Source organism: Aplidium turbinatum, chromosome 7 (genome assembly GCF_918807975.1).
Source record: "Aplidium turbinatum chromosome 7, kaAplTurb1.1, whole genome shotgun sequence".
In the NCBI taxonomy this organism is placed as follows: domain Eukaryota; kingdom Metazoa; phylum Chordata; class Ascidiacea; order Aplousobranchia; family Polyclinidae; genus Aplidium; species Aplidium turbinatum.
The window spans coordinates 31,335,108-31,478,680 of NC_137478.1; the positions used below are offsets into that span (position 1 = coordinate 31,335,108).

The window sequence follows — 143,573 nt, forward strand, 5'->3', positions numbered from 1 at the left end:
TTAGGGTGAAACAAGCTGTAGAGGTTTTAGAGAGTAGTAACTATATGCCATAGGCTAGCCTATGTATAATTCGCCATCAAAAAGCCTAGGAATCGCTATTTAAAAGCATTGGCCTGCAAGATTAAAAAAAAAAATGTTTTTGGCCCGCGATGAAAAGAAGTTGGACCACGCTGAGCTAGACAGCCACCATTCCCATAACAATATTAAACTGAATACTGAAAAGTTTGGGTGTTCATCAGGACAATTATCGTTTCCAGCACTAGTTGCAACGTTCATCTGATAAAAGTAAAAGCAACGACAAACTGGTTGATGTATTGCTTTACTGACGTTTCATGCACCATGACATTGCACATCCTCAGAGCAAATAATTTGTGAATAATAAACCTTAAGTTATTGGCTGTGGCTATTTTTACACTATGTAGTGTAATAATAGCCTCAATAGTGTTGCCAGATAAGGAATTCTGCCCTAATTTGAGAAAAAGGAGCTGGTACACAAGTCCCCCCCCTTGGCAACTCATGACAAAGAGGAATTGACCAAAACATGTGGATTGAAGTGTGTGAACAGTAAAGCAAAAGTTAAGTAGTTTTACCCTATATGTTTGGTTGAGTCCTGTCTTTTCATGAGTTACCATGGGGGGGACTGGCATACCAGCTCCGAAAAAAATTTAAAGCTGTTGAAAACAAAAACTTGTATTTTAGAATTTTTTTTAGTCCTGGGCAAAGATCAAAACCCTAATCTTATTCCTAACTTCAGCCCTTACCTTAAATCTCCTCTTTGCTCCCTAACTCTGGCAACACCTGATTGTAACCATGGCATTAAGTGCGGAAAAATAGCCACTTACTAATTTTTTTTGGATGGATAACACACAACCAATGGTAAACAAAATCTCTGACTTTACTATAAGCTATCAAATTAGTATGCCTGCTTTGAGCCTTTCACTAGACCAGCGTTTTTCAACCAGTGGGCCATAGTTCACTGGTAAGCAATAGAAATGTTTTGAGGTGAGCCAAAGACCTAATTTAAAAATTTGCTAGTTTTATTAAAAAAATTAGTTTTATTTGTGTCATTATATTTAATTTTACGCTTGTCATTATATTTGATTCTATTTGAATAAGACCTTCTGATGATCCGTTAGGTGAAACAATTTGTAAAGGCTTCAGATAGTAATAACTATATTTGATTTAATTCGCTCTGCTTTGCCTTTTTGCTTGGCATTGAGCACTTTTTGTAGTATTAATAGTTTTCATTGTTTAATTTTACACTTGTGTGTTTAGTAGATTTGTTTTTACTAGCAATTAATGATGCTGCTGTTTTTTGCTACAAATTTGTATATTTTATTCTAATTAGTTCTGGTGACATTAAGTAATCAATGTCTTCCATTGCATCCTATTCCTGTATGGACATTGATTTTGTAGTTCATAAACAGGAGGAATTTTTAAAACGCTTCATGATGTCATAGACTACCTTGTGATTACAATCAAGGCATAACTGCAAGCGGCAGTCTGCTTGAACTTCTGAAGATTCATCATTAGTAATCTTTTTGTGAATTATTGTGCGGAGGAATGGACAATACATGAGGCTTTCAAAGGAGAAATGTTGAAAACCACAATTGGGGCGTGTACTGTGATGTTCAGTTGTTGTTATATATGTGATTTAAGAAAAACTACATTTGCATAAAAAGGATAGTGGGCCATAGAAATCTTTGCTTGGGGAGAATGGGTCATGAAAGAAAAAATTATGAGAACCACTAGACTAGACTGTCCTTCAAACTGCTACGCCATCCTTTACTGCTGGGTATGCTGTGACAGTTTCACTATTAGCTATTTTGCATTCATCAAGTGCTGGCATTTGCACAACAATCTAACTTCTTGATGTAATTTATTAAGAATTTATTTTGCTATAATAATAGGTGACATCTTCATCTAGCACAAGTAAAAAAGCGAAGTTAAAAAATACGTAAAATGAACTAATAAAGCACACTCCGATATCAACATGCATAAAATTTCTATTAAATCTTAAACGATGAACACTAATGCCCTATGGGCATTTGGGCAATGTTGCAAGAATAGTTGCAGCCAACTAAAAGCAGAGGCTTCACATCACGATAAGGGACTTTCTTGCATTCGAGGTTTGTAAAATCAACTTTTTTAGGTCTAAAAGCAAATATTATACTATTTGAGCAAACAATTTGCTTAAATTTGGTTCACTTTATTGGACAGCCTAAGAATTTTTCAATATTGTCTGTAATATAATAATTCATCACCAGTAAGCTATTTATATAATCTCAAGAAAGTATAATAACACTTTATATGAAATTTGCAGATATTCAGTTTCTGATCAGTGCATTTGTTTCTGTTAGGCAAAGAAGCACCTGACTTTGTGATTGCTTCAACTGGTTAATACTGATTGTCTATTATTATATACGCTCCCATCCGTATTGAAGGTAAATGCTCTTGTGTTCCATGCATTATAGGGTTGCCAAGTTTTGGACTCAAAGTTATATTTTCTCATGGCGTGACACCAAATTGACCGACTTCCATTGAGCATGGTCACAATTTAACTTCATAATCTGAAAAACAAATTAATCTTTAGCTTAGGTCTGTCATTATTGCAATGCCTGCTGCACTGGCATGTTCGTTACAATGATGTCACCTTATGTACTATAAACTGTAGCATAGGCGTCGAAATAGGGTGGGCCGGGTGGGCGGCGCCCACCCTGCCGTGAAACTAGGGTGGGCAAAATATGTTTAGCCCACCCTGTTTTCATGACAGTTATGAAGTGACAGTCGTTACAATAATTTCCGTTTTTGTTAGACGCTGAATTATCCAACCAACTGCAGCGCAACTTCTTGTTTTACGCTATGTCTCTCGCTAGGTATCCAACAGAACAAAGCAATTTCGCAACAACGCTGCGTTGAAAAAAATGCGGTACTCACTGCATTGCTGTTGCTACGGCAGCTACCACACGCTGGCAATTCCTGGTGAGAGAAAGCCACGTTTGATCTTTTCTCTGAATGGGCTCACTATTTCGTTACGTCACAATCAAGCTTCAGTTCCGGGTCAGCGTAAGGGAATATGAATATGACATCATAACGAACATGACAATAAAATAACCGATACAAACTAAAGACGTACTGAAACAATCGCTTTTTACCAATCTTTCCTCACAAAATTGTTGCTGGGTATAAATTGGGGCATGATGTTGTCATTTCATTATTGAAAATTTAAACATGAAGCAAAGTCAAACATCTATTCGCGCATTCTTAAAACCAGCTTCCAAAAGGTGTCGAGATGATAACGCTGAAGAAGCTACGTCCAGCACGAATGAACGTAGAGATGACATTGATGAAGAAAGCAGTGCTTCAAGGATGGACAGTGGTGAAGTCAATGTCTCAGGCAATGCACCGGTAGTTGTAGAAGACAGCATGGGCCATGGATCTCTACCTGCTCCATTTGACGTTAGCATGCTGCTGGATCAGCTTCCGGCTCAGGAAGGCCGTGTGTTGCAAAGGAAGCTTTTTTTTTCCGAATTCCAATGGATGCGTCTTAACCCTGATGGTACTTGTTACTGTAGCTGCTGTTTGTGGGCCTCGGAAAACAATCGGTTATCTGCCGCAGACCAACGGAAGTTATACAGCAGGCGATGGGCAAAGAAGTCCGGAGGTTGGGAGCATTATCATAAAGGAATTGTTGGAATCATAAAGCACAAACACTCCTCTCATCACCACTCATCGGCAGAGGCACTGCCGGTATAGTTGGTCGAATAAACCTTTTTCTGTTCAGGACTACTTTACAACTGAACTCGTGCTGCGTGATTGAATGACCACACAGTACGTAAGCTTGGCACGGTTAGCAAAACCGAAATATCCGCACAGTCAGCAGTCATCTGTCCGAACATTTTGCGGCAAATCCGAAGGCGCCACTTTAAAGATAACAGGTCACGAGTCACGCGCTTTTTAGGTCGCAAAGGAAAACATAAAAGAAGTTTGTTTAGTTTAGCAGTGCTCATAAGATTGCAAGACGCAAGAAAGCAAACATCAAACCTATTAAAGCTTAATTGCTGCAGTGACGCTAAACACAGTTTTTGTGTGTGAGAAAGACTAACCATTGCGAACATACACATTCAATGAAATCTGTTTGAAAACTCCCGCCCACCCAGAATTACTCTCTTCTAAGAAAAAATCGACGCCTATACTGTAGTGTAGCTTCACAAAGTTGCTGTGGGGACAACATTTCATAATTTTGTTGATTTGTTGTTAAATAAAAGAATAAGCGAAGTTAGGACAAATCGTTGTATGCCCGGTGACAATGTGGCATGATTTAGCTCAGGGGTGTGCGGTTTGGGGAGCAAGTCTTTTAGGCGCAGACAGTTAGGCGCCGGTCAAATAGACGCGCACACTGTGGCGTCTGGATATTTAGGTGCGGAGCACTGTGGCGCCCGTTTATTTAGGTGCTATTCCTAGTAAAGTCTGCAGATTGTATCAGCTTGGCAGGTAGGGCAATGCTTTTCACACAAAATGTTATATTGAACAAAAAAATATGTCATGGCTTCCGTGAGTGAAGCTGCTTATACCGGCAATGCTTTTCCCACAAAATGTTATATTGAACAGAAAAATATATTGTATTTTAATGTTTGGCATTTATTTGTTGTTAGTCCAGGTTTGCGTCGGCGAAAGTTTTATCAATAAATTATTCAAGTTTCCGAACATGACTGAGTTCACTTTTAGTTAAGTCAAATAATAACTACACTAAACATCAGTAACAAATATACCATAGCCTATATTCAAGCGGGTGGTAGGCTTGAGTGAAGAGTAACTTAGTTTTCTGTCAAAACCCTGACTAGGTTTAATAACGAGCAAAGTCGCACCATTATGCTTGCAACTTGTAACCAGGGTTCACATGCCCTATAGAAGTGTATTCATGTAGTAGAGCGTTGTCTCATACGTACTCGCAACACGACCAATCCATCCGAGTAGAAGTAATTGCGAAAGATAACAGATTAAGTAAAGGTCCATCTGGCTGCAACCTGTGTTCAGGATAAATAGCAAATGTCCTGTGGAGATGAGCTAAAATCAAGAGTAGTAGACTGAGCGTTGTCTCGCACCTCATATCCACACGCGCATTACCAAAACAACATATTTTTCTGTTCAATATAACATTTTGTGTGAAAAGCATTGCCCTACCTGCCAAGCTGATACAATCTGCAGACTTTACTAGGAATAGCACCTAAATGAACGGGCGCCACAGTGCTCCGCACCTAAATATACAGACGCCACTGTGTGCGCGTCTATTTGACCGGCGCCTAAAAGACGTGGACCCGCGGTTTGCAGGTCAAATGCACTCATAAAGAAAAATACTGGCTTGGTGTCTGGCCTGCGCCACAAATACTCTGAAACAAAACATATTATTCAATGGGGGTCGCGGTCTAACCCGGATGTGCATATTTGGCCCAGCAGTATGAAAGGTTTATGAAATGCACGCCCCTGACTCACCCTATGTTTTTGATTCACATCCAACCCATAATGATGGTGTTTTGTTGTCTTTGCTGGCTAGAATCAATAATTCGGATGGATGTATCATAACTACAATGTGATTTATATTAAGTTAATACTTCAACTTCTTGTCTATTTGTTGATTTTCCAGATGTTTAAAGATGCTATAAAACGTTCATTTGCTGAATGGGACCTCATAATTATCTCGTCAGATTCTGAGGTGATTACAGGCTAAGTAATGTTGTCTACTTATTGCTCTATAGTGTTTCATTTCTGCTGCTAAGAATAAGTTTGCTTGTTTGTTGTCTGACTCCTTTTGAACCTGTTGCTTATACTTACAATTTGGCTGCGCAGGAGGAAGATACTGGAGCGATAAAACTCGAACACAAGCACGCCGCAGCCATTGTGACCCACAGCAATGATGATCGTCGTTGTGACGCCATAGACGCCATCGTGGACCAGTGGTCACACTCGTTGAAGAAAAAGCGCTCCAAAAAGAAGAGGCGGTCAGATAAAAAGGAAAGAACAGAATCTATGGCGACTAATCGTGACGAAACAAAATGTGTGAGTTTTTAAGGCTTTAAATTTTATGATTTGATTAAATGTTTTACAGCAAATTTGTTTGCACTGATGATGAAAACAGTTTAGTTTTTATAAGATTTGCTGAACGTGAGATTAGTATTTACAATCTACATTGCAGGCTCTTTTTTATTTGGTTTATTGTATTCTCATTTTTACCACCAAAAAATAACTGATATCGAGGCGTTGTTGTCACAAATTGTATTGACGTTACAGAAGTTGGGTTTGCGTCAGTGCGTGAAGCCTGTGGAGCATTATGGCTCTCCTGTCGAGGCGAAGAAAAGGAAAGTGCTAGGTTCTGCCGATAACGAAGATGAACCAAACAATGACAATGACACCATCAATTATCTTCTAGCTAACACGACACAACCAGTATGTATCATCGTTTGATACTCATGCACTTGTTGCAAACAACAAAATACTGTCAAACGTTTTAATCAATGGAAAGCATCTCCTTATTTAACTTTACCTTGCAGTCCATGTGCAAGCGAAATCATTATTTGAAGTGCAAGCTTAAAATAAATTATCTTGTCGGTCCAAAGGCCTCTTAGGTTTGCTAATTTGTATTAGTTTAAATTGTTATTTGCTCTTCCCTTCGATGTATATTATGGCGTCCTCCCTTGATTCCTTAGGACAATCATGACTCCAAAGAGCCATCGTTAAGCGGTTGTGTTGAAGTGACTAGCGGCGAGGAATCATCAGCCAGCAGCGGAAAGGCCACTGATGAGGTTCATATTCAAAACTCGCTTGAAAACGTTTTCACTGAGCATTATGACTGCAAAGACCGTATTATTTATCAGTTATCACCATTGTCATGTACAGCGCCCAGGAGCATAGTTTGCACTGTGGATGTGGCGCTATGATAATATTATTATATTTAAGACCTTGTATGGACATTGGACAATTCAAATGTGCACCCCCATCGTGCAGAATGTTTGGATTGACGCTAGAACCAAGTACTTGAAGCATAATGCAGCTAATCGGTTTTTTAAGTAACATTGCGACAATTATCTTCGTAAATTTATCCGACACGATGATAGCGAGTCATAGAATGCAAAGCTTAGAACTATTCTCAACAACAGTTTTGTCGATTTTGTCATCTGGTTGTCATGATTGCGTCACAATCGGTCACATCGCTCTGCTTCTAATTCACAATGAGCGGACAAAACTTGATCGGTGACGGTGGTTGTTCATCACAGGTGCACGAGAAGGACTTCAAGCTGGTCAACTTCCATCGCGTTCGTGATGGAGACCTCGAGCTGGATGGTAAGTCATTCTTCATCTATTAAGGCAACTAAGCATTCTTCATCTATTAAGACAATCATTAAGGCAACTAATTGCTCATTGGATGAGAATGGAGGTTTATTAAATTATATAACATAAAAATGAGAAAGTATGGAGATGATCTTCGTTTTGTCCCCCACTCTCCGATAGGAAGAACACCTTATATTATATTCATTACTAATTTTCCACACAAATCTTATACCCGAAAGGTAAAATGCTATTCCCTCATCAAGGGGAAAACCCTTTTGCAAACGTAGACTTACAGTTGGACGTGTGGGTCAGGTTGGAAAGAATGCTTTTGGCGTCACGTTCACTTATGTCTTCTCACGATCACAGATGTTTGTCTGTCGTGCGGAACAGAAGATGAAGTGTCTCACCTCCACCCTCTATTTGAGGGGGGTTTGTGCCGTCAGCACCACACCATGTACATGGAGTGGCACTTCAAATTCGACCCTGATGGTTCCAGAGCCTACTGCGCTATTTGCTGCATGGGCGATCACGTGGTTATTTGTGACCAATCAGATTGCGGAAGGTCAGTTGGTGATTTTTAGTGTTTTCCAATTGCTCTATCAACTTTGTTACACAACCAAAGGCAACGATATATATAAATAGAGTACTTTGTGGCCAGCCATTACCGTACGTCACGCTTACGTCATCAACAAGCATTCTAATTATTCTTGATCACTATCGCACTGGATTGTTACTCAGTTGCAACTTGAAAATGAGTAAATTTGATGCAAACTTGAAGTTTTTTTTTTCCTGGTACCAAACTTTGTCGCAGCACTGAATGAGGATTTCTTAATCGTACCGCATTCCTTGTCACTACAGATCCAAGAGCATCACACACAGCGAGATAGTGTTGCCGGGTAACATCCTCGTGACATGTTTCTCGGCAGCCGATTGTAGCAAGAATAAACAGCGATAGACACCGTGTTTCGCACATGAGGCTGGGCTCGACAGTATCGCACGGTGTCTATGTGTCAGCCTTGTGCTGATAACCGGGGAGAACGCCCCTTTCTTCACATTCTCGTTACATGTGCATTGTGCAACTTCCGGTGGTAGCAATGGAACATCTTTGCCCGGTCTTTGTTGAAACAAAGCAATTGTCTTGTGTTTCCAAAGTTTGTCTTTGGCGAGTGACTTGGTTTCTCCGCGTGTGATGCTCTCGACTTTCATAGTTTGGGATGACGCTGCTGTTTGACAGCGTCACCTTTATCACGTCACACCATCATCTTCCAGATGCTACTGCTCCGAGTGCTTGAACATTCTGATTGGTCCTGGCACTTATGACGTCATAATGTCCACTGACGGGTGGAAGTGCCACGTCTGCGACGATCATTCCTTGTCGATGTTGCGGAGGAGAAAGGACTGGGAGACCAGGATCAGGGATCTTCTTTCCGAGTCGGGAGTCACATCGCAATACGTAAGTGACGTCACAATACGTTAGTGGTTTTGCATAAGGCATTGTGACGCAAGCGCAGTTCCATGTAATGCTGCAGATCATGTTTTATAGTCTCATCGCCAAATGAGGCAAAAACAACGTCACTTGTTTTGTTGAATATCTTCATACTTCTCTACAGCCTCCGTTTCCCCTTCCCCCGCCTTTACCACGTGACGAACGGCGACCAATCAGGATCCTGTCATTGTTCGACGGCATAGCAACCGGGCTGGTAGCGATCAAGCAACTTGGTCTACAGGTGTGTTGACTCATTCTGCCCCCTCCAGTGTTGCTCCATTCTTTTATGCGTTTATATTTTTGTGACGTCATTATGCGTTGTATTATTTGGTTGGTTTCATATGAATGAACAATTGAACTTATCGTTTCGCCAAGGTCGGAAAGTTTGTGGCGTCAGAAATCAACGAGGACGCCATTCGTTTAGTCCAGAATCGTCATCCTGAGGTCATACACGTCGGTGACGTCACCAGGTTGAAAGATGATGACGTCAGACGTCTGGGTCCCTTTGATCTCGTCATGGGAGGAAGTCCTTGCAACGACTTATCAGGCGCCAATCCGAAGAGACGTGGCCTGTTGGGTGAGATCTGGTGGTTCAGGATGAATTAAATTGTTAGGGAGGCAAGAAAGTCAATTGTCTACCTGGGGAGCGTTATTAGGTATCTTGCAAAGACACTGGTCTCAACTGGAGTCGAACTCGTGTCCTACCGATCGTCATCCTGACTCTCACCAGTCGGCCGCGCAGCTGACGCAAGTTCATCATTCAACTGCTCGGTTCGCAAGGAAGCCAACCTTTTGTGCACACATTCAAGCGTTTCGATAAATGTCTCAAAAGACACAACTGAGTGCTGTCATCACTGATCATCCGCATCATTCCAGATGGCGAGGGCACGGGCTGCTTGTTCTTCGATTTCTTCCGCGTCCTCAAAGCGGCCAACCCCGACGCCTGTCCTCACTGCGATGACGTCACAAAGCGTCGACCCTTCTTCTGGCTGTTCGAGAACGTGTTGTCGATGAAGCTGGTGGATCGCAGGAGGATCACGCGCTTCTTGGAGTGCGAACCCGTCTTGGTGGATGCGAAAAATGTCAGCGCCGCCGCAAGACCTCGCCTCTTTTGGGGTAATCTCCCTTATATGAGACAGTAAGTTGTGAGATTTTAAAAATTTTAACAAAGGTGATTTTTTACAAGAAAACTGCATTAAACAAACTGAAAATCATCGTGAAATGTATTGGAAAAGTACGTTTTAAAAGTTAGTTAAACGTGTTCCTATGATGTGGCTTTTACAATGTTATGCAAATCTTCCTCCAACACCACCCAGGTTGAACATCACTCCGTGTGAGGGGGATCGGTTGGACGTGCAAAGCTGCTTGGAGCCAGGCAGGGTTGCCACAGTGCACAAGTTGAACACGATCACCACCAAACCCGGGTGCTTGTACCAGGGGAACACCCGCCAGGCCCCAGTCACCCATATGGGGAAAGAAGACGTTCTGTGGTCCACTGAGGTCGAAAGGTAGGTTGAAGGTTTGCTGAAGTTTGTTGCATTTCATATTTTTCATCTATTCACGCCAAGTAGACAAACTTTTTAACTTTTCAGTTTTTGGTTTATCAACTTTTTTAAATGCAAGTGATTTATAATTACCCATTTTCTTGAGCTATTCCTTTGCAAAAATCACTGTGACGTTACAATGGCCACTTACAGGATATTCGGAGTACCTGAGCATTATACTGACGTGAATAATCTGGGGCCGAAGGAGCGTCTGGCCCTGTTGGGCCGATCTTGGTCTGTCCCCGTCGTCAAACAAATCCTCGCTCCACTCAAGCAGTATTACGTCACCAGCGACGATCTTTGACGTGGTCGGGTACGTCATAATCCACCTGAGCCTCCTGCACCGATGCATGAAAGTATTCCACATGGAAAGCTTGGAAAGGAGAATTCCAAGCTTCCCCACGAGCTCTTGTGACAAGCGCCTTATTTAAATAGAATGTTGATTGCTACTCGACGTTGAAACGAAACTACCTCATTCGATGATGACGTAATGATGATGACGACTTTCAAATCGCTTCCGATGTATCTATCCTTGTTGATTATGGGGACCACTAGAGGACAGCATGCTGTTCCATCCCCCATACCCGTTCCTCACACCCCCAACGAATCACATGCAAGTGTTTAAATGACGTTTGTTTGAACTTTTAGCCGCCACGGCGATTAGCAACGAGACTCCTGCCTGGGTTGTGCTAAAATTTTACCGACAGGTTCTAAGTTACAATCGCCAACAAGTTATTATTTATATTGACTTTCGTATGCCGACAATCTTTTATGTGTTTTTATCACTAATCACGTTTTATTCAACATTTTAATGCAAATTTTACAACTCCCGTATGACGCGCATGCGCATTAGTCAATTTCCTCCACAGAAAGTGAATGACGTTGTTTTCAACCCATACCGTTCGATAACTTCGCCAATTAGCAACGTGTTAGTGACGTCATCTATATAAACTTAGTTTGGGTCCATGCATGAGACTAGTGAGCCAGTACCTGAACCAATATGCAGTCAATAAATCCGGTTTTCTTTGTCTACCGATGTTGAATTGATGTATAAAAGAAGTAAATTGTTGATCATACCTCGTGCACTATCACCTATGTGTTACCTTGTCCGTTTGTTTCATTTTTCATTGATGCTAGGATGCATGAAGTGCAAAACTTCCACATTATATAAGTTCTTTAGGCAAGCTTACCACACTAAAAATGTGTTTATTGATGTGTTACAGAACATTTGCCTTTTCTGTAATACCTGTATAAATTAGTCTTATATTTACCATCTTGACCTCTTCCGCCACCAGTCACCACAACTTTCTTTAGACAGATATGATTGATAGCAACTTGATAGGATTGAATTGCATAATTCAAAAACAATGCATCAAATAAAAAGTTAACTACATAAATTCGAACGTTTTCGTTTTTACAACAAATACTGCAGTCTTAAATGTGGTCTTGGTCTCAATTTTTTGCCGAAAACATTCGAATTTATGTAGTTATCTTTTTATTTTATGCATTGTTTTTGAATTATGCTGTTCTATCCTATCAAGTTGCTATATTATCTGTCTATGGTATTCAAGAATCATCTCTTTATCAAAGCTATAAAACTTACTTGCCATCCAACTTAACTCCATTCCACAGTTTTGTCGTTTGCCTCGCGAGATTATTTGCGAATCTTTGTATCATTATACCGACTTTTTGCCACAGTTTGTCAGCCTCAGGTTATTTTGTTGAACATTTACCATCTCCACCCCTCCCAGTTATAAACTACGTGTACATTTTACCTCATTCTTACCGTTTTGTTGTTGATCGATGTAATTCCACATGGAATGTGGCGACAGTCGATGCTATGTGTTATCCCATAGAGTGATGTACTAATGTACTATGCTTGTGTGGTTACCGTGAGGTGCTATCAATTGCCGCTAGCTGGCATGCCGAATCATCTTTTGAATTGAGGTTACTGCACTGACGCATGGGAGACTTTGTGTTTTAGATTGAAATTTTTATCCAGATTTTAGGAAATTATTGTTGCCTTTGTCGTCGGCCATGGTTGTGTATGACGCCACCCAGTGTCGGTTTGTGCTGACAGTCTATAGCATCTATAAAATTTAGACCATTGTCAATGCTTGTGAACGATTTCTAATGCTCTTATTCCATTCCATTTGCCAACTGATTCCCCCATATCATGTTTTAATCGTGTGCGAATCTCGATTTTTTGATGTGCAGTTCTGGGTTTTGCATCTCTCTTCAGGCATTCCATTAAATGTCTTGCCAAAGACACAGACGCATGCTCTAGAGCGGTGTCGAACCAGCGCCCTTTCGGACGTCGAACTGGGGCTCTCTCCACTCGACTGTGCAGCCGACGAAAAATATAAATAAGCTTTTCCGCGTTAGGCATTTGCAACAAAATGTTCACTTAGCAACTGTCGCTTAGCAACTGTCGCTGTGTTGCTTGTCAGTATTTATCCAGCCTGGCACACTGTGTGTATGTGCCAATCTACCTGTGTTATTTTATTGTACTTGTTTTTTTATTGAGTCTGTACTACTATATACCGAGGCACCTTGGCATGCAACAAATGGTGTAATAACTTCACCAACTTGTCATTCCACCTGCTGTCTCGGATCCGTGCTTCCCCTCATGAAACGTGATCACTAATTCCCTTTACAACTTCGACCAACCTATCCAGTTGTAAGCTTTCCCACTGCTTCATTTCCAGATGTAAATCTGAGCAGTCATCCAATGGAAGATCTGTTTTATTTTTTTTGTATATTTGTCTCATTTCCAATCAAAAATGCAAATATTGAGCATTCAGAAATAAGCGCAGCACCACAACGCGTCACTGAAGCGATGCATTCGATCTTTGTTTTGTGACAATCCTGGGCGCTGTCAATGAAAATACAATCAGCAACATTCTCAATCTGTATTTTATTATCGACATAAAGAAACACAGACGATCCAATTTATCTTGCCGGTCAGAATCAAATTTATTTATTCAATTCAGTGAAATATGATAGCTGTGACTGTCTGAGTCGGAGAAAGTAAATACATCTGTATCAAGGGATATGTTTGACACTTGTCAGGAAATTTTCATAAAAGTCACTAAACAGATTTACCCCTTAAAACTAAGGAATTAAAATTTCTCTGCCAATTAATTTTTTAATTGTTTACCAGCATAACTATTGATGTTGCTTGCGAAGATAAAAGAAACTGCTCAACATCAGTCCAGGTGAAGATCATCATCACCTTATGACGTCACAATTGTCTATATCGCGCAGCTTGCACCTGTTCAAACAACCAGGAATATTTCGCTGGATGTGGCTCTGTGCGCGCTACAAGTAGCTTGAACGATGGAAGGCAAATATGTAATGAGACAGCTTGATTGTAGAATAATTAATGAGTGAGTTTATCGAAGGCTAACATAGCAACGTGATTCCCATTAAATATTATGTCGCTCTCCAAGAATTTAACAATCATCTGTATGGAATGCCGTGAGCCTCTTGTCAAATCTTTGCTTCAGATTATGCTTCTTCCACGACAATACCTACTTTTTTGGTTGGTCGGCCCTTGTAAAATTTTTCAGTGTACTAGTTATATGTATGTTAGACACTTAGACTGGTTAAAGTTATGGTGCGGTACTTCAAACAGTCCATGAAATCTCAATTAGCACTGTTTCGTTATTGTCAAAAAATTGTTTCTTTTGAATATCTATAAGCGTTGAAGATAAATTTGAAAATGCCCATTATAACCTTAATTTGGTGGCTGTGTCTCTGAAGCTTCAAGATCACGCGACACTGGTTCGACTCTCGGGGTGTGCGCTTGAGCAACGCATTTCAGGATTGCTCTTCATTAAGTGGCACCTAATGGATGGAATAATTCTCCAGCAACAACTCTTCAACAATCGGAAACTTGACTGTCGATCTCGCTGACCGGCCGCTACTTTGTAAAAGGTACCATGAAAAATTCCCTACTGTGCAATTTGACCAATCAGAGTCGCGCTGATCAGTAGGGTAGGCCTAGGCACTTTAATACTTTAACATTTATTACTTTGAACTTTGTTTGGTAATTAAAGAAGAAAAAAAGAGCAATAGCAGTAGTGAGAATCAAACCCACATCAATGAAATGACTACCATCGCCCTAACCCTCTGCGCCAAGTCAGCCGACGACTTCGTTTAGCCACAATTTGCATTTTTCTTTTGTTCTTCCAAAGTTTCAACATAGGGAATTTTTTATGGTCCTACCTTGTGGAAAGTTGCGACCGGACTTGCGTCAGTGGTTCAAACAGGCCCGTAGGGGCCTCGCACCCCCTGGCAAAATCCCAACATTCTCGACCAACAGCTACAATTATAATGATTCAATTTTTTCGTTCCCCCCCTAAAAAAAGTTGGCTCCCCTTGCTCTGCGGTCTGGCTACGGCCCTGGATTCAAAAACTCTACCTACAAGTATTCGAAACTTTATTACTACATGTATGCTTATCTTCGTTTTATTTTTTGCTGTTTGTTTTTGTGGTTTCATGATTCACTCTTCAGGCACGTTTTAAACCTTTCAAGGTTTTGCAACCTTTCCGGTTCGTTAACGTGCTGGTAGGCCTCTATCGACTATTGTGTTAGTAATAACTTTTTCCTGCCGGACGCGTTAACGATGAAAAATAAAATGAAAGAAACTTCCAGGATAAACCTCTCAAAGAAGCTTTTCCAGTCCGCGGATAAAGATTCAATCAATTTTCACGTCGCTATATAGCGCCATGTATAAACTTCCGTTTAAGATTATGACGTGTGTTGGCTTTTTCTTTCAAAATGACGTCTGTCATCGACTTCCCACTCCCCCACATGACACGTCACGGGGGCTGTATACTTCGTTTGTTGCCCCCTGAAGACTTATAAAGTTTGGAATAAAGTTGTCGCTGTCTGTTCTTTTTGTCTACAGTAGTTGGATAGACGATCGGCTTTGTCCATTATACAGACCTGAAACAATGAGGCAAAGTAACGGTGGTCAGAGATGAATTTAGGTTTGGGGGGTCCCGAAGCAAAATTTACTGGGGCCCATTTTTGGAAATCTATGATCACATGTTATCGTCAAAGTCTGCATTAGTGTCTGATCACTTGGTTGATGATGAATTGATTGAATCTTTATCCTCGGACTGATGACGCTGGGCCGATTGACAGAGCGAAGCTTTCCGATTGTTGGCGGGTAATTATTCCATCCATTAGATGCCGCTGAATAGAGAGCAGTCGTTGACATGCGTTGCTCAAGCGCACACCCCGAGAGTCGAACCAACGTCGTTTGATCTTGAAGCTTCTTCATTCACACGTCATGCGCTAACCAACTGAACTATCGGGGCGAAATTTGTTTCAACACAAAAAGCTGCCTATGTACCCTAATGTAGTAGTCGTCCACCTTGAACTAAAGTAAGTGCGTAAACTTACTTGAGGAGGGACTTCCAAGAGGGGAGGTCCTGGGCGATTGCTTCATGCAATTATACCTCAATCTACCACTGACGGCGATTCAACTCTGTAAGTGTGCGCTTCAAAGACCTACCCACCATGCAGCGACAGCTAGTGGATGAAATGAAATGCAACCAACAACTTTGAATGTGTTGCAGCAATCTCGGTGGCGGACCCTGCGTCACTGGTTCAAAGCCACTACGAGTACGTTATGCCAAAACTGCCAGGATTAAGCTCTCAAAGAAGCTTTCTTCATCCATGGATAAAGATTCCCGCTATCATTGAAGACTGACTATGACATCATAAAGTAACAGAATGCATTGTGCAATCAAATTGCCTTGCATAACAAACAGCGGGTTGAGAATAAGCGTGTTCGATGATGCACAATTGTGAGGTTGCAGCTATTACCTCATAATTAGGCTATCTGCCAATGAAAAGTTGTAATTTTGTTTTAATTTTACTGGATGAACAGAAAGTCCTTAGACCAACTTATAAACGATTTATTAATAGAAAATAAATAAAATTTCATCAAAAAGGTGTCACAATGAGAGCTTACAATACTAGGAATAAATTTATTTATTTTCAATGTGGCCGCCCTTCACTTGGATAACTCTCAGTTTTTTCTCTCAAGTAGCCTACCACCAGACTCCATTCGTTCATCTCCGACGCCAACACACGCCTCATCGGATTACACTACAAAGACAGGAATGGGCGAGCCTCAACCGTCCGTAGGGGGTCGGACTTTTCCACTCAACAATACACCAATGGGGAATGGCATCTTTCTCTTCTTGTGGTGTCGATGAACAGACCGAAGATCACATCATCAATGACTGTCCCATCTTCAAGCCACCTAACAGAGTGGAAGGTTTGCGCGTCATGTGCATGGGGGGGAAGGTTGTGCTCCAACCCTGCAAACTTGTAGCGACATACATTCATGACGAGGTTGACGAAGTCGTTATCTCGCGCTTCAAAAGCTGCGCGGTTGTGACGTCATTTTGTGATATTTTTTTTCTATTCAATGAAGTTATAATCGAAACTGGAGTGATAAAGGATAGACTCTCGGCCCCAGAGGCTCACACGACCAAGACTTTGCATAATTTCTGTCATTCTGGTGATTGAACTGAGCTTCAATTGTGAAGTGTTTTTGTCTGAAAAAATTATTTTTTGCCATGCCATCATTTCTCTGGGAAAAATCTGTGCTCTTTCAAGCCTCTTTTGCTTTTGGAGAGGTGTAAGGAGCTGCCGTTTTTTCATCTTGTAAGGAGGCAACTGAAGATCCTTTTGCACAATGGTTCTCATTGAACTCTAGCTCAGATTTATGTCTTTGGCCATTTGACGAATGTATCTGTTTGGGTTTCTCTTCGCTCTTTCTCGGACAACCTTAACCACTTTCTTTGTTCGAGGAGTGTGAGGTCTTCCAATCCTAGGACGATCTTCAGATGTACCAAGCTTCTTAAATCTATTCACAACATGGTAAACGATAGGTTCTGTAACTTTTGATAGTTTAATGATCTCAGAGTTGGTGTTCCCCGCGCGATGGAGCTGAATGATGGCTTCTCCTTGGCTCATTTTAGACCTTACAATAATGCTTACAATTAGACCTAAATTTTAGAGAGTTTAGCAAGATATTTAGCATATTAGAAGCCATACAAGTGACATTTAACAATAAATAATATTAAGACTACAAACAGTTCTCAATACCCAAAAGAGTGAAAAACCTCTACAGCCTGTTTCACCCTAAAAGGGGGATCATCACAAGGTCCTTATTCAAATAGAATAATATTATATAATTTTAATCGTTTAGATATTTTTTAAATAATATTCTATTTGAATAAGGACCTTCTGATGATTTCCCTTTTAGGGTGAAACAGGCTGTAAAGGTTTTTAGTGAATAGTAATTATATTTGATGTAAGTAGCATTCAATATGTTTAATCATAAAATGAAAAAAGTCCGAACACATTTTGTTCACTTTGCATATGTTCACTAATTCTGAAAAGACGGAGCGATTTGGAGCGGGATGCAAAACATTTTCCAATCACTTCGATAACGATCTTAAAACACCTGACTTATAGTTCTGCTTTGTTTGTCTATTAACAGATGAAAATATTAAACAGTCGAAAGCTTTTGTTTATGGCGTTCAATGAAAGTTTTGTGACAACACAATCATAAAATCATCTGAGAATTTCATTAAAATTATAATTTGCGTCAAATTAATTTGAAAGATTGTCGAATCCCTGCGTGGCTTTCATATTAACACAGGTGCTCCTGCAGAAGCATTATTAGCTCATAAGCGGCTACCGATGGCACGTATGCACACACGGCGGGAATAATTAATTCCATAGTAATCCCATGAACTTATCTAAAACCTATTAATGCCATATCAGTAGCGGCCGTGACGTCATACACCAGACGCCCACTCCAAACAATGGATCTCATTATTATGAAATCAAACCTCGGCGAAACGAGTGGGGCACCTACTGCAAGGGACTTCTAGCTGATTGTCCGTCATTATTTGGAATTTTATCAACTACAGACGACGCCTGTATAGAAATTCCAACATCATTGTTTTGTTTTCAGTACATCATCTTTATGTCGAATTTCTGTAAATTAATATCAGCAAGTCATGGATGACAAAACATGTATATTTCAGATTTTCTTCAAAGATTATGCTTTGGTGGGAAACCGCGCCCTCATTGCGGTAGGTGTGATGTCACAATCCGGCATTCTCGCGCTATTTCGACATCCCTTCTGCAAATCTACCATTATACAAACTGAGGGAGGTTTAGACTTGTTCAAACAACTTCTTGCAAAATTCTTTCACAAGCTCTGACTTTGTTAGGAGTTGTGTGTAGATTCTGTTATTGACAGATAACTTGATGTCAATTTCAAAACTTTTAGCTTCATTTTATCTTGAGCCCAAAATCTGTAGCTACACATCTTGCTTTCATGTAAATATGAAGTTTTTAGGTGTTTTATGTCTGTTGTGCTGACTGCTCCTCGCGGTATCTTCCAAATAAAAAAACTTCTAATAAAAATCGATGTCAAGTTAACTGACATTAGCACAAAGTGCTGAGAGTTAAGAAATGACTGACTTGCTTTTTTTTAATTGTTGCTTGATTTAAACCACCTAACAAAGCGTCCACAGGTTTTGTTACCCCGGAAACCCACCTCCAGTAGTCTTTCCTGACGCGATATCATTGTTGACGCCGTTTGCATGGTTAACCCCAGGTTCGAACCCGTTGCACGGAATCACCTTGATTGCGTCACCGACGCTGGAATGCCTCAGACTTGTTGACGTCTTCGTTTTCACATCGGTCGCTTTCGATGCAAACCCCAGAAGCGGCTTGTCTTGAAGTTTCCCCACCGCGAGTGCTCATTGTCCCTTCATAAGCGATGATCAAGGGGGTAATTGGCCGCGGCTGGTACTCAGTGAAAGAGGTAAGTTGAAACATAAAATGAAGTTCAATAGTTTTCTTCAGTGGCGAAGATTTCAAACAATTGTTCAAAACAATGATTTTATACAAAAACAACGTCACAATCAACTTATAAAACGTCACCGAAGTGCAGCAGTTGTAACGTTTAAGAAGCGTGAATACTGACGTCATCACTTTTCTCGATCAACAAACTTGACGTCAAAATATAAAGTCATGCATCATGTTTTGGATCAAGGTATAAGCTAAATTGCTGTCTCATTAGTTGATTGTTTTTATGAAATAACTGACCTTCCTCAGCCCTAGTCACCGACATTACGCCACTCACCGTCCTGGAGTCGCAACATCTCTCTATTAGTTTTTGCTTTTTCCGTCTGGTGTATATTGTAGTAATTTTAGGTTGTCTACTAAGTTAGTAAAAGTTATAAAAGCCTAAAGGAATCGCTTTTTAACCAAAATTGATTTTTATGATTTGTATAAGTGAGTTTGAGCTAGTCAGAAGTACTGTGCAGTTTTTGTCTTTTCCTGTTTATAGATTTAGTTAACCATTGTATTTTATTCAGATGTAGTTAAGTTGTATGTATATTATTCCTGAAGAGGACATCTTGTGATGTCGAAAACGTTCGATAATTAATTTGTTGCATAGTTTTGTGTTTCTATATGTAATAAACTTGAAGATGTTAAACTTGATCACGTTACTCGGCTTCGTATGCCTATGGTTCAACAAGACAAACTCTCTATCTAAGCTCTATAATTTGTATAAGTTTCAACAATTGTAAGATTGATTGATCATTACTTTGCTTGATTGTTTAGCCACTTGCATGCTTTTTGTCAAATCCTCTAATTGGATTAGCTCGTTAGGGAACGAGCCCGTTGGGAAAACTTGCGGCAAATGGCGTTTGTAATCTCGGATGAAATCCGAGATTTCTCCGATGTCCGGCTGCTGATTTGGTCGTCTGACGTCGCTTCAATGCAATAAAGGGTCATCTGAACAGACCAAGCGGTCGCTAATTCAGAAATCAATTTTCTTGATTGTCTTAATTAGCGACCTGACAATGGATCTTTAGTGCCCAATCAAGCAATTTCAACTAACAGCTTGTCAGTGACGTATTCATTCAATATGGCGCTGTTGCAACGCGCTTATTGTGACGTCACTATCGGCAATTCTTCAAACACTTCTCGGTCGACGATCTCTGCGCCATCACAGATTTCCTTGAATTTATTTGAATTTGTAACAAAATTCCACCAGAAAGCTACCGACCGCTCGCGTTGAATATATTGAAACATTTATCAGGAATTAATTCGGTTGCAATGAACTTAACTTGGTGACGTCACTAAAATGCAGCCGGTCATTAAAAGCCCCATAATGACGTCATTTACACGAGCAATAGTCACAGTTTCAAATCTTATTTGATTAAATAACAACCGTTGTGATCATTTCCGTTTAAATATTTGCTTTCTTTTATGTGCTTTGTTTTCTTTTTGCATTATTTCCTCTGCAATTCTGACATCACAATGACGTCCAGCGGAGAACACGCGGAAGAAAGGATAAAGATCCAAACAGGAAGTCCCACCTGGTATTCGGGGGGAGGGTTAGATTGTTATTTTTGCACATTCGAAAAACTCAAAGGACGTTATTATCGAAATCCATGGAACTTGCTGTAGTTGTTTATTTGTGTGATTTTAAAAAGGTGAAATTAACCTTCATATAATTTTGTCTAATTCAAGACACCATCAAAGAAAATATTGCGCAATTTGTTGAGCAAATCGAGCCAGGCAAAAGTTGCAAAGTGGACTAATTGTGATTTCTCAATCGAACAACTTAGCACCACTGATCTGCCGTCTGTTTCTAATTAGCCATACCAACCGAATGAAGGTGCTGAATCCAGATAGCAAAACATCTCCTTTTTACATTGATTCAACGTTCGTCGACGTTGAATCAATGTAAAAAGGATATTTCTTTTTTCTGGCAACAAGCTCACCCTACTTAGTATATGTTTCAACACATCAAGTTTTCCTGACTTGAATGACTTCAAAAATAAAATCTTAACCCGCAAATAACTTCTTGCTAGAAAGCGGCCATCTTTGTGGAGTTCATGTTCTCAATTTGCGCATCCGGCCCACACTGGACTTTGTTTGCGAGACCCCATTGTGAATTTGTGATGCCCTATACTGGGGGGAGGTTGTGCTCCAACCATGCAAACTTGTAGCGACATATATTTATGACCTTTTTGACGAAGTCGCTATCTCGCGCCTCAAAAGCTGCGCCGTTGTGACGTCATTTTGTGATATTTTTTTCTATTGAATAAAGTTATAATCGAAATTAAGAAAGTAAATATGCAAATCGACGCTTGATCGTAAATATTATGACCGGAAACGTCACAACAACTTCAAGGAGCTCCCTAAATTATTGTGACGTCACAGTGGCGATTGTAAAATCGCGTTGGTTGAAAAAAGCTAAAACGAGTCTTAGTGTTAACAAGGTCGGCACATAAACCCACACCTTATTGGCCGCTCTCAGTTTGCGCTCAGCCAGCGATAGACGCGGGCTGCGAACAACCAGGCAGTCGCAGTCGAGCGTTGTATCACAAACACCACTCAATGGAAGGTTGATGAAGTAGATTATGGCGTACATCACTCCGTGTGCATCTGGCAAGGTTGGTCAGCAGTTGCTTGTTAGGAGGCAGTTTGTTTAAATGTGAAATTAACTGGGCACCGCTGCAACGATTATGTTGGAAGGAAGTTTTGTCTAATAAGTTGAAATAATTTTGCAAGGAAGCTGGAGGACCAGACAGATAAAGCAAGATCTTGTTATGTTCTTGTGATGGAAATAATAGAAAAGGAGTTAGTTCGTTAATTCAACAATACCGAGCTAGCAACATTGGTCCTTTTTACATCTCCAGACGCACAATCAACGTAAAGAAGGCTAATTTTGCTAGCCGGATGGCAAAACTAAGTTCTAAGCAAAAAGTTAAGTTCGCTGATTAACCTTGAGATATTGAATATCTTTGTTGCTTGTATGAAAGACAAAAGCAAATTGAGATTGAACGAGTGGTCAAGCTTAAATTTTGTTTAATTGAAAATTCAGTTATTCCGATAATTTGAAATTAAGAGAAATTAGGAAAAGTGACCTTGCGTGTTCTAAGAACAAATTTGAACGCAGAAAAAAGGTTTCTTTATAGTTGCAATCAAAAACTAGTCTATTGTTTTCAAGATTTTAACAACCAGTTCACTTGCATTTCTAATGATTACCGTTCAGCAACAATTGCAAAGTTGTTCTGTAAAATTGTGTGAAGTTTGGCATAAAAGTTGGTTGTCGTAGATTTTAAGCCACTAATTTACTAATCATAGAAATTCAAGTAAGTTGCCAATGAGAGATTATCAAATTACCTTTTGTGGGGTAATTACACTCAAGTTAAAAACTATTGTCATAAATTGTCGCTGTTTAAATCCTAAAGAATCTAAAACGCGACTTTTCTACTTTGTCGCATCGTGATGAAAAACTTGAAATATTCAAAAACCTGAAAGTTGATTTTTGATTTTGTTATTTGCAATTTTTATGAGTTCTTAGAACTTCAGACCTTGTCTGGCGGATTCTAACTATTACACTCATTATCACAGTCAGTCAAGTTTTACTTTGTATGACATAGGTAGGCACTGGTTAGACTTGCAGTATACTCAGTTAGCAAATTAGTCACTTTTACCCTGGCCCCGTTTGTAGACGTTGAATCAAAGTAAAAATGAGTTGATTTGCTGATTGGATGCAGGTTGCTTCTGCATTTGTTAGTTTTGATGGGTTTTTTTTTATCAAGAATGCTTTTAAGTAGGAAAGCATCTTCATGAGACTTAAATTAAAAAACTAACTTCAACAGGTTTCATTGATACAAACTTTTGAGCAAACTATTATGTTAACAACAGCTAAAAGCACATTGTCTGACGTGATACGAAAGCGATTGCGCGGTGATGTCACCAAAAAAGAAACAGAAGAAGACATCGACTTTACGTCCGATTCTGATTATGACATCAGTTTAGATGTTCCACCAACAAAGTCCATAGAACTTCATTGCAATGACGCAACAAACGAACATCCGAGAAGACTCGACCATGACTCTCCAAGAAAGAAGAGTGATATTTCAGATTTTGTACCATCCAAAAAATTCTCCATCGACTCCTTGCTGGCTCCTCGAATCTCGCCATCGTTTCATCAGCAACTCCCAATTTGTCATCCGTCTACTACATCCGAAGTGGAGGGAGTATTCCAAAGCACTAAAGAATGGAGTTCTAGTGAAAAGCCACGGACTTTTGAAGACTCCTCTACATCCTCTTCCTTGCCAAACCGTAACTTATCTCCGGAGAAACCAAACTCAAACTCTGCCAATTTGGAAAATTCTGGTCCCCCATTCTTGCTCCAAAAAGGGGAAATTCCTGGAGACTCATTCTTTTTTTCTAATCCATTTAGGTCTCTTCAACCACATTTTCACTCTCACATGCCAAAACCACCATTTAATTTTTCACCATTGATTCCAGCAGCTGTGGGAGGAGTTCCCATTGGGCATCATTTTGGGCCGCATCCATTCCGACCTCATTTTACCCCAACATCGATTCCCCCATCGTGGATGAATAATGATGCAATCATTAGAAGCCTTACAGAGTTTGCAGGTGAATTAAATTTTCATTATTTTTTCTAAATTTAAAACAGTTTTGCATCCAAAACATAATTTGAAGTTTCTATGGGTGAGCTTTCCTATCTTACACAAATCTGTCATTATAAATCTCTTTTAGCACTTATCTTTTTCTTTATTGCGATGATCACCCATCCCCGCTAAACCGATGCTGCTTGTGAAACCGAGGTGCATAGGTCGGATTGCCAAAACATAATTGTAAATATCCAACTGTACGTTTTCCACGTCATGTCTTAGGATCAGAAGCGGGCCGCTCTTCTTTAAGGGTAACCATTCATTTCCCATTAGGAGAATAAAAGTGTTTTTACCTAACCAATAAGCTGGGTGTAATGCAAGATCACAAAAATAATGATTATAAGAAAATGTTACCAGTTTTAGCTTTGAATTTCCTTTGTTTGTTTATGCAAGTGTCACTTTGGTTATCTTGTGCCGTGACTTAACATTTATCCTTTTTAGCAACAAGAAGTTTTGATTTTTAGCGTGATAGATAAATAATGTTCATTTCATTCCTAAGTTTTCTGCGCCACGCATTGCTGCTAATGGAATGCTGCAGCAAAATGGCGTCATCGCTTGCTGCAGATTCGCTTTCTTTACGTCACAATAAGCGTTGTCGTTAGCGCAACCTTTGTGACATCGGATGACTTGAGTATTATTAGCGATGACAATGCTTCAACCAACGTTTCATGCTTCATATTAATCAGCATCTTCAGAGCGAAAGATTCACAAAAAATAGTTGCAGTCAAGTATAGAGCTGCCTATAGAGCTTGAGAAGAAATTTGTTTGTTTATTTAATAGCCTTGTGTGTTTTCTTAATTGCCAACCAATTCTCACTTTGAGCTAATTCGCACCTCTTGCGCTTTCAATTACGGCTTTCTTGGGTACAATGAGCATTTCTCTTGGAAACCGCGAGAGTCATTACGCGAGAAATCAATGTGTTACTTTCACTATCAACTTGAATGGTTTGAAGTTTTGTTGACATCAACTTCACAATCATCTTGCCCTCCCACAATATGTTGCTGATTGTGCGGACCGGGCCACCCGCCGCGCCACCGCTATCTTTGATTGTTACAAACAATGGCAGCCTCCTCTGATCCCAGTGGCCGCATGTCAAACCAAACAGCTTCGAGATCTCGGCAAATTGCGACTTGAGGTTCAATCTGTTCAACAAACATCTTCAACTTGGCTTTGTTTCGCCACTGTGACGTTCACACCAAGCTTTGTGACGTTTCATGGCTTATCAATGGAGGTGCTTGATTGACAGTTGTGTAACTGTTGGATTAAACAACTAACAACAAATTGTTTTAAAAGAATCAGAAACTAAAACAAAGAAGCGACCGCTTCTTTAATTGTCTTCATCAGTTCGCAGAAGGCGAAAGCGCGATTATGGCATCAACTTTCGGTTTATTTCGCAAACTTTCTTCTTCAAGGAAGAATAATTTCCACTAAAACGTAAAATAGAATAACTAAACGATAATCTCAAAACAAAATTTAATTCTTATTTTGTTATTTTCCCAAAATATTTTGAAAATTGACGAATCGACTCTTGATTTCCACCTAATGTCCATCGTTGTCGTTAAATATTACAGCACTTGGTGTCAGTATATCATAACATTTTGTTAGTTTTGTTTTGTATAATATTCCAGAGTAACTATAATGTAGAATTTTCCAAGACAGAAGCATGCGAAATCTTGCGATTTGAAATTTAAACTTTGCTAGTTTGGTTATCGTACCATCCCAGCAGTTGCCTTCAATTTGGGTCTTATCTTTGGTTCAGTAATTTTTGATCGGAAATATTCCCAGTTTAAAACTGTTTCCAATAAATCATTTTGAAAATCATGAAGCATTTAAAATTTTACAGATGAAAAACTTTATTTGTTTCACCTCATCAGGTTTGAAAAATTAGTTTCTTTCGCTCAAGCGACCAATTACGCGATCACAACGTATTTATTTATCTCGCGTTAACGAAATGGTTATGACGTCATAACAGCTTATCGCAAACCAAGTTAGAAATATTTGCAGTCACTGAAGCAGATGCTGGGGTCAGATTCCGCCGTCAGAACGCTGCTGAAATAACATGAAGTAAACATTTGCTTTGACAGTTTTGATATGCAAACAATTGAACCATGACAGATCTTCACACGCTTTATTGGTCACTCAATTGTTTGTGAACGTTGTGACTTTTCAAGAGGAAATGATTTCGATTTGGAGCGATGATAAGCGTTTGTTATCTTTCTGATAGATATTTATTTGCAGAAGATGTGTTGTTTATCACAATTGTCAATCAATTGTCATTGTTTATAAATAAACACAATGGTTTAGCTAATTGCAGATGTCGATACTCCAAATGTTCTTTAGGACAAAACAAAATACAAACCGCGTTTGAAACGCAACAGCGGCGGGTATTGAACACGAGGCGTTAGTTCGCTTTTCTGGTTGTGCCTTTGGCGACATCTATCGACGTGAACCTTTCTGTGAACAGTGTCTGGTGAAATTATTGTGAAAAGCTGATTTTGCTAATGGAAACACTGATTAATTTCAAACATAAAATTTAAACCGGGATTCATTTCAGGTATTGCACATCCGGGACTTTTAAGCAAGTCCCGACGCCCTCGAACCGCGTTTACGTCACAACAGCTTCTGGAGCTTGAAGGTCAGTTCAAGAAAAACAAATATTTGTCGCGGCCCAAGCGCTTTGAGGTCGCCACAACATTGCAACTGACTGAGACACAGGTGAGAGTTTCTTGTTTGGTGAAAATTGACGCTGTACCCAGCCAGCAAATCAATCCTTTCTTACATTGATTGAACGTCTGCAGACTGATTTGACTGGGAAATTCCAATGCTAGTAACTGTTTTGTGTTTTGTCATTTTATTTACGCCAAGTTTTATGGTTTTCTTTGTAAGTCAGAGAAGTAAGTCATGAAAATAAGGCCGCTGCAATGTACTTTAAGAATATGATTGGATATAACGTTTTAATATAACGCCCACATTTTACGCTGATGCGAATATCTGACACGCATCATTGGTTGCTCTCAACACCTGGACTTTTCACTTAACAAAATAAACAGTTTTGAACGGAGGAAGTGATTTATCTTTAATAGAAAACAGAAGACAAAACGGCTTTTACACAAAGAAGCTTTGATAGAAATGCAAAGGCTTCTTGGCAAGGAAATAGGTTGAATGCCAGCCTAGATACAATGAGCTTTAGATACAACGTCGCATCACTCGCTTCATCATTGTTGCATGGACACGAGATTGTATACATCTTAAAACATTTCAGGAAATTATGAAAGCGTCGACTACACACTAAACTTATACAACAGACCATTTATTTGGAACCTTCTCAGTTAATATTACAAAATATAGAGATTTTCTTGAATCTAGTTCAAACCTTGAATCCCTTTCATATCTTACTGGTAGAGAATTCTCATTCGGTAAAAAACCATATAGTCAAACACTGGGCTTAAACAAACACCCTATTTTTAGTTCACAAGTTCATTTCAGATGCTATTATAAATACGGTAGTTATGGAAAACTACTATGACATCACAAAACCTTCTGGAAATCTGATGTATTTGCTTTTTGTGTGTCACGTGTGACGTGATAATTGGCACGTAGTTAAAAAGGAAGTCATTTGTGTGTTATGCATTTCGACGACTGTTTTACTAAATCGTGAATCTGTGCTTCCAGGTTAAGATTTGGTTCCAGAATCGTCGGATGAAGTGGAAAAGATGCAAAAAGTCAAGAAGTCCGACATCTGGAGGATGCAGAGGAAAAGAATCATAACCACTTGAGGGGCTGTTTCGTTATCACTGTGATGTCACACCTGTGTTTCTTTTGCATCAAGAATATGGCTTTGTGAAATAAAATTATACAAATCTTAAAACTTGGATTAAAATACATTTACGTTATCATTTCGCAATCAAACGTCATCTTCATGTCATTATGACATCATGGGATTAAACAAAGGTATGATGATGATAAACTCACGACTTGGCAGGCTACCAGGGCCGGCGAAACGGACCCAAAGAAGTACCCATGCATTATAGTTGTTATCTTGAAACATCGAATTAAGACCGCAACTCAAAACAACAACTGCTGTTGTCATTTCGTTTCAACCTGCCGCACACTTTAATACAAATCACCAAGTGGCCGTTTGTGATTGTGTGCAACGTTTTGTATCACCCCAACTACGTTTTGTATCAGCCTAACTACGTTTTGTGTCAGCCTAACTACGTTTTGTGTCAGCCTAACTACGTTTTGAATTGTTACAAAACTTTTCATTTTGTGACTGGATCATTAGTTTGGATCCGGCAGTAATCACAGACGTTTGTTGATTTCTTGGCTTGCAGTGAAGGGTTTTTGTTTCGTTGCGTGTTTGACGAGTCTTCTACAAGTCATTAGTTTTGAACTGAGCAAACGACAACTGAACAAGTGACAACTGAGCTAGAAACCTTTCCACAAGTGGCTGAAGTTGGTAAATGAAACTGAACAAGCCGAAACTTGGGATGTCACAAGTCACAAAACGGGCTTGACAAACGACGACTATAAGCACGTCCGACATGAGCAAGTAAATCTTATTTGCTGACTTGGCAGTAGTTGACATGGAATTGCTGAGTTGAAGCACTTGCTGAGTTGTCGCATGCCGAGTTGTCCGACTAGCGTGTTTGACAGTAAAATATTACGAATTTAACAGACAAAACTTGGCTAATATGAATTACTGTAGTGTGATCAACGATTAACTGACACTCAAGAAGACATCTTCATCACCATGTAGCTACTTTTACCCAGACAGCAAAATCTGTCATTTTTACATTGATTCATCTGATTACATTAATGCCTGCATACATTGAATCAATGTAAAAATGACAGGTTTTGTTGTCTTGGCAGATATCAGTGAAGGTTGTAATGCCATCGAGTTTTCTACAGTAAGTGCTCTTTGTGGAATCTCTGTGTACAGCAGAGTCAGGTTCAATGTTTTACTTTGTCACCAAACATTCAATTCTATGATAGACAATGCGATCGGATTGGGTATGCATCCGGATGTTTTCTTACTACAATCCATTGATTATTGTGTCGCTTTTGGGTTGAAACGCTAATCCTTGACCACGTGTGTGATTGAGTGGAAATATATTAATTATTTGTGCTTTGTCAATGAAACAATCGGTGTTTGTCTTGACGTTGGTCGGATCTTAATGCTTTCCTAATCTTAATCCCACATCTTATTTCATAGAGTCATTGTGGCATCTTTAGTCAAGGAAGTCAAGAAAAGTTTTTCAAAGAAATAAAATAATTGGGATTTTTGGTCTCATGTGTAGAAGAGCGTGATGCTGAACTGATATCCTTGAAGTGAGTTCCTCAAGCACTGCCGTTGTTTCGTTCGCAGAACCGGAAGTTGATCCACTGAGCTGTCAGAGATGGACATTTTCGGATCCATCAGCCATGTCTCATGAGACGACGCGTATAGAATAATTTGCTTCCTGAGCGCACATCCGTCAGAATTTCAATTCCACAAAATCGATCCAAAAGTGCAACATTTTTTCTCATCCGCAGTATCCCACTCCATCTGACTTCTTCCCTTCTAGATGGTTCTACTGAGATGACAATTGCAATAGATTTTATTTAAATTAAATATTTATAGGTGTTTAATTAACGATTTTGGCTGAATTCATCTTACGTTTTGTAACCAGATATTTTATGTCATCACAAGCCATGTTGCGTTGGGGCTTGGCAGAGACTGCTACCTGTGAATGTGGTAAAATGCAGACGGCAGCCCAGATAATTAATTAAGGGTTGTCCGCTGTATAGATCACCTCATGGTATGGAAGGTCTAGTCCCCATTGACGATGACACCAGGCAGTGGCTAACCGACAGGTGCCCTGATATATTGTAGCGACAACACGGGAGAAGATCACAAGCGATCATTGTCCTGTCATCTTATTGCCAAAAGCCTGAAACCTGTGTTCAATTCCATGTCGGATCTTATTAAAACTTTTCAATTATTAAGTCTACTTTATTAAAATTGGATATTTCTCGACAGCGTAATGCAGCAAGAATTAGACATGTATTTTACTCTCATGTTGGCCTGTCTGCACTGTCTAAGTACCAAAGGATCGGTCAACAGTCTCAATACTTTATTAGAAATCGATTTCATGAGAGGCCGTAGCCCTCACATCTTCAGTCTCGTATCTATGTTGTTGAAGATGTGAGGGCTACGGCCTCTCATGAAATCGATTTCTAATAAAGTATTGAGACTGTTGACCGATCCTTTGGTACTTAGACAGTGCAGACAGACCAACTAAGTTAGTAATGGACAAAGGATCGTCGCAGCATAGTAGCCGCTCAGATAGTCAGGCAGATCCCCTCCATCCGTTTACTACTAGAGAACTTCAAAGACAGTTACTCTCATGTGGAAAGGCTTTGCTAACAAAATTGATAAATGTATAAAACGTTACATAACTGATTAACTGTGGAAATCTTCATTCGTAGAATAAGAAACCTTTACAAGTTTAATCTTGAAAAATTTGTCATACTTTTATGGGGTTCGAACCACTGACCCAGGTTATGTTACCGTGGTTGGCAGCGTAAAATTTGTGTCAAATAGCCTCTCGCGAAAGCTCACAGACCAATGCTGTGCAACTCTTGTGGTCAAAATAAAATTCTTCAGAGGATCAAATTTCTTCCCTCTTGTCGAGGGTCGGAGACAATGAGAGGTCAAGATTTTCTGATTGTTTGATTGCAGTTACTGTGTGATTCTTTGCTAGAAAAGAGTATTAGGTGCAAAATCAAGATAACCAATTTTCTCGTGAAGAAATATCTCTGAATCTGCTGAGCTAACACTACCGCGTTTAATGGTTTAAATTATCTGTTTTATTTGAATGGTGAAACTTGTCAAAACGTCAAGCTAGAAAATATTAGAATAGTCAAAACTAAGATTACGCAATACAGTTGAAATGTGGCACGGTAGGTTTTGTCACTTGTATTTATAACAAAAAATGGCATTGTGAAGACACAGATGTGGAACCAGTAGCGGACCTAGGGGGGCACTTGGTCAAATGCCTCCCACATAAAAAAAAAAACAAAAAAACGAGAAAATACATGAAACTTTTCTCCTGATGCAAAGTCGGTGTATACCAAGGGTCAGCAGTAGCACTGCCATCTCCGATATTTGCTGTTGTTGTTGATGTTATAACGGAAAATATAAGGAAACAAAACGCAGCAGTATCTCGGCGTTCAACGTGATGAAAGGAACGTGTTGCTAAAGTTTGTTTGTTTATGATTGAAAACCTCTGTTCGGAATATTTCAATATTTCGATGAAGAACTTTTAAATAAAAGTTACTGGTACAAAATGACGGGTTTGCATGGATAAACTTACTTTCACCCCTAGTGACCAGGCATCGCAATATTCTAATATATTTGATAAAAAAATAAATGCAAATTGTTCAGTATATTTTTACTGAGGTTCAACGACTTGAGAAATGTTGCAGGGGGTTCGGCATGTTTGTAAAGGGAATAACCATTGATCTAAATTGAAAGAACAAGGAATTGCCACTGGTGATGCTTTGTATGCAGATAGGCCTAGTCATGTTCTGATGAGCGATAGTTTTCTGAAGATTACAAACAATCTTTGAAAAATAAAACAAAGCGTTCGAGATTAAGGCCACAAGCAATTAGTTGTTGATGCAGTTTGCAGTAATCTTTCCACAGTTTAATATTTTGCAATGGTAAAGTTTCAATGTTGTTATTCGCCTCTGCTATTTTTTAGCTTTTCTTACGCATGTGGTCTATCAAGCATGTAAAAAAAATTCTAATACATAATATTCCAAGCGCATCTGAACTAAATTTAACAATTGCAATACCGTAAATTGATTGAATGATTGCTAGGCTGTGAACACCAGGTCTAGGTGATCCTCTTCTTGGTTTTTAAGTTATAGCGATTTTAATATTTACAAAAAGATTTTGAAAATTATATATTTGCAAAAAGCGATCAGAACAAGATAGAATTCGTTGAACTGATGCTGTTTCTGTTTTTTTTTCATTGTTCATTTCCCTCAGAATGTTTGTTCCTCTGAGGCTCTGATGAGCACCGCAATGTTTTGTTCTACATCTGCTATTCTGTGGAACTGTAAATGCTTCTACATCCCGCGACAACTGGGACTTAGATTTATCCGCAAAATTTCATTCAAACATTTTCTTTGAAATGAAGTTGATTAATTTGTTTCACAAATCTTCCAAGCCGCTATTTTTGATTTCTAAATTTGTCAAATTGAAATTGTGTTAACCAGTATATTGTGACGTCAAAATTATTATTATGTCGCCGACGTTGCCTCTTTTCAAACCAACCATTTGTTTCTTCAATCGATTTTTATAAATAATGCAAATCAACAACTCTGTGACGTCGGAAGCACTGGCTAATATTCCGTAAAGTGACGTCACAAAGAGCCTATAAAAGCCGATTGTGCTCAAGCAGGTGAAAGCAAACAGAAACTGACAGCGGTTCGTTAAAGGCTGCGAGCATTCAAGGTACTTGAGTGTAAATATCTTACTTTGCTTCATTTTTGATCATATATTTTTGGTTGTTAGCTGGTTTGCTTTGGTCAGCAATAGTCAAGTCAGTTGTTTTGCCTCAAAAACAGCAACAGATATGACAGACATGGTAGGTGCTGTTACGTTACAATGACAGAAAATCGTTACCTTGCTTTCTTGGCATCGTAAACTTTCAGTTCTATCTGGTACAGCCTGCTTGGAAGCTTTACCTTAGCAAACCTGTTTTCTAGCCTTTTCAAACCTTTAGCAACTCTAATTTCTAGACCAGGGATACACGCACCACTAAAGGATGCGAGACCTGTGCCTAGGTGGTGTGGAGATGCTGAATTATATCAGGGTTTGTTATAATATGACGTAAGAAGCAAAGTTGTTTTACCAGGTTTCAACAAAAATTTCGAACTGTAGGCGACTATTACTTTTCAGCCAATCCTAGGAGGGGGTGCGAGAACTGGTTGGTAATTTCAAGGTGGTGTCGACAAGGCAAAAGGTTAAGAACCGCTGGTCTAGACTAAAGCACTAACGTAGTTCTGAACCCGGAGCTTACAGTTGGTAAGTCATGTAGATCAGTGCTACTCAAACTTTTTTATGCCGTGTACCGGCTCAGCACCTTCCATCACTTGGCGTCCCGGTCAATTTGCGAAAAAAAGACAAGGGCAAAGTCATTATTACTTTTGTAACAAATACACAAAAAAAAACAAGTAAAAAAACGCTTTTATTAATGGTCTTTCGAATTTTGATGCGAAGTGTGCGCTTGTTTTTGCAACCAGCTTATCCAATTGCGGTTCAATGGAAGACAATGCTACTCAAAGAGGAGCATGGATATCCAACGCGTTTCTGTGTTTTTCCTTTAAACAGCTCATGGTAGAAAAGCCGGCTTCACATAGATATGTAGAAGGGAATTGAAGCAGTGTTTTAATAGCCATGGTAAACTGTCTCGGATACTCTGCTTTTATTTTGACCCAGAAGCTTGCAAGGGAGTTTGATTCAAAAGATTTTCGCAAACCTTCATCAGCAGATAGATCCAATAATTTATACTAAACTACAATCATCTGATATTTTGAAGTCAGAGTGTGTCCGATCGATTGAGCCTCTCACTTCTTTTGTAACGCTGCAGGTATAGTCAAGCACGTGGACACTGCACACACAAAAAGGATGATCATCTAGCATCGAACATTGCGATACTTTGTTGAAATAATGGATAACAATTACGAAATAACATTTCTTTGTGACGTAACTGGAAGTCGTCGTAGTAGCGGGCCACCAAACAGTCTATAGCTGGGAAAGCAGATTGAACATTGTCGTTGCCTAAAAATTATTATATAGACGTTCTGATCAACATTAAACAAATTACTCAATTTACAATTTCTCCTAACTGACCGCGTACCAGCAGCCAAGTGCTGGCGTACCGGCACCGGTACGCGTACCGGCGTTTGAGTAGCACTGATGTAGATGCTAACATATTGTTCTGTTCATTAGCTGCTACCGCGTGGAGGTCTGTCCTTGAGGATGGCTTCTTGCTTATGAGGCAACAATTCAGGCAACACCCTCAACTGCAGCAACCAATGCACTGTACCTGTGTTAGATCACATGTCCTGTACATCGAACAATTTAGCTTCAACCGATGAGGTTTCAACTAGTGTTTATCGAGCTATTTTAAGCCAAATAAACCCAGGCTTAGAAAATCTGGAAAAGAGGGCCATTCAAACAAAAGACTCTTTATTATCTTAGAGATGCGGCATAGAGCACCGTAGACTCAAGTGCATATAGTGCATCTGTTGACATGGATGGTGGTTTTTTATTACCGTAATTTTACTGGATGGCTTACGTAGAAGCTACAGCTGAGTTTGTTGTAGCCTACTGAGCAACCAGTTTCCATTTTTATTTTTTACGATTTACAGAGTGAGATTTTACAATAATTATTTAACTTGTAAAGTTTAGGAGAAAAAGTGAAAGAAAAGCCACTCTGCTGAAAGAGTAGTGAAAGTTTTGGGTTGAATGGCGAAAGAATGCTTCAAATTTAAGATTGAAATCTTTAAACTTTTCCTTTCATTGTTTCTTGTGTTTGATCCTTGGAGTGAGGTCGCTTGGAGCAGGGATCGAAGCCATGTCCGTTTGGGTTTCGTCTCTGCTTCCTCTCATCCGCGCATCTACACAAATGATTTCCTCATAACTATGAGGTCGGAGCAAGAGGTTACGGGTTCGAATCGAGACCATGCTGAGTGGCTGGCCAAGAGGCACGGCTTCGAAAACAGAGGCACGGTAAGTGATTGTGATATCATAAATTGAACCAAAGTATTTTTCTATAAACGATGGCTGCGACCTATGTGACGTCACTGACGTGTGTAGTTCTTCTAAGACTGCAACGTTTACTGCACTTGAGTATTTTTACTTAGCTCGCAAACTTGGTTCTTTTTACACTGTTTTAACGTTTGCGGATGTCAGATCAATGTAAATATGACCATTTTTAGCTGTTTGAAGACTTCGAATGGTCGAATGGATGGTCATTTATTTTTGTTTGGATGCGAAACAAAACGTACATAAGACAAAAACGTGCAGTGTGCATCCAATGATAGAGTGCGAAAGATCGTAGCCCTAAAATGGCGTAGGAGGTCATCGAGTCTGCACTCTCTCATTTAAACAGTACGTTGCTGTGTCATTGTCGTTTCCCATCATGATTGTGGATGTGTAACAGCACAGTCTCCGCAAAGACATCTTTAAATGTATGACATCGCCTCTCTTTTAATTGATGAATTTAATTTCGAGACTTTGATGCCCTTAAAGCCATCTTTGAAAGAGACTTCAATCGTCAAGAATGAACCATCCGTCAGTAGTAAACTATTTATCAAGGATGAACTATCCTCAAAGATAAACCATTGAAAACTAAACATTTACTGGTCTGAAAGGACTTCAAGATGTTAGAATCTTCGACCACATGAGTAACTTTTGACACCCGGCGTGCTCCTTTGTCCACCCCTAAGCCACGACAAAATGAAAGTGGTTTGCATCGCGCTATTCTTATTCGCTTACGTGAATTCATGACGTCACGATTCACGTGTTTCACTTGAATTCAGCGGAATACGTTTTTAGAAAATCTCTGTGTAGTTCTATTTTTTCAAAAAATAAATTTTAAACGAATTTTATTTTAGTTGAAACGAATTTGTTTTTTTAAGAATTGACGAAAATAATTACATATAATAGAAGAAACGAAATCGAAAATAAGAAACACGAAAATAAGAAACGAAATCAAGAGAACAATTTTTTTTTCAGTAAATGAAAACGATGAAGTTTAAGTAAAAAAAAACTAAATTTTGTGTCGCTAAGAAAGATGTTCATTTTGACCTGCCTTGTTGAGAGAGCTTAGCTACACGTCTCACAGAAAGAGCACTCGTTCAATGCCACTGCTGTGATGTAACAATAATAATTGTTCCATGGTCGACATGTTCACAGCAGAAGCAACTAAACAAAGATTGCTTTGTTGGGATTGCTGATGTGGATCGGCCAGTGACCTCACAATGTATCTTGTTGATGAAATAAGTAGCGATTGTTATCAAAAACATAAAATTATTGTTTTCAAATAAAGCCTGTGGCTATGATGACAACAACCTCGACATCCAACCCCCTTGGACAAACAGACGCCAAATCAAATATTGATTTCTTCATGGATTTCTGCAAATAGAAAATAATGAAATTTGATGCAAAGCAGCATGTAGCTAAACATATATTTCGTCGCTATATTCCACGCGACTCAAGACAATCGATGATAACTGCTTGTAGATTTTTGGTTTAGTTAGAGAACAGCAGCTATGACGTCATCATGGTGATTACATCCGAACAACCGTCAAATGTTAACGGTCTGCCATATTCTCGTCAACGCCACTGACTCTCCGCTAGGTTATTTGCTTTCAGGTTCATGAATAATAGATGATTGAAGCTTTTCGTGATTGTGACATCACAAGACATCTTTCTCACAAAGCTTATGATGACCTCACTATTATATCACCTTTAAAGACCATTTTAAACGCCATTTTTAAGGACGGTTTTATGCCATTTACTGAAAGCAGATCTCCTTCTTTTTGCTTATGACTGCATGAGGTCGAAGTGACCTTCATGGAGCTCTACAATGTGTAAGCCTACAGAGTAAGGGCGCCTGGAAGGCAGGCGTTGACGTGTGAGCTGTTGTGGAGAAGATGTTATCAAATCATTGGTCGTTTTACGCCATTTACTCTAAGCAAACTCCCAAAGCACTGTCAATTCAAAATCAGTCGTTTTTTTGCATTGCCTTAAACGTGAGTTGATATACTGTATATTATGTGTTTGTTGGAAAAAGAAATACTACTTGCATGCTGGGAAAAAAATTGCTTCTGCACTTGCTTTTGGCAGAGCTGGAAAGTTGTAACTTGCAAATTCTCATAGTTTTTATTCTGGATGGAAGCAGTCATGCTGAATGGGAATTCCAGATTTTGATTGCCACAATTTTTCTGTGAAATTGTATCGATCTTTCTGTCGAGGTTATATTCGAAGTGGTCATAATGATCATTTGCATCGCGGGCTGGTTCCATCCTCAAAGTCACGTATTCCATTCCTTTATTGTCGGATTACCAAAAGATCGATAGCGTTGTTTATGGCTGTTTGTGACGTCACCGATACCCCGGAATCGTCAATGCGGGCAGAAATAGCATATGTTTGGCGGTCACCTTTTGCTCAGGTTGCCCCGTTCGGTCAGTGGTTAAGCGCCTGACTCAAGATCACGAGGCGCTGGTTTAACTCTCTGGGAGTGCGCTTGAAGAAAGCATTTCAGGACTGCTCTTCATTCAGCGGTATCTAGTGAATGGAATGATTCCCTGGCAACAACATTTCAACAATCGGAAACTTCACTCTTTCAATCTCGGCAACCGAGTCTGTGTCATACGCCTTTACAGTATATATATGACAGTACTTTGGAACGAAGATAACACTTTAAAAATCACGTCCTTTGCAAGCCCTCTTGTGGCTAAAAAGTCCAATGCGTGAGTGGCAGGTGTGACCGCAACGATAACATGTAAAGTCTGTCACCAGTGATGATGGAAAATTCCGATAGTTTTGTCTATTGCGACGCTTTTTCTCTTGGTTGGGTGTACGCATTTCCTCATACTTGGAGACGGTCTCATGCACAGTCAGCCTCCACGAATTTCTATCTTTCTGAACCGCTTGCATGCAGGATTGAGACTGAGGCTTCCAGTGACATCTTTTACCTGCCTACTTCATCCCTTTCCCATTGCTACAGGACTTTCGGCAAGGCTAAAATGTGAATTGAATTGAGTCTGCGCTATTGAGCTTTAAGGTGAGGTGCAATGTGCAAAATCCTGACCTCACCCTGTAAACACAAGGTTCGCCTGCCCTGACAGCATGCTGAGATGAGGACAGTGATGTTCCTGAGTTGTAGGTTTTATATCAAACTTTCCTTGTCTTAGCTTCTGGTGAACCTTTCCCGGAAGCACGGGAGCATTTTAACCCAGTGCTCCGGACTTGGTTTGAGTATGTTGGGGCGTGTATGTTGCAGTACGCCTACACATCGCACCGACAAGAGCCAAGCCTTCTCCGGGTATTTAACCTATAAGCCTACTTGGTACTACCTGACAGGTTCTCCTGTTCTGGGCCAGAGCAGATCTGAGAGTCATGAGAATTAAGGAATAAATCAACATTCCCCAAAGCACCACATACTCAGCGATGTCTCCTCACTGGTTGCAGTTTTATGCCAGTACCCAGGACCAGGTACCCAGGATCATAAGCCTCAAGTAAGCAAAACTTACAGGAATAACCAATCAAGTCTTTGTCAGTCGAAGGATAAAGATTCAAAACTAACAAACCAAAAGAATAAAATAAAATCATTTGTTCAAAATCGTTATTTATCATTTGTGTCTTGATGGCAGCATTCAAATGATATTAATCTTTCTTTGACAGGCCGATGCAGTATACATTACTGTATTTGTGAAAATGTCTTGTTGATAAATGAACAAAATATTTAAATATGTGATTGATCTACATCGCTATTTAGAATTCTTTACGGCTTAGAATTGTTTACGGTTGCGTAATTCTTCATTGAATATTTATGATGCCAATTATGAAACTCAGATTTGAGATTTTTTAGGTTTTCTTTGTCAAGTTCTGAAATTATGGTTAAAGTATTTGAAAATGTTGAATGCATCAATTTTTGAAATCCATGAAGATCTTGGTCTGTTTATTACTTTCTCGAAGGTTGCGAGGTTTCCAATGTTCTTTTATCGCATTATGTGACCGAAAATGCCAAAGGATTGTGTACAGCCTTATTTTCGATGATGAACATTGTTGAAAGAGTTTTATTCGGTTGTAAGCACAATTCCAATTATTGAACAGCTATTTGCCACTGAGAACACTTTACACATTCAACTATCGATATAAGTTGATTCTTGTTGGGCAAAGGGGCTGTTCAAATACCAAATGACGTCAGTGGCTTTTCTACTCCATTATACAACGCCAAATATTTCCAACCTATATATAAAGGCTCTAATCCCCTTTGAGGGTGTCGTATGATAATTTAAGCACACCTTTAGGACAGTGTTCACTCGCTGTCTTCGCTCAGAGTATCATGATCTGCTGTATAGTTGCTATAATGAGACTCTCTCCGTAATGAATGAGAATGGGCTGTCGTTTGTCATTTTAATTAATCTTAATCGAAAAGGACGTCTTCTGATGTCACTGATATAGAAAATACCTTCTCACAAAAAGCTTTTACGTTCGTCATGGCAGCTTATTTTTAGCGCGCATTACGTTTAAATGAATTCTAGAAGCAAGTCTGTTGTCGTCATAAAAGCTTCACGGCAAACAATGACGGACGCTGTAATTAAGCTTCTGATAATGAGCCGAACCTTCTACATAGGAATTCGTTTTCTCAAAAGATGCTGCAGTTGCACATAGAGATGTTCACTTTATGCTCGTGATCTTAATTCAAAACCTTCATCAATGAGGCATTTGATTGATGTTCGCAAGACATTAGTTCGACCCCCATCTAGGGCGGGTCGGTGTGTGCTGGCACGACACTTAAAGACATGTCTAAAGATGACAAAATTTGAAGTACGCACGAGCCCATACTACACACCTCTGGTTCACCAGCAACATTTCAGGTCGTCGGCGATGAGAGGTTGTACCACTTCCGTCACAGGGGAGTAGATTCGGCGTCGATATCCCCGAGTCCTCATCATTTGTGGCGACTCCGATCTTCTCCCAAGGTGAGATCGAGATGCTACATTTTGGTATTTCTATCTTTTCTTGATCATTCGTTTTGTCTGTGTATGCTTTTGCTATTGTTATGACAGTTATTGTAGTTACACAATGTATTGTTATGTAATAGTTTTGTTTGTTTCACAATTGTTCTTGTATATTTCGAAACTCCATTGTTCAAAAACTTTAGAAATCATATTTATTAATATACAGTAGCCCTTGCTTATTAATCCCACGGTTAATAAGCCGACCCCTTTATTAGACCCAATTTGGCCCGGTACAAAAAAACTAATTAGGCTACAGCTTGCGTCCTTGCGATGAGCCATATATGCGCTTAGGCGAAAGCCCTGAAATGATTGTTATAAACTTTGGCATAGCGCATGCAATATATCTGAGCTAATCTCATTATCTCATCTACGTGGTTGAAACCTGCTACAGCATGGCAATGTTGAGTTGTATGTAGCCTGTAGTTTAACCCTACACAACACGCAATGAGCGTCCCAACATTGTCGTGATAGAATCACTATTGCATTTAGACTAAATTCTAACAGCGAAACAACGGTGATGCAATGTTATGATTTCATAATAGCTTATTTGATGAAGATTTAGATTGTTCTAATTTAAATTATTTTAGATCAAATACAGAAATCAAGTTGAACTATAAACTCTACACTTTTTCTGAAAAGGTTTTAAAAGTCCAGCAATTGGAGGGGTATAACAGACTGAAAAGGGGATACAAAAAGAAAAGCTATCTTGGATTGGACCCACTGTATTCCTTCCAGTGGTATCTGGTGCGTTTTTGCCTTACTGTACTCTCGATTATTAGCTTAAAAATAAAATTTTGTATGTTGCTTAAGTAGAAAGTTAAAGTGAAAAGTTAAAGAAGCTGAAATACTTTGTGGTTAATAAAAATAAAAATATGGAAATAATAAAGCATGGTAGCCTAACTATGACAGAATTAACAGTTTCTCTGCAAGTTGAATCATCATTGAAGTGTAGTTGTTACATTCTTCATGGAATGTCACATTCAAAATGAAAACACCAACATAGACAATTGTTGTGTCACAAATGTTTCGCATATCATGTCAATATGCATCTTCGAAGTTATGAGCAGTAGCATGCTCCGTTCTAAAGAAGCATATTGAAATGGTAAATGAAACGTAAGTCACAGATAAGGATCTTCCCAGCCTTAGTTTCTTCAAAATTTGTTGCTCTCTCTGGCTCATTACGATAATTACTTCCAGAACAACACTGGACAAGCTGGTGGGACACCTGGACTAGACTTGAACGTCCAGGCAGCCTGGGACATGGGGTACACTGGGAAAGGGGTTACAGTGGCCATTATGGATGATGGGATAGATTACCTACATCCGGACCTCAGAGACAATTACGTAAGTAAAACTGAGAAAGAGGAACTCGTTTCAAAAACCTCGTAAAGTTACTCAAGGTGGAAATAAAAAATTAACTGAAAAATCAGCTCAACCTTTTCTTGTTGCCCACTCCCGATATTGATTTTTCTGACCAAACATTCACGCCATATCCTTTGAAAGCACACTGCTGTTGTTTGACAGCACTGGAAGCTATGTAACGCTGAAGGTGCTTTTCAAGTCACAAAAAATTAAACAGCAAGTTGCAAACTACCAGTCTATTGTTTTCTAACGTTTCACTTTCATGTCTATCGTAACAAGCATCTTCACAAGACGTAAGAGAATTTGAGAAGTCACACAATACATCACGGTAAAAAGCAAAGTAATTTTGACGTCACAATCATAAACAATTTCAATTATGTTGGGGCGTATACAACTGGAAAGAGAAACAATAAATCAATTCAATTCAATTTTATTTTTCATTGCTGACGCGAACATGTAGAGAATAATGCATGTGTGGTTCCCAATCAAAACTGGGAAGTAAAATTTGTACCGTCTCTTCGAAGTATCGTTGAGGTAATTGGTTACTCTTCAAAGGATGATCACTTAAATGAGACCTTACTGGGTCAACTCACTGATGCAGTAGATGGAGTGTCTTCCTAGAGTCGGTAGTCGTGAGTTCGATAACCTGCCGTGTCATGCCTAAGACTTTATAAAAAAGACATTGAATTTCGTTTCTGCTAAGCACTCAGCAATGAGGCATTGAATTTCAGTGTAACAATGTACAATATAATCTCGCGGCTTTCTTAGATCAACGAAGATGATTTATTTTTGTTCCAACTACACAATGGTCTTTAACCAATAATGTTCCTTTCCGCTGTTGTTATTGTGATGTCATTGACTCCTTCCAAGCGATCGATACACCGCGCTGCCAGAATCTTTGCCGGCAAACAATCGACTTGTTTCCACTGCAGATGTTTTGAAAATGCAGAAATAATCTTATTTTTAATGCGTCATCTATGACGATGGCTTCACAATGATAGCAGAAGCGTCATTGTCTTGTGCTTCATCAAACGCCCAGATGAACAACTTGACGTACAGTGACAGCGCGTCATTCAGATTACAATATTGCAATTTTAAACGAAATTGAGGTTTGATAAATAAATTGCTTTTCAACTTTATTACGCACTTTTACGCAGTGATATTATTAAGAATAATAATAAAACATTTGATGAGTTTCGCTTCTAGCAGCATGATTGTAACTTATTCCACAAGTGCGGAGAAACGATCTGGTCATGACTTGGGAACTGTGTATCAAAAGCTTATGAAAAAGCGTTGTCGCACACAGCGAACCCGCAGCATCAGGCTGAAACGGATCGTTTGTGTCTACACTTGTGAAATTATAAAATACGTACAGTAATTATAGGCCTACAACAGTAATTTTTTTGGATACACAAATCTTCAATCATTCCCTTTAAACAACATTGACCAAAGTTTTGGTTTTGAAATCAAAATTTGTCAGAATGACGTTTTATTTGGTCACGTGACTTAAAAGCCGCCATTTTCTTTCTAAAACGTCGTTTCATGATCGTTTTCAAAGTTTGGATAAAATTGGAATAAACTTCTAACAAGGGAGGACCATCGTTCTGACATGACGTCATCACTTTCTCGGGTGAATTTCAAGGACACGGCCTCGGAGACTTCTCAGCATGGTGCTGGGTTGGCCTGGAGAAGGCGACCTCAAGTGACACGATCGATGCAGAACGCGCTAGTTTCCGATTCCAAGCTAGATTGGACAATAGCAATAAGCCAGGAATCCACCTCAGTTTTCCTCCGGAGCCAAGCGAGTCCCAGATACCGGTCTAGGAGGTTTTTTCTCCTTTTCTCCACCATCTTCCCCCATTTGCTCTGACGCACGCATTGCGTCTCGGCCAAACCGAGCAGGGCGTTACGTAACCGCTTCCGCACGATGTAACCCACGTGACACATTAGTGATGACTTCACGTTTGATGACATCTGCTTCCATGGGACAGCAGTTATGACATCATAGTTTGTCGGGTGATCACTTCCCGCGATAACGCAGCGCGTGTTACGTTTCAGTGATCTCCGAACCTCTTTCCGAAGCGCGGTAATTGTGATGCTGTTGATGAGGCGTTCTTTGATAGCGATTGGATCGGCGACGCATCGGCGGTGGCGGTAATGTCGACGCTTCCTTCGCTTTCGCTTTCTTCTACCGAGCTTTTTTATTTGTTTTGCTAACAAAACGTTGACGCTTTCTTGCCACGCCCGCTTGGTGGCGTCAGCAAGCGCATTCGTCAGTAACGTCGCTTGTGTGCGTAAAACCAATTCCCACGTTGTGTCAGCGACGTAAGCGTAAGCCACTTGCGCAGCTCGTTTTGATTTACGACGCACGTTTAGTCTTATCCGTGAGCATTCCTCCGTAGCGTTCCATGTTTCCAAATACAAGTATGGCGAGTTTACACATTTCATATTTCTCCGCGACGACGGTGTGTATTGACACGCTCTCACGCTGTGATGCACACCTGACGTCATGTAGACGTCATCCCAAGGATGACGTATCGTAACTTTCTTTATTCTTTGTTGTTGATCTTGAGATGATGAAGTGTCCGTAAGTTCCAAACGATCTGAAATTTAAAGAAACACATTGAACTACAACACAAGTGCAGGACTTGAAGATTTAAATAAGTATCACTCTCATAGCTGAGTGGCTGTGGCGTTGGCAGGGAAGTCCAGGCGTAGTTTTGGGCTTTGGCCTTTGGCCGAGTGTGTCAAGGCACTTAATGTCAGGCCTAAAGGTGGACACGAAGATTGGCTTCCTTGCCTTCCGTCCACTTTGTCTAAATCTCAACCACGGGCGGAAGCTTGGATGCGACATAACAAAAACTTAGAAATATCTTTTGGGAATCACTTTTCTGAGAATGCGGCTTCACGCCCTACAATCATTATTCCCACCATCATCTCCATTATTCAACATTGCAAGGATGATATACTAAACAAAGCAGAGAAAAGCAAAGATTTAAAAACATAAGTTCTGTCATAGCTGTTGGTCTGTTACCAAACCACCAGTAGCATATCCACAATCATGCTTTGAAAATTTGTCTTCGCTTTGTCAACAGTTTCTTTGCACAAATCTGAATCTTTCCTCGTCTTGCTGTAGAACAGATCAAATTGACTTGTACTTAATTATTATTTAATGTCACAATCACTCCATGTACTGACTAACTACAAGCGTCTGCTGAAGATATTAATATGTTTTAACAGATGAGTTTACATATTCTTTTAAATTTAGTTTTTCAAACCTGAAGGTATTGTGTAAGAATTTTTTGTCACTATATGCTCTATACATAAACTAAAGGTAAAAGTGAGTCCCATACTTGAATCCATGTATCGGGGGATGAGAAGATAAAGTTCTCTTTATATTAAGCTGTCGGCACTAACGAGAGTAGGGTGGCCAGTTCTTTTCTCTCGGCCGCCTTTCCTTCAGCAACTGCTCCCACCCAGTTTATTACACCCTGGGTAGAGGTGAGCGGGGATTTTCAACAACCAGCTTAAGCCGGGAGTTGAACCAGGATTGCATGATTGGAAAGCGAGCGCCTTATCCGCTGCGCCATCCCACCACATGTGCCAGTAATTAGTTCTATCGCAGAGGTTGCCAACTTACTGACAAAAAATGTCAAAATAAAATGAAATGAGTTGAAAACATTTAGATTCTAACAGCCCTATTAGCTACAGCGTGACGTTGATGCTAAACTCACCATTTCGATGTCGTCTGCGGTGTGATGGCGGGAATCCAAATTCTAATTGTGACGTTGGATCACCGTCTATTCCTTCATAAGTTGTTAAGTGTCTTCTAAGGTCACGACCTTTGACTTTTACAAGAACTCGTGACGTACTTGATCGTACGTGTTCAAATGGGTCCGCTACATTTGGAATAATCCCCATCGCTGATTGTGACGTCATAAAGGTCGCGACAAATGCGAAACTGATAACGCAGGATGCGAAGCGAGTTCTTTTCTCAGTCATGATGTCCAGAGTGTGGCGAGATGTAATGTCCTCGGCGCATGGCTCTCTATTTATAAGCACCACATTAAATTATTAGATAATACCTAAATATAAAACAGGTAGTTGACGTCTAAATAAATACAACGGCGAAACGCAAACAACACGACATCAAAGCTGTTCCAGACCAGTTGGTATGAGCAGCAGGTATGAAGTTAGTGGGACATACGTAATACAAACGTCTGATGACAAAAAATTAACAAAAAACTTGTTTGGTTTGACTTTAATGTTCTACAATGGTATTCTTCGCATTCCATGAACGACTTTGGCCAAAACAAAACTATACTACAACTGACATTTAAAAAATGAAAACTAATGAACGATAAGCTGAAAGACTTATGAGATTCATTCTATGGTAAATTGGCTCTTATCATGTATACACAGCGCGAATAAAGATGTTTCTCGTCATCTATGTTGTCTGTTCCCAGTCTGGAATTCCGTACACGATATCTGCATTAGCATTCCATGGCCATGGCTCGCCACACTTACACAAACATAGATGTACGAGCCGGGGGTGCAGGGGGTGCAATCGCACCCCCAATCTGTCGAGAATTTGGGCAAAATTTTATATTTGGGCAAGGTTTCATACATATCTAGTATCTACCCTCCTTACACTTCAAAAAGAATTTTCGGAAGATACAAATAATGCCAACCAACAAAGCTTGAAGTTGATATCTGAATTCTACACCGTGAAACAGGATTTCCTGGAATCGGAAATCGGAATATCAACTTTTTCACCAACTCATTCGCAACAAAGAAATCAAAACTGCTGTACAATGTACAAAAATCCTAATTTCAAATTGATTAGATAAAACTATGCCCCACTTTGCAAAAGCTGCAAAAATTCTAGCAACAGTTCCTGCAACTTCATGCTCAGCTTCTTCTTCTTCTTCTTCGTCGTATGAGCTGTTCTTCGGGACTATATGTTTGGGCATGATGTCATCAGCCACTCTACAGTCTCGTCATCCAGGGTCTGCTCAGCTGTCTCACCTGCTCAGCTCAGACGTCTCAGCTGCTCAGCTGAGACGTCTTTATCCGGATTACGACGACTGAAGATATATCTGAGATCAACAAAGGGGAAAACACGACTGTCAAACTTAACTTTGTTGCACTTGGAAAAACCAACAACAAATAAAGTGGATGTCAATCGCATTGAAGATATATTTGGATAACGAAGTGGGCAAAACAAATTAAATTTGTGCATACCACCAGTCTACCACAGTATTTAATGTACTAATCAATACTTTTTAGTTTAGCTTTGCAGTTTTAGAGCCATGTATCGGTAGTACCGCATTCTACTGGTTCTTTAGTGTAGCGTCAAAATGTCAATTACTCCCTTCATTGTCTTTTGATGAATTTGTTGTACTGTATACTCATCATACCAGTGGCTTTGTGGAAGTCTTGTCAGTTGATGCCTTATGCTGCTTTTTTCTTGAAGGCTATATTATTACTTTTTTTTACATGTGCACTTTTGTATAGGCGCAGTTGATTATATTTGGTTTGGGCAAGAATTCTTTCGCACCCCCAAAAAACATGCTTCCCGTACACCTATGTACACAAATGATGATGTTGCTATTTCATTAGACATCACAAACTAGGCAATCTGCAGACGTTGATTCAATGTAAAAAGGACATTTTTTTGGCGGGAAAATAAACATTTAAAGTTGAAATGATATATAAACATCGCTACAACGCTATTTGTGGAAAATGAAGTGCCAGTGTTGCATTCCCTGGAAGGAACTTTGACGTAACATTCTTGGAATCACCAGGTGGTAGTAAAGCGTCGTCTGCGTTGGTCATCTTCTTCATATTGTTGCGTCACACAATGTTGATTTGAGATGGTGAAATCCTATAGATTAGTTTTCTTTTTCGTGTTTATCAATATTTTTATGGTTGCATGACTTTGGGAGAAAATTAACGTTGCGTCACCATAAACAGATAACAATAATTGATATCAAAACAGTAGACAACAATGTTTAAATAACGTTATTTAATCCCAATTAGTTGTTGTCTTATCTGTTTGTGGTGTTTTTATCATTATAATCATCATCAGCGGTCATGTTTAAGTCATAACACAATTGGTTGGTTAGTTTGGTTTTGAATCTTTATCCTCGGACTGACAAAGCCTTGATAGGTTATTCCTGGTAGTTTCGCATACTTGTAAAGGCTCTTGACGCAGGGCCGGTTACCGAGATTGGCAGAGTGAAGTTTTCCGATTGTTGAAGTGTTGTTGCCAGGGAATTATTCCATTCACTAGGTGCCCGAATAATTCCCCGATTCTTTCCATATTTCCAGCAATACATTTTGTCTTCCGTGAGGCTTCTAGACACCTGGTCGTAGACCTAGACCAGTGGTTCTCAACGGGGGCGGTACGATTATCTCGGCTTAAGGGGGGGGGGGGGGGGCATTTTGATTATTAATGGGCATTCTAGTTTAACCCATCTACCGCCCAGCGTAACGATTTCGTCAAAGAAATGGTATCTTCGTGGTAGCATTTGGTGGAAAAGGAATTCAGCTGTGTTGTTCTGCGACATACTAAACAGCGAAACCTACTTGACTTGATCCATAGGAGGTGATCTTCGAATGTTTCTCACTGGCTTTACACCGGATGTGAAGAAACTGGCACTTTCTCACCAAGCCAACGTTCACACTGACTACCAGTAGGCCTATACTGTTTTCATGCTTGCAAATATATATTTGCTTTTCATCAAATATAGTTACCAGTCTCTAAAACTCTTACAGCCTGTTTCACTCTAAAAGGCGGATCATCAAAAGGTTCTTATTCTAATAGAAATATAATTCTATTTGAATAAGGACCTTCTGATGATCCCCTTTTAGGGTAAAACAAGCTGTAAGGGTTTTAGAGACTGGTAAATAGCCAATATTTGATGTAATTATATAGCTCTGCTTGGCTTTTTGCTTCGCATTGAGAACTTTTGTAGTATCAATAGTATTCATTGTTTTATATTCGCTTTTCGTAACTAATCGTTTTTGTTGGGGGGGGGGCGGTAAAATTTTGCCAGTTCATGAAGGGGGCGTTGGGCCAAAAAAGGTTGAGAAATACTGACCTAGACTGAGATCCGGCCAAAAGTTAGAGAACAAAATCGGGAAAACTTGTGACACAGAAGATTGTTGGAGGGGTTCATAGAATATCTCACCACTGTGAACGCCTCATTTCTTATCCACTGTATACTGACTATTTTAAGCTGCGCTCAAATTTGCCTGCCTTTTAAAAACAAACTTTCTCTTTCAAATTTTGTCGAACTTTTCGATTTACAAATATTTTTTTCAAACTTATCTGTAATTATTGCATCATTATCACCTTTGTTACGTTCTGTGACGAAAGAGCAAATTGAAGTGGACGACTAAGTTGCAGTTTTAGCGCGATTCGAGTTTTGTCTACTCTAGAGCTTCCAGATAAAAGCATCGCTTCTTCCCATCTCACAACACCTGGCTCTGTGCTGTAACAATATCTAACAATCATTTGGATCGGATGACAGGGAATTGTGGGAATGTTTTCTACTTTTGAAAATCAAACATTGTCAACACTTTGTTCTGATCATCACAAAGTATTACGACGTTATTTGCGTATTTTAAAAGTACAAAAACATTAAATTAACGTGAACAGAGTTAACTGCAAGCTGGTTTTGCTGCTTGACGAACAAACCGAACATAATTTTACAAGACCATAAAAATTCAATAAAAATTTGTTGTAAAACTACAGACGGTTAAGCAAACTACTGTCCCAGTTCCGAATTGTTGAAACAACTCTAAGAATGTCTGCCTGTCTTGCTTCTGTCTGCATCGATGGCAGACGCGGTGTCGAGTGCACTGGGCTTTCTTAGCATACAAATGGCCTGCGCTTTCACTTTAAAAGACGAATCAATCTCTGCCCCAAACCAAAGTACAATTCTACTGCAGTTGCATCGTCTCTCCTCGCCCGATGCCGATCCGATACAAACCCAGGCATGCGTCACAATATGACGTCACAGTTATGAACCCATGCATGGACCCAAGCCAATGAAGCATGACGTTGAACGTGATCTTTCACATTCGGCTGTGTTCGATTCGCGCGCAGACGAGAATTATTGACAACATTAAGGGGCAAAATGGACACCCATCATAAAAATATATTTGTAAATAAACTAAAAAAGAAAAATACATTAAGTTTCATACTCTGGGCAGTTGTTGTTAAATGGCATTTTAATTCAAAAAGCGCAATAGGTCCAGGGTATCTGATTTGTTTGCTCAAATAGAGCACTTTGAAGTTAGCATGTCCCTTTTTCCCCGCCTTCTCCTACTCTATCCAAAGAATACGCGGTAATTTCTCCAAATTCTCGGGTCCCTTGAAACAGGTAACGGGTCCCTAAAATTTTCAAAAGTATCCACTGGACCCTGGACTGAGCTTACAAATGACGTGATTTTTAAATTGTTACCTTCGTTCCGAAGTACTGCGGTATATATTTCCACTTGTACCAAACCATGACAAGCCTACGCGGTAATTATTGTTGAACCAATTCATCAAACAAACAAGGCCTCATAAAATATGGATCTTGCTAACGATTTTCCTGTTGTATTATTTTGAACCTGAGAGAACTGAAGTACTGTCATCTACTTTTCTCTTTTTGACATTGAAGTAACATAAAATAAAACCTTGAACTAACATTTCAGCAGACTTTGCTGTTACATATGCAAATTTTAGAAAACATAAATTAAATGTCAGATTACATCAAATTGACGGTCTTCGTAGAGACTAGTCGAACTTAGAAGTCCATCCGGGTAGTAAATGCAACGTCGAACAAACACAAAATGGTTGCAATATGCCGTTTCGTGGTTTCTTCGAAAAGTGTTCCTGTTTGTTAAATATAAGAATGAGGTAAATAATTTTTCTATCAGCAGTCTTCATTTCAACTTGTTCTTGTTCAGAGCCCCCAGTCCAGCTACGACTTCAGCAGCAATGACCCCTATCCCTACCCCCGCTACACTCTCAACTGGTTCAACAGGTGATATTGTAACGTCATTAAATCTCTTGTCACTGTGACGTCATGGTAACGTGATTGTGAGGTCATTCATAGTAGATTGTTCACCTATTGTTATCGTATAGTGTACTGTATATACAATACATACCTCACATTGGTATATTGTGCATGATCGGTTCAATGCAAATGATAAGCGGCGTTTTTCTCGGTTATTTTCGTACAATAATCTCAGTGAAGCAAGCCAATGCGAATCTGGCCAAACTTATTTTTGTTGAACGTTTCACGCTGCACCTGAGGATAAGGCGCACGAAACGTTGTTTAGAGCAATAGATATCAAATAAAGGCGTTTAATCAAATAATCATATCAAATAAAGGCAATGAAGGCGTAAAATTTTCAACACCTACGTTTTACCAGTCGTGCTGTACGGTCTAGAATGCGTAAATTGGACATCATCAACAATGAAAAAACTCACTACCTTCCAAAATCACATCATGAGAAGCATGACCAACAAAAGGTTACTTGATCACACAAAAATAGAAGATCTTCTAACTATATCCAATTGCAGCAATAATAAAATCAAAAGTTTTAAAACTGTTCGGCCACACTAAAAGATCACAATTCGGAATCAGCAAAGTTTGCACAGAAGGCAAAGTAGAAGGAAAAAGAAAACGTGGCAGACAACCAAAACGATGGCAAGATAACATTCAATCATGGACCGGACTCCATTTGACGACACTGGGCGAGTTGGCTCAAAATCGCCACTCTTGGAAGCAAATAAGCCATGTTGATGCGCAATCTGCCGCAGGCGGAGATAACGACTGATGATGAAAGGCGTCAAGCCGTGACATCACATATCAATGTCAATAAACAATAATGCAAAGTGCCTTGGATGAAGTTTTACTTTTAATAATTTTTGTTTTCGTGAAGTTTATATGTTTTGAAATCAGCTTGCAGAAAACACCTCAAGTTGGGTTCAGCTCTACTTGTGGTGCGAGACACTTTTCCAAGCAAATTATTTTAGCCTGCTTTGGTCAACCCCCTTCCAATAGAACTTCATCATTTCCAGAAACTACCAAACAATGGCTTCTCTTCTTCAAAAGCCGTTTGTCGCGTCATAATATTGTCGACGGCGGCACGGAGGTTAATGACTCAATCATAAAGTTTTTGTAAGTCGTTGCGCTTCCCATCAGCAGTCAGTCAATATACGTCGATACGAGATCAGATTACGATACTGCGACAAAATATTTGCTTTCGTTTACAGGATCTCGTCCTATTGAACAGCTTCATGAAACCGCCGCTTTGTACCACAGCTTGTTTATAACGCGGTATTGTCATCATTGCAATTACTAGAACATCTATGTCATCATCAAACAGGCCGTTCTTTGCGGGGGAGGCTGTATCAATGAGGACATAGCAACAATAGGAAACAGCCTATGTCACAATCAATTTTCACATTCTTGTTATTTGTTCGTTGTGTCGTCATAATAATGTTTATGATTGACAGATACTACTTTTCAAAATTGAAATATAAAATTTGAGTTTATTCTGTGTTTCGATAAATGAAATAAATTAGTTTTGATTTACAAAAAGCATTTTAAACCTTAATCAAATCCTGTGGTCACATACCACCAGCAGCCACGTGATAATCGAGGGTGATGTTAGTTGTCTTACCTTGACATTTCGATGCCTGACCTATTAGCTTCTTGCATTTGTAGCAACGCGTCAATTATTCCATCACAAATACTTGACTGATCAATATCGCCATTTCTCCTCAAAACACACATTTTTTCAACACAATTTCAATGAACCTTTTAAACTACCGGTCAAAGGTCAAATGGATGTTGTTTACGCTTGCACCTTATTTTATACGACTTGTAATAAAGTGACGTCAAAATAAATCTGGCTTGGTTAATGACGTGTAGTGACTATGACGTCATAATGCCATTGAAACTAAATCGATATAGAGGGAGATGTGTGGAAGCAAAACATATTTGCAAGGCTTTGTTAATATTTATGTACAATGGGTTACATGTTCAATTCTATAAATGCTGTACATCGACACATTCCAAAATTAGTTCCCGTTATTTGCAAACAAAAGCGCTCAACGCATCACAGCAGAGAGAGTGAAAACTGACACAAAGTTTTACCGCTATCCTCAGTTTCTTGCTGAAGCAAACCTCAGGTCTAAACCCAACTAGATAATATTAAATACAATAAATAAAGAGTTTAATGGAATTGTAGGCTACGTAGGTAGGCACTATAGATAATTCCTCTTATAGTTGTAGCCTGATGCATGGTCACCTGGAGATACGGCCTGATTTGTCACATTTTGCAGATTTTGATTACAGCTACTGCTAGTGCTTGACTGACATTTTTTGAGATGTTTTTACTTTTTGCGGTTTCCTAATGACATAAAACTTTTTTGTTGCCTTGGGGAAGCAGTAGCAAATGAGAAAAAGTAAGTTGAAAAACGCAAAATCAGACTGTTATTGAAAATTAACAGTCTGACTAAAATTTTCAAAATCAAATTTTCTTTGTTTTTCAACATGTGAGGATGTTAAAACCTATTGTGTCATCTGGGGAAAACAGTAAAGAAAGCGTAAAAATCTAATTAAAAAAAAAAAATTATTTAAACGTTCGCCCAAAGTTAAAAAAACCTGGAAATTTCTGCAAAATGTGACAAATCAGGCCATGTCTTTAGGTGGCCATGCCTGATGTAATTGTTTCAACTCTGCTTCCTGCAATTTATCCCTGGAACGCACCCTCTTTGTACATGGAAAGCAAACTCCTGCGTTACTTTCACTCTCTTTGTTGCAGCCATGGGACGCGATGCGCCGGGGAAGTGTCAGCCATCGCGGACAACGGGATATGCGGCGTGGGCGTCGCGTTCAAATCGAAGATTGCCGGGATACGAATGCTCGACCAACCGTTCATGACTGACGTCATAGAGGCAAAATCGATGGCTTACAAGCCGAACATCAACGATATATACAGGTGGATGACCTCATTGCAACGTCAGATTGTGAAAGTGCATGCCGCCAACTACTCTCGAAACAAAGTATTGGTTTTCAAATTAATTATTATTATTTACGTTTATCTAATAAATTAGAGACAAGGGAAGGGTTTGATGAACCCGTTTCCCATAAATAACCAACTACCTCTGCCAAACACTCGACATTTTGCGGATGCATTATTACTCATCTATGACGTACGCGTTAAGCCAAGAATTTAAAAATCTATTAACCTCTTAAGTGCGTATAACGACAATTGTCGTCCGAGACAGTCGCTCTTGCTGTGCGTAAGACGACAATTGTCGTTTTCGTGATCGCAGTTATTCACGGCAGTTTTAATTTCGCTTTCCTCTATTCGCTTTGTCTGGAAGGCGCAATTATGACGTGTGAAGAAACATAGATGCATTGTTTACACTACAATAATGATTGCAGCCTGACCGAAATCATTAATTCCTAAATCATTCTATTACAATATTAGGTAGCTTCTGCACTCACCTACAATGTAACCACAATTGTAAGAATAAAAAGATTTCATCCTAAATGTTTTTTCTTCTGAAATGACTTCCTTCCGGTGTATAAAATTCGAACCACATCATGCGCGTTCAATCAGTGTGAAGTCATTTTGATGTAATGTTGCAAGCAGTTTCAGAAATATTTTGTTGTGTTCGAAAACATATTTTGTAACATATAGTCAACAAAACAATACGGTTTTGTGTTGCTGCTAATGTTTAGAACAAGCGTCAGAAAATGATACAGTTTGAATATTTCCAAACTAAACTTACGTGTACTTACTTTGTTTAGTGTCCTATAAATGCTTAGAAATTATTCTGTTCTGTAAACTAATGTATTTTTTTTTCTTCATAATGAACAACTAGTTGAATAATTTCACAATGTGAAAGGTATAATCACTTGAGAGTAATGCGATTACACCAGAAAACAATAGTCCAGACGGAGACTTCTCCGCAATAGTCGATGAAAAAGTAAAGCAATAGACACAAAAGGAAATTGAACAAAAGCGTATTGTGCTGCGTCATGGGGGTTCCCCAATATCCTAGCATGTAAATAATGCGACGAAAAATACTGCGAGTGATCAAATTAAATACGCACAGTAAGAAGAGTTTTGAAAAATTAATTACGCACTTAACGGGTTAAATATCTTTTTACTACTCTTTAGCGCCTCATGGGGACCGACAGACGACGGCAAAACAGTAGACGGACCACGCGACCTCACACTTCGTGCTATCGTCGATGGGGTCAACAAGGTGAGAACCACGAGGGGATTATTGCGCCATAGAGGCTTTTTAAAATATAGCGGTGTCAAACATTAGTATTGAGAGTGATCTATTTGGGATTTCTGCCTTATCTCAGATTTTTGGTTGTCTACTGATTATTTTGTTGATGGTTGGTTTTGATCTCTTCATAGACAAAACATTTCTATGACTTTTCTGGCCCAATTTTAGGTTTTAATTTGTCAAAATTATTTGAAAAAATTGTCAAATTTTGGGTTTGAAACCCACTTTAGGGTTTAGTCAACTCTCAATGGACGAAACAATTCTATGATTTTTCTAATTTAAAAGTAAATTTTGTCAATATTTGTTGAAAAAAACTCCAGACATTCCACGAGATAAATATTTTCCCTTGTTTTAATGAAACTTTTTCCTTCATGTCCAGGGAAGGAACGGGTTAGGGTCCATCTATGTGTGGGCCTCAGGGGACGGTGGGGCTAATGACGATTGCAATTGTGATGGCTATGCTGCTTCCATGTGGACGATATCGGTGAACTCAGCAATCAATGACGGAGAAACCGCGATTTATGACGAGAGCTGCTCCTCAACCCTCGCATCCACTTTCAGCAATGGACGTGGTCGCCGTCCTGGATCAGGGGTGGTGAGTTATAATTTAATTGACAGTTAGAAAGGGCGCAATGTTATTGTCTCAAACTATTTTTCAAAGTGACGTTTCGCTCGGCTAAACTATCAATATGAACTTTCAACATGGGTCATAATTTTACTAATGACGTCATAATGTTGTTCAGGCCACCACAGACTTGTACGGGCAGTGTACGTTGCGTCATTCTGGGACATCCGCGGCGGCCCCAGAAGCCGCAGGGGTGTTTGCGTTGGCTCTCGATGCCAACAAGAATCTGACTTGGAGGGACATGCAGGTGGGTGAAGAGGGGGAATTGGGGCTCGGAAGAGCTTATCGTGAGCTTGTTCAGATTAATGTTGATTTTACAACTGTGTTTCTCATACTGCAATGGCCACTCAGCAGCTCACCAATAGCATCTGTAGTCTGTATGTTGCTCACTCATTATTGTTCGTCATATCAACTAACTAAGATAACATACTTGTCCTTTGCAAAAGCGACGTCACTTTGGACATTCAAACAATGAATATTGTTCTATTCACAGTCCTGGTTAGGAAAAGTTGTAGATTGATTCAAACTGTTTCGCTTGCGTGTAATCTTCTTCAGTTTGCAGTGTATTTCATGGTAACCACACGTGTCTCTGATAGGACACTAGTGGAGGAAGAGATTGCGATAGCTCCTTCGCACATCGAGCTGTTTTTATAGTTTAATCAGGAATCGAACAATGCTACATGACTTCATAACGTTGCATTGAATGCGGCAGTGATGTCACAAGTAGTCATGACCTTTGAACTTGCAGCACTTGACCGTGTTGACCTCTGAACCAAACCAACTGCACGATCGACTCCACCAATGGCAGATCAACGGTGTGGGGTTAAAGTTCAACCACTTGTTCGGCTTTGGTGTGCTCAACGCTGCCAAGATGGTGAGTCAGCATTATCGTTTATGACATCATTTCTGTCACCATACCCCTCTATTACGTCACGTTAAATCCTGACTACGCCCAATCCTCGCAAAACCACCATTAATAGCTTTCTTCCATACTAGCGATGGTGTGTCAAAATTTTTGATAGTCCAAGTCTTTGTCTGCCTGGGCTTATGCAGAGCGGTTGGAGTGAATGAGAAGCCAACCTATGCTTGAACTTGCGGTAAAGATTAAGTAAATAGGAAGGCAAGGAAGCCAATCTTCGTGTCCACCTTCAGGCATGCCTTTAAGTGTCCTGCCAAAACTCGAGCTGCTGCTCATGTTAAGATTTGAACTGAGGTCCTTTCAAAATGGTAACCTCGGAGCTACTACTTACAAATTTGAGGATAACCGAATTGTGATAAACCGCTCAAGAAACATGACAAGAATTTCTACTGTTTTTAAAATTCAAACATAAACTATTCGTTCATTTGTTGGCATTTGATATGTTTCTTGGTTTATACCAAATTGTGCGTCACAAGTGATCGAGATGTACCGACTCGACAGCTTTATGTTTGGATTCTTGTCAACATTTCACTTCAATCGCCGTTGGAGCAAAATGCTCATGACGTCATTAAAGAACATCCGGTGTACCATCTGTGGCTGATGTTTGTTTTACGTCACTGCAACATTGAATTAATGATTTACTTTTCACTTCATCGATCTAATTGTTACGTCACGACAGGTCAAGATGGCTTCCACGTGGACTTCTGTTCCAGGGCGCTTCAGGTGTCGAGGAGGATTGATCGATCGGCCGTATACGATTCCGTCAGATGGCGTCCTTGAGCTAACGATCGATACCGACGCGTGCGATCAATTGTTCAACCACGTGCGATACCTCGAGCATGTCCAGGTAGGTGGACCGTTGGACTGACCTGGTTATTTTATTTCAACCGATCAACCTGGGTTGGTGTCATTCGCGCAATCTTAATTGGTCGACTCGTTCAAACCATCTTTGCATTGAAAACGCGATAAACTTTTGGCCTCAATGTGAAAGAATAAGAATGGCGTCTATTGTGACAGCATTCAGTCCACTGTGCACAGATGCAACATAATATAAAATTGGAGGCGGCAAAGAGACAAGTAATCATCGAGTCAACTCCTCCCAATATTTTGCCACGTAATCAAGTATGTTACTGAGACACAGCCACGTGCTCTGGAGGGTGCTGACTGCAGAACCAGCGTTCGTTCGAAAGTCGCACAGGAATTAACGTAAAGACTTTTGTCAATCTTGCATTAACTTATTCTTCTAATGAGTAATTGTTAATTTTCGCCGATGGAATTGGAAACCCTGTTTCAAATCAGGCAAGCTGCAACAACAACAAGGAACAATGCAACCACTTCACATGGACGCGTGAATTGCATCACTTGCTATCAACTAACCAGACGTTGAAACAACGTTTTATAATGTTCAATGAACACAACTTCAGATTTAAGCTTTGTTATAACTTTTTATTTGATGTCCTCTATTGTCGCCCGGCTAGCTCAGTCGGTAGAGCGTTGGACTCTTAATCCAACGGTCGTGGGTTCGAGCCCCACGTTGGGCGCAATGTTTTGCTACTATTTCCAAACATTGCAAGTTTTCACAATTTTGGCTTACAATACCCAATACAAAAGTTGCCAGGAACCAGGACAGATATAGTTTCAGTTTCACGACAGGCATTCCAACCTGTCTTTCTTGAAGCTTTCTAGTGGCACGTGGGAGCCCCTGAAGTGGCATAATGTTATGATTTTGTTTGTTATCAATCATTTTATTTTTCGTCATTAACGTGTCCGGGACAAAAAAGACACTAACTACAAAAATCGATATAAACCTCCACAACTGCTAAGCCGCTACTGTCTTTTAGCGACATGGTTCCTTTTTAATTTTAGATCAGATTAACTATGTCATCACTAGGGCCATTTTTATATGACCTTAAAAAATCAATAATATGACTTTATTTTTTGGAAAATATGACTTTATATGACTTTATGTAAAAATCGTTTATTTTTACATACGAACAACGTCACTCACGGAACTAAAGAGTAAAACATACGCAACATAACAGTAATACACATCCATTTTTATTTTAAACCACTGTTGTAGTACAGTTTCATGTAGTGTGGAATATTAGAGTCTTTAAAGTTACGATTTGGATGTAAAAATGACTTTAGTAAGGAAAATGAGCGCTCCACAGACGCTGAGGTGGGTTGACACTTCTGCAGTTTTGCATAAAGCGCTGGTGAATTATCTTGTCTTTGTAGCTCCATAATTTGTTTCACATCGTTTTTGTCTAATTGCTTCTTAATGTAATTTTTGAGCTCAAGCGGATCTTTTCCGAAATCAAGGGCATTTAGATCAGCATGGGCCTCTTTGATGGTGTACGTACAACTTTCCATTTTGAGTATTAAGTTGACCTCAATGTGTGACCTCATAAAATATAGGTCTGTGACTGTAAGTGTTATGTAGGCTAATCCTACAGTTTGCCTTCGTTCAATCAGAAATTGCCTTACTTTCTTAGTGCTTAATTGCTTCACCGCTTAAATTGGTATTTTTTATTTAAAGTATACAACGGTATGACTTTATAACTCAAAAATATGACTATATAACTTAAAAAGCTGATATATGACCTAACCAGGAAAATATGACTTTATATGACTTCATAACTTTTTTAATATACCTCATAGGGATGCGGTTTTTGCGTTAAATTTGATTACACGACTTACTGATGCATAGAAAAAAATATGACTTTAATGACTTTAAATGGCCCTAGTCATCACCTTATTACACAACTTATCCTCACTGCGTTATGCAAGAAACACACAATCGGTACCGTTTTTAAAATCTTCGGCGTGATCCTCAGATCTACCTGCAGTAGCGTTGACAGGGGTGTCCAGGGAGAAGTTTTGGACCTAGGCCCAGGTTGATTTTAGGACCCGAAACCTTTCTGAGAGGGCTGGGAACTTGGACAAACCACCGCGTATGATTTGGATATACAGTACCGTAGTGCCTTTTTCCTAAGAAGGGTCTTGACTTGTTGCAAAGGGAAACCCCCCTGCCACTGAGCTGGTTTGTGGGAGAATATCAACATTGTGTCAAGTAATAGTTGTGTTTTGGATCTTCATGGCTCCCTTAATCATTAATTTAACTTTTCACCGATGGAATTTGAAGCCTGCTTCAAACCAGGCAACCTGCAATCACAACAAGAGAAGATTCGAGCACTTCACAGATTGCATTGCTTCCTATCAACTAATTGATGTTGAAGCAACGTTTGATCGTTTCCAACCAACGTTACTTCATGGACTTCATCTTCGTGATAGTTTCATTTTGTTTTTAGTTATCCTCCTTTGTCGCCCGGCTAGCTCAGTCGGTAGAGCGTTGGACTCTTAATCCAACGGTCGTGGGTTCGAGCCCCACGTTGGGCGCAATCGTTTTGTCAATACACTGTTTTTTTAAATAGTTCAAAAATACCAATTTCTGTTAATTGAATTAGAAACCCTGTTTCAAATCAGGCCAAGCTACAATAACAACAAAGAATAATGCGACCACTTCACATGGCCGCGTGAATTGCATCACCTGCTATCAACTAACCATAGACGTTGAAACAACGTTTTGTGATATTTAATTAACACAACATCAGGTTTAAGCTTCGTTATAATAAGTTTTTTATTTTATGTTGTAGGCCACACTGTTGTCGCCTGGCTAGCTCAGTCGGTAGAGCGTTGGACTCTTAATCCAACGGTCGTGCGTTCGAGCCCCACGTTGGGCGCAATCGTTTTTGCATTTGTGTGCAACTTTCCTGGAAATTTGTTTTTCTTGCTTTTCGTTTGTTTAAAAAATCGAGTTGCTTCAAGGGGGCAACGCTTGTGAACCTCCTCTGAGACACACACCTTCAAACGTCTGTAGAACATTTTGCCATTTATTTTAACTTTCAAGCAAACTCTTTTGCATACTTAATCTTCTTACGTCATGATTCAAGGCTTTCATCACGTTGGAGGCGTCTCGTCGCGGTGACGTGACAATCAACCTGACGTCACCGCTCGACACAAAGTCGATGATTTTGAATCGGAGGCCAAATGATGACGACAGCGCGCAAGGATTCCAAAAGTAAGTTGAAGGGCGGTCTGGGGTTGTTCTTATTGCTCCCGGTGTTACTACATGCAACAATCACTTCTATTGTCACTCAATGAACGTGACTTGTTTGTCAATGGACAATGAAACAGACGCTGATGTCTCCCAACCTCTGTTCTGGTTCCTCGATGTTATTGAGAAGAAAAGTTACACGAGGATCCTTCACTGGGGATGCAGCCGAACGATTAAATAGCCTATTTATAGGTAGGCTACAAGTAAATAAATAAATAGGTTGGGAAACTGTAGTCCTAATTTATTAATAAATCTTTCACCATCTTCTTCAGCACCCGCCTTTACGGTGGCGAAAGTTTTATCAATAAATAATGTAAGTTTACGAACCTGACTGATTTTGATGAAAAAGTCGGTAATAAATTAATCTAAGCCAACTTGTAATTAACTCAGCTTTGTCGCTATCTTGCTTACGTGTACTGTCACGTGCTTCGTTGCAGGTGGCCCTTTATGACGACACACACGTGGGGGGAAGACCCTCGAGGAGTTTGGAAGCTAGCGGTTGGGTTCAAAGGGGATCTCCCACAAACAGGTGAGGAATCGTGAGAAACTGGTATTTACAGAAGTGTCAACATTGTGCAATGTAGCCTGGTCTGCATGTTACAGTTTCGTGAAATGATCAACAATCGGTTCAGTTCATCTTGTTATTATTTCTGACCATCACAATAAAAAACAATATATGCCAAACATAGCAGAGGCCTAGAAAAAGGTAGAAGCGACAAAACGTGGACGTTGTGATGCGCATGATACCAAAGTAGGGCAATCGGTTTAAAATATGGCACGGTTTTCATTCGAACACCTCAGTTTTCATTCGATTGCGTCATGCTTACGTCATCGTCCAGGCACGTTGAAGAGTTGGGAGTTGTTGCTTCACGGGACACAAGAGGCGCCATACATTGAAGAAATGATCGACAGCGCGAATTCGAAACTAGCCGTGTCCAAGAAGTTGGAATTCGCAGAGGGAGTCCTGCATGACCTGGAAGACGCTGGATCGCAGACATAGGTTGGAATGCTACACCACGTTTGGACACGTCGTTTGTCACCAATCAGCAAATTTCTTTATCTCGGCGGAACACTTTATCACTTTTTGTTCAAACCACTCGGATGAATCATTATGTGTTTTAATTTTAATCTGTATGCAATGCCAGCTTCAGCATCGTTATGAGAATAATAATTTGTAAGTTATGGAGGATTAGGGAATTTGCCACTCAAAGACATAATGAGGCTGCTCGTTACTGTGCGTTGCATTTATCTTCAGACAAAACGTTTTTCATTTGATATCTAAATACTTTCATGTGGACTTGTACCCTACTCTGTTCAACTTTTGTACGTTTTATCAGTTGCTAGACATTGGCAATTTGCACATTCCATTCATGTGGGGTGCACGCCTACTGTATCTTACTCCTATACATGAAATGCACTGTGTACACATTTGGATCGTGCGCATTTTGTTGCGTGTTGGTTGTTCACATTACTCAAGCGACTGTTATTATATCAGCCCAACTACTTGTGATTCGCTGCCACGATTTCCAATCCTAATTGTACGCTCTCTCCAATCGAAATTCCTCATCAACAACTAGATTACGTGATGATCGCAAGTTCTTTTAATTCAAAAATGATTGGGATCGGATGGACCCCAGCAGGCCACATTATGTTCGCTGTTTCTTCAAACGCGATTGTGCCAAAACTGATTTTTTATTAGGCTAAGTTTGAATCAATTGGGTTTCTAGAGCGAAATTACAATTTTCATTTAATTGAAGCCTGTCCTGTGACCCACCTACGTTACTGGCGGTGCAACGATCACAATGCCCAAGGCACCCGGATGTAGTGGCAGATGTTTGTTGTTGTTCAAGAGATTACAATGTTTGCACATCAAAGTGGTGCATTGTGGAAGCGTTACGCAAGGAGTGCAAATTGGCGAACATTTCTAGCGATCAATTTCATATCAATGAAAAATATTTCTAATAACATGCTTTACGGTAGCTCCGTTGGTCTCTACACACTGAGAACAGTTTTCCCAGTTTACTCGTTGGTTGGTTTTGGAAGCTTTATCCTCGGACTGACAAAGCCTTGATAGGTTATTCCTGGTAGTTTCGCGTAACTTGTAGAGGCTTCTAACGCAGGGCCGGTTACCGAGATTAGCAGAGTGAAGTTTTCCGATTGTTGCCGGGGAATTATTCCATTCATTAGGTGCCGCTGAATGGAGAGCAGTCCTGAAATGCGTTGCTGAAGCGCACACCCCGAGAGTCGAACAAGCGCCGTATGATCTTGAGCCGGGCGCGAAACCACTGAGCTAATGGGGCGGACTCCAAAATATGAACTTCAGCAGTAGGCAATTGATTGTTCGTGTAATGTTTTAGGTCTGCTACGAGGCCAAAAATATCGCCCCAATAGCTTAGTGGGGCGTCTGGCTACATGAACGAAGAAATTTCGAGATCAAGTGATGCTGGTTTGATTCTCGGAGTGTCCGCTCGAGCAACGCATTTCAAACACTACCCGCCATTCAGCGGTACCTAGTGAATGAAATAATTCACAAACAGCACCAGGAAAAACTTCAATTGGTCAATCTTGATGGGCTTGCTTCCTTCAATCAACCAATGTCGCAGTTAAATTTGCCAACCTCGGCAAACCCAACCATGGGAATATTTATCTGATGCTTCTCTGGGTGCAGGTCGCATAGAAGTAGCAACTCACTGACGATCGAACGACTTCGGTTCGATGCTCACTTAGGGAACCCACTACAACCATCTTACATCGCCAGATAGTTTTACTATACGTTGGTAAGCAACACTTGGAGAAGCATCACCAGTGCGCCACAAACCATTGCTGTGCCGTTAATCAATTACCTCAGTGGTTACTCGCCCGGCTCAAGATCACGCGGCGCAAGTTCGGCTCTCGGGATGTGCGTTTGAGCAACGCATTTCAGGACTGCTCTCCATTCAGCGGCATCTGGTGAATGGAATAATTACCCGGCAACAACACTTCAACAATCGGAAAACTTCACTCTACTACTCTCGGTAACCGGGCCTACGTCAAGAACTTCTACAAGTAGGCCTAGATGCGAAATTACCGGGAATAACCTACCAAGATTTTGTCAGTCCGAGGATAAAGATTCAAAACCAACCAACTATCAAATACAAAGTGTTATTCCTCATCACTTAAATCCATCGCTTGTCGCAGCTGAACAACAATCTCTGAACGCGAAAAGAAACAAAAAAGTATGAAGACTCTTCGTTTATGAACGATGAAAACAACTTCGAATGCAGCTCGTGCGAGCTGTGTGCATACAGTAATATCAATCGTAGCCCCTTCGGACAACAATGGGCATTATAAGGTGGCGCCAGTGAGGTTTATCATAAAACGAACAAAGACTAAACCCTTGCACAGCGCCACCTACCAATGAATCCCAATTATAAAAATAAACTAAATATTTAAAGCGACGCTAAAAATGCAACGAAAACAATGAAGTCCTGTGGGAAGATGTTCACTCCACTTCCGGGTTGTGTTCGAACAAATATTCGGCCTGAAAAAACATATTCACTCATTATAAATGATCGTTGCAAGAAGAAACTATCAATTTAACCTTCCAGAACACTGAGTGTACCGGTGGCGTAACTCAGGGAGCAAACACAAAAAGATAGCCGCACATAACTTTTAGATCCAGTACCTTAAGAAAACCAACACTAGTTGGTTGGTTTTGAATCTTTATCCTCGGACTGACAAAGCCTCCAATACGATATCCCTTGTAGTCCACAACTCAGTTGGTTAGCACAAGGTTTCGTGAACATAGAAGCTTCAAGATCAAGCGGCGCTGGATCGGCTCTCGGGGTGTGCACTTGAGCAACGCATTCTAAAGACTGTTCTCCATTCAGCGGCACCTAATGAATGGAATAATTCCCCCACCAACAACACTTCAACAATCGGAAAACTTCACTCTGTCAATCTCGGTAACCGGCCCTGCGTCAAGAGCCTTTACAAGTATGCGAAACTACCAGGAATAACCAGTCAAGGCTTTGTCAGTCCGAGGATAAAGATTCAAAACCAAACCAGTTTCGCATAGCCTACTTGTAGAAGCGTTGAACCACCAACACAGGCCTGGTCACTGACAGAGTCACTGTAAGAGTGAAGTTTCCGATTGTTGTTGAAGTCTTGTTGCCAGAGAATTATTGCTATTCCATTCACTAAGTGCCGCTGAATGGAGAGCAGTCCCTAACGTGTGTTCCTCAAGCGCACATCCCCGAGAGTCGAACCGGCGCCGCTTGATATTAAGTCGGGCGCGTCAGTGACGGCTGGTGAGCTGTGAAATTGGTGGTGCTGCGGACGGGCGTGGCCCGGTCGCAAGTTTTCAAAAGGTACCATTAAAAAATCCCCTTTGAACTTTATTTGGTAATTACGGAAGAAAAAAGAGCATAGCAGCGTTGGGAATCAAACTCACGTCAATGCAATGACTATAGGCCTACCACCGCCCTAACCCTCTGCGCCAAGTCAGGCAGTGGTAAACCGATGAGTTAATTTCGCTATTATATGCCTTTTTCTTTTGTTGCTCAAAGGGGATTTTTTAATGGTACCTTTTGGAAAGTTGCGGCCCGGTCGCGCCTTCGCCGAAGGCGAGTGAAACGGCGGGGGGTCTGGGGGGCCTCCCCCAGAAATATTTTAAAAATGACACTTAATTTGGTGGATTCTGTGCGCATCTTCAGCTCTAAATTGTAATGAAAAGTTAAGATAAAACTTTCGCGGTTTGAACTTTTTCCTTTTGTTGGTTTCGTTGCTGTGTTTTATTTCCACAATATCGTTTCTTTTGTATTAAGACAAGGAAAAATAAATTGAATTGGCTGCAGCTATTATTGTGACAGAAAACGTTGCTAAACACTTTTGCAATGCATTGTTCTGCAAGTAATATAGGTTGGGGAATCGCCAAACACAATTAATTAAACTAAATCGGTTCTAAAAAATAGTTAAAAAAGAACCAAACCCCAAATATGTAGACAAACACCTTTGAAAATGGGAAATTTTTTTGAATTTGGCGATAAAATCGCCAATATGGCAACCCAAGACGCGCTGTTCAAGACAGCGCCAAAACGACGAACTGCCAGACTGATAAACTACGTCATTGTCACGTGACTTCGACTTGGTTTGTTTGCTTTTATGACGCTCGCGCTTCGGCTCACGGAAAATCGCAGCGCCACACAGAGCGAAATCATAGCGGTCAAGCTTGAATGGAAGTCATGTGACAACGAGGTAGTTTCCCTCTCTGACAAGAAGTTTGCAGTCAATAAAGTGAAAAAGTTGGAAAGGTCTGTAAACCTAAACAAATTTAACAAAAATAATGAAAGTTCACGACGTGTTTTACAAGCAGAATGAGCCCAAAAAATTGGTGGAGCTGCAGCGCCACAGCACCATTACACGAGCCGCCACTGGGGCGCGTAACCTTTTTAAAAACTAAGGATATTGAGTCAAATATCAAAATATTGATCGATTATATGAAATGACGTACCAGGAAGTCAACGGGGTCTTCTGGGCGGACCTGGCAACACTCGATCAGTCCCTTGGTTAGCGTGGGCATGACGTGCTTCATTAGGAAGTTGCGAAGAGGAACCGATTGAGCCTCTAGGACTTCTCGTTCCTGCCGCCGGACCTCTTCGTATCGCTCCTCCTATACACAAGCAACATGACGTCATCAGTGTCACGCCGCGGTAGTTTGTAGATGACGTAACAAGGAGCTTTTATTACGCCACAAACGTTTGAGCCCATGAGATCTCAATCGAAAAAAGTCTCGTAATCATAGCAACCTACCCATTCCTCCTGTCTTTGCTTGAGCTGTTCCTCTTCTTCGGCTTCTTTCTGCTCTCGGATTGCCTTCTCTTCAGCTTCCTTTCTCATTTTTGCTTCTGCTGCCACTCTTTCCATCTCCGCTTTCTCCTCCGGAGTGGGTCCGTAGTTCCTTGGATCCCCCAGCATGAGGGAGATGCGGTCGATCACTGCCTCATACTTCGGGTCATTGTGCTCGCTCACATCTGCACAATCAACACATCAGCAAAGCTATGACGTAGATCAGCAACGAAGCCAAGCGTAGTGAGAGCAAGGATAATATGAAGACAAATTTATTCAAATCCAGAAACCAAACACTCTCAAACTAAACATGACTAAGCTATACGCGGTAAGTTTATCATCTTTTAGTTTTTATTTATTTACACCGTTATGACGTCACTGTGACACGTGTGGTGACGTCATTACCGCGCGAACAACGCGACGTACCGATGTGTTCCGGGTGGATCTCAAGCTCGTCGAAGTAGTTGAGGACGGTGTCATCCTCGTGGTTGACCGCGTGGTAATCCTGCAACCTCCGCAGGAATCCGTCTTCTGTGTTGTGTGTCCCCTGGATAGAGCATCATATCAACCGCCACATTTGTCATCACCGGCAAGTGATGTGAAGATTAAATTAACAACAGGGACATGTACGGCACAAGGACACGCATCGTGTAGCTGCACGTGTAGATGAATGACCAAAATCATCCGCCATTTGATAAACGACATTTCGTTGCATAGTCCTGAGCTTCTTTAACCTTTTGAGGTCCAAATTTTTTTTCCGGTTTTGGTCTGTACAGGTCCAAATTTTTTTTCGGGTTTAGGTCCGTACAGGTCCAACTTTTTTTCCGGTTTAGGTCCGTACAGGTCCAACTTTTTTTTTTTCAAAATTTTCAAAATTTCCCAATTTTCAAAAGCACCCCACGGAGATGCTTGGACCTTGTTGATCAGCAATATGTAGACATCATCCCAGGAATGACGTTGGACCATATTACATAATTATATTTTGCATCCCAGGGATCTACTTGGACCGCAAAAGGTTAAAGATTTTACCTTAAAACCAGCGATAGTCTTGCAGTAGTTCAGGGTTTCGCCAATTCAGCTGGGACAACTACGTTGAAATTAGGCAAAATAACGCTGCTTATCCGTTACCTGCACTATCTCCTCCGGTAAGTTCATAATTCGTTCCTTGAGGAAGTGATCTGAAGCATCCAGAGCCACCACAACTTCCGGCATAATGGTTTTATCAAACGTGATCTTCATTGATTCTTCTCCTTCGTCTTCGTCTTCCACTGAGGGAGGAATAAAAATGAATATTCTTCAAAAAACGTAGTGAAGGTTTTTCGTGGAAGAAGATATAAAATAATAGTAGAATTCGACTATAGTGACATTTCGCTTATAGTAACTCTTTCAAAGGACCCTTCGACAGAGTTCTTTCGAAGAAGAAGAGAAGGTTCGAAAGTCCCTTCAGGTGGCGCTTTTGGCAAATTCTATCGATCTAAAAATTAGTTTTTTTAGTTGAAAACCTCCACATGCAATTTAAAGTTGTCCATATTTTTTAATACCGCCAACAATAAGTAGTTCACCATGATGGAATCCAAACCCCCAGGCTCTGGTAGAAACATGGGGCAGCACTGGGATTGGTGCGTTTTGCATCTTCTGCCTTGCACCATATTTCTAATTATCATCTTCCCTCATAAAAGTAACATAATTAAAGATTGCTGATGACGAGAGTCACACCAAGCACAATGGATCTCACCTGCAAACATTTCTTTGGCTTGCTCATAAGTCTTTGGGAAGCCATCCAACACAAATCCCTGGTTCTGGCTCGGCATGGACTGAAGTTTCTCTCTGTAGAATCTTATCACGAATTGGTCCTCGATGCGGCCAGAGTTGCTGTCCCTGCTCTCTTTGACCTGATGGGGGATAAGGTGTTAACCTCGGTGCATAGAGACATAAGTAAGGAATCGTTTTGACACATTGCAATTCTAGTAGCAGACGCATTACGTTGCAGTGAAATGAAAAAAAACGTGATGATTTATTTAAAAGTCAACAAAAATTTATCAGCTAACATTTACAATGATTAAACTCTTTATTACGCGACAAATAACTCTCTCACCTGCTCCAAAAGATCTGCATCATCTTGTGCCTTCCCATCATCTTCTTCCTCCTCTTCAGCGCCACCGCTCTCAGCCTATTCAAACAAGACTTGTTCATAACTGATGAGAAACGTTCATAAAGGGTAAAAACCCTGAACCCAGTTGTGTTCACAATAATTAGAAATTTGAAATGAAAATAAAAACCTTTTGATGACCTCACAAAGGGTGAAACAGGCTGTAAAGGTTACTTCGATAACCGTAAATTCATTTACTTGTTTTTAAAGCTATTGAAGTTGCGTGGCTGTTTATATTTCCACATTCCACCAGCTTTACCCCTCCACTGTGCCCCCTACCTCACCTGCTCCAGTCTGGCAGCGCTGCGTTCCAGCTTCTCTATCGCTTCGTCTATGACGTCTTTGATCTTGATGTGGTGGAGTTTGAACTTCTTACAAATGGATGCCACGATGGTGGACTTTCCTGACCCAGGAGGACCAAGGATACAAGCTCTCATCGGCTGGAGGAAGGATTATGTTAGTGATGAGACAAATGACATCGATTGTGATGTTGCGGAGACAATAAAGACGCGGATAAAGATCAAGTGAAAATCGAGCTTGAATCGGTTGGTTTGCAGAGAGGAAATTCAACACAAAACAATTTCAACCTCCAAAACAATTCTATTTGCCTGAAGCCACTGTTTTCACTTGCTTCAATACAAAAATTTCAAAACAGTATTACCATTATTTTTACAAATTAAACCATCCCGGGCTTCCCAGCCTACACCACTAATTCACAGCATAAACACAAGTATGAGGATTGAGGAAACTGAGGGAAAATTCTTGTGGTCTTTTCATGTGAAATATAAGTCAATTAAATAACAGCTCGACATTTGACAGCTCTATTTGAACGGCATCAGTGTTGCCATCTGCAACATCAGTGTTGCCATGTGCAACAGCAGTGTTGCCATGTGGCACGTTAGTGTTGCTATGTGCTACATCAGTGTTGCCATGTTCGTCCTCCGTGTTGCCACAAGCAATAAAACTATAAATTAGAACCTACCAGTAATCCTCTGGTTTCCTTGTATTCTTTGATGACGCGTTCGATCGACTCCACGAGACCAGTCTCAGCGACCCATCGAACGTTCATGGATTCCTTGACGAACATCGCTTCCATGCGGAGGTTCACCAGGAGGGAGTCGAATTCATTTTGCTGGAAAATATTTTAATAAAAACGACTCTTTGTTGAAAAGATGCAATTAAACGTGATAACAATGCAGCAATTGCGACGCAACAATAACTGCCGACAGTGATAATTTGTTAATACATTCGCATAGTCGGTAAGAAGCGTTGCAAAAATTAAAATAACTAGACAGTGTTTCCTTGGGGATTTTTTTTATTCCGACATCATAAAATGAAAATCCTCGAATCGATCGAGAAACGATGTGTGACGTCACAACCAGCAAGTCGATAGCTATGATGAAACAATGGAAGATGAACGCACCTGAAGATCCTTGATGAGGAGAGCGTCCTCTTTGGCGATGTGCTCCACCTTCCCTGTGCTCATCCTCGTGCTGACGATCTAAAGAACAATGGGAGTAATAATCCAGGATGTTGATGAGGAACATCTTGAAGTCAATCGCCTTTTTCATCTTTATCAATGGGAGGAGGTTGAAAGTGGTCCTTCCCAAAGAGATATTCAACTCCTGTGGCGGACATGCGGCCTCTCCACACAAGACAGGGTACCGAAGAAACCTGATATTTGGGACACCAACTAGCAGGTGCAGTGCAAAGTACTCAACAATGAACTAGGAATCCTTTCCAGGTTTCCTTTACTCACAACCCCAAACGAATAAGAAAAGCACAAAGCATCACCGCAACCTTCTGCTTAGACAACCTCATTGCGTTCACTCCACATATCAAAGCATTGAAACTACGTGTAAACAATAGCTATAGGACGAATGACACTTGGGAAAGCAATAATCCAAACAGCTTGGTTCAATGCAATCCAACAATAACTAGAAGATGACATGAGCAACCCAACAAAGTTCCCACCAGAGAAATATCATCCCTCTCGATATGGACGACTCTCAGCGAGACACAACACGTTTCAGCCAGTGAAAACGAAACAGCAGTTATCCAAATAGTCAGGACTTGTGAGTACAGATGTTTGGTATTCATAAAGATGAGAAATCGTGTTTTAAGTATTTGTTACTTTACTATTGTATTGAAGATTGTCGGTTGCCATTTATCACATTAGTTACAAACGCTGCCACCTATTTCCCAACGTTTTGTTTCAAAAATATTTGTTAGAAAAATAAAACGTCAAAAACATCACCACACAAACACAGACAAACAGGTGTTTAGTTTTGAAAATCATTGACGGAATGTCAGTTTCACGTTGACGCAACGTCTAATCTGCGCACGTACGACGTTGCGTCAATGCGGACGTAAGTTGGCAAAGTTATTTCACACAGTCAAGTTGGTTAATGAGCCACCGCAAGCTGGCGTACTTGTCGCATGTAATCATAATCTTCCTTCGCTATTTTGCGGATCTTCCCGGATCCCAGGTAGAAACTGATGCACTGGAAAACATCGCCATGGTTACGGTTGCCATGACACTGCACTTGCAGACGAGCGTCTTAGGTCATCTCGCCTCAGAAACCGGGCAACCACACCCACGTTTGAGAATGCCATTACGAGCAACCAGGAAGCTGCAGCGGCACATTGTGGCGTGGCACGCACGTCAGATTACAATATTGTACGCCACAAAAGGGTACTTATCTTGCTAATGAGCTGGTAGCCTACTTTTCAACAAGAAAGTACAGAGAGATATAATTTGTTCTAAGAAAAGTCCGTGCGAGTCCAGGAAGACAAGTTAGTGTTAAAATTTGATTCAAAACATCAAACTGGACTGGCTCAGTGAACAAAACTTGGCATTTATATATACTGAAATTAAAAAACCGGGCTCTCGACCAGATTGCATTGCTGTGGTCGGCCATACATTGTAGCCATCCTGGGTGACCAGACCAAGACCGCACATCACTCACCCTGACTATCTCCTCCAGGGGGTTCTGTGAGTCGTCCACCGCGATCAGGTATCGCGTCTTCGGCCGCTGGTCGCACACGTTCTGTATGACGCTGTAAGATAGCAATAACGTCATCACTCGGATCGTGAGATTGTTTGCAGACGATTCTTCGTTTATATGTTGATTACGTCATTAATTATGTTTATGAATCACAATCACTCATTCATCTGGTTGTCATCCAACTTGGACTTCTCATTCAATGTTCATGATGAAACTAAATGCTTTGAGAACTTGGCAGATTCGATGCCAGAAGATTAAATCTGTCATTGAAGCCAAAAGAAGCAAGACTAAATGTAACTCTTTGAACCCCCCATCACTCTGACAATGCCTTTTATGAAATAATACACAACTCAATATTCCAGTGAGCATTTCTTGATGGTTTGCCAAGTCCACTCTATTTGATCATCAATTATGGTCTCGGAAGACATCTTAAAACTGACGAAATCGAACCGAGTCCAACCGGAGCGTATTGATGACATCATCCTCCACTCACCTGGCTAGATCCTTGACGTGGATGGTTGGCACAATGTTGGTGCCTGTGCCGAAGCAATGCAACGCTGAAGCCTCTCCGAGCCACGCTGTCTGCACGAAAATAATAATATCGTTACGACTGCGCTACTTATTCAGTGTTTATTATCCGGCTGGGAAACCTCATATGAAAGCACCTGACTACTTCCTCCACGTAATTGCTGAAGACCACCATCTTCTAGTGAATTGAGAAGAACGTAACGTAAGATCCTCCACTTTACTACTCACACACTTTACTGAATTTGATTTGCTGTTATTTATGCAAATCCTCAAAAATTTAAATTTCTCAAAATGTTTATTCTCTCATTCCTAGTCTTTAGTTTTACATTAGGTGGCAAGTGAATTGTCCATACAACTACGTGGGAACCAAACACGAGGCCGTATGATCAAAAGAAAAAGGTCGTCAGCAACCTATTGCTACGGGAACAATCGCCTCGGCTGAATGTCCCTTAGGCCTTAATTTAATAGGCAGACAGAAATTATTTAAAAGACACTCACTTTGAAAAGGAAGTGAAACATGTTCTCTCCCATTCCGTAAGTCAGCCCGGATGCGATGACGTAGGTTTGAAACTTCTGTTTGTTCTGTAACAATGTTACCACGTCAGAATAATATAATACTCAGTAAAGTAAGTTTTGTAAGTAAAGTCTATATTAATCACCAACCCTTAACATTAGATTCAGTTCTTGTATGGCTGCGGATTTCAACAATCATTGAAGCCGAACTTTTAAAACAGTTTTTTAAAAACACAAAAAAACACCCTTTGCAGTCAACGCTGACACTACACCACTTTTCCATCCAACACTGGCCCAACATCATATTTAGACAAACCAAGTAGATGTTGCACCTTAAAGTACCCAGCAAGGGGACAGGAAGAGTCTACTCACAGTCTTTCCAAACTTAATGACCATCTTCTCTGCGCTAATGTGCTCTTTAAAGTTGGGATGAGCTTTCCTTCTCCTGTAGTCATCTTCTGTGAACGGGATCTCAGTGTCATCCTGTGGAAGCAAACGTCAAGTCATAAAGAGACGATGGAACAAACATTGTGGAATAAGTGGAAATCGCAATCAATGTGCAAGGCCTCGCGTGGGGCTGCTTTGCGTCTTGACAGAATGTGCTGTTTTCATTATAGAATTCTTGAGCGGTATGTTATTATCGGTCAATGACCAGTAGTAACCTCTAATTGTGAAGTCGTTGTTCTGCAACGTAATTCTAGATCATTCTGTATCTGGAACGTTCTGTTGTTTTCACAATTGCCAATATCGTTTGTCATGATGTCACAAGGTTGTTTACGAATGGACCTCTGATTACGAAATCTGTATTATGTAACAGTCCTCTACTCCTACGTGACATTCTTTAGACTTCTTTAAACTTGCTTGTTTATGCCGCTCAATGCTACGTGACCGAACGATGAGTTCGTGTGATGCAATATTACGTAACCTTTCTCGAAGTTACTGGACTGAACAACCAACTATAAATAGTGGTGTAGTTTGTGTAATGTTTATTATGATGATTATTATTGAGTTGGTTATGAGAGTTGTGGATTGGTAGTTGATGCAGAAATTAGAGTTATTTGAGAAGCCGTTCGTTAAAGTTCTTCAAGAAGTCAGATTATCATTTCACTAGTAGAATTATTCGACATTTAATTGACTGCTTTTCGGTTTGACCCATTAAACTACGTCATTGAACCTTTCCAAGTCTTTTTCCTGGTAAGAGATAGAAAGAAATCGTGACACTGATACAGTTTGAAAGCTACCAGGTGTATTGGAATCCATCAAAACGATTCGCATCACTGATCCAGTTCCGATCACAAATGTTAGTCGATTGAGGATTGAGTTTGTGTTTACAATGTTAACGGTATTGACAACAACTGTTCCCCTCACTTATTTGATGAGAAAGTAACCACACATCTCCGGTTTCAAACCAAGGTCGTCTGATCTTGTACGATTTATCTAAGTGAGTTATTCAAGCAAAAAGTCACTCACTGGGTCGAGGGGCTTCGTCTTGGCCCACGTCATAATCGTTGAAAGAAGGATGAATATTTTGGAGGAATCGAAGTGTTCGATCTCAGTGTGGAGGGAGGACACCGACCAAACAGCCTCATCAATTGTGTCCGAATCCTCGCCGATGTTGTAGATTATGATGTCACACTCCAGCAACTTCTCGAGCAGCTCTTCCCGTGTTTTAAACTAGAACACACGAGCGTCAATGCACGACTTTAGACATGAGGAAGATAGTTATTAACTATTGAAATGTACATTGTACAAAAAGGTCCTTCCATGCAACCGACCAGAAACAGCATATTCTTTGGCTCGCAACAAGTTACTGCACAAATAAAGCAACTAATTGCATCAGAAAGTACTAATGATGAAAATAGCCTAATACAAAGATGTGATAATGTTCTATAAATGCACTCACAGTGATGATTTCGCTAACAAACGGTGGGGGCTTGTTGCTGGGATCTTTCAGAGTTCCAACGACCCGATAGGAGCCTTCCTTCCTGGAAGCGAAGGACTGGACAGATCCTTTTTCATCTCCCTCTTCCTCCTCTTCTTCGGCTTCTTCCATTGATGCTCCCACAATGCATTGTGATAAATACTGGAAAACAATGCAATTAGAGATCATTCGGTAACATGCTTAATCAGGGGTGGAAAATAGCAGCCCTTGGGCTGCAAGTGGACCTCTCTGTGCTGAACTAATGATATGAAGAGGAAATTATAAATGTCTCGTTTCGAGACACTGCTTTTAGCGTCTCGGTCTCGAACCGTCAAAGTCTCGTCTTGGTCTTGATCATCTGATGTCCTGATTTTTACGTTGAAACATTTGGAAGCTGTTGGCCGCTGAATACAAAAGCTTTTGTGGCAACAATCTTATTAAATGTGACATTCTTCCGTTCGCTTTATTAAATTTAAACTGACCCAAATGGATTAGGACAAGCGGACACAAGGTCAAGAAAATAAAAATTTCAATTATCAAAATATTTGCCCTGCCAACAGCTTTTGCCTCCATAAAAATTTTCTAGCTAAGTCACTGGGTTGAAGTTAATAAAACACAATGGCGATAGAGTGCTAGAGTATTACGTAGTTTATTATTTTGCATTTACTTTATTTTGCATACTTTTTTGCCTAAGTCCCTTATTTATTTATCTTTCATTGCTACTGGAGAGATGAATTTGCATTTTATTTAATGCCAAGATTTTTAATATACCTTCTACTATGGTACAGATTTTAGGCTTGCATGAGCCCATGCTTGTTCGTATCGCGTGTATTCCCAAAAACTTGTAAACGTGAAGTAATTTTTTTCCATAAAACAAACTGTGTTATCTATATTCAACCACTTGTTTTCCCTGCAACACCTAAAGTGTTTGATTGACAGAAACTTCCTGCCAGAGAATTTAAAACATTACCTTGTGTAATTTGAATGTGTAATTATGATTTGAGTACAAATTGATACTAATTTAGATGCTTTTTTATGTTGAAATGCTGCAATTTCTTTCGCTTTCTTGTTTTCGTTGAATAAAGTTGCTTTTTGGTTACTTTTTTGTAAAATTAAAGTCACTTTTTTGAGTTTTTTAGGTTACAAAAAAATCTCCCTAGTGATGATCTACATGATAATAATAATAATAATCATGCTTTTATTTGCGCCCATTGCGATAACATACAGTCACATTCACTGCGATCACAGATGCGATACAACAGACGACAGGAAGCAGCGAAGTGACATATAGTCTTCGAGTCAGCTGCTCCCCTTATTTTGGCTTGCCATTAAGTGTCTTTGCCAAGACACAGTCGCGTGCTCTGGAGCGGTGTCAAACCCACATCCTTTCGAACGTCATGCAGACGTTCTCACCACTCGGCTACGCAGCCGACATGGTTTCTGTGGTAACTCACATTTTGCCCACTTATCAATTTTGATGTCAGTTTGACAAATGATGAAAACCTGTCTATGTCACTGACAATAGCAGCAGACCGAGAACATGTTACTCAACTATCTATGTATATAATTTAACATATCTTGTTCCCCATATTGCTGGGGTTGTCTACCAACAAATGTCTACTTTGTCTGAAGACATCTTGCCATGCCACCTGGACCTGAGGGCTGACCAAAATAAGTTCTACTACTTTGAAATAACACGGTCTGTCACTTTCTTCATATAGAATTCAAAGATTTCCTGAAATTTATGTTATTTGCACATTTATTTAGCCTACAGCAACACGTTCATAACGATGTCACTTCTTTGATAGGTAGACCTATTAAGACAATGGTCGACAGAAATACTAAGAAAAGACTTTATCTAAAACAACAAGAGCTGGAGTGTCCAATCTTTTTCCCAGGTGGGCCAGATTTGATAATGCGGAAGTGCCCGCAAGCCAACAGCCTCTGACAATCTTGTTTTTGGGTAAGGAAAGATGCATACATAACAATATTGTATTATTTAATGTCATTTTCATACAACAAAGCAATATGCATCTTTAAGTACCGTATTTTGTTGTATGCATATCACGGGATATGATAAGTTAGGCTGTATAAGTTGTCTGTTTTTCCATCAGAAATTAACACATAGAAACTTCGTAAAACACAACTGTGTTAATGTGAAGGATGAAACTGACCTCTTGATTTCTTAAGCGAGGTCGAGTCTGGTTTGAAGTTAGTGGCAGACAACCATAAAATATCACATAGTTGGCATTCATTCAGTTTTGATCTCAAGCGGTTCTTGTTTAGGACTTTCAATTTGTAAGTGAGAAAGTCTGCTCACACAAATATGTTGGTTGAGCCAAACAAGCTCAATATTTTCTTTGCAATCTTTCAGATTTTTGGAAATTTGTTTCTATTCAGCTGCTGGTAAAAAGGCACGAGAGAAAGATGTTGCTTTCGGCTTTGCAGAGAAGCTCAAATAAGTGTAGGTACTGGCCTGACACTACAATGACAGGCATGGGTGCGCTTCAACCCTGTCCATACGGGCATCAGGCTTTTCCGCTCAACCATGCACCAATGGGGAATGGCATCTTCCTCTTCTTTTAAATGTGGTGCTGAGGAACATACCACATCATCAACGATTACACCATCTTCAAGCCACTAAATGAAGTGGAAGATTGCATCTGCGTTTTGGATAATAAAAGCAAAGACTTCACCAGGACTCACCTCCCCAGAAAACCCTTGAATTTGCAATAATTGGCAGCAAAAAGTACCACGGCCGAACCGGACATCACCGTACCAATTTATTACAACTGCTGAGATCTGACATCAGAAAAGCTGGCCTGGGATCCCTGCTCAGCACGCCACATCTCCATCGATTGCAAAACATTACAAAGGACAAAACAGAATGGAGATCCTATCAACCTTGTTGAAAGACTGATCGAAGCCAGCGGATGCCAAACAATTTGGCTACACTGGCGGCGGAGACAGTTACAATAATAATAAAAAAGACTGACCGCTCTCTAGTAGCCTTCCAGTGTAGCCCAGTAACATTGTGAATTTGGGGTGGTAAAAAGATAGACCCTTGGCCCCAGAGGTTCACACGATGACAATTAGCTGCGGGCGAGCTGGGGTCTTAACAGGGTTCAAGCAGAAAGAAGTGAATGGCAATAAGCCGTTTACATTTGCAGCAAAATCTAGAAAGCGGTCATAGAATTTGCTAGCAAAAAAATAAATGAATGCTCGACTGTGTCACTCATTAGGCCGACCATTCTCTCTAGGCAATAATAGTTGATTTCCTAATTATGCCAGCAACAATTCTAACTTTTTTCTTCTGGATTTTGTCTGTGAGAAAATACTGTCTTTATTAATTAAAAAAAAAAGAAATTGAATTTGTATGATTTCTGTGTTTCTGCGAGCCAACATATTGTGCAACAACAGGTCCGAGCGATACAAAAGTGTATCGCAGGCCGGACTTTGGACACCCCTGAACTAGAGTAATGATCAATCACCATGCATCAGTCTAATTTTACAAATGCATAGCTTCTAACATCACTCATTTATGATAGGCGGAATTACGCTCTCCTGGATCTGCCATTGATTGTTACTGTATGTTATTACAACTGACAAAAAAGGAAAATAATCTTAAACCGGATCTCGAACCTCAATTGTCATAGGCTACTGTGTGATGTGCAGTCCAACCATAGAAAGAGCTCTACACTTTGCTCTCCTGTGCCACATTGAAACGGGCTTTTGCCTGAGAATGGGTTTCTTTTATGTCCGTTTTCTTTCTCCATCCTATTATTATTATTTTGACTGCTCATCTACATCAATATTGGAACTGGCAAATTCAATCCACAACACTTTTCATCAGACTGTCATTCATTCCTACATGTGTGCTTCCACGGTGCTTCTCTTTGCTTGTTTTTTTGGGTCTTGTGACCATGCTAACTACAGACATAGCCTATATAGCCTACTAGTACTACATGATTTACTATTCAGGCACGTTTTAAACATTTCAAGGCTTTGCCACCTTTTCCCGTTTATTAACGTGCTAGTAGGCCTATATCGACTATTGTAGCTAGTGGTATATTTTTCGTCCCGGACACGTTAATGAAAAAAATGAAATGAATGAATAGTGGCTGTAGCGCACCCAGCATGGGGCTAAGGGGGCTCAAGCCCCCCCCAAACCCTCCACCAAAAATGAAGTTTTTGTATGTTCCCCATTAATACCTTTTGCTTATAGGTAAGATATGAATAAGACACAACAATACAACAGGGCTGAACATTAGAACAATATATTTTACATATTTACAAATAGTTTTAACAGTCGAACTTTTTCAGCTTAACTTAAGCCCTCATCAGAAAATAAGCTGAAAATATTTATAAAAATGCAATAAACTTCAACTTCTTAAAGGTAAAATTACATTAGGAAAAGGCAACTACATGAATAACTATAAAAAAATTGCACCACAGGGAACGTGATAGGCTACCTAGGCCTACATCAAGTAAATGTTGAGGAGAATAGACTCGCCTCCAGTAAATAAGTTAATTGTTTGTTTAAATTTGGATTGTAGCGTTTGATTAACTCTGCTTCATGAATTTTAGTGTCAAATTGGGATTTTCCCTCGCGTAAAATTTTGAATGAGTCAGCAGAGAATTTTCGATCTGTACAAAAAGAACATCCATGATATGGTCTTTGATGGTAGGCCTACTTTTAAAGTTCAGATGCTCTCGTGGTCAAATGTCTGGTGGACATAAAGGCTACCGATGTAGGCTACTGTAGGTCAATGCTGCATCACACGGACATGTAAAACTGTACCGGTATACGAAATTTGAGTAGAGAGACGAAGGCGTCTGGGACTTTAGTTCAAAATGCAAACCAATTTTGAATGGTTTGTAAGTAGGCAAAACGTCCACATCAAATTTACCGTACTGTTTACAAAATTAGTGTTTTGTTTCAAACTGTTTTCGTGCTAGTTGTTGTTTTCGCACTTATTTGTGTTGGCAAACAGAAAGCTAATTCTATTTTGTCATAGGGGAGAGTGGGGCTAGTCGGAAAGTTTTTTTTTTAAGTGAAATTTAAAACAATTGGTGCATAACCTGACAACTTGAAGCGGCTTAAATTATCATCTATGATGTCCTCTATCATACAACCAAAAATAAGTATTGAATCAATTCAGCTTTTAATGAAAATTTAAAATAAACAAACATACAATTGACTTTTCAACTAACCCCATGCCTGGGGTTAGTTGAAAAACGTCAGTTTAATGCCTACTAATGAACTGGATACTCTTTTTTCAACCAACAAACATTTACATGGGGTTGTAAGCAAATATGTTTACTTGCTTTAAAATCAAAATACAATGAATTCTACATCTATAATCATTGGAAAAACATTTTTTAATAAACGCATTGTTAAAACTTGTGATGCTGCATATATAGCACTTTCCAAGTTATTCAAATTAAAATTTTACAATGTATGTCTGCTTAAAACAGGTACATTGGAACTTATACTACTTATTATCGTACCACGACGATATACTCGTAACATAGGCTACTACATAGTCATACCGCTATCAAAACATTTTCCAACTAACCCCACCCACTATTTTCCAACTAGCCCCATTAGCATATGACAAACTATTTTCCTAAAATATTCAAGCATGGTACAATAAACTAAAATTTGTTTATTTCTTAGTGTTCTTCTCTTCTTCTTCGTTTGAACCTTCTTCGCCACTCCAAGGGTCGAGGGGCTCTGCCTTTTACCACCCTTGGGCAGTGGCGGCGACGCGGTCTAGATGTTTGGGCAGGTGTCGAGCAGCCATTCAATTGATTTGTCATCCAGTTCACGCAGACCACGCACACCATTTGGCGCATGGTAGATGGCGCAATTACAAATGGTGTGGTCTACGGTTTGTTCCTCCTTGCCACACTCACAAATCGCGGATGGAGCCATCCCCCATTTGTGCATGTTCGAGCGGAATAGTCCGACGCCAGTACGCAGGCGGTTGAGCCGCACCCAGGCCTTCCTTGGCAAATGCATTCCGGTTGGGTGGTTGCTGGTGTCGGAGATGAAACTTTGGAGTCTTGAGGAGTTCTTCTTCCACTCCGAGCTCCATTGGTGGTCCGCCCAGGTAGCCGCACTGATGGATTGGTCTTCAGCAGTTTTCATCAGGAGTTGTGCGGCACGTACAAATGGGTGTCTCGATTTCAGTCGCTGAGGTTTCTCGTTCGCAGACTCATAGAGACTTGAGTAGAGCAAGTGGTTGGGGTTCGTAGCGCGACGAGAAAGAGACAGGATAGCTTCTTCGCGACGAAGCTCAGCTGGTTGGATGCCTGCAAGGACAGGGAGATTTTCCGATGGTGTAGGTCGCAGGCATCCTGTCACGATACGCAAGGCGTCATTTATGGCAGTGTCGATTTGATGGCAGTGGGCACTGCGGCTCCAGACAGGTGCACAGTATTCTGCTGGAGCGTGAACTAGCGCGATGGTGGCAATGCGCAGGGTATCGACTCCGGCTCCCCAGCCTGAGCCGGCCAGACGCCTTAGCAAAGCTGTGCGTGTTGAGATCTTTTTGCGTAGTGACTCCAAATGTTGACGGTAAGTGAGCGACCTGTCCAGGACTACCCCTAGATATTTAGGGTTTGGGCAGAAGGGCAGGGTTTTTCCATCGGTGTTGATCTTGAGCTCACGCTTCGCTTCCCGGTTGTTTAAGTGGAAGGCTGTCGTCACTGTTTTGGTTTCGCTGAGCTTCAGTCTCCATCTCTGGAGGTATGCCGAAAGTGTCGACATGTCCTGGTTTAGAGTCTCTTCTAGTGTATCCCATTGATTCGACAAGTGTAAAATGGCCAAATCATCGGCGTAGGCGTACTTTGCGGATACCGTGATTGGCAAGTCGTGGATGTAGATGTTAAACAGAAGGGGGGCCAGGACAGATCCCTGAGGGACGCCATTCTTAAGGCGTCGTAACCTGCTTGGTTTACCACTTCCGGTGGTGAGGGTAAAGCTTCTATTGTAAACGAGCTCCATGATCATGCGGACCATGTGCCTGTCCGGGAGCAGGCGGAGGAGTTTGCAGGTGAGGCCTTGGTGCCATACGGTGTCATATGCGGCTGTGAGGTCAAGGAACACAGCGCCAGCCTTCTTCTTTGCCTCAAAGCAGTCTTCGATGTCTTGAGTCATGAGAGTGACTTGGTCTACAGTAGATCTTCCACGTCGGAAACCAGCTTGTTCCCGGGGCAAGAGTGGGTCTACAATTGGTTCGACTCTAGTGTAGATAAGACGTTCGAAGATTTTAAAAGGGATACAGAGAAGAGATATAGGTCGATAGCTCTTCGGATCCTCTTGTGGCTTATGAGGCTTAGGGATCGCGACTACTTTGGCTCGTCTCCAAATTTTGGGGATTTTGAGTTGGCATAAGCAGGAAGACAGGAATTTGCGCAGCCAAGACTTCATGGCGGTGCCAGCATGGAGTACAAGTTCGGGGCAGATGTTATCGGGACCAGGGGCCTTACGGGTCTTAGTTGATTGTAGGGCAGCGGTAAACTCATCGGACGTAAATTCACGAAACGAAGACTGTCAAAACCGAACCTCGACCCGGAACGCTCAGTACAGGACCCCACGAGAACCGCTCTTTTCAGAGCGCGGCAGTTCCACTGTCGACAAGTACCGTCGTCCCACCATCTTACAGCTGAACGCTGAGGGCATCACATCCAGCAAGATTGATGTGATCGAGCAGCTCGCTCATAAGGACCGAGCTCTTGTCATCCTCCTCCAGGAGACCCACTGCACTTCTGCAGATAAGCTAGTAATTCCACACTACTCACTAGCTGGGTTTACCCAAAGCAGGAAGCATGGCCTTGCCACGTTTGTCCATGAGAGCTTCTTAGTGTTGTAGAACACCTACAGCTGACACACACCAAAAAACTTCTTCCTATCTTTAACTATATCGACGCATGAGATGTTTTTAAATACAGTACATGTACGCTAAAAAATTTACTTCGAAAGTAAGAAAACACAAAATTGTCAACCAAACCAACATACCTTGACTCAACAAATCGAAACTAACATGGATTGTGTGTTTTTACAAACTACTTCACATGTTTGCAGTAAATATTTAAAAAAGTTATGGAGAGTTAAAAAAATGATCATTTTTCAACTAACCCCGCCTTCCAACTAACCCCACTCTCCCCTATATGAGAAAAAGGTCGACATCTACAGAAGATTGCGAGAGTAGACGTAGGAATGAGGATGCTGAAGGTGCTAGTAGCATGGAGTTCACTATAGGCCAACTTGTAAACTGATTGAGAGAACCAATCCTGATGTATCGGCAGCTGGTGGGTTGTGGGCCGTGAGTGCCTTTAAATAATCAAAGGGATGGGTACTGGGTAGCCTATTGTCACCCTCATTATTATCGAAAATCACTCGGCCAACATTTCTGAATCAGCCCCCCCCTAAATTTTTTTCTGGGTGCGCTACTGAATAGTGGTACGGTAGTGGTACCGGTAGCCTAATCAATAATGCTGCAAAATTAACCAACCTTTGTAATATTTGTTCCTGCGTATGAGTCAATGTTATTGAAGAAAATTCTTTTACTTCTAACTTTTTGGACTGGTTCTTCGACGTCTTCTGCATCAGACATTGTTACAATTTTCACAACACTTGCCAATCCTCAAATCGAAACTACGCAAAGCCTGGACAATTTCAAACCAGCGCAGACAAGCCTTCCACGACCAATCGCCTGTTGCTATGACAGTTCATTGCTACATCCACAAAGTGTCGCTAATCGTACTATTTTATTTTTATTGAACGAAAAAATGTATAAAAGTGAACAAATATTTGATAAATTGATATAATCAATTGAGTTTGAAATAATAATGATAATAAAGGTGTACTTTTTTTTTCTGCACCTTCTGATTTTGCATGATAAAGTAACAATTTTTGAATTCAACCACACAATATTTGCAACCGCGCCAAATTTTTTTCAACTCAATAACTTACTTCGGTTACAAGCACGTTTTAACGTTCGCGTTTTGTCGCTTCTACCTTTTTATCGCCCTTTGCTATGTTGATGTGTATTGTTTTTGATATAATGGTCAGAAATAAAAACAACTGAACTGCCTTGGTTGGTTTTGAATCTTTATCCTCGGACTGACAAAGCCTTGATAGGTTATTTATAGTAGTTTCGCATACTTGTAAAGGCTCTTGACGAAGGGCCGGTTACTGAGATTGACAGAGTGAAGTTTCCGATTGTTGGAGTGTTGTTGCCGGAAAATTATTCCATTCGCTAGGTGCCGCTGAATGGAGGGCAGTCCTGAAAGTGCATTGATTGTTTTAGGTGAGAATTCACAGGATCGGTAAAATATAACACGGTCAACGAGGGTGTTTTTTTGAAGTCTTTGCAATAACTGGACAAAGCATTGAACAATGTCTTTCAAATGCAGGTGGAAGATGCTGTAATACACTCAACTTTGCATGTGAGACATAATAAAAGACCACATCATCGATAAGCCAGCAACAGATTCACTGCTCTTTCCTCAAAGTTATTCATTTTATCGACTTAGCCTTCTGCTCGTAACACTCAAGTCAATGAGTCAAGTGTTATCGAGTAGCGTCGGGCCGACACTTTTTCGAACATAGGCTACTAGGGGTTCCCAATTTTTTTTAACTGCAATTCACTTTTCGCAAATTGTGGCGGCCGCATTAAAAATTTCTCTCATTTTTTTTTTTTTTTAAATGCGGCCTAAGCTTTAAGATTGTATATTCTAGACTAGAGCCCAGACGGGACCGCAGATATTTTCCCACGACCGAACTTTGAACACCGCTGGTGTAGATGCTTCTCCCCGAGACGCTCTCACCACTCAGCTATGCAGCCGAAGGTCTGTGGCGTTGGCGTCACATGAAGCTTAGGGCAAGCAAAGTCCTCGAGTGCAACAGAAAACGATCATTGGATGCATTTTGAACCAAAATATAAGCTGAAATAACTACGGTAAGTTTTTTCTATTATTCTTACAAGGAGAGTTCTTCTTTTTGCCAACTCCGAGTTTGGTTGAGACCGATGCGCTTTAAAGGTGAACACATAGCTTACCTAGAGCTAAGTTCACTGTGCTACGCTCGCTCCTGACAGCTCTGCATCTAGTCAGGTCGTGCGTATATTGACGGTGAACTCTTGGGCTATCTGTTGGAAAACCTAACTCATTGTGTTATGAAAAGTCATGAAACAAAAGATCACAAGATATGAAAACGAGGAGTTGTAATAAATGATCCAGTGCAAATGTAACACGATACTGAAGTAACAGGAGACACAATTGCATTTAGGCTACAAAGCGCCGCATCAGACCACAGCAAAGCTATCAGACTTCTAAGGGACGAGGTGTATACGAAGGTGATAATTTCTTTCAAACTGGGGTAGACTACGAGACATAATTTCGATAAAACAAACCACTGGAAAGTTCCAAGCAACTTCTACAATGTTGCCAAACTAATATATTCGCTAATTCGGGACTTCTTTTTAACACTTAAAACGCACTGAAAGCCAACACAGGTTGCATCAAAATAACGTCGGTTGACGTCGATCAAGCGACAAAAGCGGTAACAGAGAGTGCTGACAGACCATGAGCTACTTCAGATGTTGAAAGCATTCTCCTAACTGGGGGAGATTGTTCAATCAAGCATGACGTAAGGCTGGGATGACGTGTGGGATTGTAGGCCGTTTGCTCCAACGGGCCAAACGCATATCTATCTACAAGGGGGCATTACCAGCGAGTCCCACAATGCTATACAGTCGAACAAGCGCATACAATGCTCACAGTGATGTCACAAAGCTCAGTAATTGTGTTGATGGCGTTGTCTTGACGTCACGATGAAATCACAATGACGAGTTACAAACGTCACAATAGAAATGAAGAACGGATAGAATTCGAAAATAAATATTTGAACAAGTTGATTGACAAGCGAAGTCGTGTCACGGTGACGTAACAATCACATAAAGCAGCATTGTAGACCAAGAGCAGAAGAACGCACAAAACTGGACAATACATCCACACCATTTCAATACGAGATTTGATAGAAATATATTTGTTGATTGTTGGGGTAGGTAGTTCTGGGAGGCAACGATCCAGTAACATGATTGGCTGATGACGTTTACCCTGGGAACGCTTATGGGATTCGTTTTGTATGAAACCGAGCAAACATGAAATGACCACATGGAATGCGCATTCCAAATGAAACCAGCAATGTGGCAACAACCACCTGCATTATTCGGAGCCAATTGATCTCATGATGAAGTAAAACACAGAAGCTCTCGAAACTTTCGCTTCAGCTTCCTGGATCCGAACACGCAACACTTCTTCGCACGTGTCGTGTGCGTGTCCACACAGCTGACTATAAGAGACATAGCAACGGGAATCCCTCACCTTGGAAGCCTAGGGGGTGCAGATATTCGCGCTGCTCACTTCCCATCACTCAACTATCGACGACTGCGACGTAACAATGCAACAAACCATTCAATATACACGAACAAAAGAATCCTAAGTAGAAGCGACAAAGCACCATAATCTGTTAAAACAACATAAAAATTATCGTGACAAAATTTCATTCGACTAAACACACAATATTAGTCACGTGATCAAGAAGCTGGAAATCGTTCAACTACGTCACAGTGGGACATATCTCGCGCAAGAGGCGCCCGAGCGCAGAGTTTTTGTCCTTTTCATCGACGAGTTTTCTTTCTGCCTCTTTCTGCCGCGCCTCAGTGACCTGCAGTCCTCTCATCAAATGAGCGTTCTCACAATACAAGTCCTTCACCAACAACTCTGTCTTGGAAAGTTTGGAATACTGCGGGAAAGTTAACATGATTGTTAGATGGAGACACAGAGGACATGACACGATCATAAGTGCGGGGCACAAACGCTGCCGGGTGCAAACGAAGTTAGATAGATACCGGACCCCGGTACTTGATCTGGAAACAAATTCCATAAAAGTAAAGTTGAAAATTAACACAAACGTTTTTCCACAATTGACCGAACATCTCCGAATGAATCTTTTTGTTGTCCTACCGAGACGCGAAGAGTCCTACCGACGGGAAGAAGATGCCGCTCTGTGAAGTGGACAATTCAACATATGACGACACCTGCATTGGTGGCTCAAATCTGCTACAGTACAAGTATGTGAAACTGCGATAGAATTAAGTTTTAAAAGAGCTTTTCTCCGACGAAAAAATATCCATTGTGCAGCAAACAATGACACTGACATTCCTACTGCTAGGTGCGCATGGCATCTCATTAAACTCTCTTGGAAAGTGGAAGTAGAAATGTTTTGTCGTACCCAGGCTTGCGCCCGGTGGTTGAAGGTCTCAATTAAGTTGACGGGACGGCAAAGAAGCCAATCTTCGTGTCCACCTTTAAGAAGAAGCAATAATTAAGGAAAAATCTCACCAAGTCTTTCATCCTCTTCATTTGGTTGCTCAGCTGCAGCCGTGTCTGCTCCAACCTTCGTCGTGTTCTTCTGGATACGTCATCAGTTGCGTCACTGTCGTCGTGCAGCGAGACGATGACGTCACGCGATAGTTGCTGGGAGAGCTTCGAACGCAGATCATCGATTTCCTGTGTGACGACATAAGCATCGTTGATGAAACCAAAGCGTCATGCATCGGTGGCCGCTGGAGCACGATCATGACGTCACAATGCATTACGCCAAAGGGAACAAACCATTTTCATTCTTTGGTTCTCTTCCTCCAAATCTTTTCTTCCATCGGCACTCCCGCATTGCAAGGCTTTGCTCTCAACTGTCTTCTTACTCTCTTCCACTTCCTTCTCTTGCATTCCCGTTCTCCTCCTGGGAATCGGAGTAGGTACTCCACGATCCTCCAGGTGGCGCAACTTTGCGGCGAGACCAGCGTTCTCCACCTTGGTTGCGTCATAATCCCGCTCCAGTGTGCGGACCTGGTCGAAACGCGATATGTCAATAATCACCAACAAGTGAATTATTTAAACACAAATTACAATTAGTTGCTCATCATTATTATTACGGTAGCCTAGTTAATAGACAACAGTCGACCACATAGCAACTAGCAGCATCATAAAAAAGCATAAACAACAATGATCAATTATAGCAAGTAATGAAATAATAGCAGGTCAGCAGCCATGCGTGGGTCGCATGTCGTTGTTCTACCTTCTCGTAGAGTTGTTCCCTCTCTGACGTCAAACTTCTCAGTTCCGCCTCGTGCGTGTCGTCACGCGTGCGTAACGATGACGTGGTCAGCTCATGTTGTTGGCATCGCTCTCTGACGTCATCAAGCTTGAAACACGAAACAGCGACGATGATATTAAATGACGTCATTAATGACGTCGGCACTTTAATTGTTTCCAGACTGGGTTACCAAGGGGTCGTTTCATACAAAGTGGTTCGTAAAAAGATCTGACCAATAAAACACAACTTTAAATAACAATTTGGCAAACTCATAGACCTCACCAGCTAAACTTCAATAAACCGAAATCGGACAAGAATTGACCAAGTTTATGTAATTTAAATTTGTCACTGTTTTAGTTAAATTCATTCTAAAGCTACTGACTTTCAATATTTTTTTTTATTTTTTAATCAAATTTATATAGCGCACAAAACAGAGTAAACATTTTCCAACTTGTCACGCAACAGTCACGCTTGAGAAATTGTTGTCACCTGTTTCCTTAAACTTTTATTTTCTAGCTCCTTCTCCACAGCTAATTTCTTTGTTTCTTCCATTCTCCGGACCAAAAAATTCTCGCTCCATTTGGCTTCTTCCTTTCTCTTCAACGATTCCTCCTGCTCTTGTAAAGAAGTGTGAGATTGGGAGAGCAAGTTTTCCAAGTCTTTGTTCCTGGTCTGGAAAAGATAACATCTTCTGAAGCCTGTTCAGTTGATGAGGAACTTCCTGAGTAAGCTTGGTAATGATGTAGCGCATTTTAGTTTTCGTTTGCCGGGTATAAAAAAATTATCTGTAAAAAAGACGATTGGACAACATGGCTATCGTTGGCTTAAAAGTTATGGAACTACAATGACACTTGCGATAACTACAAGATCCAACATTCGGAGGGTAAAGCTTCCGAAAAAAAAAAAAAAGTTTTGAATAAGTCCAAACCTTCAGCGCTTCCACCTCCAGTTGCAGAACAGTTGTGTTGTTTTCTCTCTCTTTTGCTTCTGCTTTTTTCTTTAGAAGAATCTCTTCTTCTTGTTCCATTACCTGTCTTTTTCTTTTCATTTCTCTCTCGGTCTCTTCTGCCATGCGTTGACGTAAAGTAGCGACTTCTTCACTAAAACAATAAACCAACAAACAAGTCAGCAATTGTCAACAAAGTTGCAACGCGACGCGCGAACTGAATGAACAATCAATCCAATGGCTGTTCAACACATATCCAAACGTCTCTATACTGAGTCAGGCTGGTGAAGAACAGAGCCCCTTGAATTTTGGAGTGGCGAAGAAGAAAAGGTTCACACGAAGAAGAATGCGACGCAGCAGAAGCCACAATGATAGATCGTGCCGGACAGCGGACGTGTTGGGGCGTTTGTCGAAGCCGTACAGCGCGAGACAGAAAACAACAGGTTTAATAAACTTTCAAGCGACAATGATCAACCCACAAGAATGATCGACAAACCTCAATTGCTTTCGCAGTTTCGCTTTGTCACAATCGAGCAGCTGACGTAATTCGACCGCTTCACGCTCAAATGCTTCTCTCATTTCCTGCATGCGCTCATGCATGACCATCCTTTCGGCGCTGATGCTCTCTTGCAACCGTTCCAGTTCACTGCACATGGACGTGTTGTCGAGCGTCTAAAGAGAGTCATGATGACATCACAATGTGATCACTGATCCAAATAGCAAGACTTTTGTCACACCCAACAAGTGTTTCATCCCACGGTGTTTCCGCATTCAAACCATGTGCAGATGGACATGTTCACTTTTATTATCACAGGCAAGGAATACGCGTTGGAATCAGAATTATCTACCAATGTCGTGTATACCGACCCAAGGATAGACATGTGGACCTAACAACGCTCGATGAACACACAATCCATTGGCTGCTGTGCCTAGGTATAACAACGTGATCTGCGGCGGCCTCAAACGCAGAAAGGAGGAATAAAGCTGCAAAGATATTTGTAAAACCCTGATGATTCTAAACCTAACATCCGGACACACATGAATGAATGTTACCTGCTGTCTCTCAGTGAGCAACTCATCTAATTTGGTCTCTGCGTTCCGCTTCACTGACTCCAACGCGGATGCATGGTCACGCTTGAGTTGCGCCACCTCTTCGTCATGCTTCAATGATATTTCTTTCAACTTGTCAGTGTCCACCTCATTGGTCCTGCCGCTCGTCGATCTGTGATTTCACACACGTTGCCAGGTTACGCGATGATGTCACAATGACGAATTGAACGTTCAAAAATGTGGAACTAACAATGAACAAAAATGTCATGGAAGGATAAAATCACAAACAAAGATGTGGTATCTAGAATACAAACCAACATGGAAATTCTACAAACAATTAAATCAAGAAAATTGAAATATTTTGGCCACATGATTCGCAATAATTCTATTCAAATTTGGACTAATGATATTGAAGACTGGTCAGGACTTAGTTACAAAACTGCAGTAGAAAAATCTCACAACAGAGAAACTTGGCGTTTCATTGCCTCCAACCCTCGACTAGAGGAAGGAACTTAATGATGATAAACAATAAACGAACTAACTTTTCGAATTTGTCGATGATTTCCTGGTGTGCCAAAAGCGCCTCCTTGTGTTGGCTCCTCTCAAACTTCAGTTGTTCTTCGAGCCGCTGGATGGCGCTACGTTCTTCTTTCAGCTTTTGGCGAGCGATAGCGACATCATCGGACAGTTTTTTAACCTGGAATGTTTGAAGATGACGAGGATGACACTATTAGAAAATTATACATGAAAGAGCCCAGACAGAAAATCAAACGTATTTTAAATTACAATTACAATGATTACATTATAATGTAAGAAACGGTTGATTTGCTGTCTGAGAGAAACACTTTACACAAAGAAAGTATGCCAACATTTTCTTAATTGGCTCGCCGGTCACTTTATTCAACACAGATCATATATGGGCAGTTTGAAGAGTCGTGGTTGGGTGGGCCTCGCCCTGCACCTTGGAGTGACAGGGAACCCATGTTCCAATAAGATTTCATCGACGCTGCACTTTCAGCGGATTGTGCTCATCAAGTCGCGCTTCCTTTATAACCCCCCTCAAAGTTAACAAACCTCACCTTATCGTCATGCTGCGCTACCAGTTCGGACTTCTCTCTAGCGAACTCTCGACAAAGATCTGCCATTTCCTCGTGGCCGCTAGACGTCTCCCTGTCTATCCGTTCTTTCAATTCCTTGTGTTTCGCTTCTAGCTGTGAAGTCACAATAATAAAAAAGTGTTGAATATTAAAATATATTAAATGCGCGTCTATGGCGTCATCGGTCATTACGTCACTGACCACAAAAATACGTCACAGTAAGATGTTTGACCTTCTAAAGTCTAAACGAAACAAGTGTCGCTGCATAAATCGACGACAACGAATTTAGTGATCGCTGACAGAGCAACTACCAAGACGATGACTCAGCATATTATTGTCCCACCTCATCTTTCTGATGAGTCATCTCCTTCAAAAGTTGCATAGTCATCGCCTGCTGCTCTTCCACCGCTTTATTGTCGTGGCAACTGCGCAACTTGGATCGTTCCGCTTCAAGTTTCACTTGGAATTCCTTCTCCATGTCTGCTCTCATGGCGGCCTGCAACAGAGGTTGCTCGCCATCAACTGCCACCCGCTCCAAACCACAACTTCAAACCTTTTTTATTTTCTGACTCTATCCAGAAAATAAATTCCATGCAGCCCCTTGGTGAGTAATGTGTAGTGCACCACACACTGAAGTATACGTCTACTTTTAATTTGTTTTGCAGCCCCATTTGGCGCACACAGTTCGAAATACCTTGATTTAAATGAGCTCTCACTTTACAAGATGTCACAATGACCCATTTTATGTCACATCCTGTAAGCTACGTCACGTCCTGTAAGTCGAGTGACGAGCAGCATTAACAATCAAGTTTGTTGAGATCGGGAACATACTTTCTCCTCGGCGAGGCTGTCCAATGTTTCCCTTTTCGAATTTCTGAAATCTTCAACCAGATGTTCAAGTTCACTCATGCGCGCAAAGTCAGTCATGCGTGCAACATTGTAGGGAGACTTGTCCAAGCTCAGGCTCCGTGTCTTGGAGTGGCCCACAACGTTCATGTCGTCATCTAGGGGGAGAGATTCTAGAGAGAAAAACAAATTTCCTTTCAAGTCCATGAAAAGCTCTTTAAAAATGTTAATGGTCAAACAGAGAAAGTACTTTCGGTGCTTAACAACGACATGTCGTGGTTGGATAATCCGAGCATATCAATCACTTAAATAACAATTTGAAGTTTTAATTTGCAGTTGAGCATAAGTTTTAGAAACGAAATATGTTTCGTCTCATTCCAAACTGAGTCTTTTTAAAAAATTGTCCTTGGAACACCTCAGTCGTCCCCCACCTTTCCCGTCCCAATCGGAATGATTCGATGTTCGCCGCGACGCCTTCTTGCGCTTCGGTGACGTCACCATCGTCTCGCTGTACAGGTCCTGGTTGTCATGGAGATCGCGCGACTCCTGACGACGCAGCTTGGCGCGAATCTTTTCGATTTCGATTGTGAGTTCGTCGTTTCGGTCGCTCAGTTCCTGCAGAGGACGTAGTTCTTTAGAGAGCCGTTCAAAAAAGACACAAACAGCCGCCTCTGGTTGTCTAGACTAAAAATGAATCCGTCAAATGAAACCAAAATGGTCGTCAATGCTTTCCAGAGATGTTTTTCCTGAGGTCCACAAATTCTAATTATTTTGTTTTTAAGTTTGAGTTTGTTTTTAATTTTAAATCCTTTGCTCTCTCTTTCAGGACTCACCCGATGTTGAGTCTCATAGTCCTTGATGATCATTGCAAACTTCTCCTCCTGGGACGTGCTCATGGGATCGGAGGAGAGGTCTCCAGTCTGAAATACAATATTTTAAAGATTAGAGATCTCATGATGGATTACAGGAGAAGCTTCCTCTAAATAATGTCAATTACCCATCAGAATACGGTTGTCAGGACAAAAATAATCAAATTAATGCAACATATGGTCAGAAAATTCAAAAGATTACCATAAAATATGATACTTTTAAACGTTGAAATTTCTAGCCACAAAATTCCCAAACTGGCAGCATTGCAGGCTCATATTTCTGGGCTAACCTTAGCAACAAGAAGACATTCGAGATCCTTCCGTAATCTTTCTGCATCTTTCTCAGCGTCAGAGAGCTTCTCGCTGAGCTGGATGGCGTCTTTCGTCAGCTCCTTGTTCTCTGACGAGAGCACGTTCAACTTTCGACGTAGCATCGACTCATTGTCACGTAACAAGCCTGTCATGCAGGATGTAGTAACGACACACGCTATGAACGATGGTGTTGGAATAAATGAGGCGGTAGATATGGATGTTTTGCAAGAAGAAGCCATCAGAAAAATGAATGCGGCCTCAAAGCAACTTTCTCACAAGTTGATGACGATCATAATAACGAAGATGATGACGATCATAATGACGAACATGATGACGAAAATGATGACAAAACATGATAACGAACATGATGAGCGTTGCCAGAGTTTTGTACCAATCTGGTTGCAGCGTCTTCAGTGACACCAACACACTGATTGTTACGTTATTTTCCAGCCCGTTCACAGCAATGGGCGAAAGGCATCGTGACGTCACTCACCGACTTCCTTCATCATATCTTCCCTGTCCGCGTGAGCTTGTAAGATGATGGCTTCCCGCTCCCTATGGAACTCCCTTTGAGCGGATGTCATCTTCCTCTCCCACTTCCTCTCCACTCCAGCAAGCAACCTCTCACTGTGCTCATCGATGCTCAGGTACCGATCATCCACCTCAGCGATCATCTTCGAGTTGCGCACCTCCGACCGGTCGAGATCTTCCTGAATTTTATCCGCTTTACGGCGGTAGTGATCTGCCTGGGACCTGAAAGAAAACATTGTCGTTGAAAACAAGATTGTACAACATAAAACAAAGTAGCGAACGCTGTACCGAATGCAGGTCAAAAGCTTCACAACACTTAATTTCACGAAAACATTAAATCATTAAAAATGTTGTGTAACTGCGATGCACCAGCGGTCATGTTGGCCGCTTTCTGTGATGTCACAGCAACAAGCGACAACATCGAGAGGTCAGTAAGAAGCGTCATTCCAAGAGGAATCTTTGCTCTCACGTGTCCACATTCCCAACTAACGCACGATCTATCGATGAAACTGTGCTTTTCAAGTTATTTCATGAAAGAAAATCTGATCAATCAAGATGACGAAGCTCGATGTCCCAGGCCAGTAGGGATACAGAGAACTGCAGAGCACCAACACTTCTCAAGCTGCCCTCACTGTTTTCGGGTATAAAGTTGAAATTTTTTCGTTTTTTCTCATTTTTGGCAGCACTCTGGTCCGCGCCTATGAGAAGATGGTGCAGCAGACACACTGTGCCAGCTGACACCTCGGAGGGCCGTTTAACAGAGGTATTGAATGCGTGTTAATTTCTAAGCCGCCCAACCATGAAGCTGCTCCTGACAACTCGTCGTTGTATCAGAAATACTTCTTCATCCAAAACTACATAGAGTGATCTTTGAAAACATCTTTGAATGCAAAAGCAGACGATGTAATAACAAAAGTGTCATAGCTTTTTAGGTGATAGTTCATCACTTTTGACATCAAAATCTATGTTGATTCTTTTCTAACAACTTTGATCTTATTTCAACTGACGTAGTATAGCACTGACGTAACAACAAACCTGGTGGCGATGTTTTCATATGGTTGCTCTGTGATAGATTATGAGCCGCGGTTCTAACACTAAAACAACAACGACTCCTCCTATGCTGTGGTTCGCGACTAGTAGACCCAAAAATAACTTGTAGCTCCAACAAACTTTCCACTAAGTGCCACAAGTGCGCTTGGCAATCGATAACAGCACAACAAGAGGTAAAACTTCTACATCGAATCTTCGTCACCGAACGAAAACGCCACGCGTAACGATGATGCGTGCAATTGTGACGTCACAGGTACTTACTCCATGTGAAGCGAGTGGTGCTTGTAGGCCGCGAGCAATCCGCAGACGATGACCCCGCTGGTGGAAATGTCGTTGCTCGCCGGAAATGACGACATAGCGGCAAGCGCTTCTTTCTCCAGCGTCGCCGACAATTCGTAGCTGTCAACCACGTCTGTGTCGTCACGATTGCCGAAGCCGCAACCCTACCAACGTCACAAGGGGTTAAGTGTCTGTTGCACAATTTGCAAAAAAAAGTTATGAAAAGTGAAAACAAAATGTTCGATCAATATTTCTATGCATTTAAAAAAAACTAATGCAAGCAAACTATACGAAGAGAATAATTTGTAAGTGTTGAAATCATCACAACACATTCAACTGAAGCCAAACAATTGAGTTGAGGGATGTGTCCATCAACAACATCAATTTAAAAACATCCATGTTTAACTCTATATCTCCCATCCTACCTCAAGTATTGCCCCAGGGTCCGCAATCCCTTCACGCCTCCACATCTCCATCAAATGGCCAACCTCAACACTCCCGGAGTCGTCTAGCTCCAAGGAGGAGAACAAGTTGCATCCCTGAGCTTCGTGGAAAAGTATCACGGAGTCATTCTCAGGATCCTGGAATAAGAACAACAACTCTTCAACAATCGGAAACTCCACTCTGACAATCTCGATGACCGGGCATGTGATTTCTTGCGTCAGTGATGCAAAGCCTCTATGTCTTGATTCAATTTCTTACGAAACCTCATATGATTCATTTCTATTTCGAAGCTACTGTTCAATCATGCTGTGTATTGATTCTTCTAATGTAAAATGTAAAATGTCTGACGCTGCAATGTATGAAGCCTGATGTCAGGCAGCACCTTGACTAGTTAACCGCAAGGTTGTTTGGTGCTGCCAGACCTTTCTATTGCTATATTTTGATTTTTATGTAATTGTGTTTCTTTTCCTCGACTCGTATTAGAAAGGCAAATAAAACAAACATATCTCTCTCTCTCTCTCTCTCTTTGCAAAAACAGCCAGGTATGTATGCCAGGTATACATTATACAAGTATGCGAAACAGCCAGGATTAAGTTTGCAGAGCGGCTTTCTCAGTCCGAGGATGAAGATTCTCATAATCAAGCAAGCCATTGTCAAAGGATCGCGAGTGTGGTGCAAGAGCAAAGTGCTTCGAAGTGCTTTGACAAGGCAGTGCATAGGATGCGTGACCTGTCTTGCAACCAACAGAGATCCTCTTTCACAATCATCGTCATTATTAAGAAGTTCAAAGACCCTCGATGTTGCAAGAAAGCCTCAACCTCTAGAACATTCAAGGAATAGACACCGAGGCATGGTTACGTTATCTCCCATGCGCATCTCGTATGGACGAAGTGCATTGTTCGGTTAATGTAGTTGTGATTGGTTCCTCCGAGTTACGGATCAAAAGAGATGTCACTCCAAGCTTGCCCATGATTGAGAAAAATGGATCACGGCCCAAACCCTGTGCATGGCATTGACAGTGAACTGCAGTGTCCAAAGCATCCAGCAGTGAACAAGCTGGCAATGCACAAGTAGCTCACCACTTTACAACACAGAGCGGCAGTGGTGGATGATTATAAAGGGAACGTCTTCCACCAAAGTTTCACAAAGCAATAGTTCACCCAGTTACCCTCACAGTGAGATAGCTGCTGGCTGTAATATCAACCTGGAAACTAAAATATGTTAAGAGAGTCTTGTAAGTGGAGTAAAATGAAAATAGCCAAAAGCGATAAGGAGCATACAAGTTTGTGGCACATAACTGAAACATCTTGGAAGTGAGATGGTTTTAGTGTGTTATACTGTATATTTGTTGGGGCGGTAATGCGGCATGAGTTAGAGTTTGATTACCTAGTGCGGTCTATCAATTTAATCAATTCAAATTTGATGATGTGATGATGATGTCTATCAATTTGATCATATATCAATTCAATTAGATTCATATACCACTCTGACCGGGAGAAACTTTACATGTAGTTTGAACTAAATCAAAAACCAAATATCTCAATAAAAACCAATAACAATGTGACATTTAAACAAAAGTTAGAGGTAAACACTGACCAGGAAACCATTGGAAGCACTCCGAATCTTTTGTGTCTTGTTGGAGACGCCATGAAGGGAGGATGAAGATGCGACTCCGCTCGCTTCAAAGTAGTCACCGCCTTTGTGGGCATTGAAGCGTGACGATGACTCGTAATACGCTTTGTCGTCATCGACGTGTCGCGCGTCGATCGCGTCATCAGATGACGTCGCCATGTCTCCAGCCCTGAAATGACGTCGCATCACATCAGCATTCGCACCACATGCAATGGAGCTCATTGCATTGTCATCAAGTTCATTTACTTTTTGTTTCATAATTTATTCTGAGGATGTCATTCTCTCATTGGATGCGCACTGTACGTGTTTGTTTTATGTACATTTCGCATCCAAACAAAAACAAAATGACCATCCATGTGTGTTGCATGGTGTGCAAAACATTACTAAAAAGTAAAAAGCATAACAACTCATAGCGAAGAAGGGAGCGTTCTACCGGGCAATCTCACTCCCCCGGCCCGTGTTCGAAACTTGATGCTGTTACGAGAAGCCTCACTCTGAAAACTAGTCTGTGGTAGAATTAGTGGTGCGATACTAACGAGTCCAGCCTCATGGACAAAACACGGTGTCTATCGCTGTTAATTCTTGCTACAATCGAGTGCTGAGAAACATGACAAGTCATACTTTTCTACTTCTGATTTTTCACTCGTCGAGTGAGCACTGTAGCCAACATGGAAGCCTTGTAAGGAACACATGGTTGGATTTGCTCGGACGGATGGATAACTTACCAGAGTTCGCTTTCTACGGCTCTTCCATGGAAGCTCTCCTCCTCCATCTGTGCATCGTTTGAGGAGTCTGGAGGAGCTGTTCTGCGTCCATACTTTCTTCCTCTCCTCACAAGACGCGGTTCAACTAATTTGAAGAAGGATTTATTAAGAACAAAGTTCACACCATCAAACACAAAAACATGTTGGTGCAAACGTTTCTGCTTCGGAATGTAAAGTCACAGCTCCCACGGCATGGAATGCGCTCACAAAGCCTTGTCTCGTACCGAACAGTGCGAAGTGTTTACCTCCAAAACATATCAATCATAGTGGGTCGGGATATAAAGCAACTTGAAGCAGCCAAATGCCGCAAAACACTGCTCATGGCTTTGTTTGGAGGGAACCTTGTCATGACGACGGCTGCATTCATAAGCCACATTCGCAAATAACTGTTTAAACCTCACAGGGTTGCATGCAATGACACTTTTAGAACAATAACATCAGGCTTCCACCATGCTTAGAAGTTGTTTACTCAAGGCAAACGATCAAAGTTTGTACATTACCTTCTGTTTCTGTGGCAACTTGATCGTCATGATAATCGTCAGGGTCAGAGGTCACCTGGTCAGTGGTCTCTGAAAGAGCCGAAACAAAACATTCACAGAAGTGATTGAAATTGATGCAGGGCTGATCTTTGTCAGAGAATGCCAAGACAAACAATCGATCGATGCATTCGTCATCAAGCGATAACCTGAAACAAACAATGGTTATGATGACAATCACAATCAAGGGGTGTAGTTGAAAATGACGGAATCGTGTGACGGGGTATGAGTTCAAAATGGGATTTTAAACTTAAAAAAAAGTAAAACTTAGAACATCAAGTTGAGACACTGTTGATTTTTCCAAACGTAAAAAGTTTTGAAAGCACTCAAGTCAATGATCAGTTGTAGGTGAAAAGTAAAACTTTTCCTATCATTTAAACCATTTCATATCTTTTCTTTTTATCTTTTATTTTAAAAATATATATGATATATTTTTTTTTCTTTTTAATATCTTTTCAGGAATTACAGGTTTAAAAGTCTTTTTGCAGATTAAATTACAGTTACAATATTCAATATCTCTTCAAGAATTACCAATTTAATGTTTTTGCATGTTTTTCAGACCTTCTGATGATCCGTTAAAGGTGAAACAGGCTGTTAAGGATTCAGATAGTAACTAATAACTATATTGAACCATAGGCATACGAAGCCGAGCAACGTTATCAAGTTTAATATATTAAAGACTATTATATTTACAAAAATACAAAACTACGCATTAATTAAATACCGAACGTTTTCGACATCACACGATGTCCTGTTCAGAAATAACATATATATCATACAATTTTTACTACATCTGAATAAAATACAATGGTTATTACAACTATAAACAGGAAAAAACAAAAACTGCACATTTTCGACATCGTGTGATGTCGAAAACGTTCGATATTTAATTGTTGCGTAGTTTTGTGTTTAATCTTTAATATGTTAAACTTGATAACGTTGCTCGGCTTCGTATGCCTATGGTTCAACAAGACAAACTCTCTACCGAAGCCATAATAACTATACATATTGATTTAATTCGCTCTCCTTTGCTTTTTTGCTTAGCATTGAGCACTTTTGTAGTATTAATAGTTTTTATTGTTTTTAAACCATTTCATATGCTTAACATTGAGGTCATGCATAACTTTGAATTAGAAAAACTAACGTTTAAAATTAATAATACATATATAATAGGCCTATACATAAAAGAATAATATGACAAGAAGTTTGAGCTATAAATGAGACAATATATGAAACAAGTAAATACAAATTTTGAAGAAAAATGCATCAAATATGCTGGAGTAATATTGTGGAATAATATCTCAAAATACATTATATAAATGTTATCCTTCTATTTTGTAATAAAAATATTAATATATTATATATATTGAAAATACCAAACCCATTAATATCAGGAAGAGATTGCTTATATTTACAACAAGGCTAAGTGTGTGTTGTTTAACTATTTTGTGAATACCCTTGTTTTAATCTATATATACTTATTATAATAATCGCCATTTTGCTTCTTTTAACTCCTTTTGTTCAACTTTACAGTTACCGTACATCAGAGTTGGGTCAATTGCATAGCTTTCAGTTATAAAATTTTTAATTACATTACAATTACATTGTTTTGAAATTTTCAAATTGCAATGTTTATTGATGATTTTGTTACTTTAATTTCAACATAGACAAGTAGAATCGTGTTTGATAAAGACAAAATTGCAATGTACGCTAGAAGTCCCTTTTGAACCCTAATTAGCAACCCAACAAAAGGAGCTACTAATATCCAGAGGTGGGCATCTGCTGGTTTAACAGTAGCACGCTACCTGCTACTTGGGCTAAAGTAGCGCATGCTACCGCTACATTTCTCTTAAACTTGTACAACACTTTGTGATGTTAAAATGACCATGAAAACTAACGATATCATTTGTTTACACTGCCATTTGAAAGTCGCTATAGAAAACAAAGTCTAGGTGAAATTTGATGCTAGCCAATGCATCTTTCAAAAACATGAGTCTTTCAAAATGGGAGTTTATTCATTCATTTTATTTTTTGTCATTAACGTGTCTGAGACAAAAAAGGTATATACTACTAACTACAATAGTCAATATAGGCCTACCAGCACGTTAATGAACGAGTAAAGGTGGCAAATTGTGCCATTCTTGTCGTTATCAATGAGGCTTGATGTTTTGAATGAATTTTGGCTTGATTATTCAAGCATCGTTGCCATAAATAATCTCCATAAACGAGTCATTCTTTTAACTTTAAATTGGAAAGTAGGATGGTGAGTAGCAAACGTGCACTGAAAAAATGTATCTCACCGCTACAGTAATATTGGAAAAAAAGTAGCGCTGCTACTCCAACAAAAATGTAGCACTGCTACCGCTACAATTAATACCAAAAAAGTAGCAACGCTAGCATGATACTGCCCACCTCTGCTAATATCATGCATGTAAACTTACCAAATGGAATTGTAATCTGGACCAAATTTTTTTAGAAGTTAAATTAAAATTTCAACTATACAATAACAAAAAAGTCTCAATTAATTAAAGTTATATACATAAAAATGTGTATTAATTAATTACATTCAATTGTATAATAATTGATTCAATTCTGCCATTCAGACAGTAAACAATTCCATAGGGCAACTCATCTAGACAATTTTACAGCCCTTTACACTGTAGTTTCAACATGTTTAAAACTAAATACTGTGAAGGACCAACATTGCTTTGGTCAGTCATTTTCCATCTACTTCCACAGCCATGTTTTGGCGATCCAGTGTCACTGCTGGCTTGCAATGCATTGCTCTACACCAATGCAGTTGTACTTCATGCATCTTAAGAGAAATTAGATTGATTCTAAACAACCCAATACAGATCTTTTCAGGTGGTATGGAATAAATTAAATTTCAGGGAAGATTGGTGAAGTACAACTGTGCTGATATGGCAATATACTGCAAGTCAGCGATGACAGCTAAACAAAAATACATACTCTGCCGCCACAGCAGAGCAAACACCATGTAAATAGTACCAATGATGGTATTGTAAAAGCATCCATGGGAAATATAATACATATAAAAATGAACTTAATTGACTTGAGTTATAAATTATAACATCAAGCCAAAGTGTTAAAAGTTGCAAAATATTCAACATTTGAACCAATAAGTTTAAAATTCAAAACCAGCAACAGAAAATTCCTTCTTGACAGCTGCTTTTTATCGACACAATGCAACAATAATTTACCTTTTACACAGTTTTAACAGCTGGTCTTCTTTCAATGTGGTTTCATCTTGAGAGCAAAAACTGTTGAAAATTTCTTCCAGTTGCTTGATGTACTGGTCATCTCCATTCATGATATTCCTTTGCTGATTCTGACAGCATTCCAGCCAATACACAACTAAACTTGCAAGATTGTCATCATAAACAAGTTATGGTTTACATAACTGAAAAATAGCAACACTATTGCCCTACATAGAGAAAATAAAAAAAACATGGCAGTAGAGCATTGAAATTTTGTTGACAACAATTTTAAGTAACTTTCATACTTCACCATTACGCAGATGAATACACATATGATGGCACCCTAGGGTTGCAAAGGGGTGGAAAGTTTCCGGGAATTTTGGAAACTTTCCTGGAAACTTTCCGGGAATTTTGAAGGACACGGGAATATTGGGGAATTTTCATTTGGCTTTTATTATGTTTAAAAAATTTGTTAAATATTTCATCAATTAGAAAAAAATATCAAAAACCTATCTTTCTTATTTTCTTTAATTACTCTAAACACTAATTTGTTGTTAATTAAGAATGAGGCTTATTATGCATACTTTTTCAATATTTAAAAAAATACAGATCATATTTGGGAACACTCACACCAAGGTCCGCAATAGGCTCGCAAATGAAAGGGTGGAAAAACTAGTATCAGTCAGGTCAAACTTGGCATTGTTTGAGCCCTATGAAGATAAGTCAACTCAAATTGAAGTTGACTCTGAAGTCGATGACGCTGCCAGAACAGTCATTAGTACGGTACATCATCTGAAGAAGCCGAGCAGGAGGAGATGCTAACCGGCAGCAACTAGAACAACGACTTTGTAACTGACTCAGTATTGCTTTTCTTTGTAAAAAACAGATTGGTGATGATTCAGTTTTGGAGTTATTAAACTAAACCATGTGTTTGTATGTTCTTAAGTATTTTAGTTATTCGTTTAAGATGAGCTAAGACTGGCAAGGGCAAATGGAGTAAGATGGTATGGACATGTGATAAGGAGGGAGGAAGGAAGTTTTCTTAGAAAGGCACTAGATCTAAAGGTGGATGGGAAGAGGAAACGCGGTCGTCCAAGAAGAACGTGGAAACCACAAGTGAAGAATGAGTTTAAAAAAGTCGGACTGAGGGAGGAAGATGCAAGGGACAGGGTGAAATGGAGAAAAGGGATTAAGACAATTGCTGCGTGGAAACAATCGGCCACCCCCACTAGTGGGGAACAAACCGACGATGGATTATGATGATGAATATACATAGTACTTTTATTCTAAACAGTATAAAGCCATTATTTTCCTGTTTCAACATCAAATTAAGGTTGTTTTGAAAGTTTCCGAAAATTCCCCAAAATTCCCGAAAATTCCCGAAAATTCCCGTTAATTCCCAAAATTTCCATGGAAAGTTTCGGCTCTGAAAATTCCCGGGAATTTTGCAACCCTATGGCACCCGTTGTAAATTTTCATGTGAAACAGTTCAGATTATTTTATTCTATTAATTAATTATATTATTCAATCAATCAATTCTGTTGGCAAATAAAAAAAACATGCAATTTACATGGAAATGACTTTTACTTTCTCTATAGCCTAGTGATTTTGTATGCAACACCTCTTTAATCACAGTGACACTATCATTCTGTCTATTGACCTCACTAATTTATACATACCGTGAAGTCGAAAAGCATCACAAAAAGCTGCATAAACTGGCAGACTCCTGCTAGCAGGGACAAATGCCAAGTCTCATCTGATGAAAAAGGGACAAATGAATGATGACTGCAAGGTCAATGATGGGTTACCATGGACGCATTAAAATGATACAAAATGGGAACATATCTTTTGCACGAGGCAATGTAAATGTACCGTATTTGTTATTATTTGTCAATGTTATTCAGTTCAGTTATTGTTATTCAAGTTAGATTAGATTAAGGTCAACAAACATTTCGTTATAAACCAATGTATGCTACTTTTCTACCTGAGTGCTAGTAGACTTACTTGGGAGCTGGTATACAAGTCCCCCCCCCCCCCCCCCCCCTTGGTAACTCATGACAAAGAGGAATTGACCAAAACATGTGGATTGAAGTATACAAGCAGTAAAGCAAAGGTAAAGTAGTTTCACCCTATATGTTTGGTCGAGTCCTGTCTTTGTCATGAGTTACCAGGGGGGGGGGACTTGTATACCAGCTCCCTTACTTGTAATTGGTCTGGTATAACTGTGCCGCACCCTAAAACATCAAGCCTTGGTCTAAATTAATCACATCAACATTTAAAGTGCAGTAATGAGCCAACACTGACATTTTTTACATCATGTATTCATGTATCATTCATCACTCATTCCTCAAATTAAGGCTGCCCAAAAAACTACTGACATAATGACAGATGAAATGATAATGGCAGTAGCGGACAATTGAGAGTTACAAGCTAAGCTATATGAAAAATCTTTTTAACAATGTCAAACCACTATGATTATTACGGTAACATGTTTTTATATAGTCTGTATCCACAAGAGATATGCCTGGCTCTCAGATATTTACAAAGCAGATGATGACAGTACAGCCATATAGAGACAGCTGAGTACATTACTATTACCTTGATTCCATTACTGAGTTGACTGCCAAGCAGGAATATAATTTATAACTATACCGCTATCTACCGTACCAATTCGGAAACAAGCTCTAACCACCAAGTCACTGAGCAGATGCAAGTGAACTCTGAGCAACTCAGTAAAGACTTCTCGTTAATGATAAGTTTCAACTCATTTAGATTCCCTTTCGTTGCGATGAAGGCATGGCCTTCTTTATATAGATAGAAGGCATGACCTTCTTATAGCCTAACTGAAGATGGCTGTGGATTAAGGCATTAGTTTTGCTGATTTTTAGTTTGATGGAGCTGTAGGCCTACCGGTACTCATACTTTGGTTGATCACCCTTTGAAGTGTTAAATTCTTTCTAGCCTACATTTTTTCGATATTTTACAAATCAATACACTGATGCATGTATTGGGTTAGTTAGGACATTGAACTGTGAGTTTAGCTTATTTTAAGGTACCACTACAAATTTGAAGCTGCGGCTTTATTGTAACTAAACATATATCTCTCATCTCTGTTCACTAAATCTATTAATTTCTACGAGTGCAAATGATTTACATTTAACTTATAACTACAATTAGCCCATTCTACTTTTTGTTGGGGTCATATGGTAGGATATTGTTTGGAAGTTCTGGAATCTGGGCTGCTCAAAAACCCACATTCAATTTTGTTTTGACAACAAAAGGTCAAAGGTGTTTCTCCTTAAAAATTAAAAAATGTAGCCCAGTTATTGATACTTCAGCTCAGTTCAGTTTGTTTTTATTTCTGACCACCACAACGAAAAAAACAATATATGATATATTGCCAAATTGCTAAACATAGCAGAGGTCTAGAAAAAGGTAGAAACGACAAAACGCGGATGATAGGATATAACGTGCATAATCTGCTAATCTACTGATAGGACTACTACGTTTCCACTAACGTTGACATTCACTACATCTTGTAACTTGTACAGTATGTATAACGTATGTAGCCCACTATTCTATGATGTATTGTATACCTATCTCTACTGACAGATATATTCTATCTTATATGGTGTTTCCAGCCCCAGGGGTTTGGGGGTTACACCCCCCCCCCCCCCTTTGGCACGCGTGTGACGTCACGATATTGAGAATGATGCTTTCAGTCTAAAAAAAAATTGCCTACTTTTAAACAAAATTGCATTAAAAGAGCGAGTTTTGCCAATACCAAACATCTCAGCCAGGAACTAGCAACAAGAAAACATAGAGACTTAGCTTTATTTCCGAAAAAATGCCGAAGAAAACATGATTTTATCCTTTTGCTATGCCACCGGACAGCACCATTTTACAGGAATATTCGTAGGCTACCCACATTTTTGTTGAAAATGCTCTCAGAATGCACCAAATTCAAAGTAATTTTTCAAAATTTTCTGGGGGAGGCCTCCCAGACCTCCAGCCGCTGGGTGGTCAACCCCCCCCCCCCCCCCCCCCTTTCCAAATTCCTGCTACGCTGCTGATGTTGTGTATAATTGTACCGTGCTATTGTTGCAACAGACGCAATAAAAGTTTTCTCTCTCTCAGATAAAGATCTGAAAAGCGCGACTCAGTTAAGTTATTTTAGGAACAACATTCAACGTAACATCAATCTGTTTTATTGCAAAAAATTGTTGGTTTGCATCACACGCATTGTCACCATTAGAAGGAGAGTTGAACCTTTCTTCAATGGCCTACATTTGTTTGAATCTCTGACGAGTTTTCTATCACTGCGATGGCTCAAACTGTGCGATCAGTCACTCCCAAGCAGACATCGCTGTGGATGATTTGTATTGTGTCATCATCAGTCGTTATCTCCGCCTGCGGCAGATTGCGCATCAACATGGCTTATTTGCTTCCAAGCAAGAGTGGCGATTTTGAGCCAACTCGTCAAGTGGAGTCCGGTCCATGATTGAATGTTGTCTTGCCATCGTTTTGGTTGTCTGCCACCAGTGGCGTACGCAGGGGGGGGCATTGGGCCATGCCCCCCCCCCCCCCCTTAAAAATGTTTTAGTAGTTAACGACGTAGATTAAGGCATTTAATATGTTTTGCATTGCTCTGTCAAAGCAATTACTGTAACAATGTTGTTTTATAGACTAAGCCAGTAGTTCTCAAACTGTGCGTCGCGACGCCCTGGTGCGTCGTTGCAATTTTCCAAGGGCGTCGCAGAAGAGTTTCGTTTCGTAGCTGAATTCAGTTTATCTTATAAAGATGGGGTTAATCCTTTGATTAGTAGTTTCAGTTGTCATCAAAGTTGTTAACTTCATTAAAACACGCCCACTGAAGTCAAGAGTTTTCAAAAAACTTTGTGGAAAAATGAATGCAGCGCATCGGAGTTTGCTCTTTTAATTTTCATCCAGGTGGCTTTCGCTTAGAAAATTCTTTGAACGCTTCTATGAATTGGTGGATGAACTTCAGGCTTTTTTGCAGCAAGAAAATAATCCACTTGCAGATTGTTTAGCTCAGAACAATTTTTTATTGAAATTGGCTTACTTTACTTGTGTGATATCTTCGCCAAACTGAACATTTCTATGCAAGGGCCGAATAAAAATGACATTTCAGATAAAATTGCAGCATTCGTTAAAAAGCTCAGCTGCTATATGTGGAAGGAAGATATAGCAAACCTGTCTGGAAGCTCTCGATAGGACTTTACTTTCTTGTCCAATTTGCTTGAAAAGAAAAGTAGGCTATGACGCTGCCTTCAAATTTGTGAAGCATATTTGGGCAACATTTGTCCAAGCTCGAGTCGAAATTTGCAAAATACTTCCCGAAAAATTTATCAAACTACGAATGGATTCGTGATCCTTTCGTCCAACCTACTCCACACTGTCTTTTACTGCACAAGAAAAAGAAGCCTACATTGACCTTTCTTGTGACAATTCCCTGAAAAGGATGTTTAATTCAGGAAATCCGGCAAATTTCTGGATTTCAATGAATGGCGATTATCCAGCTTTGGTGAAGAAAGCACTATACGAATTATTATCCCATCATTTGTCACGTCATATTTATGTGAAGCAGGATTTTCTGCCTTGGCGGTGATAAAAAGCAAATTTCGATCATCAATAAACACTGAAAGAAAAATGCAGGTGGCAATTTCAAAAATTCTCCCAAGATTTAATGAACTTTGTAAAAACAAACAAGCCCACACGTCACATTAAATAATATGCATTGCTTTTTGTTGTTGTATCAACAAACAAAACTTTAATAATAAGTTTCCTCATTAACTTTAATTTGCTGGTGCGTCGCAAGTCCAGAAAACTTTTCCAGAGGCGTCGCAACAAAAAAAAGTTTGAGAACCACTGGACTAAGCCAATACGAAATACATGGCCCAATCCACCTACCCCACCCCAGGTATGCCAATGTAGCATAGTGTTCTGTAAGCCTATTATAGTGAATAGTGAGAGAGAAATGGATAAAGTCTAAACTAAAACCATACTGGGATATCATGAAGACGTCTGGGATATCAATGGCCAGTGGCATAGCCAAATGGGGGGGTGTTTGGGCCTTGGGGGTTACAACCCCACTTTGGCACGCGTGTGACGTCACGATATTGAGAATGATGCTTTCAGTTTCTTTATGCTTGGGAATGATGGTTTCAGTCTAAAAAAAACTTGCCTAATTTTAAACAAAACTGCATTAAAAGAGCGAGTTTTGCCAATACCAAACATTCAAACATCTCAGCCAGGAATTAACAACAAGAAAACATGGAGACTTAGCTTTATTTCCGAGAAATGCCGAAAAAAACATGATCTTATCCTTTTGCTATGCCACCTGACAGCACCATTTTACAGGAATATTCATACCCACATTTTTGTTGAAAATGCTCTCAGAATGCACCAAATTCAAAGTAATTTTTCAAAATTTTTTGGGGGAGGTCCCCCAGACCACCCGCCGCTGGGTGTCGTCTTAAGCGAAAACGCCATCGGACTTCGCCCGCTGGTCGTCAAAACCCCCCGTTTCAAAATTCCTGGCTACGTTACTCTCAATGCCCCCCCCCCCCCCTTGAGGAAATCCTGCGTACGCCACTGTTTGCCACGTTTTCTTTTTCCTTCTACTTTGCCTTCTGTGCAAACTTTGCTGATTCCGAATTGTGATCTTTTAATGTGGCCGAACAGTTTTAAAACTTTTGATTTTATTATTGCTGCAATTGGATGTAGTTTTGTCATAGTTAGAAGATCTTCTATTTTTGTGTGATCAAGTAACCTTTTGTTGTTCATGCTTCTCATGATGTGATTTTGGAAGGTAGTGAGTTTTTTCATTGTTGATGATGTCCAATTTACGCATTCTAGACCGTACAGCACGACTGGTAAAACGTAGGTGTTGAAAATTTTTGCTTTCAGTTTGATTGGGAGTCTATTGGATGTTAGAATCTTTTTGTTCTTTTCAAATGCTGCCCAGCCTAAGCCAATTCGGTGTTGCACTGCAGTCTTTCCATCGTTGGTTGCGGATAGTCGGTGGCCAAGATATATAAATTCTGGTACTTGTTCTATTTGTTTTCCATTGAGAGTGAGATTGAGTGTGTTGTTAGTTTTGTCGGTTGTCATACATTTGGTTTTGGACACATTTATTTGGAGGCCGAATTTAGCAGCATTTTTTGACAGAGCATCTAGGTATTCCTGCATTTTCAGTTTAGAATTATTCAAAATGGCCATATCGTCTGCGTAGCTTAAGTTGGATATTACATGACCGCCGATGGTGAATCCAGTTGTACACTTATTTTCTGTTTCTGAGATTATTGCAGCCGCTACGATGCAAAACAGGATAGCAGACAAGACATCTCCTTGCTTAACACCTTTTATAATATCAATTCGTCTGGTTGTTCCGATGTCTGTGTTGATTAGTGCTTTCGAGTCGTCGTACGTTGCTTTCAAGAGGTTGATGTATTTTTTGTTGATGGAAGTTTTATCCAGAAGTTGCCAAAGGTAGAGTGATTTAACACTGTCAAACGCTTTTTTGAAGTCAATGAAGGTGATATGAACGGGATTGTTGAATTCAATAGATTGTATTGTGTGTAGGCTACTTAACGTGTGTGTACTCGCTTTTGCAACTAGGCTAATGCTTTTTGTTGAAGATACACACTGTGTATTTGGCCCCCGCATTCCCATTAAATCAAAGCCGTTTCTGAAGAAGTTAGTAACTTATCCAAGTTTTGTTTCAAAATTACAATTGTTTTAAGCGAGCTCTTGAGGGCAAAAAGAGATTTTGATATGGCCTGGATTGTTTTTTGACCAAGTTTTGTATAGTCTTGTATTCTAACATAAATCGGGCGCATGTGAATCTGGGAATTTCACTTGCAGATGTCTAAACCTAGGGACAGTCTTTCACAAACCTGAGCGGATAAAAAGCATGACTTCTGTATTTTCTACAAAAATCCAACAAAGAAAATGAGCATATGTTGAGAAGGAACTTATTCATAAAACAAGGCTCGGTCGTGATAGCCCAATTTAAACTCGATAAAAATCAATAAGTAAAAATATGCAAAAACATTTTTGAGATTTGCTGCTTGTATCACTTTTTGATGCGGAATACTTTACACTTTTTAAAACACGAAGTTGCATCAATGAATTCGAACTTGGTAAGGAATAAAAATAATGAATTGGAATTTGAAAATACTTCGTGAATTCGAAAAAAAATGAACAATAGAAGTTAGGAGCCTTCGTGAATGCAAAAATATATTATGATATAGCCTAGGCCTACTGTATAAAAAGCAGCGAACAAATAAAATCATCATCGAACAGGCACGTTTGTTTCCAGAGTCTTCTCGAGGGTATCATGACTATGCTGCGTTGCCAACAACTTCGAGTGAGGTCCCTCACAATTGCACGAGAAAATGGAAGTGAGATTTTGTTTGAAACGCAGCAGCAAAGTTGAGAAAACCATATTTTCATCATCAGTCCTCCACATCGAATGTATGTTAGTTTGTAGCAAAGCAATGCAAAGTCAAGTTACAATTTTGAAGTAAACACTAAAATCTCGAAGTTCAAACATCAACTTTCGAAGCAATGCAACAAAGGTTTTACGGAATAAAAAAAAACTGTTCACGACAACTTCTGTAAATGAACTTTCAGCATTTAAAGCTTACAGAATTACTGCAATTTCTTTCTACAAATGTTGCACCGAAAATAAGAAAGTGCACAGAGTATAAACATTAATGCCACGTCCTTTCCACCTTGAGAAAACAAAATATAACCAGGGAAGCTGACCATTGAGTGACCAAGTTGATTGGTTTCGGAAAAATTAGTTTTCTTTAGCACTACGAATTACTTTGACACTAAAACAACGCATGACAACAGATTCATAACATCATTGTGAACAAGAACAAACATTCATTGCAGCTTGGCACTTTGACATGGGAATGTACAAACGAACAAGATGCAACAAAACATCATCGACCATGCGGGGCTTCTCAAACGACTGCATTAGATGAACCCCCATAAACCCACCTGCTTACCACCTCAGCGGCCCCACATCATGTGATGACGTATAATAGGCAGGGGTAGAAACACCCGGTAACAGTCGTTTTGTTCGCGCAAACAATGCACGATTGCTATGACAACCAATGATGTCATCAAACGTATAAGCCGAATCATACACGCAGAGTCCGTCTCGCGATGACGTCACGGTTGCGTCACGGCGGGGAGGAGCGACCGTTGACAGCCATGTCGGTCTCGAGGAATCCCTTGAGCGCAGTGCCCACGTTGTTCAGGTCCAGCAGAAACGTGTCATGGCCATATATGGAATTCAGCTCGTAATACGTCACGCTGCTGTTACCTGGGAAACATTGACGTCACATTGGTTACACATTGTGACATAAATTTGAAAAAATAGTTAAAAGATATGTCATGAAATAAATTAAAAGTAATTCAAAAAGTTAAAAGATGTCTACCACATGTTTGTTTCTGGCTGACGACAAAAAAGTCAATTTTCTGCCATAATCACCTGCATCCTTGAGGTCCTTTGCCAGCTCCCGTTGCTGCTGGACTGGGAAGAGCGTATCGGTAGTGATCCCCATCACCAATGTCGGACACTTGATCCGGGAGAGGGCGCTCTCATCGCAGTCCTCAAAGTAATCGTTCACATCGAAGAGGTCAACGGCCTGTTCACAGAAATGGATTTTGAGAATTTTTCTTCTGTTGTTTTGTCAGAAAAGTGAGATTGTCAAAACGATCTAAAGCAGGGGTTCTTAACCAGGGGTGCACGCCTGCACACACCACTAAGGGGTGCGAAACCTTTTCCTAGGCGGTGCGGGGATGCTGAATTATTAAAGTTTGTTATAATATGACGTAAGAAGCACAGTTGTTTTACCAATTTCAACAAAAATTTCGAACTGTAGGCGACTACTACTTATCAGCCAATCCTAGGAGGGGGTGCGAGAACTAGTTGGTAATTTCAAGGTGGTGCCGACATGGCAAAGAACCACTAATCGTTCGCTAAGCAAATCATGAAAAAAAATTTAAAAACTTATCCCAAATTTTAAACGTTTTGTCAGTTCAAAGTTGTTGACTTCCTTGTGTACCAAGTGACCAACATACCTTGGAGAGGTAAAGTAGGGTGTTAGCATCGAGCTTGTTGGCGTACTGCAACCCCTGGTACTCGATGTACTGCTCGATCTGGAAGGTTGGACACAGGGAGGGCTGCTCGTTGGGTAATTTGTTTCGACCGAACCGTTGAACCCATTCGATTCCACTTCGGTACGTCATAGTGGCGATCTCCCTGGACAATGGAAATAAATAATGTGAAAGCGGGTACTTCCAATTTCAACAAATGCAAATTTGTTAAAACACGTATTTAGGTCCAGGCTGCTTCAAAAGCAATATGCAGTATTTCAAAACTGTAAAATGGCGAAACACAATTTTGTCCAAAAGTAACTTTCGTTCTTGACTTCGTATCGAATCCTCATCATGGTACTACTTAAAAACAATGTCGCAACAATGCATCCCTCACCGAGCCAGTTTGGTCCCTCTAAGAGGGCATTCCCCATCATAGTAATGCCCCTTATTCCACACGGGGTCCTCCATGATGCATCGACGCTGCAAGTAACGGAAGGCAATTCCAGTAGGGTGAGCCTTGTAGCAGGCGGACAGGGATACCAACCTATGAGATTTCAGCAAACACTCATCAATTGAAAATTGGACGTTTCAACGCATCCAAAGATTTGACACAAACATTGCCAATATTTCATGCAGTGAGTAGGCTAACATGAAATATTTTAACCATTGCTGTGATTTACATATTTGCACAAGAGAGTTAATACGAATAACTTGTTACATCCGGGTGAGCGCTCGGGTGGTAAAGCTTTAGATCGAGTGCACGGAAAAGCAAAGACGCCAATCTTTGTTTCCAACTTAAAGACGCTCTTCAATTGCCTAGCTAGCAATACAGTCGCATGCTCTCGACAGATCTCAAGCAGACGTTCTTTTGAAACGTTGGCGAGACGTTCTTACCGCCGGCGAACGGAAGTGATGCAACGACCGGTCAAATCTGAAGCACGTTACATCTGTTTGTAGAACCGCACGGTGGCAAACTCGACTTTTATACAAAACACCCAGGTTGGTATTGTGCTACCCCTGAAAACAAGCAACCCTCACCTGGGTACTATGGATGGGTAGAGTGCTGCCATGGCAACCGAACACATGCCACCTAGTGATGCTCCAACAGCAGCGTACAACTGAAAACACAAAACACGATTATGTTGTCGGGTTGCTAAGCGACGTCAAAGCACGGAGCAATTGAGATTATGGGGATACGAATCTACTTCCACTTTTGGCTTACCCGCAACACTAGAAGGGTTATGTTTCCTTTTTTTAGTTACAAAATAATGTACTTTTCATATAGGTGATATACAGTAGAAGTGGAGGTTTGTAGAAGTTGAGGTTTGTTGAAGTAGAGGTTACTACTACAGTAATTTAAGTGTTTTGTTTGTAGAAAGCCTTGTGGCAAAGGGGTAAAAAAATTGTCAAATTGGCAATCGACCCTTTTAGTGTTGGCGAAAAGTGGAGCTTCACGTCCCATAATGTCACGCCCCTAGTTGCTAGGCGAAGTTAAAGCACACAGTGACTCACATGACGTCACAATTGTACCTTGTTTATGCCGAGGCTCTCGAGCATGTACTTTTGTATGTCCACCATGTCCTTGACGCTGACCATGGGAAAGTTGGTCGCGTATCGCTTCCCGGTCAGTGGGTTGAAACTGGATGGCCCCCTGCATATGAATGGAAGTAAGGTCATGTCAGTGACGCCTTTTCAGAAAAGCAAAAGTTGCAAATAAATGAGGTTATTCAACTGGGTAAACTTTAAGTTGCCATAACGAGGAAAATGGTTTCAACGATTTCTAATGTTTCCGAATCAAATTTGTCCAAAAGCAACAACGTAAAAAGTTTGAACCGTCCAAGGAGCTCTTTCGTACCTCTGCTCTAATTAGAAGGTTCCATCTTTAGAAAGACTGCTACATTGAATTCCGTAAACTAGGAAATAAAATCGTTCTCGTTTAGAATTCTAGAATAATTGTTCGAGTTTAGTCTGCTGGCTCTTGGAATCAGTTGATGACTCACGTGCTGCCATAGCAACCGCCCAGCTGGTTGGCACAGATCACAAAGAACTTGTTGGTGTCGAATGCACATCCGGGACCGATAAACTTCTCCCACCATCCGGGATTGGTGTTTTCCTGCGCAACAATCAAGCTGATGAGTTCTCAAGGTGACTCACACAACCAATTATATACGGCAACGTCACAGCACGGAAATCCCTGGCGTACGGCGGCGGTTTATGTTTGAATAGCTTGCATAGCTTCACGCAAGCAATACGCAAGTTGAGAAGGAAAGCAGCAAGGTGGGCTTAACAAGAGAGGACGCGTAAGACAGATCGATGTGGAGGCAGGGTGTGAAGGCGATTGCGACACTTGGAGGTGAATCCGGCCACCCTCGGTAACGGGACATCACCGGATTAAAACTGGACTACTACTACAGCTTCACACAAGTGTATTATCGTAGATGTCACAAGTCTAGCACTTTTTGCGATATTCTGCAAAACACATGAAACGGTGCAGTGAACGGTAAAAGCTTGGACATGGTCATAACTTGATTGTGAACCTCTTCATCGTCGGCCAGAAAAAGCTTCTTTGAAAGTTTAATCCTGGCAAAGCTTAATAAATTCATGGAAGAAAACCATGAACGGTTAGAAAAAAAACTAGTGTGGTTTACGAAAACGAGAGATTAAAATACCACTTTCTTATTTTAATCTCTCTTTACATGCTTTCGTTTTCGGAAACTACACTAGTTTTTTCCTTAGTGCTTATGCTTTTTGTTGTTAAATCTTTGACAATGCTCGAGCTTCTAACCATTACCGGCATAAATTATTTTCAATTATAATGTAGATTGCAGAGCATAGGTTACTGGGTCACCAGGTAAATGAATGTGATTGTGCAGTGCGTGTATGCCACACACTTGGCAACAATGTTGCGCTCGTTAAATACGTCATCGGGATCATTGATTTATACTCTGGCACATACCAACGATTTGTCGCATATTTTATGTGAACTGCCACAAAACACACAGAAGCACGTGCAGTTTATGGGTTTTGAGGGAAGTCATAGCTTTTTCCACGAGAATTCTGTACTTTTGGTACTTGGGCAAGTTGAACTGTAACGTGGCTCACAATTTCTTCTTGTTTTTTTTTTTATAGCTTTTTTATTTCTATCAAACCACGACATCAAAGCAGATGCAAAGACAGAATAAAGGGTTGGGAAAAGATAGAAGTAATATAATCTGAAACTTACCCAACAAAAACAAGTGGATTGGCTGTGCAGTTTTTATTTTTATGCTGGTGACTCAGGAGTTACCTAAAACCAAGTCAACAAACCCAATAACAATCCATTCAGTTTACACCAAGGCTATTTGCTGCTTACAAACACAACTCACCTCATGACTGCAGGCATGGGAACTCCCAGATAAACCAGTAAATATCAGTATAGCATTGCTGGCTGTGCTGTTCAATTCTCCCCATGTTTCGTATGCTACCTGTGTGTGCAGAAAGCAAGCAAGTAAGTTGACTTGTCGGTTACTGCTTGAAAAGACTTTAAAGTTAACAATTTTAAATAAGTTTGTATCAGCAATAGCAAAGAAACCAACCCATTACTAGATCTAAATTTGCTTCAATACATTGGTATTCAGATGAAAATATTGACATTAAAACAATCAGTAAAATAAAAATAAAAAAAGTAAAATAAAAAATGCTTGCTCTAATTTACACCACTTTCAAACTTAATCAACTTAGTTGGAAATTAATTTGATTTAATTGGAAAACATTAATGACCATGAAGTTTTGTATTCACCTCTACTTCTGGTACGATGCCATTGTTGTAATAAAAGTGAAATGGCTTCTTGTGGAGGTATTGCTTGTACCCACCAACCACCTTTTGATAGGACGGCTCAGGTCCATCCGTGATTCTAAACATGGATAAAAAGTTATATGTCACAGTTTCTTTCTATCTCTTACCAGGAAAGAGACTTGGAAAGGTTCAATGACGTAGTTTAATGGGATATTACCGAACGGCAGTCAATTAAATGTCGAATATTTCTACTGGTGAAATGATAATAAAAATTCTTGAAGGACTTTAACAAACGGCTTCTCAAATAATTCTAATTTCGAACACAATTTATATCAGCACCAATTCTCATCTACTTGTATTCAATTACTTCAAGTCTCAATCACCAATATTTTCTGCACCAATCCACAACTCATAACACAACTCTCATAATCAACTCATAATAATAATTCATCAATTTACACCACTATTTATACAAGATTGTTCGGTCTAGTAACTTCGAGAAGGTTACGTAATGTTACATCATAAGGACTCATTGTTCTGTCAGGATGCACCAAACTTAAACAAGCAAGTTTAAGCGCCCAAACATTCAGCATCAAAACAATCATCATCATTTCATCTCTATGTTTGTCACTTGTTCAGGTACTTAACAAAGGCAAACATGCTGTATGGCCAAAAGTAATTGTATATACTACAGTATTTAGTTTATTTCTGCAGTATGTTAAATGCTGTGTCATCGCTTTGTTCTATCTGCTAAAGGTAGCAATGTAGCAATACCTATTACCTACTCTAATCAAATTGAAGCTATAACACCAAGAAATCAGAAGCAACATTATGATAACTCAAACACATAAATCACATAAACGCTAGGACTCCAAACTTTGTGTGTACCTTCTGTTTAAGCAAGGGAAATTAAAATTACTTCCACTAAATTGCCCTGGGAAAGCCCCATCATCTGGTGGTTCCTCATCTTTAAGATTCGGCATGCTGGCGGTCGATAGGTTCTTGTTTTGTTTTTCTGCACCACTTGTTGTTCCACCAAAGTTTATGGTTGCTCTGCTTGACTTATGCCGATTCTTCGCTGGGTTACGTAAAGCATTTGTGACAAGTGACTGTAAGTGGGGGGAACGGCAAAGGGTCTTTAAGCTCATGATAGAAAGCACCGTACAAAAATATTACTTAATTTGATAAAAGTATTATATCAAAAGAAATGTCTGAAAAGATTAATGAATTTGCCATTTCTATTTTGAAATTCAATAAACACAATGTCCATCAAATCAAACTATTCTGTGATCTTATAATAATTTTAATGACTTCAAATTAGAATGTGAGTAACATTTCTTCAAAATTTAGTTGACAAAATGACTACTTGAATCATAACAACAAAAATTTATATCATTTTAATTTTGTCGGTTGTGACAAAACAACAGCCTGGCAGTAACAAGCCATACACAAAGAGGTAAAGTAGTATGTGCAAACTATGGTAATTAAGCATCACAAAATAGATAGGCTACTCCATTCAATGATATAAGCAATAATTTTTGTTTCATCTTGCTTATCAAAATTTATTGAAGTCAATTACTGTATGCACATTTCTAGTATGCACAACTTTAAACACTACCTTCTTGATTTAAACGCCACTGTTGAATAATAACTGTTTTGTGTATATAATTACATTATTCTATTTGCTCATCTCTTTGGTATACGTTGCTTTTTATCTTTTTTACTGATTAAAATTGTCGATTGATATCTCTTAAACTCCACTCACAATTAATTCACTCAGTAGCACGGTAAACCTGCTTAGTTTGTTTGCTTTTTTTTTCTCTTTTTTGCATAATGAAAACATGTGTATCTGTATCACCAAATGCTTGATTTTCTTTTTTTGTATGTGTGTTTGTGTATTTACTGTATATATGTTATTTAGGCCTACATCACCAAGCTTGAGGTGGCTGCTGACTAGATGACCGTTTGGTCTTTTTGCAGTCTCCTTGTCATATGACACACAACCGATTATTGTATACTTTGTATTCTTTTCATGTTTGTGTTTGTGACAAATAAATGAACTGAACTGAAAAAAAAAAAAAAAATGATGCCTAAATCAAGATAAACAAAATTAATTCTTAACATCTTTGCACTTTTCTATAATGTTTAGCATAATAAACAACAAACTATTATATTCATTTGATCAACTAATGTTATTTATTAGTATTTCAACAATGCTGTTCTAAATTTTTGAATAACAAGGTAAGAGTGAAAAGTGATTAATTCAACCTCAACCTCACAACTTTGACAAAATACTGTAATTAAGTTTTGTGCCATTTAACACCTTGCCATCCCAAACATTTTTCAAGCTCTTAGCATTTTAACATCTTTCCCCATTTACGGAAACTGTTACTTTACTTTCTTCATTGTCACCAACCAGCTAATGGTCAAGAATCAATGAGCTAGAAAAAAGAAAATGTGCTAAGTACCGTACAAAATCAAGCGACTTACTTTATAACTGCTCACAGTCACACAGAATACTTTACACAAGAGGCAATACTGGAGTGTATAGCTAAGTTTATATGGGTATATTAAAATATGCGTCTATAGCATCATAGAGCAATACAGAGGAAAATGGAAGGAATTCATATGGGAGGCCACAGCTGATCAAACATGATTAATCTGTAGAAAAAGAAAATAGAACCATAAAGGTGGTGTAAGTATTAAGCAGCCATAACCTGTAATGTGCTTTTTTTATCCTGCAATATGGTGAGAAACTTCAAATTTACCTTAACGCAGCATAGTGAGAGTGTGATGGCACTGCTGAGTGAGAAAAAAATCAAGGATGTTTTGATATTAAACTACATATTTACTTGAATTTACTCTGCTTCGTATTCCTCTTTGACAATGAACAATCTTTTTTGATGTTAATACTAATCAATTGTACTAAAACATAAGAATATTGTGCTATAGTTCTTGGCCACAAGCAAATTATAATTTATCAACAAACAATATTTTAATCAAGTTAGGCCAAACAACTAGTCCCTGAATACCAGTCCATTACTCTCAACTCAGCAGTAAATCTGACTTCGAGAGTTATAAAGCATCCACTGTATATCAAATTAACAACTACAGCAAATAAAACTTGCTTGTTTGCAAAGTTAGCTAAGCAAACCTTTCAAAACAATGATTCAATGAACATCCTTGTCAACACAAACACACAAACTGCTTGGTCACTGTGAATGACACAGCAATAACTTCACACTGTCAGGCTGAGCACGCAATGACTCGACCATTTTACCACGCCGTAACCACGCAGTGAGCGCGTGACAGCTGCTGCAGTGTGATAGGTGCCCCCTTCCTCGGTCACAGCTATTCAAATGTGCATTTTGATTCCTGTCAACCGCTTCTCTCTGTGGCGGAGCAAAGGGGCTTAATCACGTCCCCGTCTCCTCCTCAAAAAAAAAAAAATGCGGTGAAAAAAATGAAATTTTTCTCGCTCGCCCAATCACATCTCAACGACTTGGCCAACGTCATAAAAATCAATCAATCACTGGTATATTTTTCTGCAAATATAACGATATTTTCAGCAGTAAGGTATATGAATGGTGTGTCTTTTGTGCACCTCAAAAACCCCAAAAAAAATGCAATACCGTGTTCAGAACTGAAACACATTGCTCACCAGACTAATCAACAATCAATTCAAATTAAACTATGTATGTTTGCATCATAGCCGACGCGGTCTTTGATAAATTAGATGCTCAGTTCGTAATTTTTTCAAAGTTCTCAATGTCGAGCAGCGTTCTAGTAAGAATAATGTTATGGTTTTATTGGGTAGCCACTTTAACAAGTCGAAATTCTGCCACTGAAATTGACTACAATGCAACCGCCAACCAATCAGAACGGTTTATAAGAGGCTACCGTCCAATTGTGACCCTTCTAGCACTCATCCAGAGAGTTACTGCTTGTTTTGAACTTTATTTGGTAATTACAGAAGAAAAAGAGCAATAGCAGTGGTGAGAATCGAACACGCGTCAATGAAATGACTACTTTCTAGCCCTAACCCTATCCCCTAAGCCAACCAGCTGACAAAAAATCCATCACTTAATTTGCTTTCCATGATCTTCTTTTCGCCATTTTTTACGTCACTTAAACCATAGCTTATGATTGGTTGGCGGTTTCATTCTAATCAATTTCAGTGGCAGAATTTCGACTTGTTAAAGTGGCTACCGTTTTATTGATTGTCGCTCTACTCTACAACAACTAATTAAGGTCTTTCAGAAAAAGCGAAAGGGCTCATTTTTATTTTATGTTAGGTTTAGCTGGTTTACGATGTCATCACATTATTAGGGTAGCCTACCCGACTTATTTTCCATGCGTTATGCAAAATAGAACACAATCGCTACCGTTTTCAAAGTCTTCGGTTTGACCCCGAACTGGAATCGATTTTCACAACCCGACGTTGAAAGGATGAGGACTTGACAACCAGGGAAGCAAGTTTGAGGACAATTTACGGTCCAAACTAGGAAACAAACTTATCGTCTTTCTGCATTGCATTAACGTAAAGCCTCAACTAAGCGGTCCAAGGCGTCTTTCGCATGTGCAGACTGCAGAGGGCTTTCTGGGTTGTGCAAACAAAGCGATGTGTATCGTCCCTGGAAAAAATGTTCTGCTATTCCGAAGTGTTCCACTTTTCTTTGGTTTAGACCCAGTGGCGCCGGCAGGGGGGGGGCAGGCGGGGCAGCTGCCCCCCCAATGTTTTGGGCATCATCTTTTTAATTTTTTTTTTTTTATTAATACATATTAATATTTTTTTTTTAATATTTGGATCCCAACCTCAAGTAAGTCAACTCAAGTTACAAGGGGGGGGGGGGGGGGGGGGGTAAAAGCTCTCTCTTTAAAAAAAGTATGGAAAACCTTGATGACTGAATTGTACAGTAGATTAAAAGATTTTCTACAGAAGCAAAGATATAGACTTTTTAAAGTTTTAACTAACGTCACATTGATGTAGAAAAATAACAACCTGTTAAAATTTTGATCCCTCACACTCCCATGACTTCTTCCGCGCGCATTTTGGCATTGGTTGCTTGCAGTGATTCTTTCACTTAAACAAAACGTTTTGTTTCAGCAGTTTTGAGTTGTCCGATTCTTAAGTTGTAAAGGAGACTCAATTTCTCCAATATTTATCATTTATGTTTCTTCTTTAATCTCAGCAGAGTATAAAACTTGTAAAAGTTTTTCATCCATACGACGTCATAAATGAAATTATATCTCAAATCAGCGTAATGACGTGACATCTTCTAAACATTTTACCGAATAATAAATTAACAAATTCGATCGTCAAAAGTGGTTTGGTGGTGGTAAATATTACGTAATGAAAAAAATGTGATAAGGTTGGAAGACATTACGTCATGTATTTTCAATACAAATATGAAGTTTAAAATTTATTCTTTTGTTCATAGTCGTAATCCACCTTCGAAGCGGTACTACAAAGAACAATTTTTGATAAGGGGGGCATCAAGAATAAGTCGACATGACTTTTAACCCTTAGAAGGTTGGGCTCCTGGAGTCTTGCTCAGTTTGGGGGGGCTGTCAATTCTTCTTATGCTTTAGCAGTGATATCTCTGTTATTTTGGCATGGTTTCAAAATTTGGGATTCACTTTGTAAAATTATTCACGCTGAGCATATCCGAAAATTAAAACTATGTGAATTTTAGAACTGCTCATATACGTTGAAATGTTGAAGTCACTTATGAGTGTAATTTGTAGCGTGAGTTTACACATTATTTTTTGGTAGAGTAATGAAGAACGTGCATAGTAATGTTGTGATTAATTTTTTTTACATTATTTTACATACAGCCAATGCCCTTCACGCTGTGAAACAGTTAGTATTAACGAGACATGGGCCAAATTAATTAGGCTACTTTCATCCAGCTGGTGGGAAAATGTTTCACAATAGAATATGAAATATTTCAAAGGATGTGCTGAGAAATGCCTTATATCTTTCAATTTATACCCTTTATTCGCTCAAAATTTCAGCTCAATAGAGGTGAATAAAAGTTAGGAAAAGTCAAGAAATCTCGTAGTCGCAGCCTCGGTATTTTTAGAGATACAACTGTTGATACAAAAAAGTTGAATTGACAGCCCCCTCCCCCCAACCTTCAAAGGGTTTGCATTGAGTCAACAGATCTATGCCTGGTTTACGTCAGCTCCGGGGATCAGTGAAATATAAGGTTGTCATCTTCAGTGCAACAAGACCATTGATTGATTGGTTTAGTGAGGATTCGTAGTCCCATTGCTTTCATTTTGAGTGATCATACTGATTTTCAATTTATTCCTACAAGACGTTACGTAATGAAAAAATATATAGGCTAACTAAGGTTGGAAGACATTACGTCATGTCTTTTCAATTCAAAATGAAGTTTAAAATTTATTCTTTTGTTCATAGTCGTAATCCTCCTTCAAAGCGGTATTACAAAGAACAATTTTCAATAAGGGGGGCATGAAGAATATGTCGACATGACTTTTAAGGTTTACGTCAGCTCCGGAGATTAGTAAAATATAAGGTTCTCATTATCGTGATTGTAAGCCGCGGGAAATTTTTTCTCTAAAAAACAGATTCCCGGAAAGTTAAAATTTTTTTCCAGCCCTGGTAGAAAACAAGAGAAATTAAATAATATACCACTGTCTTGCACGAGTGGCGTAGCCAAGGGAAGGGGGTTCGGGGGTTTCAACCTTTCAAATTGAATTTAAGGATGTTAATACATTGTTTACAAGAAAAGTTGTAGCCTATGATGTAGTTTCTCGTCAAACTGTGCAAGGATGCAAGCCATGTGCAACTGCTGAGATCGCCTGTTCGATCTAGATTAACATCTAAACAGCTATTCGTTATACAAAACTTGAATATATCAGAAATAGCCTAAAGTAACTTCATTGTCTCAAAGCTTTTTGTTTGACACTCATCAAGATGTATGACCTCTATGACGTTACATTTTCTAAACTTTGGGTTGACTTCAGAGCATAAAAGTTAGTGACTTAACGGAATAAGATCGTTTTTTGAATCAACCAAGGAGAAAATTGACCTAATAAAACTGTATTAATCTCGCAAAAAAAAGCAATCAACCTATGTCTCTAAAGCAAAGTTTGCCTAATTTTAAACGAAACTGCATTAAAAGAGCGAGTTTTGCCAGTAGGGGAAGGGAAGGTAATTTGATACGGAAGGTAATTTGATACACCCCCCCTACAGAAGTGTACAAATAATATTAGTCAAAAATATTGTTATTAGGTGGAAGATCTGTGAAAATAATGCCTACAAAAATTGCACCATGCAGCTAACTCGTGCTTTTATGGCATAAAATTGCAAAAATGTGTTTTTTGAGTATTTTCGTAAAATTTTTAACTCATGATTATTTTCCTCTGGAAAATTAAAGAAAAGTTTCTGAAAGATGAAACCAAACTCATTTGACAGTTCATTGATAAGGCTTCAAGGGCATGTCACGTTTTTTCTGCAATGTGCATCCGAGCATACAAAAATCAGAATTTTATAACTTTTTTTGAAAAAGGTAAATTGATACATGTGGAGAAGGTAAATTGATACAGTATATTAAATTCTTTTTTGTGACTAGTAAATGTTGTCATTGATCTAGTTGATTTTAATAAGTTATTCTTTATTAACAAGACCTGCTACTTTGAGAAACAACTATTATATAGGCTTTCGTAAGCCTACACGCTGTCTGCTGTCAAAAAATGAGAAAAGCGCAATGCTCCCCCCTTGAATAAGAACTCTAGCCAATGATCCTTCCCATGTCCATTCCGCTGCAGAAGCTTCGCCGCACACATGGGCTTCAACAGTCGTCCTTGCACCCAAGCACGCCAACCACATAATAAATTTTCATTTATTGCTTTGCTGTCAAAGGGGATTTCTGTATTAGTTTTACTGTATCAAATTACCTTCCGGGTGTATCAATTTACCTTCCGTGGAAGGTAAATTGATACATTTGAGTGACGTTTTTAAAATTTCAATTAAAAAAAAAGTAACAAAAATAGAAAAGTGAAAATGTTTTTAAAAAGTGTGTAAGGGATCAGACTTTCATTTCAACTTAAAATCAATAGTTTGTGTCACGTAATTTTCAGTTGACAGGCAAAAATGTTAAAAGTGTATCAAATTACCTTCCCTTCCCCTACCAAACATTCAAATATCTCAGTCTGGAATTAGCAACAAGAAAACATAGAGACTTAGCTTTATTTTCGAAAAATGCCGAAGAAAACATGATCTTATCCTTTTGCTATGCCACCGGACAGCACCATTTTACAGAAATATTCATACCCACAATTTTGTTGAAAATGCTCTCAGAATGCACCAAACTGAAAGTGGTTTTTCAAAATTTTCTGGGGGAGGCCCCCCAGACCCCCCGCCGCTAAGTGTCGCCTTCGGCGAACACGCCATCGGGCTTCGCCCGCCGGCTGTCAACACTCCCCCTTTCAAAATTTTTGACTATGCTACTGTCTTGCACTGTCAATATTTTGCCCCCCCAATGTTGAAGGTCTGGCGGCGCCACTGTTTAGACCAGAACTCAACTCGGACGTATCAAATTCGCGTTGCAAAAAAATGAAATTCACCAAGTCAACTTGACTTGCCCAAATAAAACTCATTCCAATGAAAATGAAAAACGCTTTCTTGCCATGTTCGACGTAATTTGTTTGACAACCAGCAAGATTAAAAATCCGTTTGATGGAGTGCGTAGAGAAGGCGTCTTGTTTGAACTTTAACTATTACGTAGCACTACATTTTGGCTTCTTTATTCTAACGCTTTCCATAAGATTTTTGGTTTTGAAACTGAGGTTTCTATTTTGTCAAAGTGTGACCAAATATTTTGGTTGCGCTATAAAATCGGTTCGCCCGATTGTACGGTTTTATGGTAGGCTACTGTTATTCAAAAATTAAATCCAATTTAACATTAGAGCTGCAATGTTTTTGCAGATCCTAAACCAAGTACCAAGTTAACCCCTCACTCAGAGTGCTGTCCTGAGTCAGAACTAATTTCGCATTTTTTAACATGTAAAACAATTCCTCCCCGCCCATTATATTACTCGCTTCTTGATAAACTCGCACAATGACACAACATGCAAGAATCATTCTTGCGTAACAACTGAACTCACAAGATTTGTGACCAGTGGCGCAGCCGCAGCATCATTTAACCGAGCGAATCACAATTCCCAACCAGCAGAAACTTTTTCTCGTTCCTTTTCTTGACCTGATTGCTGCAATGCTGCTCGACCACTTGCAGCACGTCATGTCAAGTTGAACGAGGAGATCAAGGTGTCATACAAGGCGAGAAAAAAGGAAAATTGCTATTCTTTGAATCTCAAAAAATGCCCGAAAACAAGATTTTTTAAACTGTTTTTTACAGCTTATATACTTTTGCTGGTTTCACATTACCGGAACGCCTTTGTAGCGTGCTCCTATTGTCCTCAGCTCAAAACCTCTTCCTTATTTGGCCTCTGATAGATTTATTCCCGGCCGTTTCGCAAACTAGTGTATAAAAATTATACATATACATAAAAATTCGCATGGTCATAGATGCTCAATGGGGTATTTGTGACTCTCTTGGTTACCGTTTAGAAATTATTAGCGGTTGTTTTGCGATGCTAACAATTTATGATTTATTCCTGGCGTTTGGTTTAACTTCCCAGTGCAGGCTTTGAACCAATGAAGCAGAGTCGGCGAAAGAGAACAAAGGTCGACAAAGTGAAGTTTCCTTCTTCTTGTTGAAGTATTTCAGCCACTAACTTAGTTGCCGCTGATTGGAAAGCTGCATTGAAATGCATTGCTCAAGCGCACATCCCGAGAGCCGAACCAGCGTCGCTTGATCCTGAGGTTTCTTCGTGTAGAAATTTGGGTGATTAACCAACGGAGCTGTATTTATTAATATAATTTTCATTATTCGATCTTTTGCATGAACCTTTCTCATTCGTGGGAGACCAATTCAATAAACAAAGCGATTTCTCCATGTTTGTTTTTAAGGAGTTTGACTTGTAATCAAGCATTGTAGTAATCAAACCACGTCCTAAGAGCTAAGTAGTACGAATGCCAGGTTGGTTTGAATCAAAATACAAAATTTAAAATGTTGAAACATTTCATTCTATGACTCAGACTGACAAAGCATTGGCTCACATTATAGTATTTTTGCAGTTAGTCTTTAATCACTCACAAAGTAAATCAATTAATGAATACTCCAAGTGGTTATTCGAAGTGACAACCCCTCAACTTTCAATTTTACTCCTCCCATTTACTTATGAAAAAAGTGACAGAGTTCCACCAACTAACCGCATTGGCAAAGCCTCAGAGGAACCCCCGTCAACTCTATTGTCACTCCAGGTCAAGAATCCAGGTAGAGTGAAAATCTTGGTTGATTCAATCGTCGACGCTGTTTTCCGTCGCGAACTTTGTTTGTTCTTCCTGAGATTCAAACATTAATTGAACTTTGACAAGTTTTGGTGGCTACGAGTTGACTTTCCTTGTTTTACTACGAGTCTGTCTGCTTTGCAAAGTGCTGAGGAGCAACGCATTCTGCGGTGGATACGGCGCTATATAAAAACAAGCATTATTAGTTCAAAGGGCGACTACGATAACTTATCGTCAAATTGACGTAATATAACGTAAAATAACGAATGGCGGTCAATGGTCTTGTCTAGTCAGTTGCGCGTTCTCTGGTATCCAAATAGAATAATGAGTTACATAACGTGTCTTATGTAACTTGAACAATGGCGATATGTACTTAACTAGATAAGCAAATCATTGGCTAGAAAGAACCATCGACGACAGCATACAAAACCGCCTTGGTTGCGTGACTTGACAAATATTAAATACTTGAAATTGTACTCAACAGTGTTAATTTTTTTTTTTAATTGAAAATGATTTGAAGGGATAATTTTATTCGCAAGATGCAATATGCTATCGTCATCCACCAGTTGAAAGGTTATGCGTCAATTCAATGCCGATAATTCAAAGCGGTCAATTCAAAGCCGATATAATTTATTTACAATGAAGACTATAACCCTAACCTTAACCCAGGGATCTCTGAATAACAGAGGTCTTTTCTTCAGAAATCCCTGCCTTAAAATTTCGCCTTTGAATTGTCGGCTATTGTCGTGATACCAGTTGAAAGCACGTGGAATGCATCTAGTTTATCCAAATCTGTAGTCAGCTTTCCAGTTGGAATTAGTCACTGCATTATAATTTTAAAGTAACTATCACCTATGCAAAGATGAGCGTCTGATTTTGTGGTGTTACCAGCTACAAGAATGCACCGAGCTACATGACCTTTTCAAGGTTCTGCGATGTTTCCTTGCTCGTTGCCATGCATGCAGGACGCAGGTATATCGCTGTTGTAGCTGGCACTTATTTTTTTTGTAAAAGATGTATTAATGATGAGACATTAAATGATATGATAGGGGCTACGTGCAGGGCCGGATTTAGCTGATGGGGGACCCGGGGCACTTTTAGATTGGGGGGCCCCGCGCAAAAAAATTTTTTGCGCCTTAGGCACGAAAGACTACCTCAACAGTAGCATTGATCCAGCACTGCACAGCATTTTGCAGAAACTTCAAAGGTTGAAAGAAAAAAAGAACACAAAATCACATTTTTTCCACGTAGGGGGCCTGGGGCACCTGCACCCTCTGCCCCCCCCCCCCCCTTAAATCCGGGCCTGGCTACGTGTATCAACTTCCGTTCGGTGCGACACAATTGATAAACTGCGTTGCGCTTCAATCAGTTTTCTGACAACACCGACAGGCGACAGCATATAGAGTTGTTGTTTGCGATTCCACGCAACGTTGATGGCGCAATATAAATTCTGGAAACACTGCTTCCTTTGACCTTATGACGTCTCTACTATGATCGCCCTGTCAATGGTGATGTGCCATAAATTCAATGATTGGAAATTTGGCGGAGAGAGTTTTGTTCCCAGGATTAATCCACCAGCTTGACGTAGCAGCTGGGTCAGTTTTCCTGGGCCGATTCATCATGACTTAAAGTTTTAGAGATGAGTCAGCAGTTTTAACCTCAAACTGTGCACTACCTAAGAGGAAAAAAAATTTTTTTGCATTAATGTAACGTTTGCAAACGTTAAATCAATACGAAAAGGATAAATTTGCTTGCTAGGTATCATAACAACACTGTTTGACGGAAGTGAAATATTTCATAGTAAATAGTGAGAAAAATACTGAACCTTTGACAAATAGAAACTTTTGATTTTTGAAATGCTGAACAAAGAGTTCAAAGAACGCGATGACGTCACAATCTACATCTCAACGATTCTTTTCATCTCAAAACAAATAGTTTGCTTGTGGGATGATAAAGCGTCCGGCCGACGCCCAGAGCATTGCTGGCTCGATAGTAAGGAATCAGACGACCAATGCAGCAAAATCCGTTTTTTACTTAAAAAATGAGGTGTTTTTCTGTCTGAGAAGTGGACTTGAATAGACAAGAGCTTCAACGCTTTTCAACAAATGCAGCTAACCTGTTCCATGAGTAATAAAGTTATCCCGTTGTATCAACCTCAGTTCTGGGCGCATAATGTCGAGAGAATTTGCAGATCACAAATTATTGGATCCGTCAGTTGGGAGACGCAACCAAACGAAAGAAAGTTTAGTAACCAACAACAGGTTTCGTTACTCGTAAACTTTTTTTCGCAAAGCTCTCGCTCTGTAAAGCTTCTTTTGGGACACCTCTGATATAAATCATTGTTTTCATCACGCTTGATTGAACACAACTTGAAACGTCATAAATTTCGTTTTCCTTCGAGAAGTTCTCTTCGGTTCATTTGTTTCGCGTGAAACCAAGCATCGATATTTTACTCTGTTTGTGCAAATGTTGGATGTAATTTGACGTCAAAATAACAATCTTTGCGTCTATGGTTCACAATTTTAAATGTATTTAACATTAAAACTTTTATCGTATTTATTTTATCTTTTATTTTTTTGCCTTCACAGCACTGCAGAAAATATTTTTCGAAGTTTTATTTTTTATGTTATTCTCTCTGAGAATGCGCATTGTTATGGTGCGCGAAACGTCAGTGAAGCCAGTGGCGTAGCCAAGGGGGGGGTTTTGGGGGTTACAACCCCCCCCTTTGGCACGCGTGTGACGTCACGATATTGAGAATGATGCTTTCAGTCTAAAAAAAATTGCCTAATTTTAAACAAAATTGCATTAAAAGAGCAAGTTTTGCCAATACCAAACATCTCAGCCAGGAATTAGCAACAAGAAAACATAGAGACTTAGCTTTATTTCTGAAAAATGTTGAAGAAAACATGATCTTATCCTTTTGCTATGCCACCAGACACCACCATTTTACAGGAATATTTGTAACCACATTTTTGTTGAAAATGCTCTCAGAATGCACCAAATTCAAAGTAATTTTTCAAAATTTTCTGGGGGAGGCCCCCCAGACCCCCCGCCGCTGGGTCGTCAAAACCCCCCCTTTCAAAATTCCTGGCTACGCTACTGAGTGAAGCAATAAAACAACTCGTCTGTTTCTGCCTTCACTTTCGCATTCATCAGATGAACGTTGGGTCTACTGCTAGAAACGATTCTTGATGAACACCCAAACATTTCAGTACTATTTTATTTTATAAAATCACATATAAAACAACAATATTTAAAACTGTATGCTGATGATGACGTCACAATTAGCTTCGTGGGCGCAAACTTTGCGTTAATTGAACACTGCATTGAGGACTTCTTTTCTGATCGTCATAAAAAGTATAAAAAAGTACATGAAACTTTGCGAGGAAAACTCTGTTAAAAGTTAGCAGTAATCATTATTATCATAGTAGCAGTCCGTCAGGGCGATAATAGCCATTTCATGCTGCTTTAGCTAATAACCCCAATCACTTTTGCCCTTAACCTCTTGCTCCCGGAAATCTTCTACAACAGACTTCTTGAAGTTTCTTCCCAGATTTTTTTTCAGTTGAGCCTTGATTATCCCTGGCTGCAGTTATAAAGCCGTCGACGTAAGGACACATATCTTCAATCCTCCCAGCAGATCCTCACAAAATCAGTTTCAGAAAATGATTTCATTGTCGAGCCCATTGTTGTGGAACAAAAACCTGACTGCCAAGACTGTGACGTAACAGAGTTTGTGTAGCACAAGTACTCCATTTGAACAACAAAAGGTGGAACTAGAGAGCAACACAACCAACAAAAAATAGAAACGTTTTCCAGTAATTGAAATGCCGTAGACATTGAACATAAAGAACTTAAACGTAACATCAATTTGCACAAAATAAACATTGGACTATTTGTTAACAAGTACGAAAACAATTATCAAGAATATTTTTTTAGTTAATAATGACAAAGATAGATGTTGGGAATATTTTTTCACATGACGTAATAATGACGTAGGCTAATAAATAAAGCAGTAGTTCCAACATAAGATTCAGAAGAAGGTGACGCTGGGGAGCAGGCCGGTTTTGGAATGTCTGTCTGGAAAGTTTTAAAAATCTAGTGACATGAAGCAAAAAAAGAACAAATATGTTGCTGAATGGGCAGTTTGCAAATTTATAGAAAATTGCTGTAAAGATCCATCGGAGTTTAGAAACCACAGTATTCTCTTGATGAAAGTAGACTACTTCCCAGACAGCAAAATTCGACCATTTTTACATTTATTGCTACATTGAATGACAATTAAAATGACGGATTTTGCTGTCTGGGCTGGTATACTGTAGTAAAGACAGCTGTCTGAAAATGCTCCGCAATGACATTTCGTTTATAGTTTAAACCATGTTTTGTTTCGATTCAAGCAGCAAATCAAACATGATGTTTTTGTTTGGACATTAAAACAATTTTGTTTCGCAGTGACTTCTTGTACAAATCAATCTTGTGCAAATTTGTGACTTGTTTTGCTTTGAAGAATATTTCTTAGTCCTCATACAACCGTGTGCAACCGTATTGTTTTTTCGCATTGACGTCATGGCTGACTTTCATTCATCCTTTCTGATGTCATAAATACGTCACACACAGGCCATCCTAAAAGAAGCTTCCGGCCTCGACCGGCTTCATGCTCGGTCTGTGGTAGGAATGGAAAGAATACTCGTCTGAAAGTCCCTCTTGGTTGCACGATTGCGTCACTACTGATGATGTCAAATCAGGTGCTACGTGATGTGAGGTGAACGCGTCAAAGCTGGGATTTATAGAAGGATCGCTTGTGCATGGGGGGTAGTATGCTCTTTGAATCTGAACCCCTCTTTCCGCATGAATGTGGTATCCCCCATGGGTTGAGGGAGGGTGTGGGGCATTGGAGTCAAAGTACACGTTGGGTGTCGAGGGGGCGGAATGAGGTACGTCATAACCGTAGTAGCTCGAGGCTACGCTTGAGGTGTCGCTCCACGACTTCCGGTTATTGCTGTCACGTGACCATGTGTCGCCTGACTGTGGGAAAGAGTTGAACACGAAGTCAGGATTGGAACGGGGGGTGGTGGTATCTTCTTGAAGGGGGTATTCAGTAAGTGTTGATTCCAGCATCGATTCGCCAAAGTCAGAAATCGTAGCGTTGTGTTGAGCAGGTTCAACATAAGTTTGTAATTGTGGATTCTGAAACAATTTGTTTGTTAAAATTGCCAGAAAGTGTCTAAAGGTTACAAAGGTGCGTGGGTGACTAAAGTAACTTTATTCTTCTTCAATAACATGATATTTCTTATGATGTAAACCAGGTCTCCAACCTTTTTCTATCGCGGACCGGTTTCAAAATAAAAATAGCTTCGTGATGTTATCCAAAAGATTTACCATGCCTACCTGAGTATATGTGTAACCAAATCGTTCCGAATTGTTTGTGGCCTCAATGGCATTCGCTAATCCATGGAAGTCGAACTTGTACGCGTAACGCTTCCCATGGACCTTCGTCATAATGCTCTTGTCGTAATAATATCTGTCGTGGAAACATTTGTTGATGGTATGTTTTGAAATCATATTTCAAAGATCACAAATAGAAAAACAACAAGACTTTGGGGGTGCCAATCATTGATATTGACAAAACATTGCGCCCAACGTGGGGCTCGAACCCACGACCGTTGGATTAAGAGTCCAACGCTCTACCGACTGAGCTAGCCGGGCCACAATAAAGGACAACATAAAATAAAAAGTTATAATAAAGCTTAAATCTGATGTTGTGGTAATTGAACATCATAAAACGTTGTTTCAACGTCTGGTTAGTTGATAGCAAGTGATGCAATTCACGCGTCCATGTGCAGTGGTCGCATTGTCAGGGTTTCCAATTGAATCGACGGAAATTCTATCAATAACACTGGTCTACAAAAAAAAAATTTTTTTCTGCTGTTTGAACTTTGAAAACTGATTTAAAGTAATTTTGGGGTGCTGAACCCGAATCTGAAATCAGATTTTCACTATCACATAAAAATGTTTAGATATGATAACAAAAATGCTTTATTTGCCAAAAGTGAAAGATTTGGCGTTGCGTTTACCACCAGCATATGCCGTGCTATAGCGAAAGGTAGTCTTAGACAGGCCAAAGCAGCCTAAATAAGGTTACTGGACAAGCATTGTCATAGGCCTGCTTAAATCTTTGTCGTTTCACGCAAAACATTGACGGGGGAGGTGGTCAGTTATACTTTTAGCCTCCCTTTTAGCTTGTTATTACTGTCTTGTTAATAATGTTGCTTAGAAAACAAATTGGTATCAAAATTATAGTTTGTGGGTGTATTTCAGCTATTTATGCACCACATGGCCTGGATTTCTGGATATAGCACAATGTATAACTTATGTATGATAAACGCAACGTCAAATTTTCCACTTTTGACAAAAGTAACGATTTGTTGTTATCATATCTCACAAACCTGACGTGATAGGATAAATTTAAGGTCAGCTTCGGATTCAGCACCCCAAAACTACCCTAAATCAGTTCTCAAAGTTCATACAGCAAAAATCGTTTTGCAAAAAACTTTTATTCAGCAAAAAACTTTTGATGTTTTTGCTGTAAAGTTGATATTGTCCCACGTGCCACTTTAGCTTCACCGGAGGCAGCTTAGGATGCCCATGCCAAAATTGTATTGGTTGTGGAAGAGTTTGAATGGGTGTTGTAAAGTTAAATATTCCGCCCCTCCAAATTTCCGCCCCTCCACTCGAAAGTGACAGAAGGCCCGATGCGGAGGAATATGATAGATGTAATAGCAAAAAGTAATCGTCCAAAGAAACGCGCGATTAATTTGATATTGCATGTTAGGTCAGACAAATAGATCGGTCTGTTGTGAATCACAATCAGTTCTGTGCTCGATTTTGTTTGTTGTTCATATCTTTACCCTGCATTGCGGGAAAGCGGACTTGAGCGCTATGCATCGGTGTACGCCTTCCGACGTACATCTGACCCACGCTGCAGCCGACGGCAATGTCTGTTTCCGGTTGTCTACTCTACTTATTACTGAAATTTGGTACTACCCATTACTCGAAATCGATCACTGGGTAGAGGCAATTATCGTAAAGTTTCTTGCCCAGAGAAACAACAGCAAGTGCAGGTGGCTGGAGTCGAACATGCAGGCTCTCGACTGCGAGCCCAACGCGCTAACCACTCGGCAACTGCTGCCGACTGCTGCCAGCTCATTCCACAAATTATCTTTTACTTCATTTTTCAACTGGTAGTTGAGAATTGGTGTTGAAGAAGATATCGCGCTAACATACTATTCCTTTTCATACTTTTGGTTTCACCTACCATCATCTTAAAGCTATTTCAAAAAACAGTTTTTGGACGCAAAACATTTTCGCCCAACGTGGGGCTCGAACCCACGACCGTTGGATTAAGAGTCCAACGCTCTACCGACTGAGCTAGCCGGGCGACGAAGAAAGGGAACTAAAAACAAAATCAAAGTATCATAAAGATGAAGTCCCTGAATTAACGTTTAAAGAAAGTAATCAGACGTTGTTCAAATGTTAATTAGTTGATGGGAAATGATGCTATCTGTGAAGAGGTCACCTCATCCTTGTTAGTTTTTTTTTTGTGTTTTATTGTCTTTATCCTGCATTGCGGAAAGCGGACTTGAGCGCTATGCATCGGTGTACGCCTTCCGACGTACACCTGACCCACGCTGCAGCCGACGGCAATGTCTGTTTTCGGTTGTCTACTCTACTTAGTACTTATGACTTAAATTTGGTACTACCCATTACTCGAAATCGATCACTGGGTAGAGGCAATTATCGTAAAGTTTCTTGCCCAGAGAAACAACAGCAAGTACGGGTGGCTGGAGTCGAACATGCAGGCTCTCGACTGCAAGCCCAACGCGCTAACCACTCGGCCACTGCTGCGGCTTGCCTGGGTTAAAGCAGGGTTTCCAATTCAATCGGCGGAATTTGCTCGTGGTGGACCTTCGATAAGTAATTTACTCATTTTTCCTCTGTGTTTGTTCAACCCGGTTACTTTTTTCACTTAAGAATTGCGGATCGAAAATTAAGATATTAAAAGTTTCGTTTGGAAACACCGATTTTGGGCAAACTTCTTTGCAGCCGGAGATTCTGGATTTCAAGCGCTCTGATTGGCTAAAAATTATCCTTGAAGCTCCACCTCTTTTGGTATTTTACAGCAATTTTTGAATCTGTTGGTACTGCATGGAAAACAGCCCCACCTAACCGAATAACTTCACAAACTTTTTAAAGTTAGTTTTTATTTCGCAGATTAGCGATGAGCCATGAATGTAGAAGTGTTCGCTGTAGAGTTAGGGTATTCAACAGGTTATAGAAAGTGCTAGGGCATCTCAAAATCACTTGAACCTTGTATGCAAAGGCTAGGCTAGTCAAGACTAAGCTCAATACTAGTAAAGTTTGTCTCCAAAGCAATACTGTTATTTTTTTTAATTACAGCTTAGAAATACATCAACTCTTCAACAAAGTTTGAATGCATTTTTTTCAAAATTTGGGGTAAAAACATGCTTAGAACGGACCAAATTTAATGCGATTTTTCAAATTTTTCTGGGAGGGACTCCCCGCGAAGTCGTTTGCAGCCCCACTGCTCACAAACATCACCAGCCGCCACTACACAAATAGTTAAAACAACAGAAGCAACCGTTTTACGTAACCGCCAGCATACCTAATGTGATCAATATTAAAGTCATCCAAATGCCGTAACACTGTTACAAATACCAAAGTGACGTAATCAAACTATCTATTCCATGATAATGAAGAAGATTGAAGTTAGCAGGCAAACGAACTGACATCTCACCTGAGTGCTCGACTCATTTTATCATAGTTCATGTTTGGTTTGCTCTTTCGCTCGCCCCAGCGGCGAGCCACCTCATCCGGGTCGACCATTTTAAATTCTCCATTTGCCCCTTCCCAACAGATGCAGGAAGAGTTGTTGAGATCGCTCAGCAACTCGAGAAGAAACTGCCAGAGCTGAATCTGTCCTCCTCCTGTTAACGAAAATCTCCAGCATGAACGCATGGTGAGGAGTGAAGAAAATATTTTTGAAATCGAATTCTTTCAATGAAATGAAATCTCTTTGTTTGGGTTTGAATAAATTTATTTTGAAAAGAGAAAGAGAAAGAAACTTTCTATTGAGTCTGCTGCGGTACAATTATAAATAATACGAATAAAATAGCACCATAACAATCCAGATTTCACAACAGACAGGAGTTTCGTTTGGTGTTATCAAAAATAAATGTCATTTTAGAACCCCTCAGAAGTCAGAACCGACAACACTAAAGGTTAAATATCTTAAACAATCGGATCGTATTTTACTGTAAAAAAGTTTTATGTTGTAAAATTAGTAATTACTGATTGAGCACTTAAGCAGTTTATCGAAACGCCACCTACCACCGTAGCGCCACCTACCTTGCTTGCAGAGTCTGCTGCAGAGTGGACCAAGCAGTTTGTAGGTGTCTGAAAGGTTCAAACAAGATGTTGCTTGTTTTTTTCAAAAGAGTAGAAATAAAAATTCAAATGAATAGCTTTTTACTTTAATATAAAATCCCAGAGCAACGCAATTCAAGACTAAAAGCTAACAAATTCAACTCCATGAACAAAACTGTGACTTTCAGTTACTTTGTTATCTGACATACTGAATGAATTCAATTTAATACTTTACGTCAATTTAAACTTCAAATTACAGAACGACGTCATCAATTACAACATTTCAACTTTCATCAGGTGATACTTCATAGTTCACATGACGTCATCAAGCAGAAGAAGTTGCGCTGAATGACGTCACGAATCAAAGCCATTCTAACCTTCCAAAGAGAGTTTTTTTCCAAACTTCCCTCCTTGGTGGATCGCCTTGTAATCTGTGGGAATAACAAACCAAATGTCACTTGGTAGACACTGGAAAAGCACATCAGAAACTTAATGTTAGCCTGGTCAAATGTTTTAAGGTTCAGACTTTAGAAAAAAAGTTATTGATTCGTTTTCTTAAAATAAGTTTAATTCAGCGTCACTTTACAATAGGGTGGTAATTAATTTGAAGATGGATCCCAAAAATAGGGGTGGTAATTAATTTGAAGATGGGTCCCAAAAATAGGGGTGGTAATTAATTTGAAGATGGATCCCAAAAATAGGGGTGGTAATTAATTTGAAGATGGATCCCAAAAATAGGGGTGGTAATTAATTTGAAGATGGGTCCCAAGAAGATCTGGGTGAAAGGTTGAATCAAAACAAACTATTACAGTTGTTGCAGTTTTTAAGATCAACAAATTTCATTTAATTTATGTGCATTTCAGAAATTTTTGTCCATTTTCGGAATTTGTTCTGATTTTTCAAAAAAAAAAACTTGTTGAAATGTTTGCAGTTGTTTGAAAATAATCATCCAAACTCTTACACTGTAGATGACGAACAAATCATTTTTTAATTTATTTTTTAAAGTTATTTTGTTGGTTTATAGTCAAATCTTTGTAGCGCAATCAAGCGTGAAACTGATTTACGACGTCATTAGATTGATTTTCATTGTTTCGGAAGGAATTTTGCAACTTTCCTGGCGATACAAATTAAATCGAATATGAGAGACGATGAATAATAAGAGCCGATCAAAATCACCTTCCATTGTTAGTGGAGAGGATATTGTTCCAAGTTTTTGAGATTTGATCGCTGGGAGGTGATGGAGAGCAGCTGTGGACAACAATGTGGACAATGTATCTTGTGGCGAAAAAAACAAAAGTAGTTCTTAGTTTTGTAATGTCGGTTTAGTTTGGTTTTACATCTTACCATAACAACAGTTTTAGTAAATACAAAACAAAGTAAATCGACTGATAAAACTTTTTTGTTTTGGTAAACCAACCCAGCAAACTGTCCTCTTGAAGCAGTTGACTGTCTCGTATCATTAGTATAAGTCTTGTTACTCAACGCAACAAACAGTGTACCAGCCTTATTTTTTAATCATAAATCGATTTCACTATCACAGCATCCTCAGCATGATCATGTCGACTACTAAGTAATTACTAATGAAGAAATGTAACATGTAAAACTAAAATATAATAAAAAACAAAAGAGTCTATAACTTTTATCAATTGACGTAAAATATAACTCATAAGTTTCTTCACTGTAGGTTCGACATTCAAGAAATTGACAAAATTAATGGATGCTCTAAAACAATTACCCATGCACCCACGCAAATAACATTAAAACATTTAACTAATCAATAAAACCCAAAACATTTTTCAGCTGAATCTCGAAAATGTTGCTGTGTATAGACAGTCATTAGTTTCCGATTCTGACGAATTTGAAATCAATCTGCATCCTATTCCATAGTTCCGGTTGCAAGGAGCAGGAGGGATTGATATCGTAACACAATTTTGGTTGATCACGTCATTTGCTTATGACTAATGATTAATGAAATGCATGATTGACCGCAGTGAACAAACTTTATTCTTTTGTGACGTTGTGGAACTGAACGCTTACCTTGTTTCAAAAACTTGAGATGCTGCACGAGAACTTCGCTATTGTATCTGGTAGTGAAGGAGGTCAGGTCTTCTATTCCCATCCCACATAATCGGGCCCCGTCAACCCCAGAAAACTTGCCCATGTCTATGTGGTGAAGGCCGTACTCGTTTACAACCCAGGTCAACCACGCCTCCACGTGATCTGAATGCCACATCAAAGGATCTGCAAGATGGCGACAGAGTTTTAACATACAAAAACATCACTTCACAAACAAGACAAGCACTTTATAAAGTAAACAGTTTTAGTGCGGTTTTACAGAGACGCAGCCGAGGAGGCTGCAATATTAGCCTATCCTTAACCTACATAACAATATTCGCAATAACTAGTTACTAAATGGCTTATTTGCTATGATTGTAGCAAAAAATACATACTTGAAAAGGTCAGATGCTGCTTGAAGTTTTTTAATCATTTTTGATTAGATAAATTGGCCATGTTTGTGTAGCCTAACACAACCCTTTTCTAATATAACCTACATACCGGTGAATATAGGTTTGAAAGTTCTAATACTTGCTAACTTTATCAACTTGGCTGAAGATGAATTTTGAATTTGAAAAAAAAAACAAGAAAGAACTCATTTGGATTTATAGAAAAATAATTCAACACCACAACTTATTGCTTGCTTACAGTTCCCATTTCTTACGATTACCGTTTGAAGGAGGTCGTGGTTGAGGCATAGTAGATTTACCATGCATAAAAATAAAACTTTGGAGGTACAGTCGACTCCGCTTAGTTCGGACACCGGATAACCCGGACAACCGCTTTATTCGGCCAAAATGCTCAGGAACGGAACAAAAGTAAAATTTGCAGATAAAAAACTCCCGTTAATTCGGACAATTCTCCGCTTAATTCGGACACAGGACACAGTATGTGAAGAATTACTGTACTATTTCAACCCTATATGTGTGTGTTACGCAGTAATATATTTGTTGAAGCGCTTGGTATCGAAATACTGTACAATACAACCACTAGCGTAATTAACGACGTAGATTAAAGCAGTTAATATGATTTGGATTGCACTGTCAAAGCAATTAACAATGTTGTTCTATAGACTAAGCCAATACGAAATACATGGCCCAATCTATCTACCCCACCCCAGGTATGCCAATGTAGCATAGTGTTCTGTAAGCCTATTATAGTGAGAAAGAAATGGATAAAGTCTAAACTAAAACCATACTGGGATATCATGAAGACGTCTGGGATATCAATGGCCAGTGGCTTAGCCAGGGGGGGTTTGGGGGTTACAACCCCCCCTTTGGCACGCGTGTGACGTAACGATATTGAGAATGATGCTTTCAGTCTCTTTACGCTTGGGAATGGTGCTTTCAGTCCAAAAAAAACTTGCCTAATTTTAAACAAAACTGCATTAAAAGAGCGAGTTTTGCCAATACCAAACATTCAAACATCTCAGCGAGGAATTAGCAACAAGAAAACATAGAGACTTAGCTTTATTTCCGAAAAATGCCGAAGAAAACATGATCTTATCCTTTTGCTATGCCACCTGACACCACCATTTTACAGGAATATTTATACCTACATTTTTGTTGAAAATGCTCTCAGAATGCACCAAATTCCAAATAATTTTTCAAAGTTTTCTGGGAGAGGCCCCCCAGACCTTCCGCCGCTGGCTGTCGCCGTCAGGCTTCGCCCGCCGGTCGTTAAAACCCCCCCTTTCAAAATTCCTGGCTACGCTACTGTCAATGGCCCCCCCTCCCCCCCTTGAGAAAATCCTGCGTACGCCACTGAATACAACTAACCAGAAGGTATACTTCTTGTGCGTTTTATGCGATCAGTGCCAATTACTGCAGTATAGCGCAGTTGTAATTCATTTATTATGCAACAGAACGGTATTTTTAATGCGTTGTCTGCCTTTATGCATACCATGAAACGAACAATTGATTTTCCGCTGAATTTGGCCAAAAGTGAGAGGAACCAAAATGTCCGAATTCAGCGGAGTCGACTGTAGTGAAAATGAATGAGATTGTCGACAAAATTTGTAATCAAATTTACAAATTTAATAAATCACAATATTATTGTTTATGAAACTTCGATGTGAACATAAAAGAAAATTATTATTCCTTTCAAAATTATCCCATCTGGTGGGACCGTATTGTTCCCATGGTTGAGGGACCAGGGCCGCCCACGTATCAGAGGGGTCGGTGAATGACACGTGAAGCCGATTGTAATCAGGCAGAGCGACGGACGAGACCAACAAAGTAACTGTTGCGACACTTGCTATTGTTTTGTCGCTACTGCGCACAAATCGGAACCCAAAGAAGCGAAATATTGAAACCGCGTTGTCGTGCGCCCTTTGTTGCGTGAAATATATCGACTAAAACCATCGCTCGCTTGGCTTGTTGTTTAATTTCATGTTCAACTTTTAAAATCTTGGGTTTGTTTGTTTTCTGAACTCCTAGTTTCGAATTCATCAAACAACCCAGTGACGTAACAAACCAAAAAATCGCGTGCCAGTTCCGCATTAAAAAGGCGGTGGAAAGCTGGAAGCAATAAAACATTGCTGGACAAAGAGCAAACACACGCGATGAGAATTTGTGTATGAAGATTTCAAAACAACAATATCTTGCAGCAATACACAAGATGTGTCGTCATAGTATAAATGTTTATGACGTCCTCACCTGCGGGTACCAGAACTTGTTTTTCTTTCATTTCTCCCCTTTCTTTCTCTCTTTCTTTCTCTTGGAGGAATCCATTACTTATGGAGCTGAATGTTGAATTGAAGTCTTGACCGGGAAAATGTTGGGGGACACACGGGAGTTTGGAGCTAAAAAAAAACACCAAAAAAAGGTCAATAATTTGCCAAAACAAGAAACTGATTTCAGCGTCACACAAAAAAGCGACTGTACTGCCATAAAGGAATTCAAGAAAAACTCCTTACTTGTTGTAAAGATGCAAAAAATCTCCGCTTAGTGGTTTTGCTAACTATAGAATTCGATGAACGTTCAGGTCTAAACAGTTTTTTTAAACCGTATTGCTGCTGCTTATAAAACAAAACTTGCTGTGCAGAAGCAACTTTCAATATTGCGTACGTTCTCTCTGACAGATAACTGAGCAAGTGCTTCGAACTTATAGCATGAGAACTGAGGCTCACTCACCTGTACGGCGGCCCAGCAAATGGACAAGACACATGGTCATGCTGCTCTGTCTTAACAGGGTATTCCCCAGCATAAGAGTATGATGAATTGTTGCAGAAGGTCTGGAAAAAGGAATCGCAATAATTGCGAAGAAGCAAAAACATTTTTTTGGCTTTATAAACTCATAACCAAAAAATTGTTAATTTTTGCTTCGATAAAAACAAAGACGTGGAATTGTCGACTAAATTCCCAGCAGCGTAAAAATACGTCACTCATGAGAGAATCCATGGCGAACTTACATTATGATGAGTCATGCTGACGTCAAGGTCACTGTGGATCGCCTCATCGAACTGGAGCGGATGTTGATGAAACTGAAGATGAGGAGGACTAGAATAAAAATGAAGATGTCATTCACTGGCACTCATATGGCACGAATGCACGCGGCACGTGCAACTACTGAGGTGGCCACTTGCAAGCCAGCAGGCATCTGGCTTCTTCATGGAGTGATCAGTGACGAAAATGTGGAATCCTTGAAAAGAAATTCCATCCATGGAGTGGCGTGAGTTTGATGGAGAGTCTTCGATGGCACCATCGATGCGACGGGAGCGGATTCCATAATGGAAAAGAACAATTTGCTTGTTTCGAGACGAGGATCATTTCAGGGTTGTCATTATTGATGTCTTATGACGTCACTATGGAAAAACATTGTTTGACAACTCGTGCTAGCTGAAAATACCTGGAGTTGGAGTAGTCTGTGCTGTTCATTGAGTGAGTGGGAGGACCACTGATAGTGGGAGGCGATGACGCAATCGGTGGCGTAGATGACAGTGATGGCAGCGTTGTTGATGACGACAGCATGTGAAATGAGGTAGGAAGTGACGTGGAAGGGAAACCACCAGTGAGGGGTTTTAAAGGAGGCGTAGTTTGAAAGGATTCGAACAATGAGTTGTCATCACAGACAAGTGACAATGCCTCCTGTGACGTATAGGTTGGTTCAGTTTTGGTTAGTTTTAATAAAACATTTAAAATTTGTGGTTGAAAACCAGAATATATTTATACTATTTACTTACTATTCATAAAAGGGAAGCGAGTTAAAATAAAGTTTTTGCGCAAAACCAGAAAAAAGATGTCAACTTAATCACCATTTCAAGATTCAGAAAAGTGGCGTATATTGCACGAAAATAAAAATTAAACCTTGTTTTTCTGCTAACGCAATTCAATGATTGACTTCTTGCTGGGTTAATTTATACGTTGGGTAAAATAGAATTTGCAAAGAGTTTTTTCTTGCGAGATAAATGAAAGCGTGGGGTATTGGAAGCAACCACCAAAGGCAAGGATGTCATGCAAAATATTTTCAATTGACGTTGATTCAACGAAAATCAGATTTAAAACTGAACTTTTTGTTGCAAGATTTTTAGCGCTGATTCATCTCCGGTTCTTCTTGGCATCTTAAAACAGCGGTGAGTGACAGAGTCTCCTAATCACTCGCGGCAACACGAAATGACAGAAGTTGGCGCCTTGTCTGGAGAATGTGTCAAATTTGGCAAATCGGGGCGTGTGGGGCGTCACTTCAATCAATGGGACTTGCAGATCAACTTTTCCTGCTGACAGACGACTCCGCCCGAACAATCCGCTATTTGCCAGTCGCGCCAGTTCTGTTGCAAGACAGGGTTTCCAAACGATTTATTTTTAAGCAAAAGTTGAAACATTTGATGTAGCCATGAAGCAAAATTCGGAACAAACAAATCGGCACCGAAATTGCAGCAAAGTAAAGATTTTGTTTCGTCAATGGTTTCGACATTTAGCGACAAAATGAGACAGTTTTTTTGTCACGCAGTTTTGTCACGTGACTTGTAACGAAACAAAGGAAGAATCGAAGTGGAACGAACCGATAACGCGAGATTTCAGTCGTCGCAAATTCTACAAAGGAGAAAACATAAATGGGGTCAAGACCCAAATTAACTTAGTCAAAACTATAGATGAAAATGAGGTTTGGCGTTTTAGATTTTACCCGAACCATCACCTCTTGCTGCTGACCCAAAGCAAGGGCCAGATTGAGTTAAACTTAACTATTATTTGCAATCTTTAAATTGTTTGAAATTTCACGTTTATTAAGTTAGTCAGAATTTGGACGCAGAACTTGCCACTTTCAGTTTTGCCACTTGATGTTGTATAAGAGTACAATACATAAATATTATATAATTAATTTTAATATTGAAAAGTGGTGAAACTAGAAATACAACAAAAGTCTTGCAATAAAATTTACTAACTTTTTTACTGCAGTATTCTAAGATAAATATTAACAACATCTAACTCTGGATACTGGGTACGAAATGCGTTCTTTTCTAGCATAAGAGTCAACCCACCTAAAATTTTATTAGTGCGGCCCGCCACAGATGTGGGAAAGCTCAAAAAAGTGTTAATTAAAAGCACACACACCATTTATTGTTCCAGCCTCGTTGCAAAAAAGACAAATTATTTTGTTACAATTACGACATAACCGACGTCACTGTGACGATGCAATTACAGCATAACCGACGTCATTGTGACGATGCAATTACAACAATGAAATTTTAATTTCGGATTGTGATGTGCAAATTTTCCAAATTTTTCTAAAATAACGTATAGTGTCGTCAGCCTTTGTAATAAACCATCGATTCCCTGTTTCTATCTACTTTATACAAAGTCGTTTATGAAGCTCAGTCCTGTCAGTTTCGTACAAGCTTTGAACCGCTAAAGCAAGTCAGTCACTAAAATTGGTAAGTAAATTTGGAAACTTTTCTTGTGGTTAAAGTAGGCTATCGCGTCTTTAACATAAGTTATCGCCACTATATCAAGAAGAGTCCATAAGGTGGCGTTCTACTATCCATCCGGAGTTGAACCATGGTCACATGAACACTTTTCACAAAGTCTGGTGTTCTTTGGTATCTAAGTCCTCTATGCTGAGCAAATCATGGCTAACATCAGGCTACCAACTCCCGTTGTGGAAGGACACAGTTTGTGTTGGTATCATGAATAATTATGATGTTTAAAGCTGCTTTGTGTCGACATAAAGTTCATTCTTTTGTCGTGTAAATCCGCTCTGATGTATTCCATAGTGCAGGTGGTCATAAAGTATAACTTCCTAGTTGTTGCGTAACAGAGCTCTATTATTTTTTACGCAACAATACTTTTTCCGCCATTAAATTGTGTTTTGCTTCACACAACCAGAATGAAACGATGAGCGGTGTAACAATATCACATTATAGACGTCATAATAACGTTTAAATTTAATGAAGTTGTGATGATGTGATGCAACAATTACAACTTTTTACAGGACAGCTTTGTTTGTGGCGTCACAAAATAACATTAACTTGTGTTTAAGGTTTTACGCTTGACTGAGCACACAGGGAAAAGTTCCATTAAGAAAACGATGAAAAGTTTAACCTTTTTTTATAAAAACAAAGGGAGCTCGGTCTTGTCGTTGCAGTCGCGGTGAAGAGCTAAAAGGCTCGCGCACAGCTAATTAATATTTTGTTGGTTTTGCAATTGCCCGGTTTGAGAGGTTTAAAAATATTCGTCTATTAACGGGACTGCTTTACCACAAACAGCGACCTCCGCTGTCCCGCTGTTTAGACAACAAACATCTCTCAACCTGACACTATGATATCACCAAGAGTGTATAACGTCACGCAGTGCCGGATTAAGGGGGGGGCGGACTGGGCTGAAGCCCAGGGCCCCCACTTTTGGGGGCCCCCACTTCAAAGAAAAAAATCTTTTTTATAATTTTTTTAGTTGCACAGCTGGAGAGTACTGCTTTAATTCGTATCTCAAACAAGCAAGGGCGGCTCACCCATATGTGCTGCGGTGCTGCAGCACCCCTGCCCAGCCCAAGTTATTCAATTTTTCTTCGTTTT

The 143,573-nt window shown here is 39.9% G+C and overlaps 8 protein-coding genes and 5 non-coding genes across 14 annotated transcripts in view; 6 read left to right on the plus strand and 7 right to left on the minus strand.

The window, feature by feature from the left end:
• The first annotated feature begins 3,465 nt into the window (after positions 1-3,465).
• On the plus strand, positions 3,466-13,314 carry LOC145773935 (DNA (cytosine-5)-methyltransferase 3C-like). Its single transcript, XM_082585058.1, has 13 exons — positions 3,466-3,750; positions 5,645-5,713; positions 5,848-6,057; positions 6,289-6,444; positions 6,705-6,800; positions 7,272-7,338; positions 7,693-7,888; positions 8,596-8,764; positions 8,937-9,053; positions 9,188-9,389; positions 9,689-9,950; positions 10,129-10,320; positions 10,510-13,314. Exons 1-13 carry the CDS (start codon positions 3,466-3,468, stop codon positions 10,658-10,660), a joined length of 2,172 nt encoding a protein of 723 aa, XP_082441184.1. The 3' UTR covers positions 10,661-13,314.
• Positions 13,315-23,127: 9,813 nt separating this feature from the next.
• LOC145773938 (homeobox protein Hox-A3a-like) lies at positions 23,128-27,687 on the plus strand. The gene is made up of 3 exons (XM_082585060.1): positions 23,128-23,881; positions 26,474-26,634; positions 27,592-27,687. Exons 1-3 carry the CDS (start codon positions 23,128-23,130, stop codon positions 27,685-27,687), a joined length of 1,011 nt encoding a protein of 336 aa, XP_082441186.1.
• A 6,661-nt stretch (positions 27,688-34,348) lies between these two features.
• Positions 34,349-62,059, plus strand: LOC145774238 (neuroendocrine convertase 2-like). Its single transcript, XM_082585422.1, has 14 exons — positions 34,349-34,708; positions 39,589-39,693; positions 40,372-40,476; positions 40,930-41,076; positions 50,059-50,135; positions 52,930-53,106; positions 54,298-54,385; positions 54,795-55,010; positions 55,159-55,287; positions 55,789-55,914; positions 56,639-56,806; positions 59,913-60,040; positions 60,514-60,605; positions 60,916-62,059. The coding sequence occupies exons 1-14, from the start codon at positions 34,445-34,447 to the stop codon at positions 61,074-61,076; spliced, it is 1,983 nt and encodes a 660-aa protein (XP_082441548.1). The 5' UTR covers positions 34,349-34,444; the 3' UTR covers positions 61,077-62,059.
• LOC145774441 (uncharacterized) lies at positions 41,425-45,015 on the minus strand. The gene is made up of 2 exons (XM_082585692.1): positions 44,829-45,015; positions 41,425-43,697 (listed from the first exon to the last, which is right to left on the minus strand). Exons 1-2 carry the CDS (start codon positions 45,013-45,015, stop codon positions 42,793-42,795), a joined length of 1,092 nt encoding a protein of 363 aa, XP_082441818.1. The 3' UTR covers positions 41,425-42,792.
• Positions 57,428-57,500, plus strand: Trnak-cuu (transfer RNA lysine (anticodon CUU)). The gene has a single exon. It is a non-coding gene; the product is annotated as a tRNA-Lys (tRNA).
• On the plus strand, positions 59,286-59,358 carry Trnak-cuu (transfer RNA lysine (anticodon CUU)). Its single transcript has one exon. It is a non-coding gene; the product is annotated as a tRNA-Lys (tRNA).
• Positions 59,630-59,702, plus strand: Trnak-cuu (transfer RNA lysine (anticodon CUU)). The gene has a single exon. It is a non-coding gene; the product is annotated as a tRNA-Lys (tRNA).
• Positions 62,060-63,292: 1,233 nt separating the features above from the next.
• LOC145774076 (adenylate kinase 7-like) lies at positions 63,293-82,719 on the minus strand. 2 transcript variants are annotated; one of them, XM_082585225.1, is made up of 18 exons: positions 82,544-82,719; positions 74,004-74,183; positions 73,571-73,774; positions 72,473-72,583; positions 72,086-72,169; positions 71,553-71,641; positions 71,021-71,111; positions 70,484-70,555; positions 69,475-69,552; positions 69,034-69,183; positions 68,336-68,491; positions 67,998-68,072; positions 67,638-67,794; positions 67,031-67,170; positions 66,329-66,449; positions 65,867-66,087; positions 65,568-65,726; positions 63,293-63,596 (listed from the first exon to the last, which is right to left on the minus strand). In XM_082585225.1, the coding sequence occupies exons 1-18, from the start codon at positions 82,643-82,645 to the stop codon at positions 63,558-63,560; spliced, it is 2,229 nt and encodes a 742-aa protein (XP_082441351.1). In that variant the 5' UTR covers positions 82,646-82,719; the 3' UTR covers positions 63,293-63,557. The 2 variants fall into 2 exon arrangements, with proteins under 2 accessions (XP_082441351.1, XP_082441352.1); XM_082585226.1 differs by lacking the exon at positions 70,484-70,555.
• A 1,522-nt stretch (positions 82,720-84,241) lies between these two features.
• On the minus strand, positions 84,242-100,981 carry LOC145774681 (ninein-like protein). Its single transcript, XM_082585975.1, has 22 exons — positions 100,770-100,981; positions 97,513-97,697; positions 96,974-97,097; positions 96,213-96,417; positions 94,598-94,753; positions 94,155-94,336; positions 92,806-93,065; positions 92,291-92,457; positions 91,965-92,051; positions 91,563-91,746; positions 91,117-91,304; positions 90,629-90,781; positions 90,268-90,399; positions 89,731-89,885; positions 89,192-89,360; positions 88,635-88,810; positions 88,121-88,292; positions 87,682-87,864; positions 87,175-87,300; positions 86,712-86,945; positions 86,439-86,606; positions 84,242-85,839 (listed from the first exon to the last, which is right to left on the minus strand). Exons 1-22 carry the CDS (start codon positions 100,877-100,879, stop codon positions 85,654-85,656), a joined length of 3,702 nt encoding a protein of 1,233 aa, XP_082442101.1. The 5' UTR covers positions 100,880-100,981; the 3' UTR covers positions 84,242-85,653.
• Positions 100,982-108,696: 7,715 nt separating this feature from the next.
• On the minus strand, positions 108,697-115,879 carry LOC145774204 (serine O-succinyltransferase-like). Its single transcript, XM_082585381.1, has 10 exons — positions 115,570-115,879; positions 114,685-114,799; positions 114,272-114,370; positions 112,907-113,019; positions 112,437-112,557; positions 111,945-112,024; positions 111,301-111,450; positions 110,889-111,069; positions 110,296-110,452; positions 108,697-110,127 (listed from the first exon to the last, which is right to left on the minus strand). Exons 1-10 carry the CDS (start codon positions 115,827-115,829, stop codon positions 109,985-109,987), a joined length of 1,419 nt encoding a protein of 472 aa, XP_082441507.1. The 5' UTR covers positions 115,830-115,879; the 3' UTR covers positions 108,697-109,984.
• Positions 115,880-129,688: 13,809 nt separating this feature from the next.
• The window catches only part of LOC145773939 (transcriptional regulator ERG-like), a 17,442-nt gene continuing 3,557 nt past the window's right edge, over positions 129,689-143,573 (minus strand). The window contains exons 2-12 of the mRNA XM_082585061.1: positions 140,414-140,652; positions 139,977-140,064; positions 139,699-139,799; positions 139,222-139,367; positions 136,547-136,750; positions 135,686-135,757; positions 134,887-134,940; positions 134,492-134,539; positions 133,881-134,070; positions 130,454-130,586; positions 129,689-130,252 (exon numbers count right to left, since the gene is read on the minus strand). Of these exons, the coding sequence (XP_082441187.1) occupies positions 129,689-130,252; positions 130,454-130,586; positions 133,881-134,070; positions 134,492-134,539; positions 134,887-134,940; positions 135,686-135,757; positions 136,547-136,750; positions 139,222-139,367; positions 139,699-139,799; positions 139,977-140,064; positions 140,414-140,652 (1,839 nt within the window). The remainder of the gene's footprint in view (positions 130,253-130,453; positions 130,587-133,880; positions 134,071-134,491; positions 134,540-134,886; positions 134,941-135,685; positions 135,758-136,546; positions 136,751-139,221; positions 139,368-139,698; positions 139,800-139,976; positions 140,065-140,413; positions 140,653-143,573) is intronic.
• On the minus strand, positions 130,699-130,771 carry Trnak-cuu (transfer RNA lysine (anticodon CUU)). The gene has a single exon. It is a non-coding gene; the product is annotated as a tRNA-Lys (tRNA).
• On the minus strand, positions 132,431-132,503 carry Trnak-cuu (transfer RNA lysine (anticodon CUU)). Its single transcript has one exon. It is a non-coding gene; the product is annotated as a tRNA-Lys (tRNA).

What these genes read in the sequence shown, in the direction of transcription:
- LOC145774681 (XM_082585975.1), bottom strand. Translation starts at nt 100,879, where the DNA reads ATGAATGGAGATGACCAGTACATCAAGCAACTGGAAGAAATTTTCAAC. An exon ending in CTGTTAAAACTGTGTAAAAG is followed by an intron (nt 97,698 to 100,769) that starts GTAAATTATTGT and finishes TGTTTGTTTCAG; the next exon opens with GTTATCGCTTGATGACGAAT. An exon ending in AGATATGATGAAGGAAGTCG is followed by an intron (nt 92,458 to 92,805) that starts GTGAGTGACGTC and finishes CCTGCATGACAG; the next exon opens with GCTTGTTACGTGACAATGAG.
- LOC145773935 (XM_082585058.1), top strand. Translation starts at nt 3,466, where the DNA reads ATGCTGCTGGATCAGCTTCCGGCTCAGGAAGGCCGTGTGTTGCAAAGG. An exon ending in ATCTTCTTTCCGAGTCGGGA is followed by an intron (nt 8,765 to 8,936) that starts GTCACATCGCAA and finishes ACTTCTCTACAG; the next exon opens with CCTCCGTTTCCCCTTCCCCC. An exon ending in TGGTCCACTGAGGTCGAAAG is followed by an intron (nt 10,321 to 10,509) that starts GTAGGTTGAAGG and finishes GGCCACTTACAG; the next exon opens with GATATTCGGAGTACCTGAGC.
- LOC145774076 (XM_082585225.1), bottom strand. Translation starts at nt 82,645, where the DNA reads ATGTCTGATGCAGAAGACGTCGAAGAACCAGTCCAAAAAGTTAGAAGT. An exon ending in ATTATGATTACATGCGACAA is followed by an intron (nt 69,553 to 70,483) that starts GTACGCCAGCTT and finishes ATTGTTCTTTAG; the next exon opens with ATCGTCAGCACGAGGATGAG. An exon ending in GATCCACCCGGAACACATCG is followed by an intron (nt 66,088 to 66,328) that starts GTACGTCGCGTT and finishes TTGATTGTGCAG; the next exon opens with ATGTGAGCGAGCACAATGAC.
- LOC145773938 (XM_082585060.1), top strand. Translation starts at nt 23,128, where the DNA reads ATGTTAACAACAGCTAAAAGCACATTGTCTGACGTGATACGAAAGCGA. An exon ending in AAGCCTTACAGAGTTTGCAG is followed by an intron (nt 23,882 to 26,473) that starts GTGAATTAAATT and finishes GATTCATTTCAG; the next exon opens with GTATTGCACATCCGGGACTT. An exon ending in TGCAACTGACTGAGACACAG is followed by an intron (nt 26,635 to 27,591) that starts GTGAGAGTTTCT and finishes CTGTGCTTCCAG; the next exon opens with GTTAAGATTTGGTTCCAGAA.
- LOC145774204 (XM_082585381.1), bottom strand. Translation starts at nt 115,829, where the DNA reads ATGAGCTTAAAGACCCTTTGCCGTTCCCCCCACTTACAGTCACTTGTC. An exon ending in GCATCGTACCAGAAGTAGAG is followed by an intron (nt 114,371 to 114,684) that starts GTGAATACAAAA and finishes CTGCACACACAG; the next exon opens with GTAGCATACGAAACATGGGG. An exon ending in GGCGGTTGCTATGGCAGCAC is followed by an intron (nt 112,558 to 112,906) that starts GTGAGTCATCAA and finishes ATTCATATGCAG; the next exon opens with GGGGCCATCCAGTTTCAACC.
- LOC145774441 (XM_082585692.1), bottom strand. Translation starts at nt 45,015, where the DNA reads ATGGGGATTATTCCAAATGTAGCGGACCCATTTGAACACGTACGATCA. An exon ending in CCGCAGACGACATCGAAATG is followed by an intron (nt 43,698 to 44,828) that starts GTGAGTTTAGCA and finishes TTTAAATTTCAG; the next exon opens with ATCGTTTGGAACTTACGGAC.
- LOC145774238 (XM_082585422.1), top strand. Translation starts at nt 34,445, where the DNA reads ATGGCGAAAGAATGCTTCAAATTTAAGATTGAAATCTTTAAACTTTTC. An exon ending in ACTCTCAACTGGTTCAACAG is followed by an intron (nt 50,136 to 52,929) that starts GTGATATTGTAA and finishes TCTTTGTTGCAG; the next exon opens with CCATGGGACGCGATGCGCCG. An exon ending in AGCGCGCAAGGATTCCAAAA is followed by an intron (nt 60,041 to 60,513) that starts GTAAGTTGAAGG and finishes GCTTCGTTGCAG; the next exon opens with GTGGCCCTTTATGACGACAC.